Below are 133,445 nucleotides of genomic sequence, written 5' to 3' on the forward strand. Positions count from 1 at the left end.
CAGGATTGCCACTTGTAGTTACCCCAGGAATCAGATATGTATGCCTGATTCTGCATGTCTTTGCTATCATTTCATTGGTTTTGGTTTCCCCAGTTATGTATTTGTTTTCCCATCTTGATGTTTATTTTCTTTATTCATAACAATTTTACAACAAAAAAACATGTACACAAAATCGTCAAGTGATACAACAGGGTCAAAAGACCAAATCAAGCTTTTTTGGGGGCATTGGAATACCCATCCTCACCGAGGAAGAATAGCAGAAAACAGCATGGCTACAGAAAGAAACATTGAAAAAGATCACTATTAAGGCACAAACTGAGGAAGAAAAAAATGGACATAATTGCTTTATACATAATTATACTTGCTTTATACACATATTATAATTGTTTTATACATAATTGCTTCCATAAGGCAGATGTTCTCCACCTTCTGCATCCACATTTATAAAGTTGGAAATTCTGCATGCCTCTGAAAATCTTGCACATAACCTTGACCAATTACACCAAATAACTGAGCACTGGCATCTTGCAAGGCCCCTTCTACACTCGCAAGTGTGATGCCCTGAACATCACACTCACACCGAGTTCTGCCCGGATCGCACGGGACGAACACTGCAAACCGGAACTGAACTGACATGCTAAGTTCAGTTCCGGTTTGCAATGTTCGGGCCAGGAGATCCGGGCAGCGAGTTCATCCCATCACGCTCGCGAGTGTAGAAGGGGCCTAAGGCTTTGAGTCGAATGTAGAATATATAGACCAGAAAGAACGGGGACAAATAGAATGGTAAATTCAATGAAGGAACCTTCTGACCTCACTTCATAGGTGACACTCTGGGGCAGATTTATCAAGCTGTCTGAATGTCAGAATATTTCTAGTTGCCCATGGCAACCAATCACAGCTCCCCTTTAAAATATTCATGAACACTGGTAAAATTAAAGCTGAGCTGTGATTGGTTGCCATGGGCAACTAGGAATATTTTGACTTTCAGGGAAATATATAATTTTCCTTCATTTGAGATCAACCTTCTTTGTTCTACATTTGGAGGGAAAACCCCAAAGCTGGGTAGAAGATATCTTGCCAGGAACAAATTTGGTACACTGCTGCTATGAGCAGACCCTAATTCCTTTGCATTCTGGGCCCTGCAAATGGCCCCTGTGGTCACAGCACCCGGAAAGGCATTAATTGACAGGTCTAGTCATCTCTGGAATGGCCCTAAACTGTAATTAGGATTTGTAATTTGCAAACAATAAAATATGGCAATATTTCTATACCATTACCACATTGATGTAACATCACAAGTCCACAGCCTTAAACGTTGACTAGACTGACCAGGTCAGTCATCCGATCATCCCGAATCAAAGGCCAGAAGTTCCTCTACTGCGGCCGAGTACGCACTAGGACCAACATGCTTATCCTTTACCGGCAGAATTTATAGAGTTAACACCCGTAATTGGTGCCGGAACTGATTGCAGGTGTTAACTGCGGGGATGTCGAGTTAAACCTGTGGCCCGGCCACAAACTAAACTAAGCTCAAGGTCGGGTCCAGGTGCAAACCCAAACTTTGTGGTTCAGGTCCGCTCAACACTAGTCGCGGATACTGGAAGGCACACAGACGATTCTTCACATGCTTTGTGTGCTTATGCCTTAAGTGTATGTAATCCAAGGGTTTCACATCACAGTTTTTGTATAAGCTAAGCATATATGTCGGGCAGACGGAGGCATTACTGTTTCCCACGTCTGTCCACTAAACATCCTGTATGTCCAAAAATGCAGGATGGAAAGAAGTAGTAAACTGCCTCTCTCGACTCTATATGCTCTCATCAGAGGCAATGGACAACTATGGGGAGCAGATGCAGCATATTCCTCCCCCTGCATTCAGGGGGCCCCCGGGCGACCTATCCCTCTGTACAGACATACAGTGGGATACGCCTGTGCCGTACATTGTGAAGACACGTTGGAATCCTGCTTACACGTTATCAGAACTTATTGCAAAAAATAAGGTGTGGACCCATCGGCGTTTCCATAGAAATGCCGATACGATCGGGCCGCAGCCCACCCCGGTGGGTGCGGTTTTGTCTGCGTTTGTGTTTGCAAACGCAGACAAAGCGGCACGTGTGACATCACCCTAAGTTTAAATTTTTATCCAAGTAATATATTTTACTGCGGAGTCTTCATTCTGTAAACAAGTTTTATCATCTTCATGTGTTTATACTATAAATTGCCTGATACAGTAAGCATAAAGAGAAACTTTTACATAAATAGGTAAAAAATGTATGTAAGATATATGTCATAGATATTTGTTCACCCTTGTACTATTGCGATTACATTGTGATAATCTGTGAACTTTAAACATAAAATGACAGTCCTGTCATTCCAAGAGTGTGTGAGGACAGATGCTCATCTGCTAATAAGCATACACATTCAAACTTATCAGAAGGGCAAACTTCATTTTCCCACTTTGCTGTATAGGAAAACATACATGATTGCTACAGACTATCTTTCAGACTAGTTATTCTTTAATCTTAAGCTTTTATGAGTTTATGTCCATGAGAATGTTGTATACTAGATGCAAGCATGTTTGCTTCGAGGCTTGTCCTTTCTTTATGTAACAACTGGATGTAGGGCAATTTATGACCTACAGGTAGGGAACCTCAACCACTTACTTCCACCAGGCTTCTTATTCATGTATGAATTCTAAGCCTATATGGGTGATGCCACACGTGGCATTTTGAACCCATTTTTGGTCTGTTTTTAAGCAGCCCGTTAAAAACCTCCAGCGTTTTTTGAAATCGCATCCATTTTTGACAGGTTTTACCAATTATCTTAATTAAAAATTGGTCAAAAACAGATGTGTTTTTTGGTGGACTGCTTAAAAACCGACCAAAAACGGGTTTAAAACGCCATGTGTGGCATCAACCTTAGGGTGCGTTCATACGTTCAGTTTTTCAGATGCAGTTTTCAATATCCAAAACAGGATATCTGAACACACCCAGAGAATGTAAAAAGGCAGAGCATGATGTATGAAAGCAATTGTGATGGGAGTATAACATTCCAGCTACATGTATAAACCAGGGGCCATCAATAGGTATAAAATGAAAAATACAGATGGTCCCCTACTTAAGAACACCCAACTTACAGACGACCCCTAGTTACAAACGGACTTCTGGATGTTGGCAATTTACTGTACTTTAGTCCTAGGCTACAATAAACAGCTATAACAGTGATCACAGGTGTCTGTAATGAAGCTTTAGTGTTAATACTGGTTCTTATGACAACCCAACATTTTTAATATACAATTGTCACAGAGACCAAAATATTTTTGGATGGGTTTATAGTAATAAAGTATACAGTTCCCACTTACATACAAATTCAACTTAAGAACAAACCTACAGACCCTATCTATCTTGTATGTGGACTGCCTGTAGTTACTACCTTTACAGCCACATACAGACTTATTTTGGGTGGATACGCAAGGTGTACTGCACATCTTTTTCTGTAGTAAGGCTCGGGAGGTCAGAGAAGTATTCTCCAGGGTCATCCCCATTCTGCAGTCATGATGTCAGGACAGCTCCTTTATACATCAGCAGTGAGCATACAGCAGAAAGTAGAGAAACTGAAGAAGCAACTGATTCTTGGTACAGATCAGGATAGCCCACTTTATGCATAGCCCAATGACAATGTCTGGGAAATTGGTGTCAGAAAAGCAGCGTTGCTGTGCAGTGTATAGCCATACACACAAATGGCCTGGCACAAAGGGTAGCAAAAATGTAATACATACCCATTGGTAAAAAGATTTTACTCTCTTTATACATGCAATTGGCAGTAAAGAAAGAAAGATTGTAGTATCTTCCTGCACACCCTGTACCCCTATCCCCGCAGAGCATTACCTTCCTGCACACCTTGTACCCCTATCCCCACAGAGCATTACCTTCCTGCACACCCTGTACCCCTATCCCCGCAGAGCATTACCTTCCTGCCCACCCTGTACCCCTATCCCTGCAGAGCATTACCTTCCTGCACACCCTGTACCCCTATCCCCACAGAGCATTACCTTCCTGCACACCCTGTACCCCTATCCCTGCAGAGCATTACCTTCCTGCACACCCTGTACCCCTATCCATGCAGAGCATTACATATGTACACACCCTGTAACCCTATTCCTGTAGAGCATTACATTTGTACACAACATGTACCCCTATTCCTGAAGAACATTACCTACCTGCACCTGTATCCCTGCAGAGCATTACATTTGTACACACCCTGTACCCCTATCCCTGCAGAGCATTACATTTGTACACATCCTGTACCCCTATTCCTGCAGAACATTACATTTGTACACACCCTGTGCCCCTATTCCTGCAGAGCATTACCTACCTGCACACCCTGTGCCCCTATTCCTGCAGAGCATTACCTTCCTGCACACCCTGTGCCCCTATTCCTGCAGAGCATTACCTTCCTGCACACCCCGTGCCCCTATTCCTGCAGAGCATTACCTTCTTGCACAGCTTGAATCACTTATTCCTGCAGAGCATTACCTTCCTGCACAGCTTGAAATCACTTATTCCTGCAGAGCATTACCTTCCTGCACACCCTGTGCCCCTATTCCTGCAGAGCATTACCTTCCTGCACACCCTGAATCACGTATTCCTGCAGAGCATTACTTTCCTGCACACCCTGTGCCCCTATTCCTGCAGAGTATCACCTTCCTGCACACCCTGAATATGAATTTGCAGCTCCAATCCTAGCAGAGTATTGCATATCCCTAGTTGGTTTATCCCAGGCTCTTCCTTTACCACTTCACACTTTTCGGAGGTTGCTAGAAAACATGTGCAATTTGCCAGTAGTACTTTATGCTACCACAAGAGGGCACAGGTCAACTACTGAAGTAGATTCCATTCACTATCAGTCTCAGAACACTCGCGCATGGGCACATTAACGGCCATGACGTCATGGAAGAGTCTAGTGAAGAGAGCTAAAGTCAGCAGCGGAACACATGAGCCCGAGTAGCGCGCCGTGATCGTATAGTGGTTAGTACTCTGCGTTGTGGCCGCAGCAACCTCGGTTCGAATCCGAGTCACGGCATTGTGTAACAACAATGGCACGGCAAGTGGGCTCTAGTTTTTACTTTGTAGTCAAACATAAAATATATATATTTATGTATGTCCAGAAAATATATATTTTATTTTCTGGCTACTTTAGATTTAAAATGTATATTGAGGGGGACTTTAAGAGTAAATGCTTAGGTGGAATCACATCATTTATAGTGAAGTAAAACTTATAGCACATCCGTTTTAATAATAATAATGCATAATAATATTAAATAGTTGTGATTTTATGAAACAATACTACACTTATGAATATACAGAGGTGACGTCATGTTTCTCTCTATGTAAAAGGCATTTGGGAAGGGGCAGGTCTTAAGAGTCCTGGTAGCGCGCCGTGATCGTATAGTGGTTAGTACTCTGCGTTGTGGCCGCAGCAACCTCGGTTCGAATCCGAGTCACGGCATTGTGTAATAACAATGGCACGGCAGGAGGGCTCAGTTTTTTATAAAGTTTGTAAATTCATTACTTTATTTTGCTTTAATTTGTTCTTTTATCCACAATAGTACAAATAGCTCATTTGTGTATTTTTTACTTATATCGAGACCTGTGAGTGTGATAGTTCATGTCTGTATCACACTAGTTAAAGTATTTCACAGCAAGGTATCATTGATAGCATACATGTGAGACATGTGGTATTACATGTATGTTTATCATATGATGCTTTTATAACATATTAGCCTGTGTTCTGTCTCAAAGCAGTTCACAACAGCGCAGATTCTCTGTTCCAGCAGCAGAGGAACAGTCATTGGAGCGTTCAGCATTGTACAGAAAGGCTGTGACGTCACTGTCTTGTGAAGATCTATAGCAGTGTTGCTGGGGCAGGACTTCAGAGCCCGAGTAGCTCGCCGTGATCGTATAGTGGTTAGTACTCTGCGTTGTGGCCGCAGCAACCTCGGTTCGAATCCGAGTCACGGCATTGTGTAATAACAATGGCACGGCAGGTGGGCTTGAGTTTTTTTTTATTTCAATGTGTTTTGTTTATTTCCTAACTGTTAAGATATTGGTAGATATAAATTATGAAAGAATATTTTTGTTTGAAAAAGGGAAATACAAACAGTTTTATAAGCAATATTTAACAGGATCTTCTGTTATTATATTCTGCCAGGCTTAGGTTTGAAAATGCTTGCTTCTTTGGATTTATTGTTAATGGGTCTTTGTGCTTGTGTTGTTTATATGAAGTTCAATATTGCAAATTAGGGTTTCTTTAACCCTTTAATACCACTACTGTTTTTCGTTTTTGTTTCCAGTTTTTGCTCCCCACCCTCAAATATCCATAAATTTATTATTTTTTTTTTCAATGTACAGAGCTGTATGAGGACTTGTTTTCTGCACAACAAATTGTCCTTTTAAGTGATTTAAGTGGTATTTAAAAAACCAAGCCGTGTACTGGGAAGATGAAAAATAAAACTCATTTGTGTCATTTTCTTGTGGAGTCCAAATGCTCCAAATGTTATGTCTCCATTATTCCTTTTGGTCAGTTCGGTCACGGAGATACCAAAGTTATAGAGGTTTTATTATTTTTTTTAAAAAATTAAAACCTTATGTACTTGATTTTGCCTTACTCTGATGTTAATAATTTTTCCATAGTTTTCATTCTTTGGTATATACTGGAGGGGGGGGGGGGCAGGGAAAGAAGGCTGTATACTGGGGGGGGGGGGGCAGGGGCTGATGGCTATATACTGGGGGAACATGGGCTGCAGGCTATATACTGGGGGGCAGGAGATGGCAGGTTATATACTGGGGGGCAGGGGCTGATGGCTATATACTGGAGGGACATGGGCTGCGGGCTATATACTGGGGGGCAGGGGCTGATGGCTATATACTGAGGGCAGGGGCTGATGGCTATATACTGGAGGGACATGGGCTGCGGGCTATATACTGGGGGGCAGGGGCTGATGGCTGTATACTGGGGGGACATGGGCTGCGGGCTATATACTGGGGGAGCAGGGGCTGCTGACTATAAACTGGGGGACATGGGCTGCTCACTATAAACTGGGGGGCAGGGGCTGAAGGCTATATACTGGGGGGGGGGCAGGGAAAGCAGGCTATATAATGGGAGGCAGGGGCTGAAGGCTATATACTGGGGGCAGGGGCTGCAGGCTACATACTGGGGGCAGGGGCCACAGGCTAGATAGTGGGGAGGCAGGGGTTGCTGGCTATATACTGGAGGGCAGGGGCTGCTGGCTATATACTAGGGAAGCAGGGAAAGCAGGCTATATAATGGGGGGCAGGGGCTGAAGGCTATATACTGGGGGTAGGGGATGCAGGCTACATACTGGGGGGGAGGAGGCAGGGGTTGCTGGCTATATACTGGAGGGCAGGGGCTGCTGGCTATATACTAGGGGGGCAGGGGAAAAAGGCTATATACTGGGGGTCAGAGGCTGCAGGCTATATACTGGGGGGCAGGGGCTGCAGGTTATGTACTAGGGGGCAGGGGCTGCTGGACATATACTGGGGGCAAAGGGCTGGCTGTATACTGGGGACATGAGCTGGCTGTATATATACTGGAAGCAAGGGGCTTTTTTTGCTATATACTGGGGCATGAGCTGGCAGGCTATATATTAGGCTTATAGTTAATTTTTCCAAGTTTTTTGTGTTAAAATTAGGGGCCTCTGCTTATATTCGGGTTGGCTTAGACTCAAGTAGATACGGTATATGAAGTAAGGTAGGGTCACTTCTAGTGATTGTTAATTGACTACGATGCAAGGACTTCCATCCAGTGCACTGTGCTTGGTCCTTGGGATTAGACCAGCACAAGGGTTCTTACTGTGTCTAGAGCTATGTAAAGTGTCATTTTTTGTGGGACAAGATAACATTTTTATTGCTACAATTTTGGAATCTGTACAATTTTTTAATCCCTCTGGAACACTTAAACCCTTGGGAGTTTAACACAAACTTCTGGCTGTCATAGTGACCAATCATCTAGCCCTGATGACATCACGGTGCACGACAATCAGAACCAAGATGGTGGTGCCCAGGCGCTGCCAACACTTTAATACCCCTGGCGCCTTTGCTTCCGGCATTTAAATTGTTACTACCCACGATTGGTGCCAGCACCAATCTTGGCTGTTTGCAACGGGTGTTTGCTACATTATGCTGCAAACACCCTGTAAGTATGAAGAGGACTGAGCCCGTGAGGCCACAGGAGGAGGCTGAGGCACAACACACATCTCTACACATGAACTACAGATACCAGGCCTCCTGCAGGACTCTACCTTCAAGAGCCTGCCTGGGAGCTCTGCTATAGCAGATCCTCATCTCTCCAGCCTGAAGCTACTTAAACCAGGCTGTAAGCACATTTTGCTGAGCACATTCCAATTAGGGACCTGGTCCTGTTGGACTGTTACCTTGCCCAGTTGCCTCTGTTGAATTGCTGCTGCTGGAATAAAGGAACCGTCAGTTGCTGTTTGACATCTCTTGTATCAGTGTGATCCCTGGAAGCTGCATAAAATGAAGGGCCTCCCCTCTACTGTATACCCAAGGATCCTGACACATACATACATCAGGAGTGCCCCAGTGTGTCTACCTCTTTCTTGCAATCCATGTGTTGGACACCTGCTCAGCATGGACAAGGCCTATTTCACCTAGACCAGGGGTCAGGAACCTTTTTGGCTGAGAGAGCCATGAAGCCACATATTTTAAAATGTTATTCTGTAAGAGCCGTACCATATGCACATGCCCCCCAGTAGATGGGTAGTCCCAGCGTCACGGGTGCCCCTGCGATCTACGTATTGGATCGCAGGCACACCAGAGCCCCTCTCCGTGGCAGCGCCCCTTTCCAAGCTCACTCACCTCTCTATGTTCCTGCTCCCGCGCTGGCACTCGCAGATTTGATGAGCCAGTGCGCTGCTGCTTCTCGCTGCTTATGTCCCGGGTTCCTATGAAGACCGGCAGCTCTCAGCATTCCCAAGTGTTGACCTCCCGTTGTGACCCCGGACCTATTCCTTATTCTGCTCCTTCGCTGACCTTGACCGTCTACCTGTCCCAGACCATGAGACTGCCTAGAGATCCTGTACCTCGACTTTTGCTGCCACCGTGGATAAATCGCACCTGTGGAACGACCTGGTGGTACCACGCTGCACCAAGACCATCCTGCTTTGCGGCGGGCTCTGGTGAAGACTGGTTGCCACTTAGAGTCCGGTCCCAGGTGTCTGCTTACATCATCATCTGTAGTGGTCCAGGGGGTTCACTACACCAAATCCTGACACCCACCACATGCCTCCCAGTAGATAGGTAGCTACAGCACATACTCCCTGTAAATAGGTAGCCACAGCACATGCTTCCCAAGAGATAGGTAGCCACAGCACATACCCCTAAGTAGATAGGCAGTCACAGCAAAAAAAAAAAAAAGAATATTCACTTACTCCCTGCAGCCAGCTCCTCATCGCTAGTGGCGATGGCGCCTGGGTCGTACAAAGGTCGTAACATATCTGCCTGTGCCCAGTGATAAGTCTAAGACACACAGCAGCCATCACTATTTATTAAAGATCTGTCTGAGAGCCAGATGCAGCCAACAAAAGAGCCATATCTGGCTCCCGAGCCATAGGTTCCCTACCCCTGACCTAGACCAAGCGACCCAGCCACCGCTGTAGCCAGCCACTCCAACACCAGAGGAATCCAGATGCCCCCAAGGCAAAAGGTGATGTATGGGTCAGTGAAGTCTAGTGTTAGGGTCATCATTCAGGGATAGGTCTAGGGAAAGGTATATGAAGTAAGGTAGGGTCTGTTAATTCGCTACAATGCAAGGACTCCGGTCCAATGCACTGTGCTTGGTGCATGGGATCTTACCAGCACAAGGGTCGCTACTGTGTCCTTGTGACCACCGAAAGTAATAATGGCAATGATGCATAGCAGCACTCCTTATAACGAAGATAGTTTAGAACCAGATCAAGTCACTTGGGGTGTCTCTTGTAAAAGCTAGGAAAGAGTCCAATAAAATGCGGTTGTACATATTTCATAAATATTCCAATTTTGTGTTATAAAAATAAATGATGGTAAATGAATGTCCCTTCCTTTAATAGAAAAGAAGAAAGTACTTAACATAGGTACTAAGTAAGCATAACGAAAAGAATGGACATAAAGCACGTTTATAAATTTTTAAAAAACTTTGTTAAAAGTAAACATAAACATATCAAATATCAGGTTTTCAAATAACAGACATTATATGTACTATAAATATGTATAGCTATTGTATGGAAATAATAAACAGCACAAAAAAAGAGATGAAACTACAACTTGTTCAACAAATACCATAATAAAACCCATCACTGCATGTATATAAAAAGTAAAAAAGTTATCACTTCAAGAATGAGTGGGGTCCCTAAGGTAAACATGGCAGTGTCCTGGAGTGGTGAAATCATTTTAAAGCAACTTTCCTGTCCAAAGAAGAAATTTGCCTGTATATATCCAAGGTGAAGTAAATTCCTCTGGCTCCCTCATTTGGGGAAGCTCTTAATGTGTGCGTTCTAGAGGCCTGTTTGTTTATCATAAAATTGTGCATATTCCAAAGCTTTGGTAGTCATCTTGAGACATGGATATAGGACAAATAATATAAATAGAAAAATATAGAAATCCAGAGTAAGATATAAGGACACAATGTCAGGGGGCATTAACACCAGTATATGCAAAAAAAAAAACTATGAGTAAAAGCTACAAAGTTTAAGTCCTTATAATGCATTTCAGGAGCTATCCGTCCTTCCTCATTTTTTTGCCCCAAAGGGTCACAAGAGAGGGTGGTTAACACCCGAAATGCATGATGCACATAACCGAGGGACTGCCAGGGGGTTTCTGGTGAATTACTCCATGTCCGGCGTTACTACCTGCGGCTCCATCCTCTGTATGTTATTTTTGTCTCCCTCTTCTATATGTCATTGTCCAAAGAAACCAATGTACATTAATATTTATTTTTAAATTGGTGCAGTTTAGAAAATTAACTTAATGTTGGTTGCAAAAACATGTCAGTTCCTTTCAGTTCAGGTACATGAAACCTACTTAGTATCATGACTGCATGGCTGGTCTGACCTTAAGTAACATTACTAACAAATGTATAGTGTGCACTATGAAAAGGTTACACTGATTAAAGGGAATCCACAATCACAATTTACCTAACTGAACTAACTTCCATGTTATGTAGGGGTGTGCCTCATCCACTCTAACTCGTTTTTATTGTCCAGGGGCTCCTTCCATGCCAAAAGTTCACTTTGGAAATATACAGATTAGACTGAAGTGCTTTGGGGGGCATTAGCAGAGCACCTCACGGCTCCAGCAGTAACCATGCCCCATGCTACGCTTCCACCACCCATCCCCTTCTCTAATTCTTCCCTTCAGAGCCCTGAGGTTATTTGCCAAAACATTACACCCTAATTTGAATATTTATAAAGTGATGCTTCTGCATGGAAGGAGCAGCTGGACAATAAAAACAAACATAAGGATGTGATGTGTGAACATTTGGGTAGGTAAATATGTGGCTGTGTGCCAGGATGTAGAGAGAAGAGACAATTTTTACATAATACATTTCGAGATGATAAAATTCTCTTGAATTGAATCATTGTCGCTTTCTGGTGGTTCTTTATATCATTGTTGCCTTATACATTATATTTAAAGGATATCTACCACCAGGATGAAAAATTGTACACCAAGCACACTTACATGCTGGTGTGTGCCTAATGGCAGGACCTGCTCTTATTTTAGCTTCTTATGCCCTTGTCTTTACAAAAAAAGGCATTCAATATTATGCAAATGAACCAGAGTGACTCCGAGCTCCATAGTTGTTAATTGAGTCCAGAGCCGATCAAGGTCATTTGTATAATTTTGAAAGCCTTTTTTCTGTAAAAACAAGGGCATAAGAAGCTAAAATAAGAGTGGATCTTGCCAGAGGGAGCACACAGAAGCATGTAAGTGTGCCTGGTTTACAATCCTTCATCCTGGCGGTAGATGCTTAAAGCTGAACACTGTCTATTGAGGTTTCCATTTCTTGTTCTGTGAAGATAAATTTCCTGTCTGGAGACTGCAAAACATTTATCAGCAATCGGTGTAGGACATCCTTATTCAGGGGGTAACTCCTTGAATGGCAGACAGTCGGCTTCCTATAAAGTATCAGTGTGGGATTCTTTATCAGAGTATACGCTAAGTGCCATCTTCTCCTTCTTAGCTTGTTCCTGCAGTCCTGGAGTACATCTGTAAAATAAATGAAATATACTATAAACTGCATTGCTAAGGACAAAAGAGTTCCTAATGTGCAGGGATGACATTTCTGATTTAGTTATACCCAAGGCACAATACCTGGACCTGTGTGGTATTTTCTTGATGTGGTATCTTGTGTGAGCATGTGACAGAAAGTCAGAACAATGGGATGTGTGTGATACAAGTCCACCTGAAGCATACCAGTCCATGTATTGTATCCTAGAAAGTAATTGAAGGTGACAGGAAGTAATATTAGAATATGTTTCCACATAATGATTTTTGATGCAGTTAAAGGGAACAGCCCATTACAAGAGCTTTCCAAAGATGCCTTTATCCCTTCTTTCAGCATTAGGTTGCAGATTTCAAACAGCCAAGTCACCCGGTAGCATCTCAACTACAGATAAACAGCAAATGAATGCCCCTAGCTACCAGCCATGGCTGTGATTGGCTAATGCTAATGCTAGGGGCTTTAATATGCCATTCGGAACCGTATATCTCTAGTGGAGATGCTACTGGGTAATTTTGCTGTTTTTTGCTGTTGAACTCTGCAACCTAAACCATCAGTTGCTAAGTTTGAAACTCAAATCCAGCAGTACAATAGACATGCCTGGTGCATTTCACATTCACTACCCGGCTCTACATTAGGGATGGAGTACAAGGGATGTATGTCTAATGGTCAGTATGAATCCCAGCCGCTGTACCCATCACTAAGTTACTTGAAATTACTGGACACCACTTTAGCTTTTAAATTATTTCATATTTCTATATTTATAAATTATTTATATATTTTACACTTTAAGAGAAAATTTAAAGAAAATCTACCATCAGCACTGTGACTTCTAAAATAAACTTGTAAAGTTATACTAATTAGCCTGAAGGGCTGTAGGTGTTTTACAGAAGCCCTCTGTGCTCTGCTTCACAAGCTGTTGTAACAGAATATAACAGGCTGTGAATATTGGTGAGTGAACCTGAAGTATAATTCAGGTCTATACTGCATTTGGCGGGTTCGACAGCCACACATCCGGAGGCAAAATAAGCACCACTGTTCGGGATCCAGGTCCATGTTTGGGAAAAAGCGCCAGGCTGCTTGATTGACTGCTGAAAAAGCCAATCAAGCAGCTTGCAGCTGCATAGCAACCACAGGCATGTCCTCTTGTAGGCATGCCTGTGAATGCCCATACTGAACATTTGACTCAGCAGAGTCACATGTCCAGACCCCATTACGCACAAGAGACAGGTACGGAGAGGTCGGTGCTCATCATAGGGTCATTCAGACAGAGAGGTGCTTCTGAAAAAATAGAAATTGCCCTTTTCAGGTGTATAAAGGCTGCTCGACAAGTGGAAATCTTAAATAATTGCCCTTATTAGGGCCTTTGAAGAGCTGTATTAGGTTACTCTGAATAGACTGCTATAGTGCATAGTGGATATTTTTAATGATTATATAGGATTATGCAGCAATACTTGGTAAAACCAGACAGGAATATTATAATTTACTGCATCATCCAGCAAGATCTTAAAGGTCCTGTCTCTGTATACTAGTCAGCTCCAGAAAAATAATTATTATAATTTATACCATTATTGTAAAGTTGCTCATATCAGAGAATTGTGCACAGCAATGCCTGTATCACTACCTGCAAATCTATGGGTCTGATAACATGCCCATAGCCTTATTGCCATTATTTTGATTTAATAAAAAAAGGAGGCCATGGATATAAAAAATAAAAAAGAAGATTACAACAGTCACGGTGCCTGGATCTATGAGTAAGTGCCCCTGCTTTATCATACTTGACTTTGCAGGTAGATTTTCTTTAAGAACAGAAATCTGTAACATGAATAGTCTGTATCTGTATCATGAATAGTGAAAATTCTGGTGCAAAAAAGAACTTGGTTTAGAGCTATTTCAGTGAGTTATTATAAATAATTCACAATTGCTTTTACTCACCCATATCAGCACTTTCATACCCTTTTGGAAACAGTGGACGGTCAATCCTTGCTAGCAGCCAACTCCCCAGGAGTACATTAAATAAGACCCGTATTAAACATGCACCAAAACCAAGGATGACAGAGTAGAACATGAAAAAATAGCTGATATTCTGAAACCCTCTCCTAGGAATAAAATCAATGCAAAAAGTTATTATAAAAACTGTAAATAATCTGAAACCATAAAACTGGAACCTTTCACTTTGGTGTCAACTACAATTAGAACATGATCTTAACTTCAACATCAACTCATCAAAACAGTAACTTTTTGCCACTGGGAGCCCAAGGTGGATATACAGTATATATGGCTAAGCAGTATATATGTTTCCGTGGTTACTTCTCAGACACTGAGATAGCAGCAAACACTTTAAATGTAAACATATTTCGGCCTTGTACCAAAGCCTTCATCATGTAACAGATCGCCTATAACACCTGTACCTTCAGTGTGATAAAAAGGATCCTTAAATGTACCTCCTCAGATCACCATGTCTACTAAAACCTGTTTTTATGTGAACTAAATCAGGCATCACATGTTATAATCCCAGCTTAGCACATCTGAAAGGTACTGCAACCTCCACAAACACCAGACCATAAGGCACAGACATAGTAAGCTACACGGGATGTCACTACAGAGAAACAGCTGAAGGAGACACAGAGGACAGCTTGCCACTGCTTCAGAAATCCTCAAACAGTCAAGCAACTAAGGCGAGTGCCAGCCCCAGGCATACCCAGGCAAGTACCCGGGCATGGAGCTGTTAGCGGGGCCCACATGGCTGAGTCTCAGTCCCCAACAGTCTGGTAATATCTGGTGAGGGGGGAGGGGACTGTATATAATGAATCCAAGGGGGGTTGTATGTAGTAGGACAATGATGGGGTTGTATATAATTTAATTACAAGAGGGCTGTATATGAAATAATAGTTTATCAATTTTTAATGCTGCCACATAAGTTGCCCAGGGGTCTACTGAAACCTGGAGCTGGCCCTGCAGGCACCAACCCTACTCTACCAATGCCACTCTGTTAGCCTACTTCACCAACCCATGAACACATGAAAATACAGGTGCAACTTAAAATATTTTGGTGCAAGCACTATACAGGATAATCCAAGTACATTCTGGGACATTGTAACAGTAGATATTAATAATACCAAAAACAAATAGCCAAGACTACCACAAAATTTTAATATACGTCAAGTTATTTGCACAACAACTGTGATGGAAAGTCATCTATTTATTTATCTGCGCACTTAGGAGTGGGGCCCCACTTCCGAATCACCTTGGATTGAACCTTCAACTTAATTATGAAGAAAAGCCATGTAATTTTAAGTGATATTTTTATTACAATTTTATCTACATTAATTCCATTTTGCATAAATATAAAAATTCCATTCTTTAGAGAATCACATTTGGCCAACAGTATCTGCAAGTTACCATATATCATTTGAAAATGTATCTTATGAGACAAAAATTATGTCTAGTATGTGCCATTATACATCAGGTTATCTAGACCATTATGTTTCCACAGGACAAAAAACATATTTCTCTTCTCTGATTGTATGTCATATAATACATTGGAGATGTACCAATCTGTCTGCGCTCTAAACTGATGTAATTTGCACCACACTTACTGAAAACGGGGCGTGTCCTGACTAGTTCTACTCTGCGCTGCTCTACTGAGGGACACATCTATCCATTATTTCTATACAATTATGGAATAAAAATGATTATTAAATTGAGGCATCCGTTGGGCCTACTTACATGTCCAAAAACTATTAGACAAATACATTAATAATAAGACAGTACCTGTTATTGATGGCCAGTGGTTTGTCCTTATTGTTTGAAGAGATTTTATCTTGTAAGAATAGGAATTGTGCTGCCAAGACCTGAGCAACAATCACAGCAATCATGATGACTATTCCCAACCTACAACACATGTGACAAATGGCTATAAATCACACTGAAGAACAACAGTATTAGAACACATGTCTGAACGCCACAGGTACTTGTTTACCTTGTGTAAATGGGTTCTAAGGGAACAAAAAGCATCTATCACCTAGTCCTAGAGGATACATTCAGTACCTGGGTTACATACAAGATAGGAGAAAATACACCAAGCACCAATTCACACTGATTTCGTAAGACAGTTAATATAGAAGTTTTAATCGAGTTGTGGTCTCAATACATAAAATAACAGTAACAGTACTGTTATGTATTTTATCTATTGTTGCTTATGTATAACATTGAAATATAATATGTGAGAATAAAGATGTGTATTTTTATTTTTTTTGATGTATTGAGACCACAACTCGATTAAAACTTCTATATTAACTGTCTTACGAAATCAGTGTGAATTGGTGCTTGGTGTATTTTCTCTTCTCTTTTTAGTTTTTGTTTGATACAGAGAGACACCTGTATCACACCGACAGCACTTCCACTGCTTAGTTATCCTATTCTCTAACATTCAATGTCTGGGTAGTGCAGAGGTTTTATCTATTTTTACATACAAGATAGGGTCCATAGGTTCGTTCTTAAGTTGAATTTGTATGTAAGTCAAAATTGTATATTTTATAATTGTAGATCCAGACAAAAAATTTTTTTGCCCCAGTTACAATCAGAATTTTAAGGATTATCTATAAAGCTTCATTACAGACACCTTACAGCTGATCATTGTAGTCTGGGACTAAAGAAAAGCATCCAGAGAGCTTCACCAGAGGTCACAGTGGGTGGAGGGGTCCATCTTTAATTAGGGGTCGTCTGTAAGTCGGATGGCCTTAAAGAGGACCTGTCACCTATAAATTGGGCACTAGGAGCTGCTTACTAAAGTAAGCAGCTCCTAGTGCTTAAACAAACGCAGCAGCGTTAAAGTGATAGCGTTACCGAAAACCTACGGAATACAATGCAGCGGAGCACAATGTAAACGTCAGACTGCTCTCAAAGCTGTCTGACGTATTCATGAGGGGGCGCTCCGAGGCGCTGTCTCTTCCCCGGCCCGCCCCGCTCGCTCCATAGGCCGGAGGTCACTGCCCCTAACCCCGCCCCCTCATGAATACATCGGGCCGCTTGGCGAGCAGTCCTTCGTTTACATTGTACCCCGCAGTAGTGTGTACCGGAGGTTATCACTCTAACGCTATCACTCTAACACTGCGGCATTTGTTTAAGCACTAGGAGCTGCTTTACTTTAGTAAGCAACTCCTAGTGCCCAATTTATGGGTAACAGGTCCTCTTTAAGTAGAGGACTGCCTGTATTTGATAAATCTTCAGTCATTAAGGCACTAATGCCATTATGATCATATGAATGGGAGGGAGGGGTAACAGGACACTGGCATGAATGGAACTGTGGTATACATGAACAACCAGTGCTCTATCAAATCTATGGGACTGAGGGAGATAGTGCTCTGCACTACAGCTTTATTCACACAGAAGACCTGGGGATTCTTATTATCATTTGCAGTCTTATTGTCAGAAGTCCAATAGTCGTGGGAACTCCAAGAGTATATGGATATAAAATTCTAATAGATATTTCCATTGAACCAATAATTGATATTCTGTACATTCACTGCCCACAGTGTAAGCTCCAATTAGCTTCACATGTGACTGCAGAAACTCTACACATAGCCTTCATTTCTGGTCCTAAACCTAACCCTTATGTTTCCTGGAGGTACTCTTGCTAATATACAATGATCCCTTTGTGTCAAAAATATTAAGATAATGTAAACTAAAATTCAAAATATTTTGAATATAATGAAATGGTAATTTACTTTCTTCAGTGTACAATAAAGTGCCAATAAAAAGCATAGGATTCTTACACTGCATAACCAAAGATCTGAAGAATCATCATTCCTTTCCCCTCTTTGATTGGGACAACAAACCAGAATGTTATAATCAGACTTATCAAGAAGAACATGATGTGCAGGAGAAAGTATCCTAGAGAAAAACAAAGACACTTTAACCGATACAATGATGTCCATGGGGAATCAACCGACCTGTGTTGTTTTCAATATTGCAATTTATGAGAGTAAATCCTAAAATCAAGTACAGACATACATACATACCTGTATGTGTAACTGGACAAAGAAGTAAAAATCCTAATATACTATATAAAAGAACTATTACTAATGAAGATTTCCATTTGACAAACAAGTTTGTCGAAATATTTCAATGATCAATTGGTTTTTCAATTACCCCACAGCAGATATGCAATCTGATTCCCGGAGTATCTGATACTGGCAGCCTGAAATACAAGCCATATAAACATTAATTAATTCATTATTAATTTAATTATCCAGTTTCTTTAAACTATCTTAAAGGGTGTTAAATATGCATTTTATTCAAAAGGTCTCAAAAAATAGTTCACACTTTTTTTTTTGCAACTGATTCATTGCTCCCTACACCAGCAGGGGATTGGAGGTTTTTGTACTAAAATGTATAACTTTTTTTTAAACCAAGCGACTATATATTGAGTTCAACAAATGTGAATTATGATGATGAATCAAGTGCAATATGTGGCAACTTTGCAGGGAGTGTGTATTTGTTGGCACCACCCCCCTTCCCCCCACAAATCCACCCATGAAAAGGATATGATACCCACAATGGGTTTCTGTGGCATTCCAATGGAGGTCTTCTATTGAGGAGTAAAACCTCATATGCCCCCTGCTAGGCAATATAAACCAGATAGCAGAGGGGGGGGGGGGGGGGTCTGTGTGTGTCTTGTTTGTGTGACTGTGGGGCAGATGAACCATTTGAAGAGCAAGCTGTAGCTCTTAATTGGACACCTCTGCCCTATTGGACCTTGCAATGTCCACAGTATAACTGGCACCATCTGCCTACCTGGGACACTATTCCCAGATTCATACCTTTCTAGTGATTATGGATTTTGACTACATACTGTGGCATGTCTAATATATGTGAACTGTTTGATATATAGGAATTCATCTGTTGTTTGACACCAAGTCCAATTTTCTGGTAACAAGCTCCATTCATGGGCCCTTTTGTGACATATATATCTTTAAAAAGTAGTAATGTAGGTGTGTTATCCTACCTAATCATCGTAAGGCCTCATGCACACAACTTTATTTTTCAACCATGAGCTAGCCACACAAATTGCAGCCCATATACTTTTTTTGTGCAAGTCAATGGTGCAGTGAGGCTTTGGTGCTCGGCAGGGCTGGGCAATTTTAATGGCAATCGGCAGGATATGTGGAGCCGCAAACAATGGCACACAACCCATTTTTTGCAATCCAATGCACACACAGCCTCAGACTCCATCAACAATCGCAAATACTTCTGCATGCAGGACTTTCTGATGAGGCAAAATTACAATTACCCCAATAGAAGCCCCAGTTACTCAATTACAGTGCATGGATTCTTTCCATCTTTTTTGTTGCTCAGTTCTCATACAACAGAACCAATTTATTTTTCTATGTGGTCAAACGTTTCAGATTGCGGGTCCGGTTGCTCAAGTACAAGGAATAATGAATGAACGGCTTTCTTTTTTAGACAGTATTATTACATCTACCCATTGTTACAAGAATTCTTTTTGTTAATTGAAATCTTTATTGCCAGGTACAAAATCAGATGAATTGCTTCATGTGTGGCCAAAATAAAGCTTTAGCTTCAGCTAGGTGTGCCTGTGTACACATTGAAATGATACTGCTCCACAAAGATACTTACAACAGTGTTATTGATCCCTTATCTATAACTTTGGTTTTGTTACACAAGAGTCCACTAAAGGAGTTAAAAAAAAGTAATACAAGAATATTCTACAGATGAACATAATTGCAGTGCAACAAATTAGTGGCATAACCATAACCAGATATTGTGGCATTACCAGGACGACAGCAGAGCGACCTGCTCTTGGAATGTCTGAATCACCTTTATAAAGTTTCTTCATTTCTTTCCTAAAACAAAAATAAAAATGATGAAAGGGATCTTAAAAAATAAGGAATATTTCATATTAGAAGGGGTTGGCTACATTAACTAAAATTTTAGTGATGTGTGTGTAACTGGGGGGGGGGAGGGGCAGTATCAGGGGCTTTACAGCGGCCGCGGTGAGTTCTACGGGGCATGGACGCATGGGGGCCCAAGATGGTCAGACATAACATAATTTATTAGTGTTCTCCCAGGCCTGTTTCCTATGGAGCATAAGAAAAAACAAGACTAAAAGAAGCCCCTGGGCCCAGGGCAGACAGGCGGATTATAACTTGTTAATGATGTTTCCCACTACCTTTCCTGACTAAAGGCAGCATAGGAGGTGGGTGGGCTGAATGGGCCGGTGACTTGTCATCTGCAGTCAGGAGAGGTAATGGAACGGGCCCAGGGCACACCATTAACAAATTATAATTCGGCGCTCTGTCCCAGTCCATCCCACTATCTCTTCTGACTGTGGCTGACTAGCACAGCTTGACACATCCACCTTGTCCCCTGTTCAGGTGATGTTATGTGACCCCCGCCACCATGTCCCTACTCCACATTCCTGGCCTGCACGATGATAAGAGCTGTTTTCCAGAATCCATTGTTGGAGATGAGTGTATACTCACTGGGGGAAATTTATCATGGCTTGTGCCACGTCAGTGGCGTAGAAGCCCCAAAATAATTGCAAATGCTAACTTATTGCAAGCACTTGAGATTATTTTCCCCCATCTTTACACCAGGAGGGTGTGGAGGGGCGTGAACAGTTGGCATGGCCAGCCATGATATGGGTCAGAGCCTCTTGATGTATCCGACTGCCATAGAGCCAATGTCAGAAATGTCTTTTACCTCATCAGCTGCCATTCCTTTCCATAAAATGTGCAGAAATTAACAGACATGTGATCTCTAAATGTCCAAGAATACAGGCTTAGGGTCTTAAAAAGTCAAACGGTCATGGACAGTTATAGATCACGTGATCCTCCATCTGCCAATCTGCCATTTTATGAACAGGAATGGCAGATCTTTACTGATGAAGTTAAGACATATCTGAACCAAAGGTTTTACTTTATATCAAAAAAGCAGTGGAGATCTTTAATTAGATGAATATTAGTAACACATCTAACATTCTGTCCCCCTCACACACATATTACAAAAACATTTAGCATAATTAGTATTGTTAGTTATTGAGTTTTTATTGTTTTAACCTCACATAGCTGAGCTAAGCACACATAATAATATATCCCAAACTAACCCTGGAGCCTAGGGGTATTGTCAAGTCTCCTAATAAGTTTTTTTCCCCTTCTACTCTTGTCTTCCTGACTTTTACTGTACATACAGCAAAGCCCTGAATAAACAATTTGAAATTATGGCAAAGGGGTAACTTAGTAAATGTTAGAAACTGACCATAATAAAATCCCTACCAATTTCCCCCCAAAATATTTACCACAGATATGTTATGGCAATTTGGAAATATTGTAAATACTGAACAATCTAGTTTTGGGTATTTTGAATATTTTGGTTGCTTATATGTATCCCTGCCTTACATGGAAAAGTATCAAATGTAATAATGGCTACAGCAATTCTAAAAGCAACTGGCATTAATAGTAGTGAACACAAGAAGAAAGCCATGATACCTGTAGCTTGAGAGCAAATGCAGGACATATATAACACTTGTAAAGGCAGAAGGGAAGGTCGCATAAAACCAGCAATCTGTGGAAACACAACCAGTACAGTATTTCTGCAACTAGCAGCACAAGCAGGTACACATCAAGGGCCATCGATTTCTGTCTTACCTCTTAATAGGTGTAACACCCCTTTGGTTTGGTTGGAAAAGGAAAGGTTAACTGTTCCCAGAATCCACTTGTCCAGGCCTTTCACAGCTTTTGGTGAAACAAATAAATCTACAAGGACAAACTGATACAGACACCATTAAAACTAAATATCATGGGTGTATTAGAAATCTTTCTTTGCTTGTTTTCCACTATCATTCATATTATTATGGGCGGTCCCCTACTTAAGGACACCCGACTTACAGACAACCCCTAGTTACAGACGGACCCCTCTGGTGAAACTCTCTGGATGCTTTACTTTAGTCCCAGGCTGCAATGATCAGCTTTAATCTGTCTGTAATAAAATTGTATTAATAATTCTTGGTACTGGGACAAAAAAAAAATTCTCTAGAGCTACAATTACGAAATACAGTATACAGTTCTAACATACAAATTCAACTTAAGTACAAACCCAAGAAACCTATCTTCTATGTAAGCCGGGGACTGCCTGTACATTGTGTTACATAATAAGCATTCTTATAATGTATTTACCAGCAATATAGGTATCAACAGTTTAGGAGTAACATACATTGTACAAACAGATTAAGCAAAGCACTGCAGTCACTATCATCCTGGTGGGAAACTTGAAATGTTTATCCCATGTATAAATGTTCCATCTCTTTGAAGAATTCTGCATACTCCTATATAGAAAGGAAAGAAGATATATATGTGAGCTAAGTGATGGCAAACTAGTTACATGTTTGTATAAGTCTAAGTTCACACCTGCATTTGAGCATTTCACTTTCCCCTTTTATTAATAAATAGTAAAAAAAAATAGCACAGCAGCCCACATTTTTTTCGACATTATTAATGGGGTATTCCCACAAAGACAAGATTCTTAAAAATCCTCAGGATAATGTTAATTATCTTAAAAATCCACAGGATTCAATGTTATTAACATAAATACAGCATTTCACAGATATAAGTCCAACCTGTCTCTATCAGTCCTGATTTTTTTATTTTGGTGTATACAGGCGGTCCCCTACTTAAGAACACTCGACTTACATACGACCCCTAGTTACAAACGGACCTCTGGATATTGGTAATTTATTGTACTTTAGTCCTAGGCTACAATGATCAGCTGTAACAGTTATCACAGGTGTCTGTAATGAAGCTTTAGTGTTAATATTGATTCTTATGACAACCCAACATTTTTTAAATCCAATTGTCACAGAGACCAAAAACGTTCTGGCTGGGATTACAATGATAAAATATACAGTTCCGACTTACATACAAACTCAACCTAAGAGCAAACCTGCAGACCCTATCTTGTATGTAACCCGGGGACTGTCCGTATTTTGAATAGCTTCTCTTGTACTGCAGGGGGTAGGGGCAGGAGGCAGAGAGAACTATGGACAGAAGCACTTCCTGTCCAGCTTGCTGAGCAGACACCAGCTCTACTACAGACAAGATATGGTCTTGATCCTTGGGGAGGGGGAGCATAGCAGAGCTTAATGTGTGTTTATTGAATAGGTGAGGTAGCAGAGCTAAGGGTATCATTGTCCCCTTCTCATGACTATGATCTGTCCCATTTCTCTTTATATATGTGTCAGATATTAGATATAGATATAAAGGGGCACATTTACTAAGGGCTGTGCACAAGTTTTCTGGCAGACCTTGCACGTTCTTTTAGGTGCAAACTGCTTGCACAAGTATTTAAGAAGTGTATGCACCAAAATTGTGTCGCATGTGACTCTTTTGTGTCGCAGCTACACTAGTCTTCATGCACAAATTAGGGTGCGCCAGATTTATCATGCAAAGTCCAACAGAATTGTGTCTCTCGCTCAGTGGTGGCGAACCAATGGCACGGGTGCCAGAGGTGGCACTCAGATCCCTCCATATGGGCACCCTTGCCATCGCCCCAGGGTAGAGTTTGCCAAACAGGACTCAAGGCCTCTTGCAGTCCCAGGACCCTAGAAGGAAGCTACAATGATAATCCAAACTTCTTCTCCTTCTTTCTATCATATTGGTGTCCTCAGGTGCCTATATAATTTAAACCTGTGACAAAGCAGGGAGTAGTAAGTTACTGCTTAAATTGTCGCATTGGCACTTTGTGAAAAATATGCGGGTTTTGGTTGTTGTTTGGGCACTCGGTGTCTAAAAGGTTTGCCATAACTGCTCTATGTTGAAGGTGTACCAATAAAAAGTTGATGAACTCTGTCATGGCAGTTCAGGAAGCGCCAGATTTATGAAGAACAGGTGGCAGATATTATGAATCTGGTACACTTTGCATTATACACAGGCAAACTGCATTTAGTGCAGTTTGCCCTTTTCTTAGCAAATGTGCCCCAGAATGGTCAGAAGCTAAATGAAAGTTTAGCTAAACCCTGTACTGTGATAATCTAAGCACATTGTCAGCATCTCATAGCACAGAGGTATCATGAAGTGTCTGCTCAGCTAGTGCCTGCCCACACTTCTGAATCTTACTCTGACCATCACTGAGTAATAGGAGCAAAAGCAGCATTAAAACTGAGTAAAATAGCAATGTAAGGGGTTAAAATGCTCTTTATGGTGTAAACATCACTAGGGGATTTGAGAACTTTCCTTCATGGGCAAACCCCTTTATCCACAGAAGTGTAAGGAAAGAAAACCTTTCATTCATTTAAATCAATGAGTGATGGAAGGTGAATGGCAGGCCTTCCAATTACCTGCCATTTGTAGTTTCAATTACACTCTCCATAAATGAAGAGTATAACAGAAAGCTTTAATATAGGTGTGAACTTAGCTTCATGAAACTAAATGAAACAAAATTTTTACACAATCACAAAGATTGATCTAGATATTTATTCTTATGGTGCAGATTAGGATTAAATCCCCTTATATAAAGCTATTATCATCTGCCTTACACTTATTTTTGCTTCTCTGGGCATTAATAAGATAGTGTTGTATATAGAGATGGGCGAATCAATTCTAACAAAGTGGAATTCGGTCTGAATCTCAGGGAAAATTTGATTCGTCACGAATCCGAATTTTACGGTGATTTGTGTGAACAAAGTTTTTTTTTTCTCCTTTATTACCAAAATGGGCGTGAGAACAATGGGGGTCATTTACTAAGGGCCCGATTCGCGTTTTCCCGACGTGTTACCCGAATATTTCCGATTTGCGCCGATTTTCCTTGTATTGCCCCGGGTTTTGGCGCACGCGATCAGATTGTGGCGCATCGGCGCTGGCATGCACATGACGGAAATGGGGGGCCGTGGCCATACGAAAACCGACGGATTCGGAAAAACCGCAGCATTTTTTTTAAAAAAGTGTCGCGGGACACGCACTTACCTTCATAAAGTAAAGGATCATGAACTCCTGCGGGCCTCGGCGGACTTCAGCGCAGCAGCGACACCTGGTGGACGTCGGAGGAACTGCCTTAGTGAATCGCCGGAAGACCCGAATCCACCGCAGGGAACCCACCGCTTGATCGCGAATGGGCCGGGTAAGTAAATCTGCCCCAATGTGTTACATGGGGCAGAGAACTCTAGGAAGGAGAATGGAACATCCTCGATCACATGTGCAGGCCTGCAAGCCAATCAGCGACCGGCAGGCTTATGTGATGTCACACAGCCCTATAAAAACAGGCAGCCATTTGCTATCTCGGCATTTCACACTGCATGTGCTGTCTGTAGCGTCCAGCTGCTTGTACTGTACTGTGCTGTAGTGATTTTTGCTCCAAGCGTGTCCGTTTTGTGGGATCTGTAAACCTCAAATAGCAGTTCTAATTTGTTGCTGAAGTGAATAGGAAGAAATCTGTGTAAAATCCACATTGTTTCTGGAGTGAATGATCTTTGCTCCTATCCCAGGGTGTCCGTTTTGAGGGATCTGTATACCTCAAATTGACTTTTTTGTTGCTGAAGTGAATAGGAAGAAATCTGTGTAAAATCCACATAGTTGCTGTAGTGATTTATGCTCCAATCCCAGGTTGTCTGTTTTGGGAATCTGTATACCCCAAAAGCAGTTCTTTTTTGCTGCTGAAGTGAATAAGAAGAAATCTTTGTAAAATCCACATAGTTTCTGTAGTGATTTCTGCTCCTATCCCAGGATGTCTATTTTGAGGGATCTGTATAACCCAAATTGCAGCTCTTTTTTGTTGCTGAAGTTAATAGAAAGAAATCGGTGTAAAATCCACATAGTTGCTAGAGTGATTCTTGCTCCAAGTCCAGGGTGTCCATTTTGGAGGAGCTGTATACCCCAAATTTAGTTCTTTTTCGGCAAAGACATAATATTTTCAAAATTTTAATGAATGATGCATGTGGCGACTCTAATCTTCAAATTCCAATTTAAATAAAAAATTTCAAACTTCAAATTCATTTCAAACTTCAAATCCTATTATTGTGCCACACTGTGGCCTACCATGTTGCTGCCACCTCCAGAATTCATCATTGTGCCACTCTCTAACCTCCTGCTGCCGCCCACCTCCACACTCTGTCATTGTGCCACACTGTGGCCTACCATGTTGCTGCCACCTCCAGAATTTGTCATTGTGCCACTCTCTGACCTCCTGCTGCAACCTCTACACTCTGTCATTGTGCCACACTGTGGCCTACCATGTTGCTGCCACCTAAAGAATTTGTCATTGTGCCAATCTCTGACCTCATGTTGCTGCTTCTGCTGCTACCTCCACACTTTGTCATTGTGCCACTCTCTGACCTCCTGCTGCTGCTTCTGCTGTTGCCACCTCCACGCTCTATCATTGTGCCTCACTGTGGCCTACTATGTTGCTGCCACCTCCAGAATTTGTCATAGTGCCACTATGTGTCCTATCATGTTGCTAATAGCTTCAGAATTTGTCATTGTGCCACTCTCTGACCTCCTGCTGCTGCTATTGCTGCTGTCACCTCCACGTTCTATCATTGTGCCTTACTGTGGCCTTCCATGTTGCTGCAACCTCCAGAATTTGTCATTGTGCCACTCTCTGACCTCCTGCTGCTGCTTCTGCTGCTGCCACCTCCACACTTTATCATTGTGCCACACTGTGGCATGCCAAGTTGATGCCACGTCCATCATTTGTGAATGTGCCACTCTGCAACCTACTCATGCTGCTGCAAACTTACCGCTGTCTCCCTGGAACACCCTGTGAACTCCATAATGCTGTTTTCACCCTCCACCACTCTATGGCGTTGCCACTATGCTTGGTTTTCCCATTCATTTCATCCATCAGAAGGATGAAAAGCTTCAGGATTGATAGCCAAAAGCAGGAGTGGATACAGAACAAAGAGGACATGCAAATATCCCATTTATTGGTCATCCCTGTTTTGGATCAACTCCTGTTTGTTTTTGGCTTAAGCAATACTAATGGATTATTGAAAAATTGAAAGCGGACACTGACGGATGAAAAGAAGGGCAAAATGATCAGTGACGTCAATGCAAAAGTACTGCTGACACCCTCTGCACTCTTTTGGAGGGATTCTACATGTATCCGCGTTTAACAGAACAGGTTCTGTCGTCATCTATTAAATCATCTGATGTCAGTGTAAAAAGAGTGCACTCTTGTAATACTAAAACACATCATTTAACGTGATTCATCATGATTTGATTCGGGTCGAATCAAATTTTTTCTAAATATTTTGCGATCCGGGTCGAACTGAATTTCAACAAATTTGCCCATCTCTAGTTGTATATCTACATTAGTCTTCAGAAGATCATTTGGCACTAATTATGATTATTTAGACTTTACTTAACAAAACTACTTACATTTCAGGGGTAGATTTAAGAAGATGTCTGACATAGTTGGTCAAATGCTGAGGTAACAAAGGTTCCTCTTCTTCCTGTGATGATACAATTCACAAACTACATTTGTCATACTGAAATATGTGTAGGCCTAAAGTCTTAAGTGACGTTGTTAAAGAGCTTAACTTCGACAAGTAAATTCTGTTTCTTACCTTTCTTTCCATCTGTTTGTAAAGAGAGAGAGCTGCCATAATCAACAGTTGTAGAAATCTTCCAACAAGAAAGAGGCAGCAGGCTAGCGATGGGATGGGTGTGAAGATGAGTATAATGGAGGTCTGCTGAAAAGATAACGCTCTGGGTTTAATGAATCACTATGAAGTACATGCAGTAAAAGGTAATAATACTTCACAGCCTGGTGTCTAATCTGATAAAATATATTGCTTCTCTAATGGTTTGTTGCTATGTTACACTACCTGGATGCTTACAACAAAAATTATAACCTGAAATACTTTTAAAAGGATCTTCTTAAAGTGGCCCTCCCTGTGACGATGGGAGATAGATGAGGCATGGGACTTGACTATGGCTTCCCCTGAATTAGTATCCGCTGGCCTCGGTGGCTGGATGTCACAGGTTTGCAACCTTCACTGAGAGTACTTAAAAGGGAAACTGTCACCATATTTGCACATAGATAGCCAGTGACAGGTGGCAGCTTTATTAACTTACTGACACCCTTCTTTTAGCTAAAAATTGTTTTACTTACATCCACAGAAATCACCTTTTATATTATATTACCTGGCTTCAGAGGGGGCGTGTCCTTCTTGGCCGGCCCCTCCCATCTAGTCCTCCCCATGGCTTATGTTTCCTAACTGGTCACAGTTCATGTCATGTGACCAGAGGGACATCAACTAAGGTCCTTTAGCCTCTTAATAATAGCAAACTGTACCCCATGCATGTATCTCACCACATAAAGTCACAGCAGCCTCCCTGGACTTCTACTCCTCTCCATCCTCCATGGAGGCTACTGTGATGTCATGTAATCACATACATGGTGTACAGTTTGCTATTCTTAGAAGGCTAAAGCGCCTGCAATGATGTCACTGGCACATGTCATGAATGTAACACAAGGCACCGTGTAAACAAATTGACAAAATATTTCCCATCTGTACATAGAGCTTTATATGTCTGTAGTTGAATATTAGCAGACAGTCCCTAAGTACAAGGATGCAGGACAGTGATTTGAAGAGGCACAGAACTGTCAGTCAGAATAATGGGGCCAGACATGAGTCAGAAAAACTAATTTCCAGAAAACTTCTGTAATTAAGGTACAGTGCCTCACTGGCAACTAATTTTAGGTGATATGGGGAGGACTTGTAACCCTTTATCGGCAGGCATTGTTACTCATGGTGGTCAAAATCTGGTGAAAGGTCCTCTTTAAATATGGCTATGGTTAGTAGTACCTTCCACTTTCTAAGATAGGGTTTCTGGTGGCAGGTCTGTAAGTTTTCATTTGATAGGATACTTAGAAAAATGTGCCTCCTCCTGGTAAATCTGGAAGGTTTCCACTGCATTGTGTAGTAGGTTTCCTTACTGAGAATTTGTGGTGTGCCAGAAAGACTGTATCAAGATTCTGGATGTTTGCCCATTACCTGTTCCTCCAAGACTGAATTATGACAGACAAAACCAAACTCCACCCACTCATAAATATGAAAAGATTTTTTTAATACACATAATTATTTTAACAATACAAAATTCATAATCAATAGCTGATAACTTTATACAAACAGAGAGAAAAAGAAAACACAAGAACCAGAGGCTCTCGATGTGTAGATGATCCTAAGGTGACTTATTTGTGCAATTACGTGCAAATGTTCACTCATCTTTTTGTGTTGTGCAGACAGCTATCTATTATGGGAGTTTCTTTCGGTATGAATACCGATAATAACCAGGTAGTAGGTGATCAACCAGTGCGGGCGTCTTTTCGAATCCCACTTATCCTCAAAGGATTAGGCGTGGTATATTCTTAAAGATGGAGCTGCATTTAAAGAGAAAAATGGGCGCGTTCAGGATGGAGATTACCAACCATTGTAGCTGGAGCATTTTCTCCTTCAGCTACACCGCTTGGTAATATACTACTGATATCTTTATACAATAAATGGGGATTCCCCATAGAGGATCAAAAAGTGGTATGCTGGAACAAAAACTACGAATCCCACGAAACACTGTACCTTAAAATACCCTAATATTTATACATATTTATAATGTAATAAGGGATCTCCAACCATAAATCCTTAGGGCCAAGTCTGTATCCAAAACTGTATTCACTGCTTATCCCAAAGGAGGGTGGTAACTGCAACCCAAAATAATTTGAGTCACTAGGGAACCATCTAAAATGACTCATACCCAAATGAATCATAATTCACAAACACCTACCAATGGACATGGTAAAACAGGTAACTGGTACAGGTCACATGGAAATGCTGATGACCACCTCAGACGTTTCGTCCTCTCGAGCTTCTTCAGGAGGCTTGAGAGGGCAAAACGGATGATTTTAGGTGGTACCTCTAGTGACTCATATTACATTGGTATACAGTTACAACCCAATGGATATAGAGTGAATGCACTTTTTGGATATAGACTTGACCCTATGGATTTATGGTTGGGGGTTTCTTATTAATAATAATAATAATAATTCTTTATGTATATAGCGCACACAGATTACACAGCGCTGCACAAAGCATGCCAAATTGGCCCCTGTCCCCATGGGGCTCACAAACTAAACAGCCTACCAGTATGTTTTGTATTACATTATAAATGTATATGAATATTAGGGTATTTTAAGGTATGGTGTTTGGGGGAAACTAGTAGTTTTCTTTCCAGCTTACCATTCTCTCTTCCCCTATGGTGCGGCGCTGGTGGGGGCCTGGGCCCGGAGCCATGGGGGCTATGCCCACCAGTATGGGTACTGGGGGGCAACCGGGTCTTGGTCCCTGCCGGCGCTGTGCTGCAGCGGGGGTGGACGCCATGTGATGCTGCACAAAATAGCGTAGGGACCCACCATAAAGAGGTCACCGTGAAGTGGTTGGTGGGCTTATACAATTTGATCAAAATGTAACTAAGAACCTCGAGTTCGTTATATAATGTAGCCTAGCGGCATTAGATCATTGTGTGATGTGTGGATGTGCGGTCCAGTTCTTTTTCTCTCCCCATGTTGGTTTAGTACATTCTATCCCTTCATTTATTTTGTTTTTCCTGGTACCAGCACTCCGCCCCATTCGACCCAGGTGTTTTTAAATTAGCAGGAGACTGCATTTAGGGGCCGCCTACTTCCTCTCAGCCAGCGTCTGAGACCACATGGAACGGTGAGTTTAACACCTGTTCACACATGGTGAGCCTTTTTTCCTGTTCACATGGTGCGGTGTTGCATGGCGTCCGCCGCTTCTGTGGTGCGGCGCTGGTGGGGGCCTGGGCCCGGAGCCATGGGGGCTATGCCCGCCAGTATGGGTACTGGGGGGCAACCGGGTCTTGGTCCCTGCCGGCGCTGTGCTGCAGCGGGGGTGGACGCCATGTGATGCTGCACAAAATAGCGTAGGGACCCACCATAAAGAGGTCACCGTGAAGTGGTTGGTGGGCTTATACAATTTGATCAAAATGTAACTAAGAACCTCGAGTTCGTTATATAATGTAGCCTAGCGGCATTAGATCATTGTGTGATGTGTGGATGTGCGGTCCAGTTCTTTTTCTCTCCCCATGTTGGCTACCAGTATGTTTTGTATTACATTATAAATGTATATGAATATTAGGGTATTTTAAGGTATGGTGTTTGGGGGAAACTAGTAGTTTTCTTTCCAGCTTACCATTCTCTCTTCCCCTATGGCAAATCCTCATGTATTTTATAAATATTTCAGCTATTGATTATAAATTTTGTATTGTGAAAAATATTATGTGTATTAAGTTAACTTTGTAATAAATCTTTTCATATTTAAGGAGTTGATGCAGTTTGGTTTTGATTATTTTTATGGTATCTAATCATTAGAGCCCTGTAGGTAGTGAGTATGAACGGATAATACTGCACTGAAAAAAATGATGTTTATTCACAGAGAGCAGTTACAGCAGTTCACACTATATGGGACAGCTGGCTTGAGTCACCCTTCATGGCTGTTTCACATCAACCTGACAATGAAAGATGGTTAGGCTAATAATGGTGAAGTTCCCATCTGGCTTTGCTATTCAAACTGAGACCATAGGCCACAGGGTGGCGGGGTGCTACAGAGGTCACTCTTTGTACTGTTGTTAATAGCTTTTTCAATGTCCTGTTTTCTTTTTAAACTGCACTTGCTTATGTCAGTAGTGGTGCTATACTATTTACTTTGGCAGAGATAGTTTTTTCTTTGTATGTCCAATGCTTGTTTTTGATAAGTCCTGCAAGACCAACTTATGCTTTCTACTGTAATAGAGAGTAAAGCTACAAGCTACAGACAGATAAGGTCGGGGGAGGCATATAGCAGAACTGTGTATGCTATGGCTGTGATAGTAGAGCTGAGAATGTCATGTGTAATATGCATCTCATGGATGTCATCATCTCTCAACTCGGATCTGTCTCATCTCTCTCTTTCTATGCATCAGATACTAGTGAATGTTCTGAAGCTAAATGAAAGTGTATATAAACCTGTACCCTAATAATCTAACACATTGTCAGCTCATAGCACACAGGGATCATAATGTGTCTGCTTAGAGAGTCCCCACCCACACTCTGGAATTTTACACTGACCATAACTGAATGATAGGAGCTAAACAGCAATAAAACTGAGTAAAATTGTAAAGTAAGTGGTTAAAAATTATCTTTCTTGTATAGACATCACTAAGGGATTGAGATTTAAGAATTTTCTTTCATGGGCAAACCCTGTTAAATATAGATTATTGTTGAATGAAAAGGGTCATCTTATTAAAAAAAAGATGGCGAGCATGCATTAACCATGGAGAAACTGAATATCTTTTAGTGGTGAAAGGGAGTGGGCTTCATGAAGAAGTTTCTATGTTTATGTTTGTGGCACAAATAGAGAACACTCACATGAGCTAATCTCTGACATTGGAGAATATCCGCCAGTTGTACACAAAACCTGCAAGGACAATAATATAGTGCATTAGCTTTCTGTTTGTGTAACAATAGACACCATTTTGGAAAGACTTACTAAAGTATATAAATAAAAGCAACAGTAAGTTACAGTACTATACAAAAGGAGATGTCATTTGAGCAAAAAAACTTTCCTTTCTATGCTGGGATGGTTTCATGTTACTTAGCTCAACCTTCATTATTTTGCTTGTGGACAGTTTTAACTTATTTCATCCTCTTTTTTCATAGCTATGAGCTGGACTTAATGTGGCTTTAGAGCAAAACAGAGGCTATTTGATTTAGAACTCTAGTTTTCAATTATATGTTTTAACTTTTTGAGGTAATTTCTATTGACAAAATTCTATGCCTCATGTTGTTGGGACAAAGGTAGTACTAGATTGTGTTATCACTTACCAGCAAAGAGAGTAGAGGAATCCTAGGGTACAACCGATAAGTCTGTGGTCAGTAGATAAACAGGCGAAGAAAGGATAATAATCCATCCCGACTTCCAGCGCTGACAGAAGATATACCAGCGCTAAGCACAAAGACATCAGTAGAGAATGGTACAAGTTGAAAACTGTGTTGTAATATACAGTATGTGTCTATATATATATATATATATATATATATCTACAATGACTACTATAGAAACCCCTTAGGGCAGTGATGGTGAACCTTTTCAAGACCAAGTGCCTAGGACCCACTTATTAAACGCAACGTTCCAACACGACAAGTCAAAGATAAAGCATTGAATAGTGCATGGTGCAGGGCCAGACAGGAGGAGCTGGACTCATTTTCATTGCAGTCCTACAACCTTTTTAGAACTGCTTCTTTGTTTATTTATTCTGCCTTCTATAAATGATAACATTTTAATATTTAGTAACCAACTGTCCTTTTCCAGTGGCACTATTTATTGTCCAAAAATGTATATTAGGGGTATTAGTTTTTCAATAAAATCATGTATATTTTTATACTTTGGATTATATACCAAATTCATTTTTGTATTCTATTTCGAGTTGATGAACTGAAATGTTTAAAATTCCATGTACTGTATATGTAAATGGAAAGCACTTTGTGCAGTTGCAGTGACTTGTGGGTTAGTGAATAAAATGGCATATTCATTTAATAACTGTTTGGCATGTGTCCCCGCAGAGCTGTTACTGGGTAGGCCCATTTGTGTGAACATACAACCTTTGTACATATATGGCAAAGGGAATTAAGGGCCTTGGTAATAGGGCCATATGGAAACATATAACCAAATGGAGGTAGTTTATTTTTGTTGAAGGATGACAAAAACATGGAGAAGGGGTTTAGCTTCTGCCCAGCCATATTATGCCCAAAGATGCGAACAAATTGAAATACCTTTGGCCCAGGATGGTGCAGCAAAGTTAAAGTAATTTGAATATTCATTAAAAAACAAGAGAAAAACAGTTGTAGCTGTTGCTCCACATGCAGCTCCTTAAGACCATCTGTTTGAGTAACTGCTTATGAAATTCACAGGCCTAAAATAGAGACCACACATATAAGAGACCCTTCTAATCACTTCTAATCATATGTATTTAACAATGCAGGATGACTTACACAACAATGCCAAATCTCTTGCCCAGTGGTATTTTTTCTGCAGTTTTTTCATGTTTTGCTCTTCGTTGTAGATAAGATAATGTAATTGTAATTAGAACCTAAAACAAAAGTCATTTATTTTGATGCTAACATTTGTTATATCCATGTTTATAAAGAAGCTCTGTTAAGAAGATTAATAGTGTATATCTTATTTACATTTTTAACATAGAAGTGGCTTAAATAATAATATATACTCGAGTATAAGTCTAGTTTTTCAGCACAAAAGAATGTGCTGAAAACCCAAACTCGGCTTAAACTCAAGTAAAAAAATATTTATCAAAACTCACCTTTCTGGCTTCCCCTGCTGCTGGCTATATACTGGGGGGTATGGGCTACCAGTTATATACTGGGGGATATGGGCTGGCAGGCTATATACTGGGGGGCAGGGTCCGGCAGGCTATATACTGGGGAGGCTGTGACCAATGCATTTCCCACCCTCGGCTTATACTCGAGTCAATAGGTTTTCCCAGGTTTTTGTGGTAAAATTAGGAGACTCCGCTTATACTTGAGTTGGCTTATACTCAAGTATATACGGTAATAATTTGCAATCAAGAAACTAAAGGGAGTCCAGCACCTCCAACAAGTGTTATAATCTGGTGGTTATAGAGAAATGCATTGTGATTTCCTTTGTTAATTCTGTCCATTATGTACCAAGAAATTCCCAGTTTTATATATATGCTAATGATGCAGTTTAGGCACCCAGGTTGTGTCCTGAGCATGGTTATTCCCTCCTAAATCACTTCCCTCTTCTTTCAGAGTTACCCCATACTTCTCACATGAAATATCTCCTGCTTAAATAGGGTTGTGAAGTAAGAGCTCTCCTTATGTAGACTTTTCCAGTTAAGGCCGCCTTGCAGGCGAGTGAAGACTTAGGAAAATAGGAAATGTTTTCAGTTACTGATCGGCCCACAGGAATTTGCAGGTCTCTTCAATCAGACTGGAGAGAGGCATGCAGTACAGGAATAAATCATGTCGTTTGGCACCAGATGTGTGTTAAAATTCTTTAGACTTTATTTAATTATCCAAATCGATAAAATGACTGCTACACATGGTGACAAATAGGTGAAAAAATGGCCTACACATTTCAGGCTTGCACTCCACCCTTACTCATGGCTAACAAGTGTATGACTAGTAGGTTAACATATACTCCATACCCTGTTATGTCACATCTAGGCACAACAGAAAGAGGCAAGTCTCACACATTCTCTAGATACAAATACAATAGTCATAATAAAAGCATTGGTATATAAACATAACAAAAATCATAACCTCACAAAAGAAAATGCATGGGAAACTGGACATGTTGATTAATAAAAAATTCAGGATAAGTTTATAGGGAAGGTAATTTATCGTGGTTTCAGATATGGGGTATATGCTAACCTACTAGTCATATACTTGTTAGCCATTAGTAAGGGCGTAGTGCACGCCTGAAATGCGTAGGTCATTTTTTCCACCTTTTTGTCACCATTTGTTGCTGTCATTTTATAGAGTTGGATGAATAAAAAAAAGTCTAAAGGATTTTACCCTGCATCTGGCGCGGAACTGCATAATTTTTCCTATACTGTGTGGAGACTCATAGCCGTTGATGCTCCAACTAGAAGATTCTGGGAAATATGCAAAAATGTTTTCCAGGATGGCTTTCCTGATGCTTGATGTTAAGGTGACTGCCTAACAAGGCAGCTAAAGAACCATTGTTTTCCTTGTCCCGTCCTCGAAAACTTATGTGCATATCTCCTGCTTATCTAACTGAGAAAGTAGTGGTCCAGACAGGAATAGTAGTACTCTGGATGCTAAGAACACAATCTGGATACACCAACTGCCTCATTAGCATACAGATTAAAATGTGGTCTTCTTAGAGCAAGAATATAAGGGCAGAAGTAATAAAGAAATATTTGAAATTAGTGCATTTTTCTGCAACAGATTATATTGCTTGGGGAAGTACCCTGTTTCCCCGAAAATAAGACAGTGTCTTATATTAATTTTTGCTCCTAAACAGGCGCTAGGTCTTATTTTCAGGGGGTGTCTTATATTTCCATGAAAAATAATTTGCATTTATTGTTGGCTAAAAAAAAAAATCAACTTCTCATATAACTCTCCAAACTTATTTCATGCTGAATTTCTTGTGACTCCATTTCTATTGGAATTATTGGCCCCAATCTCTCATGTTTATCAATATCACTTTCCATAAATGATCCCCTTCTTGTCAGCACTTCCTGTCTGGGTAGCTGCTTGTATCACATTTGCAGCCCAACAGTCAGAGATTTTATCCCACAATTTCTTCCCGCAGGTCACAACCTCTTGTGGTATCTAAATGATCTACTAATACTAATGTACAACACAGGGGAGCCGCTGCAATGGCTACCACTAGGTCTTATTTTCAGGGGAGGCCTTATATTTCCAAGCTTGAAAAAAATTCTACTAGGTCTTATTTTTGGGGGTGTCCTATTTTAGGGGAAACAGGGTAGTAGACTCCTTTTTAACAATGATATTGTCTATGTAGGTTAAGTTCATTCCTATATATTCTATTGTGAAATTGTTTTGCATTTTTTAAAGTTGAATAGGGAGGTTGAATGGCATGTTAATGCAAGAATTATTTGCCCAATAACTATGGTATGAATAAGGCAGATCTGTCTACATATTATGCTGTCCTAAGCATAACAGTTGTATGGAGACAGATCTTAATTAAACAATATATATATTCATGAATAGACTTCTCTTCTTTGATATTAGGTAAACGGGGCAGAATCATGCTTTTCAAGAGTATTATCATCTTACAAAATAGCAGCACACCTCTTGTATATACTAAGTCCCCATGAACTCCTGCTGTGTACCTAAATAAAGCGCACTCTTTTAGTTTGTCTGGACAAAGTCCAACAGATACAGGTTCCACCTCTACAAACATTCTCGGAAGTCCCATAGAAGAAAATAAATTGAGAATAGTCTTTGGAAGGCCAAAACCCAACTAACTGTGGTCCTAATAATATAAATTTTTGACTGATGGCAGTAACCGCCCAGCTTTGTTACTAACTAAGTACAATGCATCAAGTAAAACACAATGGGTGAGATTTATCAACGTGTTACACTTTAGACCAGTGCAGAGTATGACTAAGCCTGATTTATGCTCTACCAGATTTATCACTGTGTCTAGATGATAAATCTGGCATAGTTTAAAGCGTAGCCATCCTTTTTTTTAAATATACTTCCTTAACAAATTCTGTTTAGTTTGTAAAATAAATCAAGCTACTGCCCCCCATAGAGATGCATATTCCAACCTATACATTGTGTCTCTATGGAGGTGGCAGTGCTCACATCTAATCTCCCTGTGTTTGGTTAAACAGCTCTGAGAAGGGAGGATTAAGCCCGTCACTTTGAGCCCGATCTTTTAAGGAACTCCTCAGAGCATACAGCAGCCAGGGAGAGAGCAGAAAGGGTTAACGATCTCAACTGTGTAACAAACAGGAGAGGAGAGAGTCCTGTCTTCAATCCTGTAGACAGATTTGTCATGCCACCTTTATTGTACTAGTAGGAAAAATGTGTAAAAAAAGGGAATAAAAGCCTTCATAAATGTGGTGCTAGGCATTGCACAGTTTTTGGTTCAAATTAATTCTCCCCATGTGTTCAATTCACTTTGATCTTAGTAGTGTCCTAGCACTTAATAAACCAGAAATGCAGAGGAGCAGACACACAATGGATTGACTTACTGCTGGTATCAGAGAAATGTGGACAAACAGATCCATTCGAACAGATTTGAGGCAAGTGCCCAAGACTTGACTGTTGGTGCCATTGGAGGCGGTCAAACTTAAGGAGAAAAAGAAGTCATTTATCTCATAACAATGTACAATCATTTTTTCAGTAGCAATATTGTTGTATTGTTGATTGTTTTACACATGCATTGTAGATGTATATGCAGTGACTTATACATAAGACTAAGATTAAAGGGGTTGACCACTGTGTGTATAAGTGTGTGTATAATGTGTGTATAAGTGTTGGGTGCAGGATATTATGTAATTTACCAATATACATTGTTCTGCTCCGCTTTCTTGATGTATTGATGTGTGAAGTGAAGCCTCCTGTCTTTTATCTCATCAGCCAGACATTCCTGACCACAAAATGTCCGCAGATGGAGGGTCATGTGATCTGTAAGTGGCGATTGCTCATGGACAGATAGAGATCACGTGACCCTCCATCTGCGGCCATTTTATGGTCAGGAATGTCTGGCTGATGAGGTAAAAGACAGGAGGCTTCACTTCACACATCAAAAAAAGTAGAGTAGAACTATTAATAGATGTATATTGGTAAATGACCTGATATCCTGCCCCCTACACTTACACACCCATTACAAAAAACATGAGATAAAGTGGCCAACCCCTTTAATGTTAAAGGTCAATATACCAGTAGAACTAGTCATTTCCTATCTGCACCAGATTAATCACTGTGTCTGATGCTGGATGATTAATTTGGTGCAGTATAAGGCCCATGTCACATTATTCCATGATCATTCCGTGATCACGGCCATGGTGAATGCCATGCCACGGACTGATCACTATGCTAGGGATTGAACTACATGCATTTTATTGATATATGATGCACAGTTCTTATTTCACCGATATGTAGCAGAGCCGACTGTAGGCGTTAATCAGATAAACCAGTACAGCTCTGGCATTTCCCCCCACAGGGGTTGTTTTCCCCTGTAACTGGGGCTCTTACAGATGTTAGAGGTGAAGACTAGAAAGTGAAAAAAAAAACACAGTTCTTTATTTTTAACTATCCCTATGTGTTACGAAAAATAAAATGCTGCAAAAAATTTTTATGTATTGAAAAAAAAAGTTATTTTAGTGAAAATTCAGTAAAATGCAGCAGTCATTAAAGCTCTGTGCCTTTTTTTCTTCTTCCTCCTCCTGTAGAGAATATATAAAAGCCTTCTGATGTCCATTCACTTCAGAAAAATAAAGAGGCTAAATTTTACAGATCTTTCCAATACCTTGAGAATACGTATTTCCCTTGACAACTCTACAATTGCGTCTACTAAAAGTGTTGTTGTAGGCCTTGTTCTTGGTGATAAAGAAATACAGAAAAGATACGTTCCCCTATGGTCAGGGTATGGATTTAATGTCCACTGCATGTATAATAAAGATGTGTAAAGAAGTTAATAATAAGGGCATAAATGTGCTGGTAGAATTGGGCAACAAAAATACAATGGTGTGAGGGATTTTTGTTTTTTTCTGAATTTAAATACAGGCAGTCCCCGGGTTACATACAAGATAGGGTCTGTAGGTTTGTTCTTAAGTTGAATTTGTATGTAAGTCGGAACTGTATATTTATCATTGTAATCCCAGCCAGAACTTTTTTGGTCTCTGAGACAATTGGTTTTTAAAAATGTTGGATTGTCATAAGAACCAGGATTAACAATAAAGCTTCATTTCAGACACATGTGATAACTGTTATAGCTGTTTATTGTAGCCTAGGACTCAAGTACAATAAATTACCAATATCTAGCGGTCCGTTTGTAACTAGGGGTCGTATGTAAGTCGAGTGTTCTTAAGTAGGGGACTGCCTGTATAAAATATTATAGAAAAGTCCCACCAGTCTAATATTGATGTCAAATCCACTGTGTGCACATTCTGTGTAGGCAAACCTATATCATGTTCAATGCATGAAAGTAGTGAATTTGGCTTCTCCCAAAACTTTCTTCAAACATAGACTTCAAATATAAGGAGCTGTACCAACAACTATCAAACCTTTACCAAAAAAAAAAAAAAAAATGATAGCACACAGAAAAATTTATTTCTATGGGCTCACACACAATCATAGTTTTTAAGCACGGTGGTGCAGTGGTTAGCACTACAGCCTTGCAGCGCTGGGGTCCTAGGTTCAAGTCCCATCCAGGTCAACATCAGCAATGAGCTTGTATGTTCGCTCCGTGTTTGCTTGGGTTTCCTCCCACTCTCCAAAACATACTGGTAGGTTGATTAGCCTGTGAGCCGCATTGGAGATAGGGACTGATTAGGAAAGTTCTGTGCAACTCTGCATAATCTGTGTGCGCTACATAAAGGCATTATTATTACATTGGGGACAGAGACCGATTTAGCAAGCTCTGTGCAGCGCTGTGTAATCTGTGTGTGCTATATAAATAAAGGAATTATTACAAGTCACTGGGGAACATTTATTAACAAGAATGCAAACCACACTATGCGCAGAGTGCACTAACTTTTTTGGTGCCCCTTTGACAAAAACTGGCCCAAAGGCTTTAGTAAACTTGCACCACTGTGAGCCGACTGCCAGAGCCACAAACATAGGCGGAGGACCTGCTTTGAGTGTTGCAGCTTGGACAGTCTTTATTGCGGATCCTATTTTGTGGCCTCCACATGTTTAATTCCACAAAGGCTGAGGGAATAGAAAAATTATACAAAATTGTCACAGAGCTGACGAGAACATCACCTCACATCAGTACAGCAGGAATTTTCATCTTCTCCTCACACTTTAATCATTGCCCATAGTAGCGTGAGACAGAAAGCTGCCATTGTACTACAGTTTAACCAGAGAACATCTTCTGATGGATTTAATGCAGGATATTGCTGCTAAAGAGGGTAATTAACTTTACATAAAACTTTCTGCTGGACAAAAAGGAGTGGGTTTCTAGTAACAACACCTACATGACGCAGCAATGGTTTTTATGGCTTCCCTCATGGACAAAATGTTTATCTTCAAGGCAATCTATTTTAACTGTTTTAATGCTGTTAAGAATGAAGCAGCAGTAAATTGGTTGGGCACATTGAACATTTTAGAAGAATTTAAGTTTGGGATGTAAATGAACTTGTAACCAAGCTTCATAAAGCCCATGGAAAATATTCCTTATATATTTCCTCATGTATGCAAAACTTTTACATTTTAATTTTTACATTTACATTTGGACACACATAATGAAAATAATCATTCTAGCCCTCATGTTTCTTGACCAGCACAGATTCTTCGAGGAGGAAACAATGAAAGTCCCTACTGCATGATAGCAAGCAGAGATACTGAAACAAGAAAGGGTTGAATTGGTAAAACAAACCCCTTTAAACAATTAATTTCAGCACTGATAAACAATTGATCATACAGGACATTAAACTGGTAATGGTAAACTGAATTCATAAAATGAAGCATGTCTACAAAACAGTAAACAGTACCAAACAACCCTCAATGTCCTTTTTGACACAACGGGGTGATGTATAATGATTGTACATTGTTCTATGTTTCAAGTTGTCTTTTTTCTTGGTCTGTCCTCACCTAATTTATTGCCGGCATCTTTTCTTTGTGTTAAATATTGTTGTGCCTCTGGTCTAGTCATCCTTGTCTGCTCTTAATTTGCATGTTTTTTTCACTTTAAAAAAGCCGCAAGTCACTTTGACCCTACACCTTCTGCTGGCTGGAGCGACTTTTCTCAAAAATGTGCTCGATTAGTAAAAAAGCTGCCATTAAATCCACTGTTACACAATGTTACACCAACCAACAACTACATGAATTAAACTTAGACCAGGTGTAGCTGCTTTCTAACATGAGAAAAAAATATGATAAAGAACCCAGCAAAATAAAAAAGGTGCCTAAATTGCACATAAACACTGCAACACACACAACAAAAAACAAAAAAATATGTCTCCCTATAACAATAGAGCAGTATGTGTAACGCCTACAAAATACATCACACTAATCTTTCACTGGATCTTTTAACACCACAGCAACAAACACAAGAAGTACATATCATATAGTAAAATGTATCTTCAGCTAGAAACTTGAACACACACAGTGCACTTCTCATTTTCTTACCCATCCAACCCAAGAGCTATGATAAACAGAATATATTCTGTATATTTTTTATAATGATGACATTATTGTAGGTCATTCACCAAGTTCTACTCACCTTTCATAGGTAACAACAGACTCCATGGATCTCTTCTTCTGCTACTGCAGCAATGGGTCCTAAGGTGTGCCTGCAGTATGCTCCCAGCCAGGTGAATAGTAGGGAATGTGTTATCAGCCGGAAACCAATGAGAAAATTACCTGAATGATTTGTTAAAATGCGGTAAACTAGGTGACATTCATTCTGTCTGCCTCACATGTGCTTTACTATAATGCTGGTATCATTAAACACATATTTTACAATAATTCTAGTTCTGGCATTTATATTAGCACAGCTGTATAAATATCAACTACTCAAATAGTTAAATTGACACTTTCAATAGATGTTACCCTTATGAAATATCCCCTCTGTTGTTAAGTACCCCCCCTGTTTACCTGTAAAAAAAACTCCTCCAAAGTCAAGTGTAAATGAGCAGAAAATGCTCTTTTACCAGAACAGAATTTGGCTCAGAGGCGGGAGGGGGGCATCAGTGGTGGATTAAGTGTCCCATGGGCCCCGGGCTGTTCACACGACTAGGGTCCAAACCAACATGTACTCGGATGTTAAGACTTAAGTACTACTCTATATCTTAAATCTTATACTGTTCATAAAAGTAATTCAATGATGAACTTCAAACATGCTCTTATAACCCATCTATTTAGGAAATCACATTCCCTAACTGCATGAAACCATCCACCCGACTACCGTCCAGACCAGATCTCCCAGACAGTATATGGGATGTGGATGCTGCCCCTGGCTGGCCCAGCCGCTGTATTCCCCCTCATATGGTAAATACTTGCGTATAAGCCAAGGCTCCTAATTTTACCCCCCAAAAAACTGGGAAAAGTTATTGACTGGAGTATAAGCCCTAGGGTAGGAAATGCAGCAGCTATTCTAATAAAATGTCCACCGGCGGATCATTACTTTATAGAAATGTATCATAGTATCATAGTATATAAGACTGGAAAAAGACCATCAAGTCCAACCTTTAAGAATTAAATAAATGTTTGATCCCCATAACCCGTGATATTTTTTCTCTCCAGAAAGTCATCCAGGCCTCTCTTGAACATGTACATAGAGTCCGCCATAACAACCTCCTACGGCAGAGAGTTCCATAGTCTCACTGCTCTTACAGTAAAGAACCTTTGTCTATGGTGATGGTAGAATCGCCTCTCCTCTAGGCGTAGAGGATGCCCCCTTGTCCTGGTCACAGGCCTAGGTATAAAAAGATCTTTGGAGAGATCCTTGTACTGTCCGTTCAGGTATTTGTACATTGTAATGAGGTCTCCTTTCAGTCGTCTTTTTTCTAAACTGAATAATCCCAAATTTTGTAATCTGTCATTGTATTCTAGTCCCCCCATTCCCCTAATAATCCTGGTTGCTCTCCTCTGCACCCGTTCCAGCTCTACTATATCCTTTTTATACACTGGTGCCCAAAACTGTACACAATATTCCATGTCCTCCAGCAGAGGCCCCCTTTTCAGAAATGTCCACCGGGAGAGTCCCCCTTTACAGAAATCTCCCCAGAGGAGAGCCCCTCTTTAAATAAATTTCCATTGAAGACCACCCCCTTTACTGAAATGTCCACAGCACAAGCCCCCTTTAGTGAAATGTCCACATCACATGCCCCCCTTTAATGAAATGTCTACAGCCAATGCCCACTTTAATAAAATGTCCAGTGCAGATGTACCCCTTAATGAAATGTCCACCCCAGATGCCCACCTCAGATGGTCATGGTGTGTATATATACATGCTACCAAAAGCATGTGCAAATACGACTGAAGGGGTTAAAGTAGAGTATTTAATCTTTCAGACTGCAAAAGGCTAAATTTGCCTGAGAGGAGTCATGTTTTAGAGGCTGCAGGGGAATTGGCATTTCAGGCAGATATCTTTGGTTCTATAGAACTTAAAAACATGATTTCTGTGTCATAAGAAATCAGATCTTCAGATCGCATTAAGCTTATGATTCTATGAGCTGAAGATACTGGAGATACAGGCAGTTGGGTAGAGAACAGGAGAAGCCATCCCATTAGTAGGTCACAAAGAGATGGAAATAGACCCTAAAACCATATGTACAATTTCTAGTAGCTCTTAAAGGTGTATTCTCACCTAGGCAATCACATCTAATTCATCTGCCATATATACATTTCTTCAATTGCATGTTATCAAGAAGCTCATTTCCCCTCAATGTGGCCATGTCTTGTCCCTTAGAAAGCTGATAGCAGAATACGACCACTAACACACTCTTCCAGCGGTGCGCAGACATGACTAATCACCTGGATTCAGTGGTCATTACCACAGGACGGCTGGGACCTCCACACCCGGCCATTTCATAAGCAAAAATTATTTGTTTCTTTGCATAATCACTATAACAGCAGCGGTCGTACCCAGAGACAGCCGTCTTCTGTTTCTAAAGGACAACTTGGCTGTTATAGGAAATTATCTTCACATGGTTAATTTTATTTTAAATAACACCCGATTCATGAAATGAATGTATATCGCAGAAGAATTGAATTAAATGCTCAGATGGGAATACCCTTTAACCTAATAAATGTATTCGACTACATAAACTAAAAAGCATAGCTTTACCTCCCTATTCTGCATAATTTGAAAGAAATTCTAGTGGGCATGTGCTGTCAGAGTTGCCCTTTTGCTAATGACAGTGCCCCCTCGCCCTACATTAAAGGTCATACTAATTCTCAGTTTTTATCAAAAAGAGCAGTACTACTTAGTACATGCAACTAGGGAGGAAAGGGGGCAATAAAACTGTACTGTACATAAGAAAAGAAAACTGAATAAAAGAGTACAACTATGCGCCTAGAAGAAGCTTCCCCATGAGAATGATCCATTAGAAGGTCCTTCCTATAATCGGGCAGTGTGTGTTTGCCGTGGTTCCTGCACAATGTTATCAACTGTTTGCAAATAGAGCGGATATTCCTCAGATCTGCAATGTGCACATTTCTCTGTTTATTCTTCTAATGAGGGAGGGAAGCACAACAGTGGCTCCTGTTTAACTAATCTAATGACTTACAACACTCTTTTCACAAAGTCAAACATGTGATTGATAAATTCAGAAAAAATGGTCCTAATGGGAGGACATGTTCACCAAAGACAAACATAGCAATCATTTTACCTTGTGAGGCATGTATTAAGCTATGTATGTAACTAGAAAGGGAGTATATTCCCCATAATTTGTACTTAGGGAGTCATGAATCCATTGTGACACATGGAGCATTTAAGGAAATCTACCATCAAAATCACAAATGATAAAGGGGTGCTTACTAATAGATCAAGACACTGTGACTGTGATAATCTTCTTAGATTTGTTATCCATGGTCTCCTTCCTTCAAAAATCAACTTTTGAAATTGTGCTAATAAGCCTAAAGGGCTATTTGGGCAGGTTCCCAGAGTCCCTCCATGCTGCAGATTCACAAACTGTTACAGTGTACAAGGAGAACTTCCCTCTCCAACTGTGTGCTGAAACTTCCTGTGCTACAGTGAGGTTACATTCGGAAGGGGGAGGGGAAAGTGCTGAGGTGGGAGGGGCAGGATGAGTCTAACAGCCTGGGAATCTGCCGCACAGAGAGGCCCTGGGACCCAGCCCATAGCCTTTCTTACCGATTAGCATAATTGTAAAAGTTGATTTTAGAAGGAAGGAGACCATGGGAAAAAAAAATATAAGATTATCAAAGTCCCCCCGGTGCCTGGATCCACAAGTAAGTGTTTCCTGGTTTATCATGATGGATTTTGATGGTAGATTTCCTTTAAGACTGCAAACATTTGTATTTTTCCCCCTGAACTATAAACATTCACAAGAGGAATGCACAGGAAGCTCTGTTATACAATACTTGTTTCACCATAGTTTAACCTCTTGTGAGGAAGGAAGTAATCACTTTTCAATAGAAACTCTATTTGTTGCTAGTTGTTATTGCATGTCTAATATTTGTGTTTTCTCTAAAGTAGTTTTTCTGTATAAAAATATTAACCCCTTCCCGACATTTGACGTAATAGTACTGCATCGCGGGAGGTGCGTTCCCGCAAAATGCAGTACTATTACGTCATGCTTCTGGCCCCGGCTCCTGAACGGAGCCGGGGCCAGAAGCTGCGGGTGTCAGCTATATATTAAAGCCGACACCTGCCTCTAACACCCGCGATCGGAGATTTCTCCGATCGCGGGTGTTAACCCCTAACACGCTGCGGTCGCGACCGCGGCGTGTTAGGGGGAATTTAAAGTGAATCGGACCCCCCCGCGGCGCTTAACGGGGGGGGGGGGGGGTGTGTGTGTGTGTCTGCTGTTCCAATTGCAGCCCCGGGACTGCCGGTGCCCGGGGCTGCGCGATCTCCTTCCTGTAGCCGGGTCCGTGCCTTCTGACAGGACCCGTCTGTAACACACTGAGCATACATCTGTATTACACTGTGTAATGTGAAGAATAGCTTGAACAAGTGATCAGTGGATCGCTTCTTCAAGCTAACCTGTAAAAGTAAATAAAAAAAAGTTAAAAACATTGAATAAAAACATTTTTGAATAAAAAGAATTAAATAAAGTTAAAGTCCCCTAAACACAAATATTCCCTATACACATGCAATAAAGTGAGAAAACCACAAAATCGCCAAAACCCCCCACATATTTGGTATCGTCGCGTCCTTAACAATCCGTACAATAACTCAGAAACATTATTGGACCCGCTCGATGAACGCTATAAAAACAAAACCCGAAAAACACGCCAAAAATGTACATTTTTCATAAAATCTCTGCACAAAAATGTTCTAAAAAGTGAGCAAAAAAAGTTATGTGCGCCAAAATGGTACCACTGAAAAGAACAACTCAACACGTAAAAAAATAAGCCCTAAACTAGCTCTGTCAACCAAAAAATATTAAAGTTACGTTTCCGAAAAGATGGCGATGCAAGAAGAAATGAGATTTCCTCTATATTAGTTTTTATCCAGTAAAATTGTAAAAATAAATGAAAAACCATATAAATGAGGTATCACCGTAATCGTAGTGATCTGTAGAATAAAGATAATATATTGCCCCCCAAAAAAAAGATTGTATAGCCAATAAAAAGTGACAATGCATAATCTGCTCTGAATGGCGCAGATTCCCTTCAATGCCCTGGCGTGTGCCCATACAGCAGGTTACCACCACATATGGGGGATTGTTACATGCGGGAGGGATAGGGTATCAAATTTTGTGGAGCGTTTTGGTATTTTATCCACCAAAAAGGTGTACATTTTTTGAAAAACACATTAATTTAGCCCAAAAAATTTCCCTTTCAAAATTGCATCCGATTTTGTTTTAACCCCTGTAAAACAATTAAAGGGTTAACAAACTTCATAAAAGTTGTCTTAGGTACGTTGAGGGGTGTAGTTTCTATAATGGGGTAATTTATGGGGTTTTACTTTTATTTAGGTCTCTCAAAGTGACTTGAAACCTGAGCAGGTCCCTCAATAGCAGGATTTTGCGGTTTTTTATGAAAATGTGAAAAATTGCACCTAACGTTCAAAGCCCCATAACATCCTACAAAAATAAGACTATGCATAAAAAACCATGTCCACATAAAGAAGACATTCGTTGAATGTTAGTCATAACCGCAAAAATACTTAATAACTATGTATGGAAAAAGTAGAACATTTTGAAATTCGAAAATCAAGAATTTTAACAAATTTTCACCAAATATCTGATTTTCTCATCAATAAATGCAAAACATACCACCAAAATTTTTCAACTAACATGAAGTACAATGTGTCACAAGAAAACAATTTTAAAATCACTTGGATATGTTAAAGCGTTCCGAAGTTATAACCACTTATAGTGACACAGGGCAGATCTGAAAAAATGGGCCGTGTCAGGAAGGTGAAAAGTGGCTTCAGCGTTAAGGGGTTAAAGACTTTTTGTAAATATAAGTCCTCAATATCAGAGAGGTATCAGGGGGTAGACCGCTACACAGAAAATGAAAATGCTTCCCATTTCATTATTTGCTTACTAAGCTGCTGACAGTATTCCATTATTCCAATATTGAGTACCTATTCTATTAATAAGTTGTCAATATTTGTAGCCTGGAAACCCCCTTTAATGACGAGCGTAGAGTGTGCATAGTTGTTGTGGGGAATTTATTACAAAAGCTCCATGCAGTTTTTGACTGTCTTTAGAACACTGCTTCTGGCTGGCTTTGCCTACTTGATAAATCTGACTTATGATGTCTATTGTTTTTTGGTAACTTTAGAAATGAAAAAAAAAAAAAAAAAAAAAAGTAATTATTCACCAGTAATTTCCTTTCCCTGAACCACAACAGCACGGCTGGACAGAGGGGTCCGCCCCCAGGGACAGGCTGGAAACCCAGGATATAGAACTTGACGCCTCCTCCTCCGTCTCTGATTTGCAAGGAAATTACCAGTGAGTAATTACTGATTACCCCCTCAACATGACAGCACCACCAGAGAGAATAACATAGAAGGGCACTGCTTAGGGAGGGACAATAAAGGATAGTACCCTACAACCAAAAGAAAGTTCCTGAGCACCCGCAACATCCAACGGGTAGTGATGGAAGAATATATGTGGAGAAAACCACGCAGCTGCCTTACAAATTTGGCTGAAACCTCCCTGAATTAGTCTCAACAAGTAGAAACTGATCTAGTGGAGTGCGCTCTCAGACCTACACGGACAGCGGCAGACTTGCTAAAGAATAAGCGGAAGCTATAGATAGCAAAATTCATGTAGCAATGGTACACGGGGAAGCTTTTTACCCCCGTTTTTTCCCTCAAACAAAAATGGAGAGCCTCTATGATTTTCCCCAAGAGGTTCTTCTTTCAAAATATTCACGGTGCGTCTTACACAAATATTTGTGGAAGAACTAACACAAAAAGATGGAAGGATAACCTCATGAGAGCGATGGAAACGGGAAGCTACCTTGGGAAGAACCACTCTTTCATGTAGTATTATAGTATTCAGGGGTTTACACAACAGGGCCAAAATTTCCCAGATAAGATCTCTGAAGTATCTTTCTCCTCCAGCTTGCTGCAGGGGACATCTCTCCTAACCCAGGCCCACCTTCTGCTCATTTTAACACTTCACACCATACACCCTATTAAATGTGCCCTATGGAATGCCCTCTCTATGTGCAATAAACTAAAATATGTTCATGACTGCTTTCTAAGTCCTTTGACCTGCTTGCCAGACTCCTCTCTCCACAATGCACTTTCCCTCATTCCTCCTGTACCCTCATTAAACTTTCAATCTTTTGAGGTTCACATCCTTAGACTTTTCTGCCCATCCTCTCTTCGTGTATACCATCCACACAATTCATCCTACCAATTGCTTGACCACTTTGATTCTTGGCTCCCTCACTTTCTATCCTGGAAGATTCCAACTTTAATCATTGGAGACTTAAACATCCCTATTAACACTCCCATTTCCCATTCTGTGTCTCAGCTCTTATCGCTAACTTACCTCTACCACTACGACCTGGTCTTCTACTGACTTTCTTCAGCATCTAATTTTACCAATTCTTCCTTTCCACTTTCAGAGCATAACCTTCTTTACTGTTAATAACCCTTTGATACTCACTTATTCATAGAAGACAGAATACACACAGTGGGACAGTATGTGCATTGCAGGTTTGTACATACAGTAACAGCAGGCATAAAGGGAGTGGTAACACAATGGATCCTATAGTCGGCTGGAAGCATGGACAAAACAGCAACCAGCATGGGGGCGCACCTCTCTCTCTGGTGGTGCTGCCATGGTGAGATGTGGCCTTACACATAGGGGGTCATTTATTAAGGGCCCGATTCGCGTTTTCCCGACGTGTTACCCGAATATTTCCGTTTTGCGCCGCTTGTACTTAAATTGCCCCGGGATTTTGGCGCACGCGATCGGATTGTGGCGCATCGGCGCTGGCATGCGCGCGACGGAAATCGGGGGGCGTGGCCGAACGAAAACCCGACGTATTCGGAAAAACCGCCGCATTTAAAAACCGAAAATGTGTCGCATAAGGACCGCTTACCTTCACCTGGTCCAGCTCGGTGCATTCCGGCGCGATGAGTTTACTTTCAGCGCAGCAGCGCCACCTGGTGGACGGCGGAAGAACTACCTTATTAAATCCCGGCCGGACCCGAATCCAGAGCGGAGAAGCCGCCGCTGGAACGCGAATGGACCGGGTAAGTAAATTTGCCCCATAGTGTTCTTTAGTATATGGGGCATTAAAGAAATATGGATTGTGAGCCCTCACGATGCAAGGTCCACGTTCCACCTGTTCCTGATCTCTGTAGTTTTTGCATTTGTACTTGTATTAATGTTATGTGTATGAAAACCTTACCGACTGTACAGCATCATGGAATTAATGCTTCTCTAGCACATTATAAAAATATAATTATTAAATGTCCTGTGTGACTTTTTGGCGACAGATGGAAATCTAACCATAAGTCTCACCCGTTAAGTATATATAACTAGGGGAAGGATCAGGTAAAAACCTGAGCAAATTCTATGTGAAATATTTCAAAAATAGAAAAAAAATACAAAACAAATAAAAGTGGATGATGATTTAGGCATCTTTATTTTAGAGTCTGTTGTCATCACAATTGAAAGCAAAAGTCTTCCCTTCCATACCAAAATGGAGACATCGAGCTCATCATTTGGAAGAAGTTTCTTTTTTAATTTTTTTTTATTTTGATTTCTTTAAATTTTTTTCTTTTTTAAATAAAATGGTATCGCTCATTCAATGACACTGCTACCGATAGTCCAAAAATAGCAGATGAGGGACTCAAAGAGCAAAACTGTGCACAAGGCTTCAGGTCAAGTCAAAAACTCCACCTGCAAATTCATTTGATGATAGTTAGTAGTCCCTTGGTGGGACGGAGGAAGGCCCATAGCACCAGTCTTCTATTCAAAGTGCTGGAAGAAGCTTCAGTGACTTGTTTTTTTTCCACCAACCAGAGTCCTTAAGGAGGCAAGAAAGTAGAAGCGCACGGGAAGCATCTGTACAATCTGAGAGAGTTCATGGTTTCTCTATTGATATCACTACAAGTACTTCCGAGCTACATAACTTAATATTCCTCCGTGCTTGTAGAATGTGACTTCTGCTTCATTATTAAAGGCTGCAGTCACATGGAATACCTTTCCGGTGCTTGTCTGGAAATAAAATGATACATTTTAGAAGTCGGGTTTACACTTCTTAAAAAAGAACCAATCTTAAGATTTATCACATTAAACTACCGTATATTCCGGCATATAAGACGACTTTGGAAGACAGAAAAATCTTCTGTCTTGTCTGGGGTCGTCTTATACGCCGGTAATCCCGGCGCTGCATGGAGAGGGCTCACGGGCTGAGCCATAGCCGGTATGTCGAACGGTGATCGCGGGTGTTTTCAAAAAGATAGCGGCGCATACTCACCCTCCGGTGGCCCCGATGTCTGCGCGGCTCGTCTTCAGTCTTCCGCGCCGTCTTCTTTCTTCTACTGGGCACCGCCATGTTTTTCCCCGGGGCGGCGCCTAGTATGACGTCAGCAGCGGCGCGTCATACTAGGCGCCTGCCGGGGAAGTTCAATGGCGGCCCCCAGCAGAAGAAAGAAGACGGCGCGGAACACTGAAGACGAGCCGCGCGGACATCGGGGCCACCGGAGGGTGAGTATATAAGTTTTTTTTTTTTTAATGCTGGGTTGGGCAGTGCTGTATACTACTGGGGGCAGTGCTGTATAGGTAATGTTGTTGTTGTATGCCTTATGTTTATGAGCGACAGTTTTCCTGCTATATACCTGCATGTCATAAGAATTTACATTAAAAAAAGGACCATGTTAAATTCAAATCTGTTTTTTTTTTATTTTTACCAGTGTTTTGTATGCGTTGGAAAAGGGGTAGTCTTATACGGCGAATAAATCTTAAACTCTATATTTTAAACAGGAAAGTAGGGGGGTCGTCTTATACACCAGGTCGTCTTGTACGCCGGAATATACGGTAATTGCCCTCCCGGGGGGTATATGATTTGTCCTTTATGGAAATGCTTTTGGCATGATATTAAACATTAGAATCTATCATCTTTCAGACTGCATCAGGCTTCTGGTTTATGTATGCCGCCTGTTTCTTTAGCTGCCTGCATCTCAGACTCTGAAACCAAAACCATGTTTCTATGTACTATAGAAAGAAAGATGGGGGCATTTTAAGTGACACTCCCGTGCAGCTTAATAATAATTCTTTGTTTACATAGCGCACACATTACGCAGCGCTGCACAAAGCATGTCAAATTGCAGCGTCTCAAGCTTTTCTCGGCTCTTTTTCATATGATTTTGCATGAGTTTTTTTTTTTTTTTTTTAAATAAATAGTTCGGAGAGATCTAATAGGAAAACTGGAATTCTGGAAAGGACATTTCATACCCAAACTTGAGGGTCATAGTAGTTGGATGGGGTAACATCTGGTGAGAGGTTCCCCTTAAGTAACATCACAAATATCTGTAAAGGGATTTCTCTAGAGGGCAACATTGCCTATACAGTAGTCCACTATGGAGCACATTTATCATACGCCAGATTTAGTAAATCTGGACAGGCAGCTGGAATTCGGCAGGGCACTTCTATGCCAGGTGTGAGCTTGCACAGAATTACACCCTACCTGCCCAACTCCGCTGCCATCTGCAGTCCCCTTCACGCCCACTTAGCATGGAGGTAGCGTAATGGAGGAAATGAGCACAATTCCTGGCCGTGAACCAGGAGTTGCGCCTATTTCATCTGTACTTGCAACATTTGCACAGTAAAAGATATAAAAGACATTTTTTCTATTATTCAGTCAGTCAATGTAACCATATGGAAGCTTAAATTTTGCTGCATGAGATGCAGTTTCCAGTAGGACAATTTAGGGGCCACTGGGACTTAATTGAATTACCCTTTTTATCTTTTGGTAGTCAGCGCTACCCCGTTAGCAGCAGTGTTAAACTGCTAGCTTTAATCGGAACCTGCCATATCCTCAGAACGCTGGTCTGAGCTTACAGCGGTCCTGCGTATTCATGTGGGGACAGTCAGAGGCGCTCCCCTCTCCTCCTTCATCCCCAGACCACCCCTCCCACGTCATAGGCTGACTGGGACTGCGTGGCTTCATGCGCCAGCCCTCCAACCCCCATGAATAAGCCGCACCACTGTAAGCTTGGTCCGACGTTCTGAGGGTATGGCAGTGCAGTGTTTGCTAGCTTTATAGGAAGGTTCCAACACTTTGGTAAGCAGCTCCTTTTTTTTTAGGATGACAGGTTCTCTTTAAACTAAGGCCCATTGCACACAAACCGTATGGGGACATTATTTGGGGCGCACAATTTGCGGCGGATATATATCCCCATAGACGACTATGGGGCCCGGTGTGACATGTATGCCACCCTATCATCGCCGGGAAAAAGAAAGAGCATGCTAGAGTGTCAGGGTCCCTATGGAGAGGGGAGGGTTGAGCAGTGCTCATCCCTCCGCCTCTCCAACTGAATGAGTGTTACGCCCAGGTCATTCATATATTCATACATATATATACATATATTTATATACATATATTTATATACGTATGTATGTATGTATGTATGTATGTATGTATGTAGCCTAAGGGATTGCATTCTGAAGCATAAGGAGCCCATTTCAGAATTGACATGTGCATCTAATGGGCACTCGAGGAAACACCAGGAAGCCAATTTGTGACTACTCTTTTGGAAACACATTTTGCGTCCAGCAGTTAATGATAAATCTTACCTTGACTTCCAGACTTTCTCCTGGAACCAGCTTGTCAGGAATAGATATAGAATACTGCTCTTTTCCTGATAGGCTAAGGGATTCAGCATTTTCTCCAGGTAAAAACTGAAGAGGAGCAATGCCTATGCCCACTAAATGATCCTTATGAATCTTCTCATAACTTTCCGCTATCACAGCTCGGACACCCTGTTGGCAGATGGTGATAAGATATCATATGGTAAATGTTTTGTGTACAGTAAACCATTAAGAGTCAGCTGGTACAAAAAATTTCAGTAAATTCATTTCTGACATTCAATTATTTATTAGAGATTTTAAATATCTCCGATCTTTACCAAAGATGATCTATTATTTGAAGGCCGGGTAGTCAGGGTAGTTAGCTCATGTACGGGGCAATGGATACAGTTGTGAGAATGAGTCCATAAAAGTGAATGGGGACTGTGCTAGTAACTAAAACAATGGCTACCATGAAGCCCACGTGCATGAGGGCTTATGAAAGGGTTTCTTTAAAATAGTTTTTTCCATCAAAAACGTCTCCTGAATTATTTTTGGTAATTAGATGATGACGCTGCAAAATCTGTTTTTATGTTTCTGGTCTTCTAAGGTAATTATCACTGAATTTTAAGCCTTAAAGATATTATTCTAAATTCGTAAAATTCAAAGAGGGTGTAATTTTTGTCACTTATGACCATACATAATCGTCATGCTGAAGAAAAAGCAAAACATACCAGCAGGAATGGTCCCTTAGCTGCCCAGTCTCTTGAGTTTCCTGATCCATATTTTTTACCAGCTAAAATAATAAGTGGGAAATCACATTTCTGATATAACTCCGCTGCTTCAAATACATCCATCTAGGGGAAAAAATAAGAATTCAGAAAATATTCCGAAACCAAGTCACTTTAAGGGTACATTCTCAAGCGGTATGCCCGCCGTATCTTTTTGCGGTGTGTGGCACCTTATCCCCGCCATGCCGCTATTGCCGTCTATGGGGACGTACATGCGGCCGCAAATTTGCGGCCCCATGTACGTCCCCGCAGACGGCCATGTGAATGAGCCCTAAGGGGTTGCCCACTTTCAAAAAATAATTGACATAGTTTGTCTAATGAAATGTTATACAATTTTCCCAATATACTTTGTATCAATTCCTCAGGTTTTTTTTTTTTATCTCTGCTTGCTGTCCAAAAGAGTTTGTTTTCTTCCAGTGGTCATGTGATGGACACAGGTGCACAAGCCGTTATCACAGAGAGTAATCAGGGCCATGTGATATAAAGGCTTCATGTCCATCAGACCATGGACAGATTTCTTTCCACTGGAAGCAAACATTGACACTTTCTATAGCAGGACAGCAAGCAGAGATCTAGAAAACCATTAGGAATTGATACTGAAAGTATATTGGAAAATTGTATAACTTTCCATTACACAAACCATATCAATTATTTGCTGAAAGTGGACAACCCCTTAAATCCAATGCATCTTTTGCTGTACAACATTGCCAGAAGGATGGCACAGGTCAATGGACATAAACATTCCCAATGATATTTTAGAACTCACCATCTTGCCTGATGGAAAATGGATGGTTTTTGGCCCCGGTTTTCCAACCAGTTTGTTGAAAAGTTTCATGTTTGCAAAAGTTCCTCTGGTCATCACAGCATCATTACCTCTACGAGCCCCGTATGAATTAAACTCTCTTGGGGCTAAGCTACATGGGATAAAAAGAAAAGAAAGATACAACAAAAATTTACAAAAAAATGAAAGTAGCCGATTTGGACATGGGCAGGATTACATAAAATGTTTACTTAGTAAAACATACTTTCTCTGAATTAGGTACTTGGCAGCAGGACTAGTACGAGAGATGCTTCCAGCAGGTGAAATGTGGTCAGTAGTGACTGAATCCCCTAAATAAAGCAGTACATGAGCACGTTCAATTGCAGGTGGAGGTGCTGGAACCTTGTCCTAAATTAAGCAGAATGGGAAAAAAAATGATTCAATAGAGAAAAGAAAAAGTGTTTAAAATCCATTTAACAATTATTCATATGAAATATGTTAAAAAAATGCTAAAACCTTTTTTAGGACTAAGCCCTTTCCTTTTATTTTATTTTTTTTGAGTTTCCATTTCCTCACTCCAAAAGCCAAATTTGAAGGAAAGACATGTAATACAGCTTCCTGCTGGATACACAGCTTCCATCTGCAAAAAAAAATTGCTACAGCAGGGGGAAAGAGTCTAACCTTTGCATTGCAATGGATTTTAAACCCACTGCAAGTAGAGACGATTTATTCAAATGCTATGAGGCCACTGGAAAGTGTTACAAAAGAGAAAGACACAAGGGATTCTGCTGCAGTAACCACTGGCAATTATGATTGGTGTGTCCTCAGTCTCAAAGATAATTTGGCTTCCACCACTTGTAGATCAAAACCAAAGGAAAATAACAGATCGTCTTCGTAAAGATTCTATTTTTGATAAAACTGGAAATAGTGTAAACAAAGTAAGGCCCAGCTCACATCTCAGTTAGGTCTTAAGTTATTTGCATCAGTTATTGTGAGCCAAAATCAGGAGTGGTTGAACACACACAACAGGTGCAATTGTTTCCAGCAACTATACGCATGTAAGGTATAGTGGAAACACAAACACCTGTATTGTGTGTTCAACCACTCCAGTTATTGTCATCAATTATTGTGAGTCAAAGTCAGAAGTCCTAAGGGTGCAGCTACATGTGGGCATCTGCATTGTGTTTACAAACACGAATGCAACTGGTAACCAGCACCCAGTGTCTCACGTTTAAACCATGCAAAACAACAGGTGCTGGTTACTGATCTCATGCATTTACATGACAAAAATATTTAGTCAGCCACCAATTGTGCAAATGCTCCCACTTAAAACTATGTGAGGGATGTAATTGGAATCATAGGTAGACCTCAAATTGTGAAAACAAATCCAGTCTGGTTTTTAAAGAATTTATTTGCAAATTATGATTGAGAATAAGCATTTGGTCACCTACAAAACAAGCAAGATTTCTGTCTCTCAGACCTGTAACTTCTTCTTTAAGAGCCTTCTCTGTCCTACATTCATTACCTGTAGTAATGGCTCCTGTTTGAAGTTGTTATCAGTATAAGAGACACCTTCACAACCTCAAACAGTCACACTCCAAACTCTACTATGGCGAAGACCAAGGAGCTGTCGAAGGACAACAGAAACAAAATTGTAGACTTGCACCAGACGGAGAAGACTGAATCTGCAATTGGCAGCAGCTTTGTGTGAAGAAATCAACTGTGGGAGCAATAATTAGGAAATTGAAGAAATACAAGACCATAAATAATCTCCCTAGATTAGGGGCTCTATGCAAAATCTAACCCCGTGGGGTCAAAATGATCACAAGAACGGTGAGCAAAAATCCCAGATCCACACAGGGGTTCCTTATTGAATGACCTGCAGAAAGATGGGACCAATGTAACAAACATGTGTGGAGGAGAGAGAATGCCGAGTTGCATCAAAAGAACACCAGACCTACTTTGAAGCATAGGGGTGGCAACCACATGAGGAGGAGCCGTTTCTATGCAAAGGGACAAGGACGACTGATCCGTGAACATAGAAAAAATTAATGGGGCTATGTATCATGAGATTTTGAGTGCAAACCTCCTTCCATCAGCAAGGGCACTGAAGATGAAACGTGCCTGGGTCTTTCATCATGACAATCCCAAGCACACCACCAGGACAACAAAGGAGTGGCTTCAGAAGCAGCGTTTCAAGGTCCTGGAGTGGCCTCGCCAGTCTCCTGGTCTCAACCCCATTGGAAACCTTTATAGGGAGTTGAAATTTCGTGATGCCCAGCGACAGCCCCAGAACATCGCTGCTCTATACAAGATCTGCATGGAGGAATGGGCCAACATACCAGCAACAGTGTGCCAACCTTGTGAGGACAGAAACGTTTTTGACCAACAAAGGATATATAACAAAGTATTGAGATGAACTTTTATTATTGACCACATACTTATTTTCCATGATAATTAGCAAATATATTCTTTAAAAATCAGACAATATGATTTTCTCAATTTTTTTTCACATAGTTGTGATGTCAATTACACACTTCTCTCATCTTTTTAAGTGTGAGAACGTGTGCGACCACTGCATTTAAGGGGTTAACACCCGTGAATGGAGCTCTCTCTGACCCCGGGTGTTACTCGGGATGTCAGCGGTAGATTACTGCGACTCCCGATGCCAGCTAAGCTCCGATGCAGTGCCGAACTGGCATCGGCTCAGCACCGTACTAGTATGGTGCTGAACACTAATAGCGGGACAACGCGAAGGTGTTAAATATGTTTTTACACACATGGATAAACATACACAATTTGATTACAATGCTTATGGAAATAAGATGATGGAATTTTGAATATTTATCCTTGTGCAGAGATATACATTTTTGGATAGAGATTAAATATGCATAAATAGGAGTTTTACATACCAGCCTGCTGAAAAAGGGAGGACTTCTGATATACGTGGATCTAAGATCCCAAGGGAATAAAGTGCTTTCTGGTGAGTCCAATAAGTTCCACCTTGTATTTTGCTTCTTTACAAAAAAAAAAAAAAATAATAGTCAGTAAATGCTATTAGCAAATAAAAAAAAAACCAAAAAAAAAACCCAAAAAACACATCAGCTAAATTCATCAGTATATGTGTACAGAACTCTCTCTAGTGGTTGGGAAAAGTTATGATGTATTTTGTACCTCTATCTTTATTTTCAGCTCTTTAAACATGGACGGTATGATGAGATTCTCTTCTACTTGTAAAACCTCTTCCCGGGTTGGCCAAATGTCCCTAAGGAAGACCTTCTCGCCCCGAGAATTAAACCCTAAAATTAAAAAATGCACAAATCAAACTTTAAGATGTTGGACAGATTATTGCATTATTATTATTATTATTAGAGTGGAGACAGGCAATAAGATATACATTGTTTGATGTGACCAGTTAATAAGAAAGCAATTACAATGAAGAAGATTTTCTAATGGAGAATGCCAGTATTTACGGCTTTATTCGCTTCCTATACCTCGCTTGACAAGGAAACTTTACAATGCCACACTGTACACCAACAAAATTTGGTCAACTAATAACTTACCGATTCATATTCAAATAAATTATTATTCACCTTCCTATACACTTAAAAGGGAACCTGTCATCAGAAATTGGCCTAATAAACCACTACCAGTATGTTGGCAAGCAGTTGAACAGCTTAAAAATCATTTTTCTTTCATGACCCAGCTTGGTGGCATCATCAAGAAAATCAACTTTGAAGTTAGATGTACAGGCAGTCCCCGGGTTACATACAAGATAGGGTCTGGAGGTTTGTTCTTAAGTTGAATTTGTATGTAAGTCGGAACTGTATATTTTATCATTGTAATCCCAGCCAGAACTTTTTTGGTCTCTGTGACGATTGGATTTTAAAAATGTTGGGTTTTTCATTAGAACCAGGATTAACAATAAAGCTTCATTGAAGAGGCCTATGATAACTGTTACAGCTGATCATTGTAGCCTAGGACTAAAGTACAATAAATTACCAATATCCAGAGGTCTGTTTGTAACTAGGGGTCGTATGCAAGTCGAGTGTTCTTAAGTAGGGGACCGCCTGTACAGTCCTATGAAAAAGTTTTGGCATCCCTATTAATATTAATTATTTTTAGTTATCAAAATTTCGTTTTTTTGCGACAGCCATTTCAGTTTTATATATCTAATAACTGATGGACACAGTAATATTTCAGGATTGAAATGAGGTTTATTGTACTTACAGAAAATGTGCAATATGCATTAAAACTAAATTTGACAGGTGCAAAAGTATGGGTACCCTTATCATTTGCTTGATTTGAATACTCCTAACTACTTTTTACTGACTTACTAAAGCACTAAATTGGTTTGGTAACCTCATTGAGCTTTGAACTTCATAGCCAGGTGTATCCAATCATGAGAAAAGGTATTTACGGTGGCCACTTGCAAGTTGTTCTCCTATTTGAATCTCCTCTGAGGAGGCATCATGGGCTCCTCAAAACTACTCTCAAATCATCTGAAAAAAAAGATTGTTCAACATCGGTCAACAATACAGCGCACTTTGCACAAGGAGAAGCTGTATGGGAGACTGATGCGAAAGAAGCCGTTTCTGCAAGCGCGCCACAAACAGAGTTGCCTGAGGTATGCAAACGCACATTTGGACAAACCAGTGTCATTTCGGAAGAAGGTCCTGTGGACTGATGAAACAAATGAATTGTTTGGTCTTACAAAAAGGCGTTATGCATGGCAGCCAAAAAACACAGCATTCCAAAAAAAACATTTGCTACCCACGGCACACAATGGAAGGACGTAGGGGGATGTCAAGGCCTCAAAGTTCTGCGGTCACTCAATCTATAAAAAGATGAATATGGGCAGAATCACCTAATTGGGGTATCTTAGTGCTTTTGGATTTGAGGTCCGTGAATGGGCCAGCACCCATTGGTCTCTCGAGTTCCTCCAAAAGAACCTGCAAGCCATACTGTATCTCCAAACGTCCTACGTTCATGGTGCTTCAAGAATTTCAGCCATTTAAGCTTGTGGGCAAATAAATGGAGATTCTTAACCCAGCAGAAGGAGCGGAACCTAACAGTGGGAAAGTCCTTTCTTAAGAAAATGCATCTCATCTCCGGTCAGTGAGATTAATAAATTTATAGGTACCTCCTCTCCCTTATTTTTCTACTCTACAAAAATTTGCCGTTTGGGCCCCTCTCCTCCTGTACTACCACCCCTTCAGATGTGGACACCTCAGATTGGTCCGCTTCTGGGTCAGAACAGAATAGGCACCTTTCTCTTTAAATTTTTTCAGATCCCTTTGAGACTGAAAAGGTTTCCTCTCTTGAATCAGGAGGGTAAAATGATCTAGTGTCTGCTGGAGAACACTGTAGCCAGCTCATTAATCTGCAACAACAGTATTATCCTTGTTAAAGGAAACCTACCACTTAAAAGTGGTAGGTTTAGACACATATACATGGCACCAGCTCAGGGTGAGCTGGTGCCAGAGCATATTTTTGTTAGGGGAACAAAGCCCCTATCGCCGGTTTATAAGTTATATTAACTTATAACTCGGCGCACCACACTTGGGCACGGCGCACCATGCGCGTGCCGGATTCTAAAGTGCTGGAGAGCCGGTGACGTCACCGATCTCTCCGGCACACGCGCGCCTGCGCAACTTAGCACGGCCTGTTTCCCCCGGCTCTCCAGCACGTTAGAATCCGGCGCATGCACGGGCACGCGCATGGTGCGCCGTGCCCAAGTGCGGTGCGCCGAGTTATAAGTTAATATAACTTATAAAACGGCGATAGGGGCTTTGTTCCCCTAACAAAAATATGCTCTGGCACCAGCTCACCCTGAGCTGGTGCCATGTATATGTGTCTAAACCTACCACTTTTAAGTGGTAGGTTTCCTTTAAGTATTACCAAATTCATCTTTTCTCTCTCCATTTGGAGACCATTCCTTTTGTTATGGAACTTTACCCTGTGGCCCTCTTCCTTAACACAAGTGTTTGCCAAAATATATATATAAATGGGTGGACCACAAAATCCAGCACAGGACTATTTTGCATTGCATTTCCTCTTCCCAGCATTGGAAGAGTTAAATGTGCGGTGCATTTCTCTTACCCTTTGGTCCTCCTCTCCGGTGTTGTCCAGAAGTAAGGTAGGGCAGTGTCTGATGCGGAGAAGGGGCCTGTTGTCCGGGTGTGACTGTCCCGGATTTAATTGTTGAGTTGCTGAGCTCATGGAAGGGAGGAGAATTTATGTAAACAATCACTTGGGGGCACTAGAATCAGTGCGGACAAGGGAGGTTACTGCCTGGTTGTTATAATCCAGTCATTGCAACAGCTGGGTGATCAAGGAACATGTAGTGGTTGAGATGAACGAATGCACTAGAATCATTGAGTAACTTCTATAATCAGTACTATACCAGAGACCAGATGTTTTCTTTCTGCAGAAAGTAACATATCTACACAAGTGATTTTTAGTCCTTTTTGATCTTCCTTTTATCAAGCAAAATCATTAGAAGTTATGTTTCAATAGATCCCTCTAGATCTGTCACTTTTAGTGAAAGTGTATAGGGAGGTAAACTTAAATATGATTGAGTAAAATATTACTTGACCACATTTTTTCTGGTGCACAGTATGGCATTTTATATATTATATCTGCCCTTTATTCAGAGTGAGCCAACTTTAGGGCAGCCTAAAATAAAAACGTATTTCTGAGTCTTCTCCATAGTTTCAGATTTCATCATTATGGAAAGGTTACTTGTACATTACATTTGTTTTTTAGCACTAATCTGAATAACTATTGTTACAGCAATGAAACATTTCAAGGTATATAATTAATACTTACCCAGAGCATCGGTTTGCAGGTCAATGTTCACTGTGCCTGCCAATGCATAGGCAACAACAAGAGGTGGGGAAGCCAGGTAATTGGCACGGACACAACTACACCTACTGCCCTCGAAATGCTTGTTTCCAGAGAAAACACCACATGCCACCAGATCCCCCTGAAAAAAAGGAAACACCATTAATATATTGGATTTGAACGTATTAAACAGACAAGTAAAAGGTAATTTGTATCAGTATACCTCTTTAATAGCAGTGACAATTTCCTCAGGTAAAGGATTGGTATTGCTAACACATCTTGAACATCCATACCCAAAAATGTCAAACCTGGATAAAAAGGAGCGTAAATAATGAATGGTTGATCTGTAATTTCCACATGAGAACAGGTATCAAATCACACTCTCTCCAGGACTGGCATTTCACATTAAGGAAGGTCTGAAGCTCTGCCAACAGGGGAATGCAGTATTTATGCCTCCGAATGTTCCTCAAGGCTGTGTTTAGTAAATGTAGTTAAAAGGGAAATCCCTCAAATCCATAACTTACAGTAACATCTTGCACTTACCCCAGTTGGTTTAAGAAAGGCAGCACTCCACTGGCAGTGAGGTAATGTGTAACTGTTCCACTTCCGGGCGATAAGCTTGTCCTTATGTACGGCTTCACCTTAAGTCCAGCTTCTACAGCCTTTTTCGCCAAGAGACCTATGAAAAAGAGTGACTAGAATAGGATTTTTTTTTTAACATAAACCTTGTGAATGCATGAAACTTAGTAAACATTACTATGCAAAGTCTGCCATCTTTAACGCGCATCTTCCCTTTCCTAGACTCTTTTACAGAAAAGAAGTTTGGATGGCCTCTCCTACTACCATGTAACTGTTTTGGTTGTTTCTTTTTCTCTTTCACAAATCTTAATAAAAAATAAATTAAAAAAAAAGTAGCTGGAATGGGCTTTCATATCAAAACAGTTCCTATCAATATACCATACTAGAACATATAAATTATACTTGAGTATATGCGGTACCTTGAAGTTGCACTTTATAAGCAGACATAAGTATTAGCCGAGGTATCTAATTTTAACACAAAAACCTGGTAAAGCATATTGAGGCTTTGTGTCGCACCTTTTCCAGACTTTGCACGTTCTTGTAGGGGAAAATCGGCTTTCACAGGTATTTAAGAAGTGTTTGCGCACACAACCCTTTTGTGGCGCAGCTGCGACACAAATTGGGGGGTTGCCAGCAGTCGATCCGACTGATTCGGACCAAGTGCCGTATTTAATGTGCAGATTCTGTCATCCGCCCTATGTTAAAAGGTGCACCACAAAAACGTTGGTGAACTGTCAGGCCAGTGCTGGGAAGTGACAGATTCATGATTTCTGATGCATATTCTTAATAAAACTGTCGCCTCAAGTATTATACACGGAAAACACACTTTTAGTGAAGTTTTTGGCTTTCTAAGTAAATGTGCCCCATTGACTCAAGTATAACCCTAGGGTGGGAAATGCAGCCGCTACTATAAATAAAAAAAAAAAAATTAGGCTATTGCACCACAGAAAGTGACCCTATTGTCCTCAAGTTCATAGGAGACCACAGCTACATTCGCACTTAACATATACTAAAATGATGCACCCAAAGTCTGCTGGTATTACCTGCAGTTAGCATGACAGAAGGGTTACAGTTGTTTGTACAGCTGATCACGGCAGCAATAAGCACAGAACCATGTGACAACATGTACTCCGAACTTTTATAAGTAACAGAAACCTCCAATTTCTGCCTTTCTGCTGGAATATGAAATCCTCTTGAGCCCACCTAAGTGGCAAGAAAGAAATACTCACAAATTACCAATATAATACAATGAATTTTATGTTCAAAATGCAGTACTTTTTATATAAAGCTTTTATATACAGCTCAATTAGAAAGAAAAGTATTAGAATGTATTTACTTGTTGATACCATAGTTCTATATGTGTATAAAATAATTCCAATAAGACCTATTGTGTGTCATTTGAAAAAAGTGATGTAGCATCAAAGCAATAGCAGAACTAGTCTGATCATTAATTAGACATGCACAGAGTTAAGTGCAGGGTTTCTTTGTCTGGGCATTACATATAAAATTACTTTTCATTGTTTGAGAAACAAGAACCAAGTTGCAATAGTACCGTCGGGCCTCTACACAGTGTACCAAGCTGCCCAAAATAGACTAACTACACTGTGCTGTAGTCTTTCAACTGGTGCAGAGCCCAAGTGTCAGATACTCAACCTCTATAAACAACGACCAATCCTAAGGGTACATTCACACAGCGGTATGCCCGCCGTGCGAGCATACCGCGACCCCTCCTCCCTCCATAGAGAATAGCGGCGCACGGCCGCACACACGCCGAAACATAGAGCATGCTCTATCTTTTTGCGGTGTGCGGCCCGTATCTGCACCGCTATTGCTGTCTATGGGGACGTACATGCGGCCGCAAATTTGCGGCCGCATGTACGTCCCCGCAGACGGCCATGTGAATGTGCCCTAAAGACCATGGAAAACATTCTTCTTTAAAATGATTTATTTATTACCTATTAATCCTCTCCCAAAACCAGCAGATTGGATTCCATCCTTAAATTTTCTCCAACTCACCTTTTCATTTAAACAAGTTTCAAAATCCTTCTTCATATCAGTTACTGATACTCTGTCTTGGGGTCTTTTGGGACCACTGACATATGGGACAATGGTGTTTAAATTAATTTCCAAAACCTAAATAAAAATGGAAGAATAACAATATAAGGCACATGTGCACAAATTACATATTGCGCCATTTGTCAGATACATATCTGTGCAATGTACCAGACAGATGTAGCCCTTAAAAGGACACCTGTCATTAGGTCTCTAATTTTGCCTGCTACCTGCTAGAGCAGCTCACAAGGATTCTATTCCAGCCTTTATCTAGTTAAATTCAGACATTAATCATTCTAAAATCATATTTGTCTTTATTATGTAAATGAGGTTGGGCACATGGAGAGAGAAAGTGATGTCACCCCTGTTCCCCCTCCCCTTGATAATGTCTATATGTAATGTATAGTAAACCATCGCTAGTAATTTTTGGAGATACACAGACATCAGCTACACAAGTAGTGTATAGGAGTAATGTCAGGCTGTTACAACTGCTTCAGGATGCAGCATGTGTATAGGAGTATCTCATACACACACAGACTGCAGGGGGCGCCAGGACCAGGAAGCACATAGAGGAGCCAGCACCAGGAGTGTAACATCATTATACAGGCTGTCAGTCATGTGTATAGTAGTATCTCATACACACACAGGCTGCAGGGGGCGTGGCCACTAACAAGCACATAAAGCAGCCATTACACAGGCTGTCAGTCAAACACTGGGGGGTGTGGCTGTGCCTCCCACTCATGAATAAGCTGGACAACTGAATATGATAATGACTCATTGGACCTCTCTTCGGTCATTTGCATACAGCTTTAGGACCTTATTGTTTACATTTACAGGCACATAGAGGGACAATGTAGGGATAGGGGCAATGCTGTCTAATGGCTGTTTATGAAAACGTATTTAGTTTTGGGTGGTTAATTTGCCGGACAGGTTCTCTTTGAATGTTTCCACCCCTCTAACAATACAAGACCAGCTCACTTCTCATGAATATTCCATTAGCTCATAAGCATCCGTCACGCAACTTTCAGCTACACTACAAAACGTCTTAGTACATAGTCCAATAAAACATCCACAGCATGTTTATTTCTAGTCACAGTGTAAGATGTAGTTATAAATCAATTGGACTAGTGCATACAATGCACTTTCATATCCTCTTCATTATTAGTCTAATCTCAATTGAAGCTGCCACTATACTGTACAAACCAACAACACGTCCTAAGCTTTGGCAAGGTTTACTAAGCTTCCTAACTAAAACAGTGTGTGCTTTGTGATATATTTTTGTAGTTTAACGGTGTATTGGGAATGTGATCTCCAATATCTTTTGAATAGAGTTTGAGGTTATATTTTAGAGCAGCCTTAATTTGAGAGTTGTCATACCAGAGTACATGGCCTTTACTTTCAAATGTAGCCTATCAGCACCGTGGTCTTCCATCTCTTAAATATTACCTTGGAATATCTTGGTATTGTTGTACTATTTTCTTCTTTAAGCAATTTTACAGCTTTCATGTAGGCTTCAAATACTCTTAGTCTTTGTTCATCAACGCCTGGCATAAATTAGTAAAGAGAAGGAGATGATTATTAGATAATTTTTTTTTTTTAGGGATTGTAGGTTCTTGAAAAATATTTACATATTAAATCACTAAATCCTGCAATTGGCACTAGACCAGACAATAGAATGGCAGTTATATGGTGGGATTACTTTGCAACAGTCACCTACAGGGTTCTATACTATGTTTTTTCTAGAGCCACAATTTGTGACTGTGCAGTTTATGGCCAGATGAAAAAAAATGGTTTCAAAAGCTTACAATCTATATGGTTGTTTTTTTTTTTAAATACAAAAAAAACAAACATTACTGTTAGAAATTGTACCAGCCGATGAGTCAAGAATACTTACCAGTTTGTTTTAGGTGGCTAAGAGTTACTTGGTCCACTGGAAAGAAGGCCACTGTGGCACCATACTCTGGACACATGTTGGCTATTGTGGTACGGTCGACAACTGAAAGCTGAGATACCCCTTCTCCAAAGAATTCCACAAATCTCCCAGACAAATCAGCTTGTCTTAAGTGCTGCAAAAAAAAAAGGAAAGAGTTTACTCTGAAGGACTAAAGAAAATATTTGTTAATTGGGTTTTTAACTTTATAATTCTTTATTGTTGAATAAATAGATTTAAATTATAGGAAATACTGAAGTTTTGTAATAAAATTCTGTTCTAAGTGTCTTGTACCGATTTGTAACCCATCTTGCTCTGTAGATAGAATGACCAGGATTTGACTATTCACTGTATCACACACATTTTCTCCAACATCGTCATCATGTGACTCCTGGTTAGCAGCAGTGTAACCAGACATAAGAAGAGTGCAATGAAATGACATGCATATCATGACACCGCCTGTCTCATGGAGATTATAAGGCAATTTGCATAGAGGAGAGGAGAGACAGGAAGAAGAATATGAAAACTGCTTCTTCACACTGACAGATTACAGATGCTGTAGTAATTCTATATATGTTCTGCTCATCTGTAAACAAGTATTCACCTGTGCGATATACCTGGATAAAGCTGGCTGAATACCAGGGTCACATGACTGACGCCATCTTAAGTACATTCCATGTAATCAGTGGGCTGTGCCATTTTTTTTTTTTTTTTTTTTTTAAACAAACAGAGGCCCACTGCAAATTTGCAGCCGCATATACATCCCACAGAGGGCCACCTGATTGTACCTTTGCACTGGGTAGAGTGCATTAAATGGAACAAAAAATAAATAAACTGAAGTAAACACTCTTCGATGATCCAGTCTTCTCAAAGAAAATAAAAGGTGTAGCTAACAATAGAGTAGTTAAAGGACACCTGACAGGGCAATTTAAGACTCTAAACTAGTGATTTTCAACTAGTGTGCCGCGGGGAAAGTTCCCCAAACTATGGTGCCCCCTGTGTTTTGTTTCCCGGCAATGCGCAGCGATGCGCAGTCACGGCTTTTTACAATGTAGGAGACATGTACAATAACACATGCGCAAGCTTTGAACCTTGCGCGACAAAATGACGTCACCGAGGCCGGCGCATCATCCTGAGAGCAGAGAGACGTTTGCCCGCTGCCAAGTTAATGCCCACCAATAATTCTGACTATATGAGCTTTTGCCTGAGTATATGAACTGTTGGCAGAATACTCAGCATATGAGCTGGTACTTTTAGTATTCCAGCAGTATACTGCATATAACAATGAGAAATGTAAAATGAGAAATTATAGGCTGGAGTACAATACTCATATGCTGAGTATGCGAGCTGGCACTTGTACTCTGGCCTCATGGCTCATAGTACTTCTCATTGTACCCCTTTATTTTGCAGTATATGAGCCACATAATAATCAGCACCATATACTAAAAACAGGGAGAAACTGAGAACTGTTGAGGAAGAGCTTTGTGTGCGTCTTTCCACCATTCCTGCCAGGATATCCCTTTTGTGTTTATCGAAACAGGCCCAGGTTTAGAATCTATATTATTAACTATATGTATAATATGACTGTTTTAGTGTCATTTTGTGCTATTTTGGTTGGTGGTGTGCCCCAGGATTTTCTAAGTATAAAAAGTGTGCCGCGGCTCAAAAAAGGTTGAAAATCACTGCTCTAAACCATCCACAGGTCCTTATAGATCAATGGTTTAGTATCTCAAATACCCCTTTAAGTAGTCCCTCTGTCCCCGCTATTAACAGTGAACAAAAAAAAAAAAAAAACTTTTAAAGGTATGGTTTATAGCTCCGCCAGAGCAGTCACAAAGGCACTTGCGCAATGAAGTCAGGGTGTACTAGTCCCTGAACTACTGCACAGGCATGGGGAGCACCATCTCTAGAAGAGGTAATTTTTTTTTTTTTTTTTACAGGCACAGAGGAACTAGCTAAAGGGCAATTTGTCACACTAAATCATCAGTCCATAAGGACCTGTGGGTTGTTTATTATCCCAGATCGTCCTGACAACAGTTAATCTTAATGGTTTAGGTGTGAGCAAATTCTGACCAAATTTAGTTCTTACCTTAGTGATGCTTAAAACCACATCTATGGAAGTAGAAAGTTGAGATACAGAGCCAGTCACCTCACATCCAACAACTTCTGGTAGATTTAATGAGATAGGTATGCCCAACATAGCTGCCTCTGATTCTATGCCTCCGAAACCTTAAAAAAAGAATAATTATAGAATATAATAAAAGATACATGACATTGGAATAAAGAGCCAAGGCTAGTCATTGTCCTATATGATGGAAAGCAGTAAAGCCATACAAAATTATGAAATGTTCTTTGACTCCACACTCTACACTGTGGGGATCACAACTGACCAAGCCAACGGCTCTAACATAATTGAAAAAACGGACATGTGCCACATTAATATCAGTAACGACACAAGACAAATGACATATATATACATACACATACACATATATACACACATATACATACACATATACACATATACATACACATATACACACATATATTACACACACACATATACAGATGTGGAATTATATACTAAAGTCTCAAGATATAGGTCTTATATTCTAGGTTCTTCAAAGTAGCCACCTTTTGCTTTGATTACAGATTTGCACACTCTTGGCATTCTCTTTGATGAGTTTCAAAGAGGTAGTCACCTGAAATGGTCTTCCAACAGTCTTGAAAGAGTTCCCAGAGGTGCTTAGCACTTGTGGAGATCAGGTCATCTGGCGTAACACCCCATCACTCTCCTTTTTGGTCAAATAGCCCTTACACAGCCTGGAGGTGTGTTTGGGGTCATTGTCCCAAAATTTTTCCCAATTGTCGGACTGACTGGCTTTCATTTGTTTAAGTAATGATGGCCACTCATTTTTCTTTACTTAGCATTTGTATTATGACTAGAAAAAAGCAACTAACAGTCTATTCAATAGGACTATCAGCTGTCTATCCACCTGACTAATGCACAACACAGCTGATGGTCCCAACCCCATTTATAAGGCAATAAATCCCACTTATTAAACCTGAAAGGACACACCTGTGATATGAAAACCATTGCAGGTGACTACACCTTGAAGCTCAAAAGAATAAAAAGAGCGTGCAAAGCAGTAATCAAAGCAAACAGAGGCTACTTTGATGAACCTAGAATATAAGACATATTTTCAATTGTTCCACACTTTTTTGTTAAAGTGGTTTCCCCATGAAGACAGTGGGAAAACCCCTGCTGATCAGTGGGGGGTTGGCCCGACCGACCGTCAATTAACGATTAACTCTGATTAATGCAGCAGAACGGTCAGTCGGACCACTCGTTCTCACGATCTGCAGGGGTCTCAGCACTGAGACCCCCACTGATCAGCAAGTTAGGCCCTGTGCATAGGGCCTAACTTATCTTTGTGGGAAAACGCCTTTAAGTATATCATTCTGTGTGTTAATTCATAGTTTTGATGCCTTCAGTGTGAATCTACAATTTTTATAGTCATGAAAATACAGGAAAATCCTTGAATGAGAAGGCGTGTCCAAACTTATGGTCTGTACTAATTTTTTAAAAAAAAATATAATATTAATAATAATATATATATATATATATGCAGTCCCCGGGTTACATACAAGATAGGGTCTTTAGGTTTGTTCATAAGTTGAATTTGTATGTAAGTCGGAACTGTATAATTTATCCTTGTAATCCCAGACAGAACTTCTTTGGTCTCTGTGACAATTGGATTTTAAAATTGTTGGGTTGTCAAAAGAATCAATATTAACACTAAAGCTTCATTACAGACACATTTGATAACTGTTATAGCTGTTTATTGTAGCCTAGGACTAAAGTACAATAAATTACAAATATCCAGGGGTCCGTTTGTAACTAGGGGTTGTATGCAAGTCAAGTGTTCTTAAGTAGGGGACCGCCTGTATAAATATATATTTTTTTTTCAAACATTTAAACATAAATATATTTATTTAATTAATTATACATGATATGCAGTATAATGATCACTCAACAAATTTAACTCACCTAAACCTAAGATTCCAAGACCATTCACCATGGTGGTGTGAGAATCAGTACCAAGCACACTGTCTGGATACAAGTAGCCTTCTTTCTCCATAACTAATCTCGACAGGTATTCCAAATTCACTTGATGCACAGTTCCAGTTTCTGGAGGAATCACTGTGACATTCTTAAAAGCCTTTGAACACCACTGGGAAAAAGCAAACAAAAACATTCTGCTGTGTTAGGTCCCAGTTCTGTTCTAGTTCTCCTAGAAGTTTAAATTTTATAGTATTAATCAAAATAAAAAATTCACTTTATAAAATCCCTTTAATAGTATTAAAGTGTTTGTTCGTCTTCATAAATTTTTGTACTATTGGCTGCAGGTGGGCTACAAATAATCAGCTACATTTACCCGCGTACATGCCTCCAGTCCAGCACATCAGGCCAATGTTGGTATGCAGAGGCTCAGTGCTGGCAACAAGTTGACAGAGAATTCCCTATGCCCCATAATAGGCTGTATACCTAGGTTGGCGAAGATGGGAGATGCTGCGTACACCCCCACTTTGACTTAATGGAAAAATGCAGCACATACATTCCACCTTAAAGAGAACCTGTCACCAGGTAACCCTCTCACATACCACACACAGTACCTGTTAGATGTCTTTATACATGGTCCACTGATGCCTCTATCAAAGAGATTAGATGTCCTCTATTACAGTCCCTGAGGCTGGAGCTGCACTATGCAGTCAAGCTATCCCACCTTATTCAATGATGCCGACACTTAACTCAACTGAAGAGAATCTGTAAGGGAGGGGTGAGGATCCAGCTTCCCCCTACTACCTAAGAGAGTGTGACTAATCATGTAGCAGAGTCGAGTCACACACAACCACTGTCTTGCTCACTTCTCCCTCAAGATTTCTCTTCAGCCTCTCAGAGGTCTCTGTCTCTCAAGGTTCCTGCATAGCATTGTGTAGCATTTCATACAACCCCTGCAGAGGAAAGTAGTGGAAGCTGTATGTATCTGTAGTTAAATATTGGCATATGGTCCCCAAATACTAGTACATTGCTGTGAGCAAAAAAAAAGAAAAAAAAAAAAAAACTTTAAAAACTCTTATCTTATCAAAATGGCTGAAAGAAATAGAAGGTTGATCATAATTTTTAAGCAAAACTATCAGCATGAAAATGCAGTATAATATGCTGGCAGAATGTAAATCTATATTATTGAGCAAGAAGAGCTCAGTGAGCTAATATATAGTTTTGTGGAAAAAAATTCAGTTAAGCTTGTATTTTTTAAGCTTTTTTCTACAAATCTCTACTATTTTATGCTGTGAAGTCAGTAGTGTGTTCCTTAAAGTGACTGACAGGTCGCTATATATCAGTGTGTTTATAGAAATAGCCAATCACTGATAGGAGTGCCTCATTGACTTGTCTGTATTGCAACTGCAGAAATATAAAATATAGACAGTCCTCACCTTAAAAAACTGAAGCCTTTCCTTATTCCGGTTAAATTCTAACTCTAGGCTTTTCAGTGCAGCTTCTGGTCTAAAAATTAAAGAAGCATAAGTTCTGAATTGAAATATGGTCTTTAAAAGACAAAATGCATTATTAAATTAAACAAAATGAACTGCAATTTAGTATAATATGCTAGGTCTTACTCCGGAATAGGTTGCAAATGGAAAGGACATAACATTGGGGTGTTTTCAATCTGTTCTCGAGAGCTCTGACTTGTTGATCCAGAATCACAGGCTCCCTTGCAGCTACTTTGACCTCTACAGTGGGATTTGGTGCTTGCTGGTTTAGCTGGTGGGAGCTTGGATGATTGCCTGGGTGAATCAATTGAGGATGCAGTAGAACCAGTCTGTGCCGCACTGCTGTGAGAAAGATTCATGTGAATAATATGCTTCCATATACATGAGACAAGTTACCAAACTTCCGGAATTACTAATATTACAGTTTGAATTACTTTTCAGGATATGTAGAATACCACTAAAGCTGCCATTCTATGACCTGTATAATGCTTTTAATAATGTACACTCAGTCAAAATCTAGAAACTAGCAACTATGATGTCTCCCTGCATAAAACACTACAAAAGACTCTTTTCTTTCTCTTCTGACACACACAGAAAGAAAGGTCTATAAAGTCCAACCTAAAAACCTACAGAAAGGAAAAAATCTCAATGAGATGGATGCCAACTGTTCCATATAAATAGAAAATGCCTTTTCTGTATCAGAATAAACTGCTGTATCAATATCAGATGTGATCCCTTCATTCTTTTACCTACAAGCAATGGGCCCAAGTGTTCAGGCACTCTGATCATCCTTACACCAATCCCATCAATAAGGAAAAGTATTTTTAGTAAGAAAACATCTTTCGTATACAATTTTACATTTTGCTTCCAGGGCCCAAGTGACCCTACATTTATCTTCACTAAATCTGATTTGCTAATTCTCAGCCTAAGAGTTCAACTTCCACCTCTTAGTTGATTCCAGAGGTCATCTACAAATACAGAAATTATATTCTTTGACATTAGATTATACCAGGAAGAGCATTAGCTAATAAAATATACATAAATAAATACCATTAAAAAAGGCTGAGCTCTGCATATCATGTGCTTCCTGGAACTAAAGAGCAGGCCTTGAGTCTGGCAAACACTATGCTGGGGTAAAGGCACGGGTGTCCACATAGAGGGCTGTGACTGCCACCTCTGGCACCCATGCCACCACTGACCTAAGGTATTCATACAATATTTGTTTTCTATACAGTATATATGGATTTCTAAATAAAACCCATTTACGGAACGCTCAACATTTGTTTGAAAAATATGTGTTAAAATTGTGTTAAAAATATGCCATTGAGAAATGGGGAAAAAAAAACCCACACATCCTTAACACTGAATAAGTGTTTTAGTGCCCAAATACAAGTACATGCACAGATTATTTATTCACATTGAAAACAATATACCATTTCGTAAAATCTAGTTGTAAAGAATGGTCAACGATGAGGTCTGTTGGACAGGCTGGGTTCACCAGTTTTGGATCTCTGTCAAGTTTCTTCATCACATCTCTCATTGCAGCAAAATCAACCATGGCAGGAATACCACTAAAATAAAAAAATGATGATATTAATGATAGCTGTTTAACAAAGACCAGGTAAAATTAAAAAAAGATTGTGTCAAAATACTTAAAAGGACATCAACCACCAGATTTAATGGTGGTAGATTGTCACCCAGGCAATGCTCTTTAGCTCCATAAAAATATGCTAATGAGTCTCCGGGCTTCCTGGGGCACTGGCTGGGCAGAGTGTTATGCTAATTGCCCAAAGAACGTTGCCCTTAGATGCAGGGCAGCTAAGGTCTGATTGTAAGAGTTATGGAATGTACTTAGCAGTGCCTATTAGAATCTGTCACCAATGAAATTCAGCTTTGCATGTTTTGCATGCTGTGACCGTTTTAAATTTTGCAGTCTGCATCCATCAATTCCGAAGCCCTCCAAATCGCAACCCGAGGAAAATTTGAAAATTAAAAATATCTACTATCCTCTCTTTAGTGTACTGTACATACGTAAAGGTTAACAGAGTACATTATATACAGAAGTCACTTTGTATCCTAGCTAACAGGAAATACCATAAAATACTCACGTAAAGTCCTGCAAGACAACACGAGCAGGTAGGAAGGGAATTTCTTGGCATTCACAGTTCGTATTCCACTTCAACACTTTCATGGCATCATCTTCCTTTACCAGGACACCATCGCAGTTACGCACCACAGTTTCCAGCACCACTCTGATGCAGTAAGGCAAGGCATCTGCATAACAGAATAACCATGTGCAGCAGTTAATCATATTTTTACAATGAAGGGATTAAAAACATACTATTATGACAGGTTAACCGTGTTCTAGTCCACTGGGAACCCCTTGAAACATTAGGAATTCTGGCTCTTCTGCAACTTAGGCAATCCACAGGATCCCTCCTTTAGTTTTCCCACTTTAATTCTTAGACCAGATACCAGTGTTGGTCGCCCTACCTACCTTCTCCCACTTTGTCTTGTCCTTTGTCTAGTTGAATCTGTGCTTATAGTTTAATTGGAATTTATTTTCATTATTGTTAAATATGACCTTGATATGGCTAGTGAATAGTTTTTTTTTCATTTCTGTAATGGACTGCTATTCATTGCGGCCCATTTTTATTATAATTTCTTGATTTGCTTGTTATCGGTACCTTGTATTACTGAATATTCTTCAGTAAAAATGTATTGACCTATAGACCTTCAATGTACACCAAGACAAAAACACCCAAGCCAAGGTGACCAACAGAAAATAAAGCACAACATCAGCATGAAATGGTAACAGAAAAAGGCCTCCAAAAGTGAGGTTAATTATTTTTAAACAACCTACAACTAAACAATGGTTTTCTTGTAACAAATTAGAGAACGGAACCCTTTTAGAGTTCAAAAAGTGCAAATAAAAAGTTACAGCTGTTTTGTGTAATATCGCCATCCCCAAGTACACATATAGGTTATGTAGGCAGTTCACTACTTACCATATTCTGTGCCCTGCAATTTAGAAATATTGAAAAAAGTTTTATCCGGACTGCAAACAAGAGTTTCCACTAGGTATTCGAACGGATTTCCTGTAAGAGAATGAAAAGAAATGCAATACATATTGATCTTACCAAACCAAGTTACATGACATTGCACTTTAGTGAACTCTTGAATTGCCTACCTGAACTGATCATCCTCTTCTTATCTCCCAGGTTGGGCCATTCAGCTTCCTGAGAGAAAAGAATATAAACATCATAAAAATTGGGAAGTGCTTTTACATACTTAACCGAGCTCATGTCTTCTAAAAAAGAAAATGTAAAAAGCAAAAGGGGATCCCAACAAGTATATATACAAAATAATAGATTAAGGGGGTAGTGCCAACTAACTCACAGAATACAGATAGGTTAAACTGTTGGGACACCAACTATAGGACAGTATGAAAATGGGGTCCCTCGAAACCCATGAATAAGGAAACCCCAGTAGTAATGATGAACGAATCTATCAGGCACTTATTGTGATAAGTTTACACAAATCAGCAGTATTTTTGAGTCTCAATTGGGAATTGTCTTTGTACACCAAATATCTAAAGACAAAGGACACCGTAAAGAGGTATATCCTCCGAATGAATTTATGGAAAGAATTTCTTCGTATTGATTGCATCCTGTCTTGTACAGATTATTTTGTAATGAATTATTTTACAAGATAAAAAAAAAAAAAAAAAATATAATATCTACACTCACCAGCCACTTTATTAGGTACACCATGCTAGTAACGGGTTGGACCCCCTTTTGCCTTCAGAACTGCCTCAATTCTTCGTGGCATAGATTCAACAAGGTGCTGGAAGCATTCCTCAGAGATATTGGTCCATATTGACATGATGGCATCACACAGTTGCCGCAGATTTGTCGGCTGCACATCCATGATGCGAATCTCCCGTTCCACCACATCCCAAAGATGCTCTATTGGATTGAGATCTGGTGACTGTGGAGGCCATTTGAGTACAGTGAACTCATTGTCATGTTCAAGAAACCAGTCTGAGATGATTCCAGCTTTATGACATGGCGCATATCAGATGTTGGGTACATTGTGCTCATAAAGGGATGGACATGGTCAGCAACAATACTCAGGTAGGCTGTGGCGTTGCAACGATGCTCAATTGGTACCAAGGGGCCCAAAGTGTGCCAAGAAAATATTCCCCACACCATGAAACCACCACCAGCCTGAAACGTTGATACAGGGCAGGATGGATCCATGCTTTTATGTTGTTGACGCCAAATTCTGACCCTACCATCCGAATGTCGCAGCAGAAATCGAGACTCATCAGACCAGGCAACGTTTTTCCAATCTTCTACTGTCCAATTTCGATGAGTTTGTGCAAATTGTAGCCTCAGTTTCCTGTTCTTAGCTGAAAGGAGTGTCACCCGGTGTTCTGCCTACCTTGGTTGTAACGGGTGGCGATTTGAGTCACTGTTGCCTTTCTATCAGCTCGAACCAGTCTGCCCATTCTCCTCTGACCTCAACAAGGCATTTCCGCCCACAGAACTGCCGCTCACTGGATGTTTTTTCTTTTTCGGACCATTCTCTGTAAACCCTAGAGAGGGTTGTGCGTGAAAATCCCAGTAGATCAGCAGTTTCTGAAATACTCAGACCAGCCCTTCCGGCACCAACAACCATGCCACGTTCAAAGGCACTCAAATCACCTTTCTGATGTTCGGTTTGAACTGCAAGAGATTGTCTTGACCATGTCTACATGCCTAAATGCACTGAGTTGCCGCCATGTGATTGGCTGATTAGAAATTAAGTGTTAACGAGCACTTGGACAGGTGTACCTAATTAAGTGGCCGGTGAGTGTACAGTGGCCAGTTGTTTCTTCTGCCCACAGCCTATAAACCCACCGATTCCCTCTATTTGTCAGCAAAAATGCCATAAAATTTAACACTCTCCTTACTAAGTCAAAGCTCCATCTTCAGTCTAGTTTAGTGTGGAGTTTTGTGAGGCTTTTTTGTACCAATTTGCAATATAATCACCTACAGAAAGGTGTTTTTATACAATTTGAAAGCTCAGCAGGTTCTAAAAAAATATTTAATAAAAACAACAAGGTCTGCAAAGGAATAAAACAATTTGCCACTGACTTGACATGAGGAAGATCACATGTAAAGCTTCTTAAGTTGCAATAGCAATGTCAACAGAAATATAATTTCATGCAATAGAATAACTCCAGAAACTTGTCTACAAAGAATCTTATATGATATTCCTAGTTTATCGTGCCTGGAACACAGATACAACACAATTTTTTTTAAAAGTATTTATTTTTTCAAATTTTTTTGGAAAAATTTTTTTTTAACAATTGCAATAAACAAACCAAAGAACAAGATTGTCTGTTACATACTTTCTTCCCCACAATACAGAATTATTGAATAGCATCCGTGGTAATGAACAGGATCTTATTGCGTTCCAATATTAACTAAGGGATATACCGCGATAAGTGACAGCAGATATTGTAACCAGACATCTTGATACAACACAAATAACTATTGACACAGGGACAATCAGTCACACACACACACACACACCAGCACGCTCAGTCTCCGTCATCATGGAGAGGAGTATATATCACATGTGATTATAAGGCAGTATGGGGAGTCACACACACACACACACACACACCAGCACGCTCAGTCTCCTTCATCATGGAGAGGAGTATATATCACATGTGATTATAAGGCTGTATGGGGAGTCTCGCACCATCTGGACCAGATGCGGTCAAACTTCTGGGGACACTTCCTGTTGACATACAGGGACCGGTAGTGGGGAATGACGCTGTTAATAAGTAATATCCATCTTTTTAATGGAGGGGGCTCCTGGTCCTTCCAGGTCATCACCACCACTTTTCGGGCGTAGTATAATACAAACCTAAAGAAGATTTTGTCATAGTGGCCATTGATGACTTCATTTATGATACCGAGGAGACACACAGAGGGAGACAGTAATCGTGGGAAATCAAAGTGTACATTTAGGAACTCCAGCACTTCGGACCAGAAGACATGAACCCTAGGGCAGGACCAGACACAATGCAGGAAGGATCCGACTTCAGCCTGACAGCGAAAGCAAAGATCATTGGGCATTGCTCCCATGCGGAATAGTCTAGCAGGGGTGAAGTATACTCGATGAAGGAATTTAGATTGGATCAGGAAGTCCCTCGCACTCACTACAGATGTGAAGTAGGACAGTTCGACCTCCCTCCAGTCATCATCTGACAGGTCAGGGATATCCTGTCTCCAGCGTTCACAGGCTCTATCAAACGGTCTGGACTTTTGCTCTTGTAGGAGAGCATAGCACTGAGTGAGTGGCTTAGGGAGGTCCGGGGTACTCATCAGAGTCTCTAGTTTGGAGAATTTCACTGTCAGGCTGAAGGAGCCGAATTGGGCTTTGAATGCGTGTCGCAGTTGCGTGTAGTGGAAGCTGGCCGTATTGGGTACAGTATGTCTCTCCCTTATCTCGTTAAAGCTGAGTAACTCTGCTTCCGGGGATAAGAGCTGGCCTACAAATTTCACCCCCGCTGCCCCCCACATTGTCCAGCCTGGGAGGGAGAGGAAGTGAGAGAGCCACGGATTGAGCCACAATGGAGTCCTAGGCGAGAGAGGGGGAGAGCTGCTCGGTTCTACCAGGGATTGTGCCCTACGCCAGCACACCGCTACCGTACGTAGGGGGAGTGGGGTATCAGATGGGGACTTATACCTGTACAGCAAGTTTGTAAGGGCCTCGTAGGAACCTACTAGGGCACCAGCCAATGCAGTAGCTGCATTACCCATGTCTATATCTATCCACCACTGGGCATATACTAGCTGGGAAGCCAGGTAATAAAGATACAGATCCGGGGCAGCCAGTCCACCCCTAGACTTGGGAGCCTGAAGCAGCGCTAAACTGAATCGCGGGGCGCTACTCTGCCAGTAGAAGGACCTGAGAATGCCGTCCAAGCGTTTGAACAGACTCTTAGGAAGCAGTATAGGACAAGCATGAAAAAGGTATAGAAATTTGGGGAGGAAGATCATTTTGAATATATTAATACGCCCGTATAGGGACAAGGGGAGAGTGGACCAGGCTTTTAGGCGCGATTCCGTTGCAGCTATCAGGGGTGTGATGTTTAATTCTGTATATGCCTGAACCTTGCGTGACACCTGGACTCCCAGATATTTAAAGGTGGACACCACCTGGACTGGGACGGGAAGGGCGCGTACCCCTATATCTGATAAGGGAAAGAGGGCCGATTTGTCCCAGTTAACCCGGAGACCTGAGAACCCCCCATAGCATTCTATCAAGGACAGAAGGGATTCCAGAGAGGGGCCCACATCCCCAAGGTATACAAGTGTATCATCAGCATAGAGAGATACCTTTTCAATGATAGAACCTCTAGCAATGCCCTTAATGCTATCAGAGTGACGGATCGCCACAGCAAGGGGTTCAATGGCAAGCGCGAAGAGGAGGGGAGATAGTGGGCAACCCTGTCTAGTGCCCCTGGCCATAGGGAGAGTAGGTGAGATATTAAGATTGGTCCTTACCCTAGCCCTAGGGTCATTATACAATAACCTAACCAGTGCTGTGAAGCGAGGGCCAATACCCAGCCTGGGCAGGAGGGTCCACAAATAGGGCCACTCCACAGAATCAAACGCCTTGCAATTATCTAAGGATAATATAAACCCAGGGTCTGAAGACTTCTCTGCCTCTGCTACATTCAGGTGTAGTCTTTGAATATTTATGTCAGTTCCCCTCCCAGGCATAAAGCCTGTCTGGTCTGGGTGAACCAAGGATAATATTACTTTATTAAGCCTTGTTGCCAGAATTTTTGCTAGTATTTTGACATCTGAGTTTAGGAGGGAAATTGGACGGTATGAGTCGGGATGCAGAGGGTCCTTACCAGGCTTGGGAAGAACTACAATAAGGGCCTCTCGCATAGAATCAGGGAGGGAACCGCTGTCGAGCGCATCGGAGTACAGGCTAAGGAGATGGGGGACCAGAGTCTCACAGTTATCCCTATACCACTCACCTCCCAGCCCATCAAGTCCAGGTGTCTTACCGGGGGGCAACGATTGGATGGCCAGTTCCACCTCCTCCGCCGAGAGCGGGGCATCAAGCTCCAATGACTGTGCCGGTGTAAGCCTCCAAAGTGGAAGACTGTCAAGGAATCTGGAAATCTCGACGGAAGAGGCGGACAATCTGGAGCTGTAAAGAGAAGAGTAGAATTCGTGAAAAACCATGTTTATGGCCCGGGGTTCTGTGTTCAAGGCTCCGCTACTGTCAAGGATAGATGGAACGGATGCACACGGACGTTCAGCCCGCGAGAGATATGCAAGCAGCTTCCCATTTTTATCTCCGAATTCAAAGATGGACGCTTCCCTGGCTTGCAGGCGCTTGCTGGTGCGCTCCTTCACTACAGCTAGATGGTTCCTCTGCGCCTGAGCCCAAGTCTTTTTATTACCCGGAGTAGGTTTCTCTAGGTAATCCTTTTCTGCGGTCACCAGTGTGGCCGTCAGCCTCTCCTCCTGCGCCTTTAATAACTTCCTATGGCCAGCTACACCCGACATGAATGCTCCCCGCACCGAGGACTTGTACGAGTCCCAGACTAGAAGAGGATCAGGATGGGTTGAGTGTACGTCCCAGAACTCGCTGTGCGCTGCCCTAACAGTACTCTGGACCGCAGGAGACAGGAGCCAAGCCGGGTGCAGGCGCCATAAGCGGGAGTCGCTGGGGGGGCCTATAAGGAGATTGATAAGCAAGGCGGAGTGGTCAGATGCACTGCGCGGGCAATAGGATACTTGATCAACGTGCTGCATCATATCAGGGGAGACAAAGGCCAGATCAATCCGAGAGAAGCTCTTGTGCACAGAGGAATAGAATGAATATTCTCTCTCTTGAGGATGTTTACTACGCCAAACATCGGCGAGGTCTAGAGAAGTGAGCCACTCATTCAGACGGACCGAGCCTGTGTCTAGGCCGCTTGTGCGATCCAGGGAGGGATTAGGGACTGCATTGAAGTCACCAATGCAGAGGATCGGACTAGGAGGCATAGAAGCAAGTTTACTGGAGATTAGGTGCAATACAGCTGGATCAAAGGGAGGTGGGACATAGACCGACACTATAGTGAAAGTAAAGCCCCACAAGGCACAATGTATGACCACGTACCGGCCAAAGTGATCCGGTGCTACCTGTATGACCTCTATGGGAAGCGCTTTGGATATGAGTATGGATACTCCCCTGGCGTAGACAGAGTAGGAGGAATGATAACCTCTAGCCACCCAGGCCCGCTTCAGAGAGAGGACCTTCTGACCCGTAAGGTGTGTCTCTTGGATACATACAATGTGAGGGGCCTGACGCTTAATGACATCTAACATCAGAGCCCTCTTGAATTTGGAGTTGAGTCCCCTCACGTTCCAACTCATTACCCTAAGTGAAGACATCTTAGCGGAAGGGAAAGGGGTGTGGGGAAGGAGACGTGAGCAACCAAGCATTCATCCTTTCATACCACAGAGACATAGACAGACAGACAACAGTGAGCATAACAAATATAACAGAACTGAACTAACAATCCCAAGAATATAAACCCCCTGTCTAACACCCTAACAGCAGTAGTGCAGACCTATACCCAATAACAATCAAAGAATAGAACAGTGGTCCCTAACTCAAGACAAACTTACACCATTTGTCCCGGGACCCCTAACCCTCAGAGTATATATAAACAGGAGGTATTTAGGCAGCCATGTTTAAAGAGAGCAAAGGAGGGGATAAGGGAAGAGTAATATGTAGAGGGGAGCGGTAAGAGGATAGGGGAGGGGGGGGAGTAGGTACAAAGAAGGGGAAGGGGAGGGGAAAGAGAAATAAGTGCCATATGTGGCGCACAGGCCAAATTGACCAAAAGAGATAGCACATCAGTTATGGGGCACCATATACGAGGCGTGCGCCCCAATGTAAAGCAATATTAGAAAATTAGAGCAATGATTTAGGACCCCTAAGCATCAATACAGGACTAAGTCCAGCAATGTCATAGCTCATCAGATAAAAGGATATATGAGTCCAGTCACTCAGGAGGTGCGGGCCTTGCAGCGGGAGCCCGTGGAGCTGCATCAGCCCAGTGAAGTGCTTCGGTTGGGCAGGTGAAGAATCGAGTCTTCTGTCCGTCCACAATTCGGAGCTTGGAAGGATACATCATGGAGTATTTATACCCCTTGTCACGGAGACGGGCACGGACCTCAGTGAATTGTGCGCGTTGTTTCCTGACGGATGCAGAGAAATCAGGGTAGAAGGACACTCTGCTGTTGGCATAGAGGATTTCTCCCTTGGTACGGACAGCCCTGAGGATAGAGTCCCTGTCCCTAAAGTGCAGCAGCCGGGCCAGGAAGGGTCTTGGATTGCCCCCTGGAGGGCCAGGGCGGGATGGCACACGATGGGCCCTTTCCACTGTGAAGAACGGGGAGAAGGTATCTGCAGGAAGCAAATTTTTGAGCCAATTTTCAAAAAAGGATACAGGGTCAGACCCTTCTACTTTTTCAGGGAGGCCAACCACTCTGACGTTGTTCCGTCGCAGGCGGTTTTCAAGGTCGTCCGCTCTGTCGATGGATGCAGACATTTGGCGCTGAAGCTCTCTTATCTGTGTCGGCATAGGCCTCTGGACATCTTCCACCTCAGATATTCTGCGCTCAGTTTCGGTGATTCGCTCTTTAGCTTTATGGACATCGTGTCTTAAAAGAACAAAGTCCTGTCGCAGCTCATCCACCTTGGTGACCAGTTTGGATTGGCATCCGTTAATGGCCGCCAGCACCTCTGCAAATTTGCGGTCCAGCTCAGTGGCCACGTCAGGTGGATCAGCGCCCTCTTCATAGCTTACAAGCTGTGGTGGGCTCTGGGAGCCTTCAAAGAGGGAGGGAGAGGAGTTTGGGGACCCCTGAGGAGAGCAGGGCTGTGTGCGGGAGAATCTCCCCAACTTTTTGGCAGCGTTCGACTGAATCTGTGCTAGAACGGCTTGGGATGTTGAGCAATCCTGCGCGTCCAGGGGTTCCAGGGACTGGAATGGCGGATCTTCATGGACGGATTCATCATCCGATGGAGGCGCAGACACCCCGGACGCTGTTTTGAGCATTTTAGCCGTTCTCCTCCGGTTACCCATGGCGTCTGGGCAGAGGGGGCCAGTGATAAACAATCGAGGAGCCTAGCGTCCAATAATTAGCAGAAATAGAATCAGGGCCCACGTGGGGAATTGCAGCGGCACTGCAAGGGTTAATATAAAACAGAACCCGGGCAGGGGGTCACTGGGAGTATGGTGGGCTGCACAGCTTGGGGTCCCCAGGTGAGAAGTGGGCAGCAGCAGGGGAATTACTTCCCTACCTTATTCCTGGCTGCAGTCCGGCAAGGGAGAGGTTAACCCTGCGCGCCTAGGCCTCAGGCAGCGCAGGGGAGTCCAGTAGCATGTCGCCTCCGGCAGGCTGCAGGGGTGACTGGAGCGCTGCCGCGATCCTACAAGTGGGTCAGCGGCTCCGTATGTCCCGAGGCGGGGGGGGGTTTCCCTCACCGCTCCGGTGTGCAGCCGCGATGTCGGGCGGCTACGGTCCCGCCGCCGCGCTGGGCACGTGGGAGCTGCAGGAGCTGGAGTGCGGGGGGGCCGCGCGGAGCCGGAGACCTCCGCGATACCGGCACCGGAGTGTTGAGGCAGGTACCCGCGGCACCGGGGAGCAGGATGGAGGGGGTACAGGTGGAGGATGGCTGCCTGGGAAGGGTGATAGGGTGCCGGGTCCCGGGAGCTCCGCGGCGCACGTCCTCCTAGTTCGGCATCAGGCCACGCCCCATGTGGTCACAGATACAACACAATGTTAAAGGAAACCTACCACTTGAAGTGGCAGGTTTCTGATGGAAATACCGGGCACCAGCTCAGGGTGAGCTGGTGCCGGAGCTTATTCTTGTTAGTGTTTTAAACCGCGGTATCGCGGTTTAAAACACTTTTTAAAACTTTATAGCCGGCGCAGGCAGGTACGCGCTCGGCGCTTACCATGCGCACGGCTACATAGGAAGTGAAGAAGGAGAACCGCGCGCATGGTAAGTGCCGAGCGCGTACCTGCCTGCGCCGGCTATAAAGTTTTAAAAAGTGTTTTAAACCGCGATACCGCGGTTTAAAACACTAACAAGAATAAGCTCCGGCACCAGCTCACCCTGAGCTGGTGCTCGGTATTTCCATCTGAAACCTGCCACTTCAAGTGGTAGGTTTCCTTTAAAATAAACTTTAGTTTTACTTACTGATAACCATAACCTAAATGGCTAGTAGCAAAACATAATTTTTCAAATTCTATACACCTCTAATGGTTCAGCAGCTGCACACTTGGCCCTCACTTCATTCAAACCTCCTCACCTTACTCTTAAGGAAATAGGGAACCGGGAGCTGAGCAAACAGATTACTTGTCCTGTGCATACTGTAGCTGATGAATGTTAATTGTTAGAATATCCCTTTAAAGGGAACCTGGTCACATGACATGAAGTGTTCAACGATGCAACAGAGCGCTCTCTCTCCATGTTCCACACAGCAGCATATCCTAGCAGTGAGACCTGTCAATCAGGACTAGAGAAGGGACGGGGAATTGCAGTGAACACTACATATACTGTACTCCATTACTATGATTGGAAAGCAGTGCAGCCATGGAAAGGGACTATTTACAGATAAAGGCAATGCTTGTAAATTATAGTTTTTAATTAAGTATAAATTTGGGCGAGTTAATATGCATGGTAAGTTCTCTAACTAAAACAAATAATTTTTTATATATTATATACATTTGGGTATATAAAAGTTAACCAATATGAGGTATTGGACAACTTCCAGGTGCCAGGGAGGCATTAAAGGGGTTTTCCCATGAACTGAAGTTAACTTGCTGTGGGTCTCAGTGCTGATCGTGAAAACGAGATCACAAAAACATTGGACTTCTCGTCGCTACATCAGATAAATGGAACAGACGGCCACGCATGAGTGTTCTGCTCCATTAATCTATGGAGCTGACGGAAATTGCCGAGCGCTGCAACTCCACCAATATGATACTGATGGCACATCTGAAGATCGGTAATAAAAACTGTAAATCATTCCCCTGGCTGCTCAGTGCAAAATCCCAGGGTGTGGGCGGGAACTCTGTTAGCAGACACAACATGATGACCCATCTAGTTATGTGCGGTGACAATGTGGTTAGATTATCAGGGTACAGGTGTATATACACTCTCATCTTGCTTCTGACATTGTACTAAAACATTGACACACAATGGGAGACGAGATGATGAGATGCATGATGCCGATTATACATAGGCTGACAGACAGAGGCTGCAAACTTTTACACTGTTACATTGTGAGCCCTGCTACATCTCACAGATATGTGCCTGCCTCCCCCTTCCCCCAGAGCACTTATCTCTTTGTAGCTTGCAGCCTCTCTCTACTCAGGATCTCCTGACAGGAAGCGTCTGTGTCTTAGTGTGCAGCAGTGTGAGCTCCGTGCAGAGGGCGGGCTACAGGCACAGAGGAGAGAGACACAAATCTCATCTGCACGATCTCACACAGAAATCCAAGATGGCGGCCACACAACCCTAATTCAGAAGTTACAGAATTGTGTCTAGGGGCAACTGAAATTGTATACAGCAGGACTGATAGAGAAAGGTTGGACTTACATCTGTGAAATGCTGTATATTTGTTTATAACAGTGAATTAGAGAATGTGTTATTTTGTTATCCTGAGTATATATAAGAAACTAGTCTTCGTGGGAATACCCCTTTTAACAAGTATTGAATTGTGCCTTTAGGCTACATGCACAAGGTTGATGTTTATGTCCAAATTTATTTGTATGGGCTCAATCCAGCTTGATAAATGAGCCAACTGCCCAAGCTGCGAAAACCCAGAGCAAGTCCTATCACTACTCAAGCTGTCTTTTCTTCTGCCATTGGACCGGGCCCAAGAAAGCAAACATTTGTGTTGCAGGTAGGGATATAATTACAGAATTCCTACAACCAGAACAGCTTTAGGCCACATTTACACAAACGTATGCCCACCTGGCCGTAGCCGGGCGGGCATGCATCCACAGCGCTGGAGAAGAGAAGGGGTGCCAACTACCCTCGGCATAGAGATGCACAGTGTCCTATCCTTTCCCCCGTAGCGCTCCGTCCTGCCATTGCCATGTACGTGGGAATGGCTGCAAGCTTGCCTCCACATACGCACCCCATACGATCATGTGAATTTGGCCTGCAGAAACCCTGCCTTTTTAACTAAAAGAAGAATCCGCCATACAATGACCTGCACATAGCCTTTTAAAACTCATTGGAGTTCATCATTCAAGATAGATGACCATTGTGCAGCAGTTTTGACATTCTCATGTGGTTTACTGTTTTAATAGATTAACAGGGCCATAACTGTTTATTCTAGAAGCACACATTGGAAGGAAATAAAGGGGTGCTCCTGCGGCTGTGTGTAGAAACTGCAAGTGATGCCTTATAAGAGCATCTGTCCATAGTTGTTGATTGGCTAACTAAACAGGACGATGGCATTTGCAAGCTTTCAAGACTACTTGGGTCACTTCATAAGACTTGAAGCATAACACAACAACATCTGAATAAAACATACATTTATACATAAATGGACACGTTAATGTTATCGGGACAATTGATAAGAAACAGAAAGGTTTTTATGCAGCACTTGAGTTGGAGGGAAAATTGGAAATTATTGCTTCCTATCTTACTATATTCTACATGTTAGAATATGATAGAGAACCCCATAAATGTTATGGGAGTACATAGATAAGAGGGGTAATGTGCAGTACACCACAATACACCCTCCAATGCCCATAAAGAAGGCACTAGGACAATACATGACATGAGACAGACTAGCAGCACGTAGTGGCAGACACAAGGTCTCATACAAGGCACCGTCTATGGCGACACAAACACACATAACACAACCTGACAGACATGGCGGTCAGATGCCCCTGCGGGAAGTAACTACAGAGACAGTGTCGCACAGAGTCACATCTCACCAAGTGAAGCGAGGACGTCTCTGTCTCCCCGTCACCCCCGGAGCCTGCAGTCGCCATGTTGACTCCGCCGGAGCCAGCTGCCCGATGACGTCGACTCGCCTGCTTTTTTTTTTCCCTTGAAACTTTATTAGAAAAAGACAGACATACTAAAGAGAGAAGCATCTCCGCAGGAGGAGAAACTTTATTTACAAACAAGAGAAACAAAGTCTATAGAGGAAGAGAAGCCTGAAGGGCCAAGTTGTGGGTGAGGATGGCGTGATATTACTGCTGCTGGGGGAGCTATGAGGTTATTGTTACAATTCACAGGAAATGCAGCACAGTTTCTGAAATAAAGTTCTGTTTGGTTTTCAAGTTTGTTCACATTTACTGTGAGGAGGTATATGGGATCAGTCCCATATTGACAAGGGTCAATGGGGCACTTGTATGTAAGTTTTGGCTTGACTTTTCCTTCATTTATGACCTTTCATGGTGCATGTGCGTTTTTGTGACTTTTTTTGAGCATAAGACTTCTAAGTTTTTCCCTATTGTATAGTGTACAGCATTGAAAATTGTGACTTTTGTTTTGTTTGATAAAAGTTTGGCGCAAACCCTTGACTGCCACCTACAAAAATACTTCAAGCTGTTTTACTAAAGACCTATGTGCAGAGCGAACTGGGAGCGAGCAGCAGTAGGCAGAGTGGTCTCGCTAGTTGTAGAACAACGAGACCACTCTGCAAGTTCAGTGCCTAAGGAAGATCTGATCTGACCCCGTCCGCCGCTGATTAGACGGTGTCAGAGAACATTAGTATATACACACGCCCCCACCCCTGCTGCAGCACCTCCTCTCTGACGATCCGCTATATTGAATGGTCAGAGAACGGTGCTCATATCTTGGTAACAGTGGGGGCTAGGAATACAATTCAAAGTGCCCCTGAATCAGTGAGCAAGTCCCAACATTCGGGTATGTTAAAGTTAATAAGTTTGGGGTGATGAAAGGTTCTCTTTAACTCCTTATACACAATATGTATTAATAGGGAAAAACCGCTATGATATATCTGACCAGCAGACAAAACTTAAAAAAAAACAGGTGCACTAAGCCAGACTTACACTAACTGAGGTATTACTGATGGAAGTTCCTTCTTCTGGTCTCATCAGTTTGCCTATGCTGTTACCTAATCTAACTAATTTAAATCTGTATCATTGAGTTATGTAAAGATAAGGCAACAGCATAGGCAAAAAACAGTGTGGGATGAGAATACAAGAGGGAATCTACCACCCGGAATACCTCAGATACTGTATTCCTGATGGTAGGTTTCCTTTAAAGGTACGATTAAGTGTCGCTCACTAAGAAGAGTTGGCTCTTCTGTCTCCTGAATGGTTTCCTATTAAATGTATAATAGGGAGCCGCAGTCCAGCCATTACCCCTAATTGTACTGGGTTAAAGGGGGCATGGTAAGCCGATTAGGGGCTTAAGTATACCATCGGCTCACTGAGTGGAGCCAGCTCCTGTAGTAAAAGTTGCGTAAAAGAGCTACCTATTTCGCAAACGACACATCACTAACAGGGTGAGTAACCTGCCATTGCAACACTCAGATAATCTGAGGGGCATAGCAAAGAAACTGCTGGATTTAGGTAACTACCATCTACCATTTTATTGTGCAGTTTCTCCCGAGTAAGAGGACCCTTCATATGTGAATGTAACTCACTGTCTGGGCACATGGCGGGGTGGGGGCGCAAAGGAGCGCTATTGAGCTTTTGTAGGCCAGATTTTGGTTTCATCTAGGACATGTTTGCAGAGCCCCTGAGGAACCCGAAACCCATTCTCCCCAGGGAACACCAAGGGTTGTAGGGGGCATTTTAACCCCTTGCTGCCAATGGACTTCTTACAGTTTACGTTTCTATTTTTCTTTTTTTTCATCTTTCAATGTGCGCTCCAAATGACACATCTAACTTATTCTCTACTCGCGATGGTGCAGATTCCTTTAGCGGACATACCCACCGACCCACACACACCCACTCAGCTTTATATACCGTATATACTCGTTTATAAGCAGAGTTTATAACAAAAAATGTGCTGAAAAACGTCCCTTTGGCTCATACACGAGTCTTAACTTAAAAAATAAAAAATAACCCACTTTAAAAAAAATAAACTTATATACTCACCCTCCGATGTCGGATTGGCTCTCAATGTCAGCGCGGCTCCCGATTTCGGCGCGTCCTGTCTTATTTCTTACCCCCGGCTCGTCTTCTTTCTTCTCTCATGGATGGAGCCATGTTTTCTTCTTGGTCAGCAGCAGCCACGTCATAGTATGTGGCTGCTTGAAGAAAAATGGCCGCTTCCATGACAGAAGAAAGAAGACAGAAGAAGAGCCGGGGGGAAGAAAGAAGATGGGACGTGCCGACATCGGGGAGCCGCGCTGACATCGGAGGGTGAGTATATAAGTTTTTTTTTTAAGTGCTGGGGAGGGGGCCAGCCTGTATACTACTAGGGGCTGGCTGTATACTACATGGGGCAAGCTGGCTGTATACTTCATGGGGGCAGGCTGGCTGTATACTACAGAGGGCTGGCTGGCTGTATACTACATGGGGGCAGGTTGGCTGTATACTACAGAGGGCTGGCTGGCTGTATACTACATGGGGGCAGGCTGTCTATATACTACATGCGGGCAGGCTGGCTGTATACTACATGCGGGCAGGCTGGCTGTATACTACATGCGGGCAGGCTGGCTGTATACTACATGCGGGCAGGCTGGCTGTATACTACTGGGGGCAGGCTGGCTGTATACTACTGGGGGCAGGCTGGCTGCATACTACTGGGGGCAGGCTGGCTGTATACTACTGGAGGCAGGGTGGCTGTATACAACTGGGGGCTGGTGGCTGTATACTACTGGGGGCTAACTGGCTGTATACTACTGGGTGCTGGCAGGCTGTATACTACTGGCTGCTGGCTGACTATATACTGAGGGTAGCTGTGACCAATGCATTTCCCACCCTCAGCTTATACTCAAGTCAATAGTTTTTCCCAGTTTTTGGTGGTAAAATTAGGGGTCTCGGCTTATACTCGAGTATATACGGTACTAGATTATCTGTATTTAGTCTGTATTTATGATTAAGGGTCTGTATTGGTTATTGTCTAGAAAAAAACTAGGTGCGGCACTTACCATGAAACGCAGTTCCTTTATTTAATTTCAGCAATAAAAAGTCCTCGGGCAGAGCAGGGGTACTGTTTATTTATTATGCTGTTAAGTGCTGTGCACCACCATATGTTCTACTGTTTGGTCACGTTGCCCTTTAAAAGCCCACCCTGACAGAAGATATAGAGGAGGCAGAGCGATAGTGCCCCCCGTTTTTCATTCTTCTGGACTGTGGATTGGTTATTGTCTGACTCCACTATATTTTTGGATTTTCTTGCGTGATATGTAGAGCTTTACTGCTTTATAATTTCTAAGAAAATATTTTATGGGAGTTGGCGTATTTTTTGGTAGTGGTACACTAGTTTGACCCATGAATTCAAATGGTATGGAAATGTGAACGTGGGAGCAAAAGAGGTTGTGGGCCTCTTCTGTAATGGGTTTGCGTGCCACTTAGAGCTATCATGGTCATGCAGTCTTTTGTGCAGCTTCATTCATAAGAGAAGTTTATGCTGCTTGGTTTGCCAGTGTGCTGGGCACATGTTAATTCACCCCCTCTAATGTTCCATCTGTTTTAAAAAGGAAAAAACTACTCTTAAGGGCAGTCACATGTGGCGTTTACATTGCGCTGTGAAACCTCAATGCAGAGACTGTTTTAAGGAGATTTGCCAAATTGCATTAAGTTAACTTAAAGTAAATCTGTCATCAGGATCACACATTTTCACATAATGACAGGTTCCCATAGACTTTTTTAATATTAATTCCCAATCTGCTTTTATAATTATCATTACTGCTTCCACTCACTTTTAAAATTATATAAAGTATACAGGCAGTCCCCGGGTTACGTACAAGATAGGTTCTGTAGGTTTGTTCTTAAGTTGAATTTGTATGTATTCAGAACTTTTATATTTAATAATTTTTCCACCAGATATTTTTTTTTTTGTCCTAGTGACAATTGCATTTTCAAAATTTTGTGTTGTTATGGGAACAGGGATTTGCAATAAAACTTCATTACGGACACCTTGTAGCTGATCATTGCAGCCCAAGCATCCAGAGACATTCACCAGAGGTTACAGTGGGCAGAGGTTTGCTCGTAACTAGGGGTTATCTGTTCCTAGCTCCCTGCCAGCAAACTGTATCAAGTCATGAGGCACCATGATGACACAAGTGACTGGCACAGAGCCATGTACGCTTTTATATACTTTTAAAGGTGAGTGGAAGCAGTAATGTTAATCATTGAAGCAGATTGGCAAATAGTATTAAAAAGTCTATGGGAACCTATCACTGGAATAAAATGTGTGACAAGTTCCCTTTAATTCAATAAGGCGAATCTTCTCAAAACAGCCTTGGCATTGCATATCAAAAGGCAATGTAATCATCATGTGCCCTCACAAAGTACATCTGAGCCATAACTTACTATCAGGTGGCCCTGTACTTTTAGGTGCAGCACAGCAATTAGCGATAATCCGCTTTCATGCATGGGCATCCCTATACCAGGCATTTTGCTGGTATAGATGTTTTAGTTACACATGCAATTTTGACAAATTGCCACAAGGTGGAAGTCAACGCTAAAGTCAATTTACAATGGATGGCTGATACTACACAATCTTCTGCGTACAGTTTTGGCTCTTTTTCTGGCAAAAGCTATGCCAACAAATAGGAAATGTAAAGTTAAAATACTGTTGCAATCTTTGCTAGATTTATTATTCAGCATCCAACATTGTGCATGTTATGACTGTCTAGTCTAGCAGTGAAAAGCCACAAAAAGTCTTAATTCTTGGTGGGGAAGTAAGTGACTGCCAATTAAGGCCACCTTGTAGGCGTGTGGAGTCTTATAGCCACTAGGGGGATTCTGGGAATTCCAGGATGGTATAAGGAAAACCACGCCTGTTTTAGCTACCTTGTAAGGCAGCTCCCTTGACACCAAGCATAACCTGCAAGAGACCTTATGACATGATGATCCAGAAGGAACAGTCTCCCAACTGTAGACAGCGCTGTTTCGACCTGATTAGGTCTCCGTAGGGAACTGGTTTGGCTGATTGAGGGGCTTGTGACTAGGGTCGAGCATTCATTCTTGGTGCACAGCCAAGATATGTAACTTTTTTTCCCTTATGCCACCCTCACCTCAATGGAGGCAGGAGCTTTTACTGTAGCGTGTGCCTGGATCCTTCATCCACACCAAGCAGGATCTGGCAATGAATTCATTCAGACCAGAGCATTCAGGCATATTGTTTACTGGTAGGGGAACATCATGTCAAGCACATGTTGTGCGCATTCATGATAAACCCCCCCCCCCCCCATGAGATGCAATTGGGCGTTCAAGTTCAAGGAGGGCCTGAATTAGTAATAAAAATAAAACATCACACGCTTTAAGAGCTAGATTGTTGGGTGGGTTGTTCATCCAGGGATTTCTGCTGAAGAGTAGTCAGTCCTATCCTTCTTTACATTTATCTGAGAAGCTGGATGATAAATCTGGTTAACGGAACATGCAGACCACAACCTACCATAGACATCAGTGGATAAGCAGATTTCCTCCTATTGCAGTCCATTTTTTCTTCAGATGTTGCTGAGGAACCAGGTTTTTTGGCCAATAAAATTTTGTGAACCATCGCTACTTTTATGTGAATGTGTAGAGACAGATGCAGATGCAAAACAGACAAGCCAACATTTGGTGAGAAAAAGATCTGGACCACACATTATACAGTGATCTGTTGCCGCTAGAAAAAGCCCATCTGAATTACAAATGGGGCATCAAAACACCAAGTATGTTAGAAAGTTGTTAAACTTTTTATTTGTCCAATTATTCATTTGTATTTACTTTAAAATCATAAATTATTTTAAGCTGGTTCTATATTATTCCACATGTAGGCTCAGATGACATGATATCCAAGTTATGAAAATGTCTAACTTTGAAATCTTTATTGTCTATATAAGATATGGCTTTATAGCTCAGAGACAAGCAAATCAACCTTATTACGTTTAGTGGTGAATATTAGCAATTAGTTGTTTTGGTTCTGATATATAACATTAATCTCTAAGATTTTTTTTATTGAAATAACTTTATTAAATCACAAAGTAACAAGAGATGATGTAGAATGCGACATTAATCAAAGGCACAGTACACAATACAAAAACATTGCAGAAGGTATTCAAGGAGTGGTGCTATGGCATTGCAACCCCTTCAGTCATGAAGGGTCAAATTCAGACTGTGTCCTTATGAAATGCAGCCTTGGTTCACATGTTCAGACCATTTTAAACCTTATATCTGAAGAAGTGTGTTGTATGCTGGTTGCACTCAACATTTTGACAGTCACTTAGAAACTTGCATAATATACATTAGGCAGAATTGATTAATCCATTATAAGCCATTAGTAGAAGTAATGCATTGTTCCCATTTATTATGAAATCCACAGTTTAAAATGGCAACTTCTACAACATGATGTGTATTTTTTTAAATAGTATATTTATTTCCATTTAGGGCAATTTATAAATGCAGTTTATTCTAGAATTCCATAACTGTAGGATTTCCTCTTAAATTTAGTTTAAACTTTCTTCCAGCCAAAGGAGAAATGACTTGATCTTATGAATCAGAAGAGCACTAATATGTACAATAAACATACCTGAGTGTTTGTTGCTTGAATTTGATGCTGTTATATAAGTGTTCTATTAAAAAAAAACCTTTATTTCATGTGAAAACTGCATGTGGTCTCTTATCAGTTTTTTTATGGCAAGAGCAGGCATGGTTTAAGTTAATCAGATCGTTCCGGATTTACTGGCCACTCAGATCTGTCAAATAACAGATCCATTTAAAAATAATAAAGACCTAAAACCTGCATAATATCTGTGAGCCCATCTGTGCCCTGGCAAGTTTATTGTTATGATATAGACATACGAATCCACATCATTTTTTCCCATTAAATATATAAAACTGACTCATTCATATGAAATAAAATGTGAGCATTGTTGTATATCACAAAAAATATTCTCGTGTCCCTGTGGCAAGATTGAACTAGGCCAGAGCAGCTATGAGGAAAAGTTATCACATTGGGCAGGAAACCACAAAGAACTATTTGACATTATTGACAAATCATGTGACTTTTATGGAACTCTTTTGTTTTGTTTTTTCCTAAAAGGGGTTTTCTGATTTACAAAAAAAAAGTGAACACTTTTTAGTGTAATTAAATAAAATAAGAAATTGTTTTCCCCCACCATATCCAGTGCAAACACCACTCCTGAAGCAATGAGGTCATCATTTTTGGCTGCAGTATTATTAAAGGGGGTGTTCATATTTTTGTAATGGTAACTTACTGATATATATCTGTTAAAAATTCTGCAACACTCTTGATATGTAAAGTAAAATCCCAGGTTCAGAAATGCCTTGAACTCCATCTGTCCATAACCAATCTAACTTCCAGGACCTTATGTGTTACCTTAGTATTTCTAAATACAGTCTTAAGCGTCTGGAAGGGCAGTTGGTTATGGACAGTGGGGACCACAACAGGAGCAGATTAATATGGCCATGGACCCTGGGATGTATGAAAATTGTGAGCCATTACAAGTGTAATTATTTAATGGCATTTACTTCCTTGATATGGTACTATAATCAAGCTACTTAGGAAATGAGGGGGTTCTCTGCTGTCAACTTTTAGTTCTGCAGTTTGAGGACCTTTGGATGACTTTCAAAGGTCCTAGAAGGACGCCCGTATAAATATGTGTTGAGAGCTTGAGGATTTCATGACTGGACATCCTTTTCAAACTTGACGATTGGTTCAGTTGGTCATGAGCCCCCTAGAAGCATTGAGCTCCAGGTGGCCACCCAAACCGCCTATATTATAATTTACTACTGGACCACAAGACCATCCATCTGCCCCCATTTTATGGGCAGGTACGATAGCTGACGGGGCAAAAGACATTTCTTGACCAGGCGGCTTTACTTTACATTTCAGGCAATCAGTACACGTACAAAAAAAAAGACATGAAGTAAAGTGTCCAACCCCTTTAAGATGCCCATGTACCAGTGCAGCCAATCAGTAACTTCAGTAGTATATGGCTCTTGACTGTTATGTGCTGCAGGGTTCTATGCATGTCACCATGCACCCAAGAAAGAAAACACAGGCAGAGGTGACAATGTTGCATAGCTAGAAGTGGCAAGCTGAAAATAAAATAGCTGGCAAGCATGGATTTTGTTATTTTACTACATTTAATGCTGCTGCTTTTTTAAAATAAAGAAAAAAACTTTCGTTGAACATATTATAGATTATATTAGGCATTTGAAAGAGTGAAACTCTACAATTCAGCATTAGAAGCTAAATCCAAGCATAAACAAGAGGTTCTACATGTAAAAGAAGTGGTATATATGATTCCTGTATCTTCATTCTGCTGCCTTCCTTGTGGCTCAGAATTACTTCTTGTGAACAAGGTGAGTGTTTTACACAACAAAGACAACCTGCAAACACCATTTTATCAATATGAACTAGGAGGTATAAAATGTGTCTAATTATATGAAAATATGTGTATCTAATAAAAAAAATGGTCATCAAATCCATTTCAATATTCTGGATACATTGTTAAACAAAATAAAATTGTAAACATACCATAATAATAAATGAACTTCTAATCCCATAAGGTTGGAGGCAATACTGTGGCTTCACAGACGGAGAATCCCAAAAGACAGTGCGAGCTTATTGGACACATTTCCTAAATGCTGTCTGACAACTTTAGGTTTGGTCACATAGACATTTGTCTTTAAGGCATTGTTCACCATTTTTAATGGCTGCATTTTACTAATGGCACTGTAGTTTTAGATCTGAATCATGTGTTAAAGGTGCTCTTTAAGTAAGAGATATCATTAAGTAAATGATACACTTACATATTTTGCCATTTACACTCTGGGCTTATATACCAATTGTTTAGCTGTAGGTTTTTAAGTGCCTATTGGGTAAAAAAAAATAGTGAGCATAAAACTTAAATACTGTATATCAAACAGCTAATCTAGACATATCTAGAATCAGAATGACTGTTCTATCGGGACTCCTGGTAAAACATAGTGGTACAAGTAATAGCAGAAGTGCTTGGCAGGATCTATGAATAAAGTTAGCACCAGTGCAGAGTTCTAGATTATCCTTAAATTATGCCATCAAAATCAATCGTGATAAACCAGGGGTATCTGGGACTGTGGTCATTTTATATTTGCTATCCATTGCTTCCTCCCTTCTAATTTTCAACATTCCCAGAGCCAGAATAACATTTGGGGAATGTTAACAGAGGCCCTCAATGCTTTAGCTTCATAGGCTGTTTCACTGTCTCCCTCAGCACTCCCACCACCTACCCTAGTATTTGCACTGCAGTAGAGGAAGTTTCAACACATAGGGGGTCATTTACTAAGGGCCCGATTCGCGTTTTCCCGACGTGTTACCCGAATATTTCCGATTTGCGCCGCTTGTACATGAATTGCCCCGGGTTTTTGGCGCACGCGATCGGATTGTGGCGCATCGGGGCCGGCATGCGCGCGACAGAAATCGGGGGGGCGAGGCCGAACGAAAACCCGACGTATTCGGAAAAACCGCCGCATTTAAAAACCGAAAATGTGTCGCTTGGGGAGCGCTCACCTTCACCTTCTATGGGATGGTGCATTCCGGGGCGTTAAGATTATTTTTGGCGCTGCAGCGCCACCTGGTGGACGGCGGAGGAACTACCATCTTAAATCCCAGCCGGACCCGAATCCTGTGCAGAGAACGCGCCGCTGGATCGCGAATGGGCCGGGTAAGTAAATGTGCCCCATAGAGGTAGGTGGAAGTGTTCCATGCACACTGTAACAGCTTGTGAAGCTGCAGCATGGATGGGCTCCTGTAGCCCTTCAGGCTCATTAGCATAATTTTAAAAGTTGATTTTAGAAGGAAGAAGGCCATGGATAACAAATATAAGAAGATTCACACAGTAACATTGTCTGGATCTATAAGTAAGTGCCATGTTATCATGCTTGATTTTTATGGTAGATTTCCTTTAAAGGGAATCTGTCATCAGGTTTTCAATATTAAACCTATTGACAGGTTCCCACAGTGCGCACACTGTTTTTAGGTGAAAAAACCATGGTTCCTATCGGCAGAAAGTCAACTTCGTAAGTTTACCTGGTACCTTGCCAGAAGGCTCAACAAGTCACAAGGGGTGTGTGTTATATGTGCAAGTGTGACTCAGCTCACATCCCCGGCAGCTCCCTCATTCCCCCCTCTCTACAGTTGACATCATCTGCTACTATAGATGAATTCTTGTGCTTGTACACTCGCCGCTCTGCATACGTGGGGAGTGGGGAGAAGCCGCTCCTGTACAGTGGGCCGGTAGAAGACCCAAACCCACTCCGCTTCTCATTGAGCATGACTTATGCAGGCCAGTGAATGCACAGTAATTCAACTGTAGAAGTGGCGGATGTCAGCTGAAGGGAGGGGGAAGAGGGAGATGCTGGAGAAATAACACACAGCCCTTGTTACTCAATGAGCCTTCTGGCAGGGTCTCAGGTAATCTCTGCCGATAGGAACTTTGGATTTTTTTTTACCTTAGAACAGTGTGGTCACAAATAAGTATACTGCTGGGGGAACTGATTACAAGTTCCCTTTAACATCTTTGGAGATTTATTCTTTCAATTGATAACTGCATTTTGTAAGAACGCAATCTGATTTACTAGTGGATTACAACACTGTTTCAAATCTTAAAATATACAACGGGTTATGTGTAACAAGAAGATGATGCCTATGTTATGGAAGGACATAGGAGGATTCCGAGAGCGCAGACAAATTTGCTCCTCAAGCTCTCACATATAGCCTTGTGCAGACTACGTCATCAGCTCCAAACACCTGTAAGAATAAATATTTCAGTTAGTTTCCTCTTCTACCAGGGTCTCTCCATGTAGAGAATGCTGTTCATGAATAAAGTATTACAAGATGATTGTGATTGTGATGTAAGGAGATAGTGTTAACTTGACCACTGTTAGTTATTTCAGTTCAATTTCATTTTTCTTTGTTTACTGTGCGTGTATGAGAGTGCCTGTATACGTGTGCATGTAAACTGTGTATGTATGCATGTATACTATGAGTGTAATCATACTGTGTATGTGTATACTGTATACTGTGCGTTTATCAGTGTATATGCATACTGTATGCATGTGTATACACTCCTAAATAGAGATGGAATACTCTTAATAAATACAAGAACTTTAATAAATAAACTTCATATAAAAACAATTTCAAAAATGGAGGATAGGATAGACATTCCAGAAAATGACATAATTGCCCTGGTTGGAGTTCAATCTTGTTTGTACTAATACTTTAGCACGTTATACTGATATCCAGACAAATGTTGCTACTGGGCTTTGTCCCTATATTTCTGTACTGTAATGCAGCACAATAGTTGCTGTATAATCAGTTGAGGACATTAACAATTGAAGGCCTCTCTAGACCCGGTTTTTGAAATTGTTTGTGCGTATGTATTCTGTGCGAGGGTATATGCATGTGTCCTGGCACAGTGGGGGATATGTATCATAGTTTTTTCTTTCTGTGGTGAATTTTTGAGAGATTTGACAACTCTTCTTTGCGCCTTATGATCATGTCTTTTTGCTTGTGATACATGTTCAGTTTTTCCTATGCTGGCAGGCACAAATTTTGGATTCTTTTTGAGACTTTTTGTTGCAAATGCACATGGGCACAAGCCATGAGAGGATGTAATATGCAGGAGTGGAAACTACTGTAAATGTTGGATTTGAGGCTGTCTCCTGCATTTTTAAGTTCTCTAGTCACACCCCGGGGAGAAGACGACATATGAGGCTGGGGTCACACATGATGTAAAGGGTGCGGTCACACGTTGTGTTTTGGTTGCGTTTTAATTGTGTTTTGAACCGTACAACCACATTACAAAACGCATAGCAAATGCAATGTTAACGTATGCAAATCACCTCTCCTCAGCTGTTGTAATGTGTTGCCAAATGCAATTAAAACACAATCAAAGTGTGACCTCACCCTTAGAAGTTAACAATAAATTTTAAAAAATGTAAATGCAATAATGTATGACTTTTCAAAAAACATGAAAAAAAATCCTTCTTTTTCACCTGTCCTGGATCAGGTGCAGATTTACGCCTAAAAAGTCGCAAACATAAGCAAAAAAAAGTGATACATAAGGCACACTGCACAAGGTGCAGACCAAGGCGTACTTGAAAAATGACAGCAAAAGTCACAGTGAAAAGTCACAAAAATCACAAAAGCCGCAAAAATTAAACAACTAGACTAGCAAAAAATAAAGATACATGTCCCCCAGTGTCTCTCACTTAGTTTGAGCTAGGTTTGGTTACCACATCTATGCAAGGTTCAGTAATGATCTATACACAATAAGCTTGGTTCTTTTACCATATCTATAGAGTAAGCTTGGTTCTGTTGCCATATGTATACAGTAAGTTTCATTGTGGTACCATATAGTAAGCTTTGTTTTATTTCCATATCTGTACAGTAAGCTGTCACGGATGCGCCCACGATCCTTGGCGCGGATCGTGGGCACACCCGTGCCCTTCTCGGTGCCGCGGTCCCGCTCCCCGGCCCGGACTTACCACTCCAACGCTCCTGCTTCCCGACTAGGTCGCATGCAGGCTCTCCTAGACATAAAGGGCCAGCGTCCTCCTGATTGGACCTCGCTAATCTGGCTCGCCCTTATAATCCGACACCTCCCTTCCTGCCTCGACGGAGCCCTCCTGTGTTACCAGTCTTCCTCCCTGTTGCTGTGTTATCAGTGTTCCTCTGTGTTCCTGTCATCCGCTCCTGGCTGCCTGTTCCATCTACCAGTTTCTGCCTCCCAGTATCGCATGCCAGCAACTTTGGTCCTGCCGTGAGTCCCAGCTTATCCTTCCAAGCTGTACACCTGCTGTCATCCCATGCTCGGACTGTGTCAGGCCTAGTCGCACCAATGGAACGACCTGGTGGCACACTGCCGCAGCAAGACCATCCCACTTTGAGGCGGGCTCTGGCGTAGACCAGGTGCCACTTAGACTCCGGTCCTGGGTGTCGGCTAGTACCATCATCATCTCCCGTGGTGGTCCAGAGGGTCCACAGACTCTTCCCTAAGACAGTTTGTTCACTACGAACTGTGACATAAGCTTTTGCAGGTTACCATATATATATATATATATATATATATATATATATATATACACTCACCAGCCACTTTATTAGGTACACCTGTCCAACTGCTCGTTAACACTTAATTTCTAATCAGCCAATCACATGGCGGCAACTCAGTGCATTTAGGCATGTAGACATGGTCAAGACAATCTCTTGCAGTTCAAACCGAGCATCAGTATGGGGAAGAAAGGTGATTTGAGTGCCTTTGAACGTGGCATGGTTGTTGGTGCCAGAAGGGCTGGTCTGAGTATTTCAGAAACTGCTGATCTACTGGGATTTCCATGCACAACCATCTCTAGGGTTTACAGAGAATGGTCCAAAAAAGAAAAAACATCCAGTGAGCGGCAGCTCTGTGGGCGGAAATGCCTTGTTGATGCTAGAGGTCAGAGGAGAATAGGCAGACTGGTTCGAGGTGATAGAAAGGCAACAGTGACTCAAATCGCCACCAGTTACAACCAAGGTAGACAGAAGAGCATCTCTGAACGCACAGTACATCGAACTTTGAGGCAGATGGGCTACAGCAGCAGAAGACCACACCAGGTGCCACTCCTTTCAGCTAAGAACAGGAAACTGAGGCTACAATTTGAACAAGCTCATGGAAATTGGACAGTAGAAGATTGGAAAAACGTTGCCTGGTCTGATGAGTCTCGATTTCTGCTGCGACATTCGGATGGTAGGGTCAGAATTTGCCGTCAACAACATGAAAGCATGAATCCATCCTGCCTTGTATCAACGGTTCAGGCTGGTGGTGGTGGTGTCATGGTGTGGGGGATATTTTCTTGGCACTCTTTGGTCTCATTGGTACCAATTGAGCATCATTGCAACGCCACAGCCTACCTGAGTATTGTTGCTGACCATGTCCATCCCTTTATGACCACAAAGTATCCAACATCTGATGGCTACTTTCAGCAGGATAATGCGCCATGTAATAAAGCTGGAATCATCTCAGACTGGTTTCTTGAACATGACAATGAGTTCACTGTACTCAAATGGCCTCCACAGTCACCAGATCTCAATCCAATAGAGCATCTTTGGGATGTGGTGGAACGGGAGATTCGCATCATGGATGTGCAGCCGACAAATCTGCGGCAACTGTGTGATGCCATCATGTCAATATGGACCAAAATCTCTGAGGAATGCTTCCAACACCTTGTTGAATCTATGCCACGAAGAATTGAGGCAGTTCTGAAGGCAAAAGGTGGTCCAACCCGTTACTAGCATGGTGTACCTAATAAAGTGGCCGGTGAGTGTAATATATATATATATATACAGAAAGCTTGGTTCTGTTACCATATTTATACAGTAAGCTCGGTTCTGTTACCACATCCATCTAGAAAGCTTGGTTCTGTTCTAGCTTCTATACAGTATTGACTAATTAATTTAGGTTGTGTATGTTAATGTGTATTATGGGAAGGATTAACCAGACTCTTACATAATAGCAAATCATTCCTTGTTCCCACATAAAATAACCAACAGTCACAGTGTACCTGAAGCAGCTTATTTTCTTCTCTTGAACAAAAACCAGTGCACTCCGGGCATAGTGTGCATATATCTGGCAGATTAGGAGGGCTGTTTAACACTTTAGAAAGCGTAATGCAGAGACATTGGGGCAGATTTACTTACCCGGTCCATTCGCGATCCAGCGGCGCGTTCTCTGCGGTGGATTCGGGTCCGGCCGGGATTCACTAAGGTAGTTCCTCCGCCGTCCACCAGATGTCGCTGCTGCGCTAAAGTTCCCCAAGGCCCGCTGGAATGCCCTGAAATTCACCGGCCTATACCTGGTGAAGGTAAGTGCAAGTTTCGCAACGCATTTTTTTTTTTTAAATGTGGCGGGTTTTTTTTTTCCGAATCCGTCGGGTTTTCCCGGGGCAATACAGGGGAGATCGGCGCAAATCGGAAATATTCGGGTAACACGTCGGGAAAAAGCGAATCGGCCCCTTAGTAAATGACCCCATTAGCTTACCAGTACCAATAGGGGACATAAGCACTGTAAGTGCCTAGGCTTAAACTCTAGATACAGCTCTGGCCACCACCCTCTAGCCAGTGCCATGATTATAGGTCAAATGTGGTGTTCAGGAGGTGTAGGTTGGCCACTTCAATTGCTGAAAGTGCTGAAGGACACGGGACATCAGTGGAAGTCCCAAAAATGGCTGCCTGCAGGTCATGTGAAGATGTAGAGAGAGCAAGTTATCCTAGTATAATATGGGTGGATTGATTATTATTATGCTACAACTTGACAAACTTTGATATTTTTAATATACCGCATTTTTCGGAATATAAGATGCTTCTTACTACAGGACGCACCCCAGATTTAGGCTTCTAAAAAAGGAAAAATATATTTTACCCTATTAAAATATCCCTGTTTGTCGCACTAAAGCACAACACACACAGATCTGCTACATCCATGTATTTACACACACAGCACTGCTTCATCCATATAGTTACATACACAGCTTTGCTTCATCCATACAGTTACACACATAGCACTGCTTCATCCATACAGTTACACACATAGCACTGCTTCATCCATACAGTTACACACATAGCACTGCTTCATCCATACAGTTACACACATAGCACTGCTTCATCCATACAGTTACACACAGCTCTACTATACAAATAAAGACACACACTGCTCTACTATACACACACAGAACCCATTCCCCTCTTACCCTGTCCTAGCCCAGCATGTCCCCATTCTCGGCAGCATGTGGCGATGTAAGAAGCATGTGATCAGTCACATGATTCTGACATCACCACAGGTCCTGTAGGAAGAGAGCAGTATGGAGGCTCCTCTCTGGGAGATTGGGTGCAGCTCTATATCAGGGAATCCTCCGATCTCCATTACAGCAGTCAGGAGGGTCTGGCAGTGCTGGATCCTCCTGACCTTTTGGTCTGTAAGACGCAGGTACTTTTTAGCAAGATTTTTTCTTGCAAAAAAGTGTGTCTTATAGTCCAAAAAATACGGTAATTTCCTTTAAGCAGGGAATTCTATTATGAGATGGAAGAGCTACCCTTTTATTACAGAAAAACCTCCAGCACTGCAAAAAATAGATATAAATCATAATAAAATCTTTATGGCCCCCTGTGATCCTAGTAGCCTATAAAAACTAGTAGGGTGACTTTTGGCAGGAGTGCAAGTGAGTCAGGTTTGGTGATGAGTGAAAGATGTGAAAGTGAATTTTATAATTAGGGAAAAATGATAATAAAGGCAATTTTGGAGAGGAAACAATATTTTAGACCAGGGTTTTAATGAGCAAATCACAATGACCTCTTTGTATATGGATAATGTTAATGAGAGTTTGGTCATGAAACAAAGACCTTCCTGTGTTAATATGATGTTCTTATTGACCTCAGTGTCTGGCCAGCTCATCAGTATAAACTAATGAGGAGCATTAGGATCGCTAAGTGTCAATGTGGCCTGTGTACAATGTCATTTAATGATTCCTCTGTCACACACAACAATGGGTGCCAGATATAGCACTTTGTACTCTGCTACTATTACATAGACTCATTAGTATAATAAAGTGTACCCTTTCACCAGAAAATATGTTAACACATATTTCTGCTTAATTTCTCTTAAAATGAATGTCTTCACATATGCAAATGATGGACAGTGAAATTGTGGCAATATTTCCTTCTCACTTATTAATATGATAATTGATGCCACTCATTTCATATTATTACATAACTGGGTACCTGTCCACTAACACAAGCATTGCTCTTTTTAGCAGCTTTTTGTGTCTAATAAAGGGATGATTTCACGCAGGAAACCCCTCAATATGTCCCATATGGAGCATAAATTCAAGGTTTTCCTCTGGAGACAACTCTTTCAGGATGAGGACAAACTGGGCTGATTCAGTGCCCCCAATGTATCAAAAAAGTGCAAACTGCACTATGTGCAGAGGGCGCTAGATTCATGAATTGTGGTGCAGATTCCTCACGAATCTGGTGCCCCCTGCACTCCTACAGCAGAATGCACCATTTTTTAGTGCACTTTGTTCATGATGCAGAATAATAATAATAATCTTTATTTATATAGCGCCATCAAATTCCACAGTTGCACAGACAGTAGCGCCCGTTCTGACTAAGCACTAACAAACCCTTTTGTCTTGTCGGACACAGTGCAGCCACTGGTGCAGACATGTGCAAGCAGTATGCATGTTCATTCTAATGCAAAGTAAGACAGAAAACTGGTGCAAACACTTCAAGAAATGTGGACCACTGTGTCAAAACTTGGGCCACTTCTGCACTCTTAAAGTACAATTGTAAAGTATACAAACTTTTGCCTAGCACTGCACTAGGGCAAAATAAGCAGTTCTCTAATTTACACTCATTGGGGCAGATTTACTTACCCGGTCCAGTCGCGATCCAGCGGCGCGTTCTCCAACGCTGAATCGGGTTCTTCCAGGATTCACTAAGGTCGTGCGCTTGATGTCCACTAGGTGTCGCCGCTGAAGTCCGTCCGAATTCACCTCCTTCGTCTCGGTGTATGTGAGTGCTATTTTCGCGACAAAATTCTTTTATTAAATTCTGCCCCCCGATTTCTGTCGCGTGAAAGCTGGCGCCACAATCCGGTCACGACCGCCAAAATCCCAGGGCAATTAAGCGCAAATCGGAAAAACCCGGCGGAAATACGTGTTTCGGACCCTTAGTAAATTGGCTATAATAGACTATTAAATATTTAAAAGTTGCACTTTAAGGAACTTATAGAAACATATTGCATAGTAGAAACTCACATGTATATATGTATGTATATATATATATATATATATATATATATATATATATATATGTGTGTGTGTGTATATACACAGGGTGTAACAAAAAGTTTGGGACACTGTTTTATCTTGCAAAATACAGATTGAATTGAACAAAAATTTAAGTGTCAAATATTTTTCGAAAAACTGCAATATCAATCTTTGCATCCTACCCCCTGGGGGTGGAGCAACTTAATAATCTTAGGAGCCCTCATTTCTTATTGCAGATTACTTTGATTTGAACTTTTTCAATTTTGGTGACAGATGGAGCTTTAATCAGCAAAACTCTAAATATGTGCAAAAACGTTGAAAAAAGGACTATTTCAATAAATACACATCAGATCCAAAATCTGAAAATAGACATATGCAATATTTTTATGAAAGCTATCCAATGTTACCAAATTTGAGAACTTAATGTAGAGCATTCAAACATTGAAAACATTTTAGGCAAAATTTCCAACTTCAGAGTGGAGGAGATTTGAAGAGAACCTTTCACCATAAACCTCCATTATAAACCTCACACAATACGTTAGAGACTGATTCAGGCATTCCAATAATTCTATTGCTGTTTCTGTACGATTCCACTGTGCCGTAAAAACACCTTTTATTTTTTCTCAGTTGACCCCTGTATCCAGAGCTCTCGGGTCCAGGCAAGCTCTCCTTGCCTCCTCTCTGCCGTCTATCCACTAATTGCGCTGCCACACTGCCCCTCTGCCCTGCCCTTTTCTACACATCACTATCCTCCCGTTCCCTCTGGTGGTGCAAATGTGATGCGTCTGTATCTTTGAAGTCGTCCTGTTTCCCCCTGGCTACCTCCTCCTCCGGCAATCTTACTACCAAACTTGTTGAACTGAACCAACAATCCAAGAGGTGGTGTTACAGGGCTGGGTATGACATACAGAATGCACAGATGTATTAAACTTGTGTTATATATATATATATATATATATATATATATATATATATATTGGCTCACCAGTATCAGTTCATCCCCTACAAGCTCTCGAGTCCAGTAAGTCTTGGGCCCTGTCCCATCCACGAGAGTCTGCTTACAGTAGATCTTATTTTCTTTTTCCCAAATTGGAAAACTCTGTTAAGTTCAAAACAAACAACAAATCACTGTAAGTTATGTTATGAAATATGCAATATTAAGCAAGAGCAATCCTAATAATAACTAATTGTCACTGGACCCTTTATAAATTCTGTTACAATTCATTCTTATAGAAGCTGTAAAATAATAGAAAACACATAGAAAAAAATGTTCTGTCACAATATTGAAAAGCAAAAATCAACAAAATTTTGGTTGTTGCAGTTCCTGTAGATCTTTTTATAAAATGTACCTTAACACCTTAACCATTTAACGACGTGGCCTAAAAATGCTTTAATGACCGGGACATTTTTAGTGAATTTTCGTACACATGGGGCTAGTTAAAATATGTGATAAAAGTTTAAAGGTTTTCTTTTCATTTTTAATTTTATTTGGGGTTAAAAGTGGAAAAAGGCATTTTTTTGCAATTTATAATATATATATTTTTTACATTTTCAAATGAACTCAAAATGAATATTATTAATGAATTTCCTATTTTGTTTTTGTTGTTTTGATATATAAAATGTATAATCTCGAGCAAATCTCTCTACTATACTCTATTTTCAATGCGCTTTATAGAACTTGCGCTGCCAGTTCTCCCTGCCAAGAAAGCCAAAGGCAGCCAGCAAGTTTCGTTGCGCATAGAACTTACAATGTCCCTGCGCATATTGCCAGTGTGTACCCCAACCTGCTTCTGAGGCTGCAATGTCCTGGGCAACATGGACTAAATATGGTGGTACTGCCCCATAGTTGCCTCCCTCTGGAACCGTGTGAATACTCTCATCCGCTCTCTGTTAGTAACGCAATACCTGTCACTCCAGCAGTACTCCTACTAGGAAGTAAACCAGCAAAGGTTAAAAATAAAGCCCATTGTTTAGACCAATTTAGAGCTATAGCGACTAGAATTCACCTAGAAGCTAAATGGAAATCTCTGGACTTATCCTTTACCGCAACGAAGAACAGAATCAACCTACTAATGCTGTTTGAGGTGACTAGGACAGACACCTTCCCACTGTTTGAAGGGATATGGAACCCGTGGAACCCACCCCCGAGAGAGCTATATCCCTGTCACCCTAACTGTAACATGGCTCCAGCACTTCTCCACATGTAGTCTTGTTCTATCCATATTCCAAACTATACAGATCTTGTGATCTTGCAACCTGTATGCTTTTCTCCTTTCCCCTGTGTCCCCGCCCCTTCCCTGGTTTCCCTATGTTTTGTTTTGAATGATACAAAAGCGAGCTATGTATCAAGAAATTCTGTTTTCATTACTAATCCCCCTGTGTGAGGTACATTTTGCACCTTGACCTATTTTAAGACATTTTCCTATGTTTTTTCAAACAATAAAACCTTGTTGAAACTAAAAATATGGTGGTTGGAAAAACAGTACCAGTGTGGAGGAAACCTTCTGAGTGTATCCATTTATCATGTATCCATTATTTTTCCATAATCTCACAACTCTATCATTTGCCAACAATGGAGTAAGTCCAAGTTTTGATCTGCCATTGATTGTTAGTTTTGGTAGATTAGTTTATAGAACAAATTTAGATTTAAATAAATTCTAACTCTCATTACAACATCCATTTATAAGATAGATGTGTGTTTTGTTCCTTTTCATGTTCTTGAATGAATGAGGCATATTATTATGCATATTTTTTTAGTTAATCAATGTATAAATGATATTATTGTTTCAAAACTGAAACTAGGCACCCATGAATTAAAACGTTTAGCAATTTCAGATTTCTATGTAATTGTGTCTCATGTTGCAAGTAAACTTACAAGTCCCTCACATATAGATAATCACTTATTACTGCAGTCACTTCACCAGTGCAGGAATTCTACCCACCAAGTCTAAATGCAAAAGACCCGTGGAGTGGAAGTTCCTTCCAATGGTTTCCCACTATGGCAACCAACCTAATGGGGCAGATTTATCAAGCTGTCTGAAAGTCAGAATATTTCTAGTTGCCCATGGCAACCAATCACAGCTCCCCTATAAAATATTAATGAGCACTGGTTAAATGAAAGCTGAGCTGTGATTGGTTGCCATGGGCAACTAGAAATATTCTGACTTTCAGCTTGATAAATCTGCCCCAATGTGTACAGTACATCTACATTGTGTTATTTAGGTATAATTATTAGGTTACCAAACTAGAATATAATTTCTATACAAAAATATTCTCTGTAATACACCTGTAATATATAAAATCACATCATTATTATACAGTATGAAGTAGCCAAATAGCAGGAAAGAATCATAATGTATGTGTTAAATACAATATTATGTTATTATGGAATATAATTTATCAATAACTTGCCTCTATTGCATTAAGAGTGGCCAGTCTGTTTTTCTGGTTTTGGGATTCAATAAAATCCATCTTCACGCCTGAATGGGCAAATGTATGACGATTCGAGACAGCTTTATAAATCATGGAGTCATGCCTTGCTGTGTCAGGTTTAATATACACTATGGGGACTATGTAATGTCTGGGATGTAATCATGTAGCCAATTCACGTTCAGTGTGACAGTCAAAGATATATACACCTCACAGTAGCCCATTATGGGTGTCATCTATTATACTAATGTACTTTCATTGACAGCAGTACCATGTCTGGCTAATTTGCTGTGTGTGTTCATAACACTTTTACTACTTGCCTTATTACACTAAGTGGGTAACACTTTGTTTTATGATTATTTTTATTGGATCTATCTGGAAAATTGAAATAAGACTTCCCTATTTTTACACTTAGGCAGGAAGTGATAAGTATAGCTTACTGCAGCAGTAATATTTCAGCAGAATCCATGAACTTCATATGTATAATCAGTGAACTTCACTGCTTATCTGTAGCCACTGGCTTATCTTTTAGCTATCAGGTTCTATGGACAAGCAAAATACAATGAAATAATCAAAAGTGCAAAGATTTTTCCTGTGGATCCCGTATCCAGAGGAGTATTATATTTGATCACTCACATGATCCCTGAAATGTAAGAGAAGCAGATTGCTAAATTTATGTATCCTATGGCAGCTGGGCCGGATTAAGGTTGGTGGGGGCCCCTGGGCGCAAAATCTGGTGGATACGCATGCATACACGTTCTCCTGCTCACTATCCACTATACCCGCAGTAACACCGCTACATACAGCCGCCTCGTCCGCAGTAACACCGCTACATACAGCCACCTCACCCCCAGTAACACAGCTACATACAGCCGCCTCGCTCCCAGTAACACAGCTAAATACAGTTGCCTCTTCCCCAGTAACACCGCTACATACAGCCGCCTCATTCCCAGTAACACAGGTACATACAGCCGCCTTGCTCCCAGTAACACAGCTACATACAGCTGCCTCGCCCCCAGTAACACAGCTACATACAGCCACCTCACCCCCAGTAACACAGCTACATACAGCCGCCTCATCCCCAGTAACACAGCTACATACAGCTGCCTCTCCCCCAGTAACACAGCTACATACAGCTGCCTCGCCCCCAGTAACACAGCTACATACATCCACCTCACCCCCAGTAACACAGCTACATACAGCCGCCTCACTCCCGGTAACACAGCTACACACAGCCGCCTCATCCCCAGTAACACAACTACATACAGCCGCCTCTCCCCCAGTAACACATCTACATACAGCCTCCTCGCCACCAGTAACACAGCTACATACAGCTGCCTGCTGCAAATACAGACACATTCAGTATATACCGGTGCGGTATCTCGGTGGTGGGATGCGGAGGATGACTGCTTGTTCCAGGGGGGGGCGCCTGAGGATGGGAGGTATTGAGTGGAGGGCAGCTAAATGTTCCGGCCGGGGTGGTGGGCGCCAAGCGGAGGGCGGCTGAATGTTCTGGCGGGGGGGGGGGGTGGCGTCTAGCGGAGGACGGCTGAATGTTCCGGCGGGGGGGGGGGGGGGAAGCGGAGGATGGCTGCCTGTTCGGGCAGGGGGGGTGGGGTGGCGGGGGGATGCAGGGTAAGGCTGCTTGTTCCGGGGGGGGGAGCGAGCGGGATTCCGAGCGGGCGGGGATGCCTGGCAATGCAGCGGGATGGGCGGGCAGGGGGTGGAGGGCTCGGCCATGCAGCTGAAGGGCGGGGAGGCGGTAACTTGTGCCGGGGGGTGGACAGGTGGGCGGGCAGGCCATGCAAGGGGATATGCGTGGAGGTGGTGACCTGTGCCGAGGTCGGGCGGACGACTAAGGGAGGCGGTGGCTGAGGAGTCAGGGACCGGGGGAACGCGATCTGGTGGGGGCCCCCTGTGGGGGCAAGATGGTGGGGGCCCCGGGGCTCGAGCCCGGGGAGCCCCGCCTATAATCCGGCCCTGTATGGCAGAAAGATTTATAAGAAAAGTAGAAGAGTTGCAACTATAAATGAGTGCAGTAATCGTTCGGGCAGGTAGTCTGCAACCATAGTATCGTTGTATATAAGGTTGGAAAAAGACCAACAAGTCCAACCTTAAAACAATTAAATTAAACAACTGTTTCTCTCCCATAACCCGTGATATTTTTTCTCTCCAGAAAGGCATCCAGGCCTCTCTTGAACATGTACATAGAGTCTACCATAACAACCTCCTGAGGCAGAGAGTTCCACAGTCTCACTGCTCTTACAGTAAAGTACCTTTGTCTATGTTGATGGTAGAATCACCTCTCCTCTAGGCGTAGAGGATGCCCCCTTGTCCTGGTCACAGGCCTACATTTAAAAAGATCTTTGGAGAGTTCTCCCCTGTGTCTGAACATACAGCTAATCAATATAATTGTCAGAACCCACAAATTGTTCTGATGCGATCAGGTTTCAGGCTTCTTGCTGGAAAACCACACCCAGAGCTGCTTGTGATTGACAGCTCCCTTTCTGATCTTTGGGAAAGCTGGGTGTGTCCTTGAACTGGTTTTGTCTGCAGCTAGGGTTTGAGTGATGGACGGCTGAGACAGTCAGTGCTGGAGGTAGTGTCCATTACTACCTTATATTCTCCCCAGCCCCTTCATTGGGTGCTAGTTATTCAGTCTCCTGTGTTCTATAGTGTTCTTGCGTTTCTTACTCTTCTGTATTCCGGTTACCTGTCCGCTACACAATCCGGCAGCTGCCTGATGAAGTAAGTTTTCCTGTCATCTTGTAGGGTAACTCAGGGACCCTTGGTTAGGTTTCAGATAGCGGGTTCACCCTAGTCAGGGAAGTTTATTTGCTGTAGGCAGGGCCTTAGCCCGCAGGGACATCGCAGGGTGAATTCGCCACCACTTACCTAGTCTGACAGCTAGCGCCAAACCTGGTTGTAGTTGCGCAGTTGCTGGACAGGTACTGACATAATAACCAGCCTTACTTACACTATGGAGGCCATGGAAGCTGTTGTTAGTCAGTTACAAAGTCTGACTCACATGGTTCAGAACCTGTCTGAACATGTGCAGCAGCAGGAACAGCGCCTCCCTTTGATTTGAGGTCAGTCAGTGTATGAGCATAAGGTTAAGCTTCCTGATCTCTTCGCTGGAGACAAAAGACTTTTTTTTCCCTTCAGGGAGAGTTGCAAGCTGTATTTCTGCCTTAGGCCCCAGTCTTCTGGTAATGATGCCCAGAGGGTAGACATCATCATGTCAGTCCTGCGTGGAAGCCCTCAGGAGTGGGCATTTTCTTTAGACACTGATGCACCAGAGGTGTCCTCAGTAGGTCTATTTTCTTAGCTTTAGGATGTTTATATGAGGAACCAGATAAAACTAGTTTTGCTGAAGCTCAGTTAACTGTCTTACGTCAGGGATTATTGCTTTAAATTCAGGAGATTGTCCATTCCTAGTGGATGGAATGATAGAGCTTTAAGATACCAATTTAGATCGGGTCTGTGTGATGCTATTAAAAATCTGTTAGTGGGACATCCTGAGCCTAAGACCTTAGAACACGCCATGACTTTAGCAGTCAGAGTAGACAGACGTCTTAGAGAATGTAAGCATGAACGTGAGTCCGTCTTACCTGATCCTTCTTCCACTTTCTTACCTGCTCTATCTAAAGAGACCCTAGGAAATACTGTAGAGCCCATGCAAATAGAAGTGGAAGAGCCTATGCAGATGGAAGTGGGAGTTATGTCTCCCAGCAATGCAGAGATCGTAAGAGGAATGTCCTGTGCATCTACTGTGCGAACTCCGGTCATTTCATTGAGTCCTGTCCTGTCAGACCTCCGGTGAAGAAGCATCAGCATCTAAGTGATAATCGAGAAGGTCACTTAGGTGCCGAGGTATTTCAGAAAACACAGATGAGGTCAACTGTTGTTGGTTCCTTGACTAAGGATAAGATGTCTGACAAGGCCATTCATTGTTGACTCTGGGTCTGAGCGCTGCAAGTCCATTAACCTTGAGTTATGTGGTATACAAAACCCTGAACCTGTGTCTGTTTTGCCTCCTAAGGTTGATGTGTCTGCTAGTGAGCCAAACTTATTTATTGTCATCTGTAATAATCAAGATCTCGCTCCTGATAACACCCCTGCAGATAAGCTATTTGTACCTGTCCAACACCAAGTCAAGGTTATGGAGGAATGTCATGGTACTACACTTGCTGAACATTCTGGAATCACTGCTACTAGAAATGTGATTTCTGAATCTTATTAATGGCCTAAATGGTCACATGATGTTCAGGAATATGTTGCAGCATGTAGTCTTGTGTCGGTTTCTGTGCCTGTATCTGTATTCCAGTTACCTGTCCGCTCCACCATCCAGCAGCTGCAAGACAATGTAAGTTTTCTTGTCATCTTGTAGGGTAACTCAGGGACCCTTAGTTAGGTTTCAGATAGCAGGATCGCCCTTGTCAGGGCAGTTTATCTGCTGTAGGCAGGACCTTAGCCCGCAGGGACGTTGCAGGGAGAGTTCACCACCACTTACCTAGTCTGACAGCTAGCGCCAAGCCTGGTTGTGGTTGAGCAGTTGCTGGACAGGGGCTAACAATGTTTCAATATTTTATTCTGGCCATTCCGTACAAAAAAAAGTAAATATATTGACTGTGAAAAATGCAAACTAGTAGCTTATCACCAGACCTCGATGCTATAGTGCAATGACAACGCCAAAGTTCTACTGCAACCATAAGAAACAAAATGTCCATGACTGCATCTTCAGTGGCAATGTAACCTCCACAAACTGCGGTCTGCAGCAAATGGACAGCATTGCCATCTGGTATGTCAGACATCAGTCTACTGTTTATACTTTTTGCTAATTGGAAGACTTGTTGTGTTTCCAAATTTTTATAGGTTTTTGAACTTTATTGAAGTTTCATAAATTCTTCTTCCTATTATACGACCAGTGCAGAGTTCAGTGCAGTGCAACACTTGCAGAGCTCAGTGTCTTTTAGACCCTTAGCAAACATTTTAATACAGTCATGTGCTACCCAATTTCAGTACAGGTAGCACACGGCCACATTCACTATAATGGGCAATACAGCCATCCATTTAAATGTCCGTATTGCCCCCCGTACCGTGGACAGAAAAGAGTATTCTCCATCCTTTCTCATATGTACTGCCTGGCTGCAAGGCTTCTGGAGAGGGAAACGGTGATGTGCGCTCACCCCTCCCCTTCTCCAGCCGGCGGTTTACTTTGCCTGGGTCCCAGCCCAGATGTGTCATGTGTTTGTGTGAAAGAAGCCTTAGATGTATGTTGTATTCAACCTAATATATAAATGCAGTCCCATATCACTCCCATAGCTAGACTCTGTCTTATCTGTTGAAGGTACACCTATTGCAGAAATAAGGAATTTGTTAATCAACTATAGAACTATACAGTGAGAGAGATTTATTAAATTGTGAAGTCATTTACACCAAAAAACATCCGAAATGCCTTGGGCCACATCTATTAAGGGTATTAGACACTTTTCTTACCGGTATGACATAATGGAACTAGACTCAGAATGAAAAACCTATTGAACAAAAATTATGCAATTGCTCCAAAATTGTGGCACAGTAAATTTAACCCCTACAAAGCATCACTATTGCAGAGGTTCAAATGCTTAATGCTGGTATACTTTTAATAGGTATATTAGCTGACTCATCTGTTATACACATTACTTATCTTTATGTCCAGCATTATGCCCCGGAAGCACTTCTAATCCAACTGCTGCCTCCTCTGGCCCTCCCTTTCGGATGACGTCAGCTTGCTGAATGCGTTACCCTCTACTGCTGAGGCGGCAGGAGGGGGGGTTGCCAGAGGAAGTAACGGGCCTGTTAGAAATTATGCCGGAGCCTGGAGACACCCCAGGTTCATTAACAATTTCTCATATTTATAAATGATGAGACGGCTAATACACCTTATAACGCTAGGCCAGCAATAAGCATTTCAACTTCTACAACACACTGGTGGTGCTTTGAAAAGGCTACAACAATTAGTAGTAGATTTCTTTTAAATAGCAGTACTTGGATATGCTTTCTACTGTTATATGATGTTGAAAAAACCATGTCTCTTAAAATGCAAGCGAGGGGCTGGGTGGGCCTAAGAAATTGGATAATGGCATTAAGAGGTGTAACCTGAAACTACTGAGACCTAGTACAAAATCTGTAGCAGGATTTATAAGTACATAAAATGTTTATAGTACTGGTCTTTATACTCTTGGGCCAATGACAACTTATGGGGCCCTAAGGCTCCTGAAACAGAACCCACAATGAGATTTTATGTTTCCTATCACTTAAAGTCAATGTTTTAATGTCTACTCTTGTATATTGTCCAAGAAATAAGTATTGGGAAAATACTTTTTTCAGAACAGAGGTGGAAAGTAAGGTTTATGAGATCCGTGGGGTCCACATAAGATTAAAGTGAACATCTTAAAGACAGCTGTCATCATACCATGTATATACATATTTTACCTTTTTCAGAGTCTTATTTACCTACTATTTTGCATACATTTACACCCTTCTTCTTGCATGGTTAGCACTAGACTCTTGATTCCTGATATGTTCTACTAGTATATAATACTGTATATATGGCTGTTAATAATCAAACATGTACAGTATCTGTAGATTTTGCATTAATGCATTTCAGAAGAGTATAATCTACCTTGCATTTTCTGCCATCCACAGTCTCCTCATCAAATTCTTCTCCAACTGTGAATTGGATCTCTGTGGTTCTGACTGTGGTAGATGTCTTAATATAAAACTGGTCTCCATTCTGGCGGATCTCTACGTGAGGCTTTGATGCTGCAGCCACTGCCACCTTCCTGAGCATTGCATTTACACCTATATCATCATACAACATCACATGTAAGTATTAAACTGTTCCAATTTATCCACAGCAGGAACATATGACCTTTTCACAAGACTAATTGAATAAATTGTTTAACTTAATTTGGGTAAAAGGTAAAAATAATAAATAGTCTCATATTGCAGTAATATTGATCTGCACTAATAGTGAGCCAAGTGTAAATGGTTATAATGTGCAATGGTTATTACAGCTGATTCCACTTTATTGATTTCGTAAATGAATATGAATGGGCCACTTGGCTGAACTGAAGCCAAAATGGTGCAGTGCCATGCAGAAGATTTATAAAACCATTTTATTCTAGAATGGATCTAATAAGAAATGGCGATTATGATTATTTGTATTAGTCTTTTGACAACCACCATTATAGAACATCTATATGGGCAGCTACATATGGTCACATGTTGTGATATTTTACCTTGCAAATAATTATTTATATTTATATAATAATTCATAGTGCTTGCAAAAAGGGTGTGAAAATTAGTTTTAATTTGTCACATAATGTCTAAAGAAACAATGCCTACAACGTTATATTGTGGGATTTCCACACATACATAGTGACCGTGTTCTGAATGACCACATTCTGGTAGCATATTTTAACGTTCATTAATTGTTATTTTACATTGATTGTATATTATTGCTTACAGTAGAGGGTGGTACATTTCATTTAGGCGTTTTCTTTTTTTTAAATACTGGGCTTCATGAGTCCCAATGCCTTCAATTGGGTTAGGGTCCAGTATGGATTGTATTTTTAATTGGTTTCTGATTTTTGGGACTTTTAATGTTGTTTTGAATACCATTTTCTCAAATCCATCTGCGTCTTGTTTTTGTATTTACACATGTTAACTGTGTATTATATTTAGCCCTCCATGAATATCCACATTAGTCATTTGTGGGAGTACATCTGTATTTTCCTGTGTCAGTCTGGTTTTCATTTTGGATCTCTTTCCTTTCATTTTTTTATGTGTTTTTGTATTTATTATATCATATATATATATATATATATATATATATATATATATATATATATATATATATATATATATATATCATGCCATATTATATTGGCATGAATTTGTATTAGTTTAGTTTTTGTAATGATTATGCATTCAAGCAGGCACATTTAGTGCACTGATAGTTTTCTATATACCAGTTTTGTGTGCTTGTTGCTCCAGGAGTCCACCATGAAGAGTTAAATTTGCTTTGTAGTATTTGTAGCCAGCAATGAATCATTTAAATTAAATTTTAATCATTAAAAGATGGACAATTCAGAAACAAAGGGACTGTGGAGATCTTAGGATGGGCACTAAGTGAATACAGTTTCATACTAAGTCAAAAGGTTTTTCGTGATAAAAAAAATCTCCAGCTGAAAATATTGCCAGCATGACAAGGCATGACATATACTCAGCCTGACAAGAACTTATTCACAGGCTTAATTCTCTAGTGCAATACCTACATCAGCCTAAGTAGGTCTCACAAGATACTGTCTGTGACCAGATTCTTGTGCTCCCCAAGGAGCAAATACTGTAAAAATGTAAAATGTCAACATTTTCTCTATGTGAAATAAACAATTTTCATTTACATTTAATATTAGGTATTTTTTTTTCTTATTTACTTCTAAAATAATTGAAGTCAAACACTTCTTACATATTATTGTATGAATCAGTACTGGCGTTTGCATTGCATTTGTCAAGCATTATCTGCCTTGTGTTGGTATATAAAATAATGTTTATTAATTTGTTATTTAGTATATTTTTTAAATTTACTATTGGCAGACCTTTCCTCAATGTACATTTAGAAAAACTAATTAGGACTTATAAATACAGTATGTGTTCCTTCAACATTTCTAGAGTAGTTTTACTATACCAAGTTCACCATCCAATCAAAATGCTACAATAAGTATTAATTCAATATTTGTAGCCATTTTGTCTTAGTTGATTTGGTAATCTACCTGTAGATCCTACCTTATTACAAAATCAGTTATGATCATATTGTTTTCTAATTAACTTTTTAGAACACATACATGGGAAGAACATGTAAGGTTTGTAGGTACAGAGCTCCATTTGTCACTTTTTTATGCAAAGTCATTAATCGAATATCTAATTTAGTAGATTTACCTGCAGTCAGGTGATAAAACTATGACAAACTCAGCATTACTACATCTGCAAATGTCTATATGTACAAAGAAATATAAAAATAAGAAATGTCAAACATATTTACATAATACAAATGATCACATTGCTTCAATATTCTATAAAATTCTTAATTAAGAACACTGCTATAGTATGTGAATTAGAATATGTTTGAATGGAAAAATGAGAAAGGTTTATCCACATATAGCTTGGTAGCATGATACTTCCCTGCATTCAGTATGCAAAACCTTGAGATATAGATAGAATTAAGATTTTGTATACTGAATGAAGCAAAGTATCATGCTACCAAGCTATCTGTGGAGATACATACATATATTAGTCAAGGATCCTGTGAAAGCAAATAAATTCACGTATCATGTAAAAAAAATCAGCCATTAATTAAGATGAATTACAAAATTATTTTCCAATCTTACCAAGAGCTTTCAGAAGTTCATCAAAATTCTCACTGCTTTTCATTTTCCAGATTCCTGCAAAATTTGGCATGATGTATGTGCTATTTCCACACAGGCAGTGAGCAGAGTAGAAATGAAGGAACTCAGAAAGGATCACCCTAAGCGGACGTTGTGATTCCAGCCAGACGTCTAAATGAGTCCTGTCTTATTCTCTCATGTGTGTCATTGTGATGGAAGAGCGAACGGGTGCCCCTCCTTCTGCCCTCTCCACTGCCCCCTTCTGAAATGTCAGATTTTCATTATGAATATAAGCACCTTACGAGGAAATAGCCACTATATAGAAATCATCTATAGGATTCTGTTTCTGCTGTGGTTTCTGTGCTGAAGTCTAATGGATGAACTGCTAAAGTGGTTTTATTGTTCCAAGTTGAAATGATCACTTTAGGTATCTTTCCATATATAAAGAAACCTAGTTTTTTAAAATTTAGAAATTTGATCCAGACTTGTTCAGTACAGGCGGTCCCCTACTTACAGACCTGACTTACAGACGACCCATAGTTACAAACGGACCTTTGGAAATTGGTAATTTACTGTACTTTAGCCTTAGGCTACAATAAACAGCTATAACAGTTATCACAGGTGTCTGTAATTAAGCTTTACTGTTAATCCTGGTTGTTATGACAATGCAACATTTTTAAAATCCAATTGTCACAGAAACAAAAAAAAAATTGGCTGGGGTTACAATGATAAAATATACAGTTCCGACTTGCATACAAATTGAGCTTAATAACAAACCTACAGAACCTGTCCTGTGCGTTACCGGGGGACTGCCTGGTACAAAAAAAATAGGTACTCCATAGATTGCAAGCAGAGTTCTGATTCCTGTTGTTTCATCTGACCATGTTATTACTATGCAATGTCTTATTTTGTCTGTATCTGTATATGTACCCCATGATCCGTAAACTATTTCGGTGTATTATGGTGTTATATAAAGAGGTATTTATTTGATAAATGGAAAATAAATTGGTATTTTCACTCTGAAACTATTGAATGGTCAGAATTTTGAGTAATGATAATGCAATAAGTTTACCTGCAGCTGCTTGTAACCATATTGTACAGTATAGTAATACCTTGCCATCACTTTTCAGTTCAAGTCACAATGTAGGAAATAGTGGCAAACTGATATACAAAAAAATCTTTATATATGTCTGTGTGCCTAGCATCTGCATGGGATGTGGACTGATATTCTGAGTAATGTTTAAAGAAAATGTACCATGAAAATCAAGCATAAAATGTACCATGAAAATCAAGAATAAACCAGGGATACTTACTTAAAGATCCAGGCACTGTGTCTGTGGTAATCTTTTTATATTTGTTACCCATGGCCTCCTTCCTTCTAAAATCAACTTTTACAAGTTATGTACAATTATGCTAATGAGTCTGAGTGGCTCTGGGGGTGTTTCTAGAGCTCCTCAGGGCTGCAGTGTCACAGGCTGTTACATTGAGCAGAATATGTATGATCCTCACATCTCTCCCACTTCACCTGTCCTGCTCATTTTATCAACTAATGCAAAGACATGACTGAGGGGCTCTGGAAACACCCCTTCAGACTCATTAGCATACATTTTAAAGAAAACCTACCATTTGATTTGATGCATTATGAAGCAAATATACATTGAGGCTGCTGTAGCTACACTGATGCAGGATCATATCTTGGTTAATCCCTGTGCTGAGTGGTTTTGCTGATAAAACAATTATAAAATTATGATAATGAAGCTGTCTCCCTTCAATGGCTGGTTCAGTGCTTCTCCTAGCACATAGATTATTCACTGCACCAGAGGATTATGTAATCCCTAAATTGCCTGAAGGCAGAATAATCAATTGCTGCACCATCCCCCAGCAAGCTCAGGTTGATTAGTCATGTCTTGACTAACCTCCATGTCTAATGAAAAGCTCAGTGTGTAATAATAATAATAATAATTCTTTATTTTATATAGCGCACACAGATTACGCAGCGCTGCACAAGCATATCAAATTGGTCCCTGTCCCCATGGGGCTCACAATCTAAACAATGTGTAATGTGTTCATGTAGGCAGCCAGACGGATACAGCTTTCCCAAGGTCCTGAATTTTTTTTTTTCAGCAAAACCACTCAGCTCAGGGGTTAACCAAGATATGATCCTGCATCAGTGTATTTACAGCATTCTCAAGGTATGTTTGCTTCATAATACATGAAATTAAATGGTAGGTTTCCTTTAAAGCCTCCGTAGAAACTCCTCACTAAGCGTCCGATCACCAGGAGTCTTCATTAAGCGTCCGGTTACCATAACTACTAGCGGCGCTCCTAGGTATACTACTCTTCACAGCGACAAATTGAGACTCCACGCCAATTACCCCTGGTACCCCCAGTTCCTAACCCTACAACATTGGAAAACGTATATAAATACAAATAACTCCTCTAACCATAACGAATACCCCGCTTTCTATCTGTGCTTGCCCGGCACAACGAACAGAATCCTTTTTTGTCTTAGTTCGGCTTCTGTAGAAACTCCTCACCAAGCGTCTGGTTACCAGGAGTTCTCATTAAAGCGTCCGGTTACCATGACCACGCTCCAAGGCATACTACTCTTCACAGCCATAAATCGAGATTCCACGCAAATTCACCACTGGTACCCCCAGCTCCTAACCAAACCACAATGGAAATGCATATAATGAGCTCCTTTAGCCGACAGCTACTTTCTTCTCATACAGGACAGCGCAGCCAACATTCATTCCATACAGCGCGCCTCATACAAACATGTCCTAATGTATATTAATTATACCTAAAACCTGTCACTTTTTACCTTTTTATATTTGTACATTCATATTAACTATGTGAATTATTTATTCATTATTTATGTTATTTATATATTTTTGTATCAATCTTTTAATCTATTCTAAACACCGGCACTGTCATTGATGGACAGCTGCATCCTCCTATCAATCCATTATCTCATCCATGACGTATTTCTCTTTCTTGATAATGAGGCTCCCAGATTTGTTTTCTATAATTCAGCCCTGATTGTTACTCTGTATTTTATCTTGTCTTCTGAACCTGTTGAAGGCGCTGGTCCAGCGCCGAAATGCGTAGTTCATTCCTAATAAAGACACTTCTAAAGTGTAGTTGCGCCAGTGTGTGGATCTTCTAGTCTTGCTTACTCAAAGCTATTTTAGAAGTGGGCATTGATAACAAATATAAGAAGATTACCACAGTCAGTGGTTGTGCCTGGATCTATGGGTATATGTCTCTGGTTTATCATGCTTGACTTTGATGGTAGATTTCCTTTAAGTCAACTTTAAATAGATGGTTCTGAAACTCTTCAATGTTATAATGTAGGATGGTTTATAAATCCAATGGTTAAGTCTTTTAATTATCGCACTCAAAACAATTGGTTTGAACATACTCCCTCAGGCAGTGGAACAGTTAATTTATGTCACAGCTGCAGATTGGGTTTGATAGACTGCCCCAGCTGGTATATGGGTGTGAGACATTTGGGACATAGATGCAGACATTAAGGTAACATAAATCCAAGTCCCTTCTGTCTTTAATGACATATTCCCCCATAAATCTACATAATATGACACTCCCATTATTATTTCTGTGTGGCTTCTTCACCAGATTCAGAGTTGCCTGCTGAGAGTGGCATCAGCATTGGGTTATGGGGTCATTTTCCTGTATCACAAAAATTGACTTAAAGGTAACATGTCTGTTGTGACTTCATTAATTCTTTGTACCTTCTAAGTTATGGTGCATGAGTCTCGTTTACCAGCTGTGGTATAATAAATGACAACTTTAAAAAGTGTATGTTGTGCATTAATGGCGGTTTATCGTGTTTTTTTTTTTACAATAAATAAATATATCTATCATCACAGGATTAATTTAAAAAATATACAACAACAGGAAAAACAACCAAAATACTTTGTGTACTGTGAAGATGAGCGTGTATGTCATATGTAGGAATCTACTAGTGTATAGCTAAATAGTCCATCAACTGAGGCAAGTGATAACTGAACATGGAAGGAGAATTTGTAGACATCTCTTCATTGTTATTGAGCAAGCTGTAGATCCCAGAAGTAGGGCCCCCATCTGGACATAGCTATGTGACATGTGAATACCCCTTTAACAATAGAAATATCATTTATTTATAGATCACAATTAATTCTATGATGATGTACATTCAATAAGGGGGGTCACATACATTAAGACAAGAACAGATTCAAATATAGACAACACAAAAACTACTGTTATCTGGAAGATGAAGATGAAGACAGTAGATGAGACAGCATAATAGTGGGGTTATTAACCCCTTCCCGACGCGCGCCGTACTAGTACGGCGCGGCGGGAAGTGACTTCCCGACGCGCGCCGTAGTACTACGGCGCGCGATGTACCGATCACCATGTCTCTGAGAGCCAGCCACCTAGCCTCGTGGACCAGAGGGGTTTCGTCGCACCCCCCGGTTCACGATCGATGCTATCGGCTGGTCAGTTCAGACCAGCCGATAGCGCTGGAATGCCGCTATTACCGATCGCCGTGTCTAGAGACACGGCGATCGGGACAAGATGGCGGCTGTCCCTGACAGCCGACATCTTGCCTCGTGGTGCAGAGGGGTTTCGCCCCCCCCCCCTCGTCCGCGATCGCTGCTATTGGCTGGTCGATGCGACCGACCAATAGCAGCAGTATACGTCACCAGGGGGTCCTGTAGGTTAACACAGGATGATGATTGGTGCTGTCTAGGACAGCACCAATCATCATCATTAGGGGGCATGTCTGGTGGTATCATGCCACCTCCCATAGACATCCGATTGGCCGATCTATACAGATCGGCCAATCGGATTTCAGATGGGAAGTTCAAATTAGTGATCACTGTTCTGCACGTCTCATTCTAGTGTGAGACAGCGTGCAGAACAGTGTATATCACCCCCCTGTGTTGCTGGACCCTCTAGAATTGCTGGCTGGCACCTTTCTGGGCACCACCAGTGTGATCCTCAATTGCTGCTGTGACTACTACAGTAAGATCTCACTTCTGTGTGATCTTATTTTTTTTTTTTTGTGTGATCCCTAATTTCCCTATATCAATCCCTGTTCCTGATCCCTTCCACCCCTTCCCTGTGTGCGTTCTGCGACGCCGAGCACGTGTGCTCATTTTTTGGTCGCAGTTTTTTTTTTTCTCCTATTTTCCCCTGCACCACCTTCGTGGTTGCATCCTGTAAGCTGGGCACTGATCAGTGACTTGCATCACTGATCAGCTTTAGCTTCAGCTTTTTTTTATACAGGAGGGTTTTTTTTTTGTTTTTTGCTCAGTTTTGTGTGTCCTGTGACCGCCAAGTGCAGATCGGTGACACACATCACTGGTTGGCACTTGTGCTTGCACAGTGCCAATTTTTTACTGCTGCTTTTTTTTTAATAGTTTTTGCACACACAATCCATCTTGTGAGTGCGCTGCGACAACCGAGCGCTGATCAGTAGCATCTTTCTGTTCAGCACTTGCTCCTTTTTTGTCGCTTTTTTTGGTTGTAAAAAGAGAGGGATTTTTTAATAGTTTTTGCACACACAATCCATCTTGTGAGTGCGCTGCGACAACTGAGCGCTGATCAGTAGCATCTTACTGTTCAGCACTTGCGCCTTTTTTTGTCGCTTTTTTTTGGTTGTAAAAAAGAAGAGGTTTTTTTTTTAATAATTTTTGCGCACACAATCCATCTTGTGAGTGCGCTGCGGCAACCGAGCGCTGATCAGTAGCATCTTACTGTTCAGCACTTGCTCCTTTTTTGTCGCTTTTTTTGGTTGTAAAAAGAGAGGGATTTTTTAATAGTTTTTGCACACACAATCCATCTTGTGAGTGCGCTGCGACAACTGAGCGCTGAACAGTAGCATCTTACTGTTCAGCACTTGCTCCTTTTTTTGTCGCTTTTTTTGGTTGTAAAAAAGAAGTGTTTTTTTTTTTAAATAGTTTTTGCGCACACAATCCATCTTGTGAGTGCGCTGCGACATCTGAGCGCTGATCAGTAGCATCTTACTGTTCAGCACTTGCTCCTTTTTTTGTCGCTTTTTTTTGGTTGTAAAAAAGAATTGTTTTTTTTTTTTAATAATTTTTGCGCACACAATCCATCTTGTGAGTGTGCTGCGGCAACCGAGCGCTGATCAGTAGCATCTTACTGTTCAGCACTTGCTCCTTTTTTGTCGCTTTTTTTGGTTGTAAAAAAGTTTTTTTTTTAAATAATTTTTGCGCACACAATCCATCTTGTGAGTGCGCTGCGACAACTGAGCGCTGATCAGTAGCATCTTACTGTTCAGCACTTGCTCCTTTTTTTGTCGCTTTTTTTTGTTGTAAATTTTTTTTTTTCCTGTAGTAAAAGTTCTAGTTACGGTTACAGTCTATTCTTTCATCGCCCCACACGTGTTGAAGCACAACATACACACCCCCTTGAATAAAGTTTACACGTGTTAAAAGCACAACATTTATACACGCCCCAACCCCACCCCAATAAAAATGTCCAATACATCCCAAAGATCTTTTTCAGCAATGGAGGCTTATGCCTTCCTTGCCGAGACTGATTCAGAAGGGGAGGATGCCCCATTTCTTTATTTTTCATCCTCTTCCTCCTACTGCCCTTCCTCTTCATCTGGTGATGAGGGGCCCTCAAGAAGGCGCCCCAGGACCACCGCCGAGCATGTTCCCCAGCCCGCAAGTGATTCATCATGGAACCCACCCCCTGAAAATTATGTGCCCCAAATTCCTGAGTTCGTGGGCAGCTCAGGAATTCATTTTGACACTGACGGCCTCACTGAAATAGATTTTTTCAAATTCTTTTTCTCTGAGGACCTCCTAAATCTCATGGTGTCACAGACAAATTTATATGCCCAACAATTTTTTGCACAAAACCCCACTTCATCATTTTCTAGGTGGACCCCTGTAGATGCAGTAGAGATGATGAAGTTTTGGGGTCTTGTGCTCCACATGGGCATTGTTAAAAAACCAGAGGTTAGGCAGTATTGGAGTACTGATGTTTTCTACAGTACTCCAATTTACCGCACCGTAATGACGCGGCCACGCTTTGAGGCAATTCTTAAATTTTTGCATTACAACGATAATGCACAATGTCCACCTCAAAGTGATCCATCATTTGACCGGCTATATAAAATTCGGCCAATCCTCGACCATTTTGGCACAAAATTTGCCGAGGCATACACCCCTTTACAAAACATCTGTGTAGACGAGTCACTGGTACATTTCAAAGGCAGGTTAAAATTCCGCCAGTACCTGCCCAGCAAGAGGGCCAGGTACGGAATTAAAATGTACAAGTTGTGTGAGAGTACCACAGGGTACACCCATAGGTTTAGGATTTATGAGGGAAAAGACACCCAAATTACCCCTCCAGAATGCCCCCCTGTCCTAGGAGTTACAGGGAAGCTTGTGTGGGATTTGGTGCACCCACTTCTGGATAAAGGTTACCACCTCTACGTGGATAACTTTTATACCAGCATTCCACTTTTCCAATCCCTAAACTCCAGAGGTACTGTAGCGTGCGGCACTGTACGCAAAAACCAGAGAGGCCTCCCGGGATCCCTTGTTAGGCAGCCACTTAGAAAGGGGGACATAAAGGCACTCTGCAATCAGAACATGATGTTGGTAAAGTATAAGGACAAAAGGGATGTCCTTGTTCTGACCACCATTCATGGGAACTCCAGCACCCTCACCCCTGTACGAGGTACCACCACCACTACCCCTAAACCAGACTGCATCCTGGCTTACAATAAATACATGGGTGGGGTTGATCTGTCAGATCAAGTGCTGAAGCCGTACAGTGCTCTACGGAAAACGAAGATATGGTACAAAAAGCTGGCTGTGTACATTGTACAGATGGCACTGTACAACTCTTACGTGCTGTTCCAATGTGCAGGCCATGCTGTATCATTCCTCCATTTTCAAGAGGTGGTGATTAAGGCATTAGTATTTGGACAGGAAGGACAGGTCCCCAGTACCTCTGGATTAGATGTCCCCCGTGTTGTTCCAGGGCAACATTTTCCCGGTGAAGTGCCCCAGACTGCATCTAAAGGAAGGACTCAGAAAAGATGCAGAGTCTGTTCCAAAAGAGGGGTTAGGAAAGACACTATATACCATTGCGAAACCTGCCATGAGAAACCTGGCCTCTGCATGAAGGAGTGTTTCAGGATATACCATACAACTCCTGAGTAATAAAATTTTAATAAAAATTCTTGGGCATCCATAGTACATTATATTGGGAAAACCACCTGTATGTTCAAAATGCTCACTACACCACTTGTATTACACTACACAACATATTACACCTTGCTCAATTCTTCAAGGGGTCACTTTTTAGGTTTTACTCTGTTTTGTACCACTAGGGCTCTCCAAATGCATCCTGACACATGTAAAGGATTTCTGGGTTCTAAAAAAAAAACATCACTCTTTTCCTCTACTTTGCACCCAAATCACATTTGATATGCACATGTGGGGCAATTCTACATTTGGGAGAAATAGTCTTACAAATGTTGGGGTATTGTTTCATCTTTTATCCCTTGTAGCTTAAAATAATTTGGGGAAAATTTTCACCTTTTTCCTTTTGGGGTCTAATTGGATCATACACCTTTAGGGGTACATACACATATTACACCTTGAAAAATGTTCCAAGGGTGTATTTTCCAAAATTGGGGTCACTTGTTGGGGTTCTCTTCTGTTTTGGTAACACTAGGGCTCTCCAAATGCACTCTGACCCATGTATAAGATTTCTGGGTTCTAAAAGACACACATCCCCCATTCCCTCTACATCATACCCATACCTTTTATCTGCACATGTGTGGCGATTCTATATCCAGGAGAAATATGGTTACACATTTTGTGGGGTTGTTTCATCTTTTGACACTTGTGGCTTAGAATAATTTGGGGTAAAAGTGACTTTTTTGGGAAAATTTTCACCTTTTTCCTTTTGGGGTCTAATTGGATCATACACCTTTAGGGGTACATACACATATTACACCTTGAAACATTTTCCAAGGGTGTATTTTCCAAAATTGGGGTCACTTGTTGGGGTTCTCTTCTGTTTTGGTAACACTAGGGCTCTCCAAATGCACTCTGACCCATGTATAAGATTTCTGGGTTCTAAAAGACACACATCCCCCATTCCCTCTACATCATACCCATACCTTTTATCTGCACATGTGTGGCGATTCTATATCCAGGAGAAATATGGTTACACATTTTGTGGGGTTGTTTCATCTTTTGACACTTGTGGCTTAGAATAATTTGGGGTAAAAGTGACTTTTTTGGGAAAATTTTCACCTTTTTCCTTTTGGGGTCTAATTGGATCATACACCTTTAGGGGTACATACACATATTACACCTTGAAAAATGTTCCAAGGGTGTATTTTCCAAAATTGGGGTCACTTGTTGGGGTTCTCTTCTGTTTTGGTAACACTAGGGCTCTCCAAATGCACTCTGACCCATGTATAAGATTTCTGGGTTCTAAAAGACACACATCCCCCATTCCCTCTACATCATACCCATACCTTTTATCTGCACATGTGTGGCGATTCTATATCCAGGAGAAATATGGTTACACATTTTGTGGGGTTGTTTCATCTTTTGACACTTGTGGCTTAGAATAATTTGGGGTAAAAGTGACTTTTTTGGGAAAATTTTCACCTTTTTCCTTTTGGGGTCTAATTGGATCATACACCTTTAGGGGTACATACACATATTACACCTTGAAACATTTTCCAAGGGTGTATTTTCCAAAATTGGGGTCACTTGTTGGGGTTCTCTTCTGTTTTGGTAACACTAGGGCTCTCCAAATGCACTCTGACCCATGTATAAGATTTCTGGGTTCTAAAAGACACACATCCCCCATTCCCTCTACATCATACCCATACCTTTTATCTGCACATGTGTGGCGATTCTATATCCAGGAGAAATATGGTTACACATTTTGTGGGGTTGTTTCATCTTTTGACACTTGTGGCTTAGAATAATTTGGGGTAAAAGTGACTTTTTTGGGAAAATTTTCACCTTTTTCCTTTTGGGGTCTAATTGGATCATACACCTTTAGGGGTACATACACATATTGCACCTTGAAACATTTTCCAAGGGTGTATTTTCCAAAATTGGGGTCACTTGTTGGGGTTCTCTTCTGTTTTGGTAAAACTAGGGCTCTCCAAATGCACTCTGACCCATGTATAAGATTTCTGGGTTCTAAAAGACACACATCCCCCATTCCCTCTACATCGTACCCATACCTTTTATCTGCACATGTGGGGCGATTCGACACCCAGGAGAAATAGTTGTACACATTTTGTGGGATTGTTTCATCTTTTGACACTTTTGGCTTAGAATAATTTGGGGTAAAAGTGACTTTTTGGGGAACATTTTCACCTTATTCCTTTTTGGGGTCTGATTGGATCATACACCTTTAGGGGTACATACACATATTACACCTTGCTAAATTCTCCAAGGGGTGTACTTTCCAAAATGGTGTCACTTGTTGGGGTTCCCTTCTGTTTTATACCACTAGGGCTCTCCAAATGCACCCTAACCCATGTATAAGATTTCTGTCAAATTTGGCTTCTAAAAGACACACATCCCTCTTTCCCTTCTGAGCCCCACTGTGTACCCATACAACATTTTATCTGCACATGTGGGGCAATTCTACATCCAGGAGAAATAGTTGTACACATTTTGTGGGATTGTTTCATCTTTTGACACTTTTGGCTTAGAATAATTTGGGGTAAAAGTGACTTTTTGGGGAAAATTTTCACCTTTTTCCTTTTTGGGGTCTGATTGGATCATACACCTTTAGGGCTACATACACATATTACACCTTGCTAAATTCTCCAAGGGGTGTACTTTCCAAAATGGTGTCACTTGTTGGGGTTCCCTTCTGTTTTGTACCACTAGGGCTCTCCAAATGCACCCTAACCCATGTATAAGATTTCTGTCAAATTTGGCTTCTAAAAGACACACATCTCTCTTTCCCTTCTGAGCCCCACTGTGTACCCATACAACATTTTATCTGCACATGTGGGGCAATTCTACATCCAGGAGAAATAGTTGTACACATTTTGTGGGATTGTTTCATCTTTTGACACTTTTGGCTTAGAATAATTTGGGGTAAAAGTGACTTTTTGGGGAAAATTTTCACCTTTTTCCTTTTTGGGGTCTGTTTGGATCCTACACCTTTAGGGGTACATACACATATTACACCTTGCTAAATTCTCCAAGGGGTGTACTTTCCAAAATGGTGTCACTTGTTGGGGTTCCCTTCTGTTTTGTACCACTAGGGCTCTCCAAATGCACCCTAACCCATGTATAAGATTTCTGTCAAATTTGGCTTCTAAAAGACACACATCTCTCTTTCCCTTCTGAGCCCCACTGTGTACCCATACAACATTTTATCTGAACATGTGGGGCAATTCTACATCCAGGAGAAATAGTTGTACACATTTTGTGGGATTGTTTCATCTTTTGACACTTTTGGCTTAGAATAATTTGGGGTAAAAGTGACTTTTTGGGGAAAATTTTCACCTTTTTCCTTTTTGGGGTCTGTTTGGATCCTACACCTTTAGGGGTAAATACACATATTACACCTTGCTAAATTCTCCAAGGGGTGTACTTTCCAAAATGGTGTCACTTGTTGGGGTTCTCTTCTGTTTTGGTAACACTAGGGCTCTCCAAATGCACTCTGACCCATGTATAAGATTTCTGGGTTCTAAAAGACACACATCCCCCATTCCCTCTACATCATACCCATACCTTTTATCTGCACATGTGTGGCGATTCTATATCCAGGAGAAATATGGTTACACATTTTGTGGGGTTGTTTCATCTTTTGACACTTGTGGCTTAGAATAATTTGGGGTAAAAGTGACTTTTTTGGGAAAATTTTCACCTTTTTCCTTTTGGGGTCTAATTGGATCATACACCTTTAGGGGTACATACACATATTACACCTTGAAACATTTTCCAAGGGTGTATTTTCCAAAATTGGGGTCACTTGTTGGGGTTCTCTTCTGTTTTGGTAACACTAGGGCTCTCCAAATGCACTCTGACCCATGTATAAGATTTCTGGGTTCTAAAAGACACACATCCCCCATTCCCTCTACATCATACCCATACCTTTTATCTGCACATGTGTGGCGATTCTATATCCAGGAGAAATATGGTTACACATTTTGTGGGGTTGTTTCATCTTTTGACACTTGTGGCTTAGAATAATTTGGGGTAAAAGTGACTTTTTTGGGAAAATTTTCACCTTTTTCCTTTTGGGGTCTAATTGGATCATACACCTTTAGGGGTACATACACATATTACACCTTGAAACATTTTCCAAGGGTGTATTTTCCAAAATTGGGGTCACTTGTTGGGGTTCTCTTCTGTTTTGGTAAAACTAGGGCTCTCCAAATGCACTCTGACCCATGTATAAGATTTCTGGGTTCTAAAAGACACACATCCCCCATTCCCTCTACATCGTACCCATACCTTTTATCTGCACATGTGGGGCGATTCGACACCCAGGAGAAATAGTTGTACACATTTTGTGGGATTGTTTCATCTTTTGACACTTTTGGCTTAGAATAATTTGGGGTAAAAGTGACTTTTTGGGGAACATTTTCACCTTATTCCTTTTTGGGGTCTGATTGGATCATACACCTTTAGGGGTACATACACATATTACACCTTGCTAAATTCTCCAAGGGGTGTACTTTCCAAAATGGTGTCACTTGTTGGGGTTCCCTTCTGTTTTGTACCACTAGGGCTCTCCAAATGCACCCTAACCCATGTATAAGATTTCTGTCAAATTTGGCTTCTAAAAGACACACATCCCTCTTTCCCTTCTGAGCCCCACTGTGTACCCATACAACATTTTATCTGCACATGTGGGGCAATTCTACATCCAGGAGAAATAGTTGTACACATTTTGTGGGATTGTTTCATCTTTTGACACTTTTGGCTTAGAATAATTTGGGGTAAAAGTGACTTTTTGGGGAAAATTTTCACCTTTTTCCTTTTTGGGGTCTGATTGGATCATACACCTTTAGGGGTACATACACATATTACACCTTGCTAAATTCTCCAAGGGGTGTACTTTCCAAAATGGTGTCACTTGTTGGGGTTCCCTTCTGTTTTGTACCACTAGGGCTCTCCAAATGCACCCTAACCCATGTATAAGATTTCTGTCAAATTTGGCTTCTAAAAGACACACATCTCTCTTTCCCTTCTGAGCCCCACTGTGTACCCATACAACATTTTATCTGCACATGTGGGGCAATTCTACATCCAGGAGAAATAGTTGTACACATTTTGTGGGATTGTTTCATCTTTTGACACTTTTGGCTTAGAATAATTTGGGGTAAAAGTGACTTTTTGGGGAAAATTTTCACCTTTTTCCTTTTTGGGGTCTGTTTGGATCCTACACCTTTAGGGGTACATACACATATTACACCTTGCTAAATTCTCCAAGGGGTGTACTTTCCAAAATGGTGTCACTTGTTGGGGTTCCCTTCTGTTTTGTACCACTAGGGCTCTCCAAATGCACCCTAACCCATGTATAAGATTTCTGTCAAATTTGGCTTCTAAAAGACACACATCTCTCTTTCCCTTCTGAGCCCCACTGTGTACCCATACAACATTTTATCTGCACATGTAGGGCAATTCTACATCCAGGAGAAATAGTTGTACACATTTTGTGGGATTGTTTCATCTTTTGACACTTTTGGCTTAGAATAATTTGGGGTAAAAGTGACTTTTTGGGGAAAATTTTCACCTTTTTCCTTTTTGGGGTCTGTTTGGATCCTACACCTTTAGGGGTACATACACATATTACACCTTGCTAAATTCTCCAAGGGGTGTACTTTCCAAAATGGTGTCACTTGTTGGGGTTCCCTTCTGTTTTGTACCACTAGGGCTCTCCAAATGCACCCTAACCCATGTATAAGATTTCTGTCAAATTTGGCTTCTAAAAGACACACATCTCTCTTTCCCTTCTGAGCCCCACTGTGTACCCATACAACATTTTATCTGAACATGTGGGGCAATTCTACATCCAGGAGAAATAGTTGTACACATTTTGTGGGATTGTTTCATATTTTGACACTTTTGGCTTAGAATAATTTGGGGTAAAAGTGACTTTTTGGGGAAAATTTTCACCTTTTTCCTTTTTGGGGTCTGTTTGGATCCTACACCTTTAGGGGTACATACACATATTACACCTTGCTAAATTCTCCAAGGGGTGTACTTTCCAAAATGGTGTCACTTGTTGGGGTTCCCTTCTGTTTTGTACCACTAGGGCTCTCCAAATGCACCCTAACCCATGTATAAGATTTCTGTCAAATTTGGCTTCTAAAAGACACACATCTCTCTTTCCCTTCTGAGCCCCACTGTGTACCCATACAACATTTTATCTGAACATGTGGGGCAATTCTACATCCAGGAGAAATAGTTGTACACATTTTGTGGGATTGTTTCATCTTTTGACACTTTTGGCTTAGAATAATTTGGGGTAAAAGTGACTTTTTGGGGAAAATTTTCATCTTTTTCCTTTTTGGGGTCTGATTGGATCATACACCTTTAGGGCTACATACACATATTACACCTTGCTAAATTCTCCAAGGGGTGTACTTTCCAAAATGGTGTCACTTGTTGGGGTTCCCTTCTGTTTTGTACCACTAGGGCTCTCCAAATGCACCCTAACCCATGTATAAGATTTCTGTCAAATTTGGCTTCTAAAAGACACACATCTCTCTTTCCCTTCTGAGCCCCACTGTGTACCCATACAACATTTTATCTGCACATGTGGGGCAATTCTACATCCAGGAGAAATAGTTGTACACATTTTGTGGGATTGTTTCATCTTTTGACACTTTTGGCTTAGAATAATTTGGGGTTAAAGTGACTTTTTGGGGAAAATTTTCACCTTTTTCCTTTTTGGGGTCTGTTTGGATCCTACACCTTTAGGGGTACATACACATATTACACCTTGCTAAATTATCCAAGGGGTGTACTTTCCAAAA

The 133,445-nt window shown here is 41.3% G+C and overlaps 2 protein-coding genes, 1 long non-coding RNA gene, 3 other non-coding genes and 1 pseudogene across 9 annotated transcripts; 4 read left to right on the forward strand and 3 right to left on the reverse strand.

The window, feature by feature from the left end:
* The first annotated feature begins 5,010 nt into the window (after positions 1–5,010).
* On the forward strand, positions 5,011–5,082 carry TRNAH-GUG (transfer RNA histidin (anticodon GUG)). The gene has a single exon. It is a non-coding gene; the product is annotated as a tRNA-His (tRNA).
* Positions 5,083–5,436: 354 nt separating this feature from the next.
* On the forward strand, positions 5,437–5,508 carry TRNAH-GUG (transfer RNA histidin (anticodon GUG)). Its single transcript has one exon. It is a non-coding gene; the product is annotated as a tRNA-His (tRNA).
* A 441-nt stretch (positions 5,509–5,949) lies between these two features.
* On the forward strand, positions 5,950–6,021 carry TRNAH-GUG (transfer RNA histidin (anticodon GUG)). The gene has a single exon. It is a non-coding gene; the product is annotated as a tRNA-His (tRNA).
* Positions 6,022–11,979: 5,958 nt separating this feature from the next.
* Positions 11,980–42,433, reverse strand: LOC140127262 (stimulated by retinoic acid gene 6 protein-like; annotated as a pseudogene).
* An 8,368-nt stretch (positions 42,434–50,801) lies between these two features.
* Positions 50,802–87,653, reverse strand: IREB2 (iron responsive element binding protein 2). Of its 4 annotated transcripts, XM_072147714.1 has the most exons (24): positions 87,528–87,633; positions 77,622–77,757; positions 75,671–75,719; positions 75,489–75,578; positions 74,589–74,754; positions 73,914–74,051; positions 72,607–72,822; positions 72,424–72,493; positions 70,976–71,159; positions 69,014–69,153; positions 66,889–67,060; positions 66,441–66,538; positions 64,959–65,075; positions 63,986–64,145; positions 62,907–63,042; positions 62,587–62,671; positions 62,349–62,505; positions 58,692–58,816; positions 58,430–58,534; positions 55,783–55,925; positions 55,524–55,671; positions 54,701–54,823; positions 53,976–54,161; positions 50,802–51,395 (listed from the first exon to the last, which is right to left on the reverse strand). In XM_072147714.1, the coding sequence occupies exons 3-24, from the start codon at positions 75,681–75,683 to the stop codon at positions 51,285–51,287; spliced, it is 2,883 nt and encodes a 960-aa protein (XP_072003815.1). In that variant the 5' UTR covers positions 75,684–75,719; positions 77,622–77,757; positions 87,528–87,633; the 3' UTR covers positions 50,802–51,284. The 4 variants fall into 4 exon arrangements, with proteins under 4 accessions (XP_072003815.1, XP_072003813.1, XP_072003812.1 ...); XM_072147712.1 differs by lacking the exon at positions 77,622–77,757 and having other exon boundaries at positions 72,607–72,819; positions 87,528–87,653; XM_072147711.1 differs by lacking the exon at positions 77,622–77,757 and having other exon boundaries at positions 87,528–87,653.
* Positions 87,654–87,673: 20 nt separating this feature from the next.
* LOC140127265 (uncharacterized) lies at positions 87,674–120,018 on the forward strand. The gene is made up of 3 exons (XR_011854971.1): positions 87,674–87,771; positions 115,662–115,841; positions 118,456–120,018. It is a non-coding gene; the product is annotated as an uncharacterized lncRNA (long non-coding RNA).
* Positions 94,010–118,602, reverse strand: CRABP1 (cellular retinoic acid binding protein 1). Its single transcript, XM_072147715.1, has 4 exons — positions 118,406–118,602; positions 115,639–115,817; positions 106,528–106,641; positions 94,010–98,484 (listed from the first exon to the last, which is right to left on the reverse strand). The coding sequence occupies exons 1-4, from the start codon at positions 118,473–118,475 to the stop codon at positions 98,434–98,436; spliced, it is 414 nt and encodes a 137-aa protein (XP_072003816.1). The 5' UTR covers positions 118,476–118,602; the 3' UTR covers positions 94,010–98,433.
* Positions 120,019–133,445: the final 13,427 nt, after the last annotated feature.

Source organism: Engystomops pustulosus, chromosome 4 (genome assembly GCF_040894005.1).
Source record: "Engystomops pustulosus chromosome 4, aEngPut4.maternal, whole genome shotgun sequence".
Taxonomy (NCBI): domain Eukaryota; kingdom Metazoa; phylum Chordata; class Amphibia; order Anura; family Leptodactylidae; genus Engystomops; species Engystomops pustulosus.

Excerpts from the sequence above, each read along its gene's own strand:
- IREB2 (XM_072147713.1), bottom strand. The coding sequence starts at position 80,617 with ATGCCCCGCTCTCGGCGGAGGAGGTGGAACTGGCCATCCAATCGTTGC. Across the intron at positions 67,061-69,013 it reads TGGTTTTAAGCATCACTAAG|CACTTAAGACAAGCTGATTT; the intron begins GTAAGAACTAAA and ends TTTTTTTTGCAG. Across the intron at positions 65,076-66,440 it reads CAATACCAAGATATTCCAAG|GTTTTGGAAATTAATTTAAA; the intron begins GTAATATTTAAG and ends ATTTTTATTTAG.
- CRABP1 (XM_072147715.1), bottom strand. The coding sequence starts at position 118,475 with ATGCCAAATTTTGCAGGAATCTGGAAAATGAAAAGCAGTGAGAATTTT. Across the intron at positions 106,642-115,638 it reads TGGATGGCAGAAAATGCAAG|AGTTTTCCAATTTGGGAAAA; the intron begins GTAGATTATACT and ends TGAACTTAACAG. Across the intron at positions 98,485-106,527 it reads TAGGGGATGAACTGATACTG|GTGTTTGGAGCTGATGACGT; the intron begins GTGAGCCAATAT and ends TTATTCTTACAG.